The sequence below is a fragment of the Onychostruthus taczanowskii genome, unplaced genomic scaffold (assembly GCF_017590055.1).
Source record: "Onychostruthus taczanowskii isolate IOZ18803 unplaced genomic scaffold, ASM1759005v1 scaffold5, whole genome shotgun sequence".
In the NCBI taxonomy this organism is placed as follows: Eukaryota; Metazoa; Chordata; class Aves; order Passeriformes; family Passeridae; genus Onychostruthus; species Onychostruthus taczanowskii.
This window is the reverse complement of record NW_024502568.1, coordinates 9598203-9742381: the sequence shown is the minus strand read 5'-3', so window position 1 is coordinate 9742381 and position 144179 is coordinate 9598203. Positions and strand designations below refer to the sequence as shown.

At 43.6% G+C, this 144179-nt stretch overlaps 3 protein-coding genes across 11 annotated transcripts in view; 1 reads left to right on the top strand and 2 right to left on the bottom strand.

Annotated features, from left to right (window-relative positions):
• The first annotated feature begins 41697 nt into the window (after positions 1–41697).
• Positions 41698–51180, top strand: SMNDC1 (survival motor neuron domain containing 1). The gene is made up of 6 exons (XM_041415596.1): positions 41698–42028; positions 42148–42267; positions 45692–45834; positions 47661–47822; positions 48601–48754; positions 49493–51180. Exons 2-6 carry the CDS (start codon positions 42148–42150, stop codon positions 49628–49630), a joined length of 717 nt encoding a protein of 238 aa, XP_041271530.1. The 5' UTR covers positions 41698–42028; the 3' UTR covers positions 49631–51180.
• A 5663-nt stretch (positions 51181–56843) lies between these two features.
• On the bottom strand, positions 56844–111681 carry MXI1 (MAX interactor 1, dimerization protein). 2 transcript variants are annotated; one of them, XM_041415594.1, is made up of 6 exons: positions 111440–111681; positions 100359–100491; positions 84198–84227; positions 61245–61359; positions 59903–60074; positions 56844–58730 (listed from the first exon to the last, which is right to left on the bottom strand). In XM_041415594.1, exons 1-6 carry the CDS (start codon positions 111633–111635, stop codon positions 58567–58569), a joined length of 810 nt encoding a protein of 269 aa, XP_041271528.1. In that variant the 5' UTR covers positions 111636–111681; the 3' UTR covers positions 56844–58566. The 2 variants fall into 2 exon arrangements, with proteins under 2 accessions (XP_041271528.1, XP_041271529.1); XM_041415595.1 differs by lacking the exon at positions 111440–111681 and adding an exon at positions 101211–101692.
• A 16171-nt stretch (positions 111682–127852) lies between these two features.
• The window catches only part of ADD3 (adducin 3), a 92485-nt gene continuing 76158 nt past the window's right edge, over positions 127853–144179 (bottom strand). For all 8 annotated transcript variants that reach the window (XM_041415374.1, XM_041415371.1, XM_041415373.1 and 5 more), the window contains 12 exons: positions 141157–141295; positions 139619–139770; positions 139422–139502; positions 138219–138368; positions 137201–137344; positions 137014–137112; positions 135793–135975; positions 135302–135559; positions 134122–134241; positions 132759–132848; positions 131942–132062; positions 127853–130232 (listed from right to left, as the gene is read on the bottom strand). In XM_041415374.1, the coding sequence (XP_041271308.1) occupies positions 129940–130232; positions 131942–132062; positions 132759–132848; positions 134122–134241; positions 135302–135559; positions 135793–135975; positions 137014–137112; positions 137201–137344; positions 138219–138368; positions 139422–139502; positions 139619–139770; positions 141157–141295 (1830 nt within the window). In that variant the 3' untranslated portion in view covers positions 127853–129939. The remainder of the gene's footprint in view (positions 130233–131941; positions 132063–132758; positions 132849–134121; positions 134242–135301; positions 135560–135792; positions 135976–137013; positions 137113–137200; positions 137345–138218; positions 138369–139421; positions 139503–139618; positions 139771–141156; positions 141296–144179) is intronic.

Here is a 144179-nt window from a genome sequence, read left to right as displayed (position 1 = left end):
AATTTATATAGGAAGCACTTACTTACACACTGGCTATATTGGAGCAAGTCTGTTAGAGCCAGTTATTCACAAGTTACTAAGATCACTGAGCTGTTGCAGAGAGGGGCTGATATTTGGGTAGATTCTCTCTATTTATCAAAGAGATGCACAGAAGAGCTGGCCTGGCAGCAGCCTTTACTATATAATAACATCACAGTGACAGGAAATGCATGCTGTTTTCCAGCATTGAATTTCTAATTCTGGCATCTTGCTTCCCTCAAACAATTTTTGTCCTGTATGTAGCTGCACTAAAGCATTATTATCTTTTGAAAGCCTGGTTTGCAGCTTTTTGTCAGGAAGGTTTTTTTGGCTTTGTAAAGAGTAGCACATTATTACTTCATCAATGGGAAATATCAAGAAATTTCTTTTGAGGCAGAGAGGAGTTCTGGAGGGAGACAGGGAAGAAATATGTCTGTAGCTTGTTATGGGCTTGACGGATATACTCTGCTGTTTTCGTCAGTAGCTGTACAGCCCTTATATAATATTTTTGGACAATGGCCAGCTCAGCCCCACAGAACTGTTTAAATCAATGTTTTTGGAAAGCAGGAAATTAATTGAATATATCTGATATCTGTGGGTAATGGAACAAACCCCAAAGATTACGCAGTCAAAGCTGCAGGCCACATAAACAGCTTCTAAACACAATCCTTGAGAAAGGGATTTTATCAACAACTCTTACCTGGTTATGTGAGGCAAAAGTACAACTGAGTGTTGTGAAGACCAAGAATCCCAAAAGTACCCAGGACACTCCTATACAGGGAGATTATATTATTCATTAGCCAGTCCCCTAGTGCTGCTGATGGAGTCCCATCTGTACCTAGCAGAGAGGCACAGTTTGCAGAGTAGGAAGGGAATAAGTTGTGTTATATAAAGAAATTCCTCTTAGAACAGCAGCATAGTCACAAGCAGCTTTGTAACTCTCCTATGGAAAACAAAACAGAAGTAACCACACACCTGATCAGCGCAGTTACACCAATACCATGTTCCCCTGACACCTACAACAGGACAGCAGGCTGGGTAAGACGAGCACCAGTGATCTGGCATGACAAATAAAGCATTTGGAAATTACTGGATAGCAGGAATCCTGAGCTGGCCACCAGGGACAAAAGTATCCCTGCATTACATAATACCTGTAACATTATTATGGTGTACATATTTACCTGAGGGTAAAAGGGAATTAATTCTATTGTGAAGTATTTTTCCTGCTTTGAAATGACCACTGTTCCAGAAAATGCTGAGAAGCCTCTGGAGATGTCCCTGTTGATGCCCTACTCTATTAAAGCTGCTCTGGTGCAGTAATTGACTGTCACTGTGATTACTCCCCTTGCTTGTCCATTCAGGCAAACTAAGCACATGGCACTGTAATTTTGAGCTTGCTGAGCAGATGACTGGTTTGAATAGCCTGAAGTCAGTCTCAGAACTACAGCATCAATATCAAATTATATTACTCCAATGATTGCAGTATGTACCTAAAGCAACCAGCTGCTTTCTTGGGTAGTCCCCTTCAACTGCACCTTCAACTCACTCCAGTGCACTTGTGATTGCTCCAGCTCTCATTCTGAAGGCTCAGTGGGACACATGTGTGCAGGGTGCAGCATTATCAGAGACTCCTGAGGCCCCAAAAGTACCAGCTGATATCAGGAAGGTGAAAGGAAGTGCTGAAAAGTCACTAGTCCTGGTGGCATTAAACCGTGAGATTGCATTATGTGACGAGAATAGCTTCATAAACCCCTCTATGCCTGCCTGGGGATTTTTGATTTCAATTTTTAATTATGAGCTGTGGCCAGATTTAGTTTCAACCTATGACATTCCTTTGTCATATTTGTTCCCATCTATATTCTTGGTTCATCCTAAATTAGCCCATGGCCCAATCTAGACTGTAACAGTCAAGGACTCAATTACAACTTGTGTTGCAATCAGGTCTGGGAACAAATTATTTCCGTTTTGTGGTGTTGATGGGAACTGTGCCCACGAAAACTTGAACCCAGAGAAAGCCAGATGGTCACATCAACTCCCTTAATGGGGGAGAGGAGCAGTGCTGGCAGAGCTGCTTTTGCACTGTTGTGGTGGCCTATTATGAGAGCAAATTTCTTTCTCTGTCCTTTAACCCAATCTCACATACCCTTTTTTGGTGGGTGGCACATCTGGCTCTCAAACTTATTGTTTCTCTGAGTGACAGTTGGCAGAGGTTGGTGGGTGATTTTCATGACAAAAGGGCTTTTGTTTGTCATTCCTTTCCAGTGAGTAGATGAGAAGCAAAGACACAGAAATATTCAATGAACACAGCACAGCTTTCCAGGGATATTTTCTTTTTGAGCCTTTCCTGTAATTAAAATAGCTCCTCCACTGGAGTCTACACATTTCTGGAGAATTTTTATGTCTATCTATATATATAGATACATATACACTATTGGTGTTACTCCTCCAGAATAAACATAGATATTTTAGCCAATCTGCTGGGAAGATTTTTCAGTTTGAGCAGCTTCCCCAAGAGAATCTCAAAAATGAACTGAACAGATTGAACTCAAGTTTCAACCTCAGATTCCCCTAACCAGAGTAAGCAAATTCAGCTCAGGTTTGAATCCTATAAATGTGAACCAACTTCCTCATACTGCTCTGAAATAAGGAATGACTGTCTGCATTATATAAGATTATTTCAGTCTTGCTCAGAAATCTGCTTGCCCAAGGTCACAAGAATATTCTGGCAGAGGCAAGAGTAAGAATCTTGATATCTTGTCTCGCAATCTGCCCCTTAGGCAACTAAAACCAAACAAGTACCCTTGGGAAGGAGATATGCAAGCACCATGCCAAATTGGGAAGAGGGGGGGAAAAGAATTTGACATTGTGACAGGACAAATATTCTCTTCCTCATGGGAACATATATCTCTAAGGCCCCTTCCAGTGGATGCTGGAGCTCAAAGAAAAAGCTGATCTTTGTTCTTGTACCTCAGAAGCACTGGGAACCCATAGACAAGCAATAAAACCAGAGCACCAATTTTTCCCATCCCTTTCCTGGCATCCCAGGAGAGTTCATATCCAACACCAATCATACCACTCACTCCAGGTGGTTTTCAAATACGTATCAGTAAATATTTAAGGTGTGTTTTCCTTTTTAGCAAATGCTTTTCTGTATGGCTTAAAGAAATGCCCATGAATGAAAGAGTAAGAGGGGAAATGAAGAGTCAGAGAAGTGTGTGCTTGTTCTCCTGTACCTCACTTCCCAAATAATTTAAAGTCCTGAACTGTGAAACCATTCTTCAGCACATTAAAACACATTAAATCAAAGCTCAGTTCCATACTTTAGGTGCCCAGTGGTGCCCCTTTGGATGTCTCAGCTCACCAACGTGGCAGTTGGCACCCATCACCCCAGGTTCTCCCATCACCTCTGGCTGGTGGCATTGCACTGCCCCCTGTGCCACCTTCCTTTCACTGCTCTCCCCTGGCTGGTGATAAAGAGCAGGCAACCTTCATGAGAAAGGCCAGACAAACAGAAGAGGGGCTTCTCAACTTTGACACCCTGGGAGGCACACTGTCCCCACAGCACACTCACCTCTGCACATCTGTTCCCACCCAGCCATCCACCAGTCCATGAATCCCACTATGACAGCAGGTTACTGCCATGGCAGTTTGCAGTGTATACATTTTTCTACCTCCCTCTGAGAAAACCTCCACAAAATGACCATGTAGCACCTGGCTGCTGAGAGAAAGAGCGGGTGGTAAACTTTCATTGTGCCATGCTCACTCAGAAGCACCCTTTGACACGGAACTGATGGGCTCTGGTTTTCTAAGTCTGAATTTGGAAGGGGCTAAGGGTATGCAGTGAGAGGAAACAAATGTCTAAATGTGGAAAAGGCAAATGATCTCTAAGACACCGTGCTGTCAGGGAGGTAATCAGGACTGGCTTGCCTGGATTATCACTGTTGCAGCAATGCCTAAGGACTGGTCCTGGGCTGAGCCAGCCCAGACTCCTCCACACCATGCAAACACAGAACAAATTTCATCCTTATGCAAAAAATTTAGTACAGGATACACCAGCAGCAGAGAATGACCAAAGCCACAAACCTCCAGCCACTATCAGTACAATGAGTCCTTCAGGTCAGGGAAAAATCCAAAACTGTAAAAGTCAGTTGGGATCACTGGAAAAGGCCCAGAGTCCCTCCTACATGACATCTGTAAGAAAAAATAGGTTATATTGCATTGGCCTCTGAGGATAAGTCCTCATAATAAAGCCTGGGCCTGCTTAACTTAGCAGGCATTAATACTGACAAGAGTTCAGGGTTCATCAGTCAAGCTAATTTGTTCAACATTACCCTGCTGTTGCTTATCTGGGATAATCTTTCCTGCTGGAGGAGGGTAGCTGCAGGCTAATGCATTTGGTCCCCCTTAGCATGAACTAGTTTTATCTTTCTGCCAGTGTTCCTGCTCTGTTATAGTATTTCTGTTTAAAAGTGACCAGAAAGAGGAAAAAAATACATATAGGTGTCATTTTTGTTTCTATTTCACCATGTGCCAAATAGACAAAGAAGGATTATTCATTACTATCTTTACAGTTTCAGTGGCAGCACTAGAGGGCTGATAACATGAGGAGGTGAAAGAAAGGATTTAGGAACAAATCTGTTTTGAAAAGCCTCTGTGAAACTTGTTTATGATAACCCTGACTTTAATTTATTTTCCCAATACACACTTGGGAGAAAAAGTTGTGTAGGAGATATGCCTGACTCTTATCAGGAGCTGAGAAAACTTTTACTCATTGATTCTCTTGTGAAATTCCTCAGCAAAAACAACTGCCTGAAACCTTGCAAAAACACAGAATGTGCAATACTAGAAGGAATCTGAAAATAACTCTTCCCTTCACAAAGACTTCAATGAAGGCAGAATAAATTGTGAGACCAGAGCACTTTAGCAGGGAACCAACAAAGCAATGAGACAGGGGAAGGGCTGAGAGAGCGTGTATTCACTAAAGCATATGGTTACCAATTTGCTGGACATATGTTTTATTTCCCACAGGGCATGGGAGGACTTTTGGATTAAAGGGTGTAAATCATTGGTTATTACCATAGAATTAAGTTCTATTCTAAATGTACAGAGGCTAAATATATACCTTTTTCTCCCCAGAGATTTCTTTCCCTAGTCAGAGCTCAAAAAATCTACCAATCACACTGTGCAGTGCTTTTAAGAAAGAAAATGAAAATAGCAGTTCACACAGAATTTCTTCGCTTTATTATAATACTTTTGGGGGGTCAGGAGGACAAAAAAGGGCAGAGAGAAAGTAGAAAGACAGAAAAAAATCTTGGGACATTTTATCCCATAATTTCCAGAGGAAGCCATTGATCACAGATGTGGTTTTACACCACAGCAGCACCTAATTATTTTTCAGGACTGTTGCAATACATGTTGAGGAATCTCTGAGTAATAGAACCATATGGTAACATTGTCAGAAGGAGAAAAAAGAACCCAGTAGGCTGGGGGGAGGGAGAAGGCATTAAAATGTGCTGGCTGTAAATAGAAAACAATTTGTCAAACAAAGAATGAGGAAAAAGCAGGCGTGTGAATTGTTGAAGATAAAAATTTTCTTCACGTTCTCTGGAGAAGATTCCAAGAGCCTCATTCTTTGTCGTTCCCAGAACATCTGTCCTGTGAGACTGGGTACAGAGCTGTCACAAAACTTTTGGAGGACAGCAGAGGAGCTTGGACACTAGCTGTACAGCAAGGCAGGAGACCTGGACATGACATGTAGTTCTGGATGTGCCATAACTTATGTGAGGACAGGTGTTCTTCTGAAAGCTTCTCCTGGTGTCCTGCAAGGTGTTGAAGGAGCTACAGAAATACAAGAGGCTTTGCTTGGGGCCATCTCCAACTTGACAACCATATGAACACAGACTTGAGGCACGACACTCTTTCCCAAAGCAGATAGGTCAGGAACCACTTTGGTTTGGCTCTCACAGGCACACAGAAAGAGCTCCTTATAAGCCCAGGAATATCCACTTTTTCACAGGGCACCTCAGAGGGAAGCAGATATCTATGTAAGGGATCACATGAGGAGCGAGTAGTCTGGTATGTCCATGCTGGTGTGAACTCCACTTTGCACACACTGTTACAGTTCACTCAGTGCCCTGGAACTTCTTATGCTCTGCACTTGCAGATGGACTGTGAGATATCCTAAAATCCCAAACCAGTACGCAAAATCCTCAAAATCCTCCTGGTCAAAATGCTCACTTTGAAAGAAGAGAGCAACCTGAGGAGTACCCAGTAACTGGTACTCCAGGGAGCATGCTGGAACATTACAACTGATCTTCTTTCCTCTGACTTAAACCACAGCCTCCTGCAGTGTGGGCAGGCCAGAGCTCACCTTCAAACACAGCCTGGGCTCTAATCTGCCTCACCAGATGGACAAGAACACCCAGGCCAACAGTGTGTGTGCACTGGCACAAGGACTCCTGGTCTAAGCTTTCTAGCATCTGGAGCTGGGGTAAGCCTCCAGGACAAACCTACAAGGCAGCCCTGAACACAGAAGGGACGGGCACACGTGCAGGGGGAGGCTTTTTCCACCACATGGCTTGAGGTGGAGAGACTCCACATGCTGCTCATGGGCGTCTCTCAGTGCAGGAAACCTTTCCATCTGAAATCAAGGCATCACAATGTGCCTGGGGCTGTGCACAGTGGTGGAAGGAGCTTCTCCTGAACAAAAGGATGCCACTGCAGTGATCACAATGTTCCCACCGTGAGACAGGGGTGGGGATTTTGTAATTTGTAATTGTGCAAAGTGCTTTTCATTCATTAACATTCACTGAAGCTGTGTTCTTGAGTGAACCTCTCAGGGCCACTTCTTTCTTGTCCTCAGCAAGATGCAATTTCCTTTCTCCTCCTGGAGAGTACATTTAATCATTGTGCAAGGGACCAACAACTTTAATTGGCCCAATGAACTAATTTTAGATCTTCATTCCTGACTTCAGATTCACTTGAAATACACTTTAATAATGAGAAATAGAAACTCTATCAATTTTGGAATCACATTTTTCCGAGGGTCCCAGAAATCTTCACTGCAGCTATATTGTTTTGCATATATAAATAACTAAAGTCACAAATGGTAATTGTAAATTATCTGTCTAATGTGCAGAAAGCATCAGGTAGCCAGATCTCCTGAGGGCTTTCACTGCAACCACAGCTGATTGCAGGAACAAAATTGCAAACAGCTTCCCACGCACAGGCCCATAATGTCACCGAAGGATTGTAAAGAGGCAGGAAATGTGAAGACTTATGTTCCTCCCCTCAAAAAACCCCGAGAATCTGAAGGAAAGTCAAGAGAAGTAACTACCTAGCCTTTGACAAACCAAAAATTACTACCAGTGTATTCAAAATAACTATAGATGATATTAAGATATGTTGCTATCATGCTTGCTTAAATAAGAGTTTCAAAGAAGTAAGAATAAACTCTCCCTGCACAGGGAAATTCTCTACAGGCTGATTTATTCTGCTAAGACTCCGTTTACTGCTGATAATTAAAGCAATGTAATGTTTTGTATTGACCTGTCATTAATTTTGGCCCACATAAACCCTTCTGGGCTGCCTCAGGTGCTGGCTAAGGAAGGTAGTGACCAAGTCTTAGTCAGGTCTAGACTCAACACTTTCCCCTGATCAAGACCCAGACATGCCACTCTTCCAAACACTTTCCAGTTTGACATTCTTGCTGCTTTTGCTTAATCTCTCTGTCCCTTCTGGCTTTCTTTAGCCCTTATAATTTTCTAGATTTCTCTTTTGCACAATATGAATTTTGAATTATTTTCTTCTCACAGTTAAAAACCTGATAAAGCCTAAACTCAGTATTAATTCTGCCTATGTTTTTAATCCTCTAAAATCAATTTGTATTGTATTTGTCAATGGTGGTTGTGACAAAATCTCTCATATCTTGCCATGACCAGCTTTTAAGCATTTTGTTAACCTTTTTGCTCCTGGTAGAGGAGGAATATTTTAAAGTTTCAGCTTGGCACTAGAAGACCCTGGCAGACTGCTCAGGGGTCAAGGCATTGCAGAGGAAATATGTTCCCTATAGACATTCCTAGATGACAGAGTGGAAGTTGCATGTGACAGACAAAACTGTTTTCTTAGTGATTCATACAAGATTTGCATGCACAACAGACACCCAACAAAACAATAATTACATGTCTAAATCCTTAACAAACTACACTGCTGGGAAAGACTTCACAGATTCACTTATCAAAAAAAGCTTAAAGTGATAGTTTCTTCTGCTGCTGTGCTTGTACCTCTGAACACAAACACTGCTTTCAGGCTAAGGGCAGAGTTTCAGTTTCCAAGTCTCCTGTCACCACTACTTAACACTTTTTCTTTTATTAATAAATCACAGCAAGTGCCATCAAAGAGGGTATTTCTGTAGATGGGTTCCATGGGAACAAGACCCAGAGCATCCTATAAAAGAAATTAAATACATGAAAAAACACTTGTTGCTCCAGACACAATGGGGCAAAAATCCCACAGTGTAGGCTGTATGTGAAAAAATTCCTTGGGTTACTTATGCTTGCAGAGATAGCCCTGTTCTCTGAATAGCCAATACATACAAAATTGCTGTAAACATAGCATCTTAGATAAATCCTTGTTGGACAGCAGTCAGTCAGGGGAAGCCTTCTTCATAATGACATGAATTTGAAAGCACATATTTCGTAAAATCATGAAGGTGACAAGTGAATTAAATAATTCAGCCTGTGATCTACTATTAGCTGTCCTTGGCCTACACCTGCTATCAAAATCTTCTGGGCAAGAATAGGCTCCATGGAGCTAAGGTTGGAGGCTTGTACACACTCTGAGGATGCCAGTCTTGGAGCATAATTACACATGTGCCCAGTCTTGTCTTGCTTCTTTTGTGACCCAGGAAGAAAATTTGAGGCTCAGCTCTTAAAAATGGCCACATAGAGGATGGATGTACTTTCAGACTGTGCTGCAACACAAGAGAGCAGTGGGTATGCAGCAACAGATTCACGTTTCCAACTCGTCAGCATAGCTGAACATCCTTTCACAGTTTCTTTTTTGGACCCTGACAGAGACTAACACAGCATGAAGCAAGGTAACATGATTGAAGAGCTTGAGAGATGTTAAACCAAATTGCAATGAAATTTGCATCATTCTAACTGCTTTCTTTTCCTTTTCTTGAGAAGAGCACGGGTGGGGAGAAATGTGGTACTTAACTCCAGAAATTACCTTAAAAGCAATTCATGGGAATCCTTTGGTGCAGTAACTTCAAAGCTTGCCTTTACTTTAGAAAGTTCTCAGCCATGCCAGTAAGCAGGGAGGAGAACAGAGAGAACCTCGATGCTAACCAGCACATTCCCTGTGCTGAGTGTGGTACTGCCATGGTTCAGTGGAGAAATCCCCACATGACTCAAGGGGACAAATAACATATATTCATTACAACCTTAATTTTCTGCCTTTAATCCCAAACCCACTCTCTGTTTATGTTATATTTCTGGTTTAAGTTACTTAAATTTTCTTACTAGACCTTTTGTTGAGAAACTCCCAATTCCTTCAACTTTAGTATCATAATGACACAGTCTTCCTGAAAGGAAGAAACCAATGAAAGACAGAAAGGACAGAAAGAAGAACTAGAATAAAAACAATTTGCTTAGAAGTACTACCAAGATGTACTTCAAAACTATGCAACTGTTCTTAAACCCTTGCACCAAAATCTAGCTATGATTAGCCAAAACAAAGCTTAGCATTATAAATGACAATAACAGGTAAAATTACAATCATCAAAATTACAATGATTCCACAGTCCTGCAGCTCCATTACAAGGGTGTCTTATTAAAGAAACCTTAGGCATCTATTTAAAATTGTTTTTTTCACAGAAATACTCTTATAGGATGTCCATAAAATTATAAATAATTAATGCAATGTGATATTACTACTTCTTTGCTTTTACCAAAAAGGGACCTACAATGTCTGTTGACACATGGAAAATAGCAGATTTTGAAAGAAGCACACCTTCTAATTTTTGTCTCTTTATGAAGTTATTTTCTAACTTAAGCTAACTTAACATCTTTCTACTTCTTACTTTTTAGTGGATTCAAATTTTTAATTCTTGACTGGACATGCCTTTTTTTTTTTAAAGTTTCATTTCAACCTACTTCTACTGATATTTCCAGCTCTTTCCGCAGTGTAAAAAATATTTATTTTTTTGGTCATTCAGAACATCTTCTGGTACTCATATTGTTCATTCACCTCTTTCAGCATTGACTCATCTCTGTGATGTCCACTATTATCTCTCCTGTCATTTCTAATTCATGCGTTACGGTATTATGACGCATTTTCCCTTCTACACTGATGGACAGATATGGCTCAAAAGAGAGAAGTTATGGGGAAAAAAAAAAAGAACTTTCCTACTGATCTCATGTCAGCTGGTTACTCCACAGTGACACATTTTTCATTAGAATATCCACCAGCACAGGAGGAAACCTCTATTCCCCCAAAATAACAGCCTTTCTTGAGCTGGATGTCATTAATCACCATTTGTTAATTCACTACATTCCCACTCAGTGCTGCTCTATGCACATTTTTGCATTTGTGTAACTAGAGGCTAAAGATGAGCCATTTCTCTAGGACATGTCTATCAAACACAAGCTTTTAAAAGGTTCTTATATGTCAGGAATAAGTCCTACTGATATAGGGACCTCTATTCTCATTTAACTGCTCCAGTTAGCAGACAGCTCATGCCATGTAGACATGCCCTCATTTACAGTCACAGGCACAGACCAGGCACAAAGGTGTGCACACACCATTTCTGGCCTTGGAGCCCGCTGTGACAGTCACCAAGGGTGGCTTAACCCCCTCAGGGATGGTGGATTTAAGGGAAATTGACCTAATCAAAGAACAACAAATAGCTACACTGACATGTTTAATAGAATCTATTATGCCCATCACTGTCCTTGGTAGTTTCATAGGTTTTGGCAGAAATCACATTAATGCCCATACTTGTGTGGGTTACTACAAGCCAGACTAACCCAATAAGCTCTGCTTTAAGGAACAGGAATGCACTAACATGGAAGATTTCTTCACATGAAAAAGATGAGTAGATAACAGGTGGTACTTAGCAGCCCAAATGAGTAGTGAGAGAGTAGGATGTGATAAAAAGGCATTATTTAGGGAGACAGAAAAGAGACAAATCAAATCATTGGCAACAGCAATCTGAGGACAGATAGCCTCCCCAGGAAATAGCAACAGGAAAACAGCGTTTTATGTTGTCACCTCCTGTTGTCCTGCAATCACCTTATGGCCTCATCTCGCTGCCATCAGCAGTGGCCCTTGCAGCTATTAGCATTGCTCCCAGCTCAGCACTCTGCTCCCTGATTTCCCACTTCAGTGTAACAAGTACTTCATGCTCTGATCACAACCCCTGTGCTGTTCCCACCAACACTTCGGATGCAGAGGTCTCCACAGTTCTCCTGGAAATCACATATGTGAAAATCTCCTGAGTATTATACCCATAGGTGTAATATTAGAATAATTCCTGATAAAAACCAAGCAAATCATGGTGACCTACAAAGAAGGTCATCAGTCTCACTTCTTACTGACCTACAACACTGAGTAGGTAAATTATTGCACACTAACATCATACATGGCTCTTCCTGTGAACTACAGCAGTAGCAGGCTCCCAAATCTAGGAACAACAAAGAGAAAAATCAGCACCATCTAGTCCATTCTCATGCAGGCTGCAGAGCCCTGTGGGAATAGGTCTGTGATGGGGGAAGCTTCTGACCTCCTGTCTTACACAGCTTGTGTCAGTGAGCATCACCCCACAGCTGCGCTCTCCTCAGCTTGAGCTGAGGTTTCAGCCACATGTTTGTGTTTTGCTCCAAGACTTGGGAACTACTTGCTGTTTTGGAAATTTGAGGACAAGGAAACCAGCAGATTCTGCAGACTGGTCAGCAACACTCATTCACACACCCAGACAACTGGACTGATCCAAGACAGACCATGTTTGGGAAGAGGGGAGCTGCAGGGAATCAGCTTTGCTCAGCAGCAGGTGATGTAATGTCTCTGGAAAGCAAGATGGGCAGAGAGCTCGGAAGCATCGTCTCTCCGTCACAAGAACTGGGGATGGAGAATATTCACACAAACGTGAGAAAAAGCAGAACAGAGGGAGGAAGGAACAAGCAGACGGGGAGGAGGAGGTGCTGAAAACCGGCAGGGGAACAGCTCTTTCTGGGAGAGAGTAGAAAGGATTTTGCAATGAGGAAAGCTGTCGCCAGTTATTTTTGTACAGATTTAAAAGTTCACCGAACCCAGCTCTGGAAGTTGCATGTTGTGTTTTTGGCTGGCAATATCAACATACCATATGGAGAAGCCTCAGCGTGAGCTTTACAATATTGTTTGGATTTGATATTGATGTATTTTCATTACTGAACCTGCCTTGAACTGTATGTTCTTTTCTTTTGATGTACTACAGATGAAACAAACACATAAAACAAAGAAGCAAACTCTAAAAACAACAAAAGAAATGCGCAGGGAAATACCTGTATTTTGAATTAGACCTGAAATTCATTAACTCCAGTATCCTGTCTTTAACAGCATCTACCAGACATGGAGGATTCTAGACAAGAGGAAGAGGCAAAAAACACTATACTACTGTAGATACCATGGATGCTGTTTCTCCATCTGTCTGTCCCATTATATTGGAGTGCTTCCCTATTTTAGGGATTTGCTGAACTAGTGGTGTAAAGGAAGGGAACAGTCTAAAGATATTCCTTACATTTACCAGTGTAATAAGGAATGGGCAAATGAAGGCAAACTCTCACCTTCCATCCTACAAGAAGATCCCTAGCAGAAATAATCAGGAAGAAAAAGTTGCAATAGATGAAAGCATAGAGGCTGAAGGGACTGTAACATGCAGGGTATTAAAGAACCAGAGATTCCAGAAACATGGGAGCTGCATCCTCTTCCTAGTTTCCCTCCCTGTAAAGATATTCCACTGCTGAAATTGTGCTTTATGTACTTTGAAAAATCCAGGGCTTTTGTAACTCCTGACTACTGACCACAGCTGCCAAAGGCAAGATGGTCAGTTAATTAAATGCCATGCAGCTGCCCTGCTCACAACACTTGGCATTGAAGCCTGGGGACCCCCTAAGGTGAGGAGAAGCATCATGGCCTTTAAGGGCAGCCCAGCTAATGCCTGAATGGAGCTGCTGAAAAAGAGCAGGAAAAGTCAGCGGGTGGGCTGCGAGTCTCCAACCGTGAGAATCACTGTCAGGAGGGGAGGATGTCTTACTTTGCAGACCTGGCATCCTGTAAAGATACCAATTAATTGCATGGGCCTTGGACATGTGGAATAGGAGAACTACAAGAAGTGTCCTCTGAGCTGCACAGAGGTGCTGCAAGAATACAAGGGAATACTAAGGGAGGCTGTCTTCCTGAGGAAAAACCCAGCATGTGGGTGCCTAAAACCGGTGTGTGACTTTGTTTGTTGATTTTGTTGTTGTTGTTTTTTCTGTTGTTGTTTAGTTTTTAAAGAAGCATTAAGGTTGTAAACTTTTTAAAACATGAGGACTGCTGAATACATTGCTGTTGTGCTTAACACCTTGTGTCTGTGTGCTGGATAGAGCTAATAAGAAATCCAACAGTATCCAGCAAACACCCTGGGCTAGATTTGAACCCAAGGGCTGTGCAGTGTAAGATTTTGCATTTTCCAAGTCTCTCTTCAGTGAGTCACAGGCTCTGGCTAATACTTTTTACTGCAATACACACATGTTAATAAAACTGTATCTTCCTTTGCTAATTACCATCACCACTTCCATGAAAGGAAGCAGTAGTAAAAAGCTTTCCCACACATCTGTTCCTCCTCCTTACAGCCCATACTGCACCAAACCGTGTATTTGCATTTTCAGAGACTGCTTGCCTGAAATGTAAATGAAGACATATAACTCATCTGTTGACAGTAACACATCACAGTAATTTCAGTGAGGCTTTAATGACAATTTCACTGCTAACATGGCCATTTTTTATATGAAGTTAAAACAGAAGAAAGATGATAGTGAGATGGCCAGAAAACCTGCATGGGGTAAAAAAGAAACACTGAAGTATTCTTTTCTAGACAAAAGATACATAAATATAAGAAAAACTATACTGTAGAGAACCTCTCTTTTCCCTTCCTGGAACTCCAGACGAGTTACAGCTATGTGACTGCAGCACTGTGTGATACCAATCTGTAGCCAGTGTGGGTTGTACTGGGCAAGAGCCCTGCTAGACATGATCCTGCTCCAAAAGCTCTCTTGAGCATCTCTGACAGAGACTTCTCTACTCCCTTCCCTTGGCATCTCTGTCTGACTTGTAGCTGTTTTTTCAGGCTACAGAGTATATCCATCTTCCAGGTAGCTGCAAGAGTCAGGCAACACAACTTCAAATTGCTGCTTGATTCAACTCATGGGAGTTTCTACTACTGGTCATGGCCTCTGGTTTGTATTTATTAAAATCTGGTGACACGGGTTGCCCAGCGCTCTGCTGCAGAACCAGCAACACAGGAATCTTCTTCACTGGTCTTCTGTCACCACAACTTGCAAAAAACATTGTGTTCAAAAAGATTTAGAAAGAAACACAGATAGCAAAGGGAATTGCTCATTACACCAAGCACTGGCAGAGAAACTCAAGAAACCACTGGCCAATGTAGAACCAGGTCTCTGATCTCTCTGTAAATATTCAGTGGCTGAAAAAGCTGCATTGGATTAGATATTTTCCTGTACAAGTGGAAAAAAACAAAGGGAAAAGCCATAGACTTATTTTTAATCCATACTGAAGGTCACAATTAACAACTGAAGCTACACCTTGGTGGGGGGAACAAGAGAAAAACTTGTCCTTGGTAATATCACTGATATTATTTACCTAAATAAGTTGGTGGGTCTGATATCCCATTAGCCTACCTACTTGCTACTCAGTTCCTGACACTCCATTAGAGCTTTCAAGACATTTTTCCACCTCTGCTTGTGCTGAGGTGAAGCTGGAACAGTGGGAAAAGAGAAAAAAACCTCAGCACTACCACTGTGACTACCACTACCACTCATTTCTACTTGTAAGATCATTGGTGCAACACTGGTGACAGTAACCTCATAATCTTTAAGGTATTTATTACCACAAGCACTGCTGAGGTAGGAAGCAGTCATATCATCACCACCATGGGGCAGAGTGAACCTCCAAGGGATCAGATAATTTTCCCAAAGACCCAAAACAACTCAGGTCTGGCAAACCAAAGCACAGAGCTATGCCACTTTCCAACTGGTTCAGCTGAACTCTGTTTCTCTTTTTTCCTGTGCTGTCAGAATAGCCATCAGTTAACTTCTGTTTTTAAAAGACATTAAAAGGAACAATTATTTGAACAAAGAACAATTTTTATCTATCTGAAATCACAGCTGAGAACATTAAAAGTCATTCCATAACTCATTTTCTCATTGAATTTTCAAAATGATTGGTTAAAGTTCTTAAAAATGGGCCATAGTCCAAGTCCTATTAACAGATAACTGCTGTTAGCAAAATTCTTTCATGTCATCACACGAGGGAGATTATAAAGCACTGATGAAATGATGTAGATTAATAGGATATAGCAAACATTACTTAACTACTCTGACCCCATTGCAGTAGCTGAGTTGTTTTTTACAAAGATCTTGCTCAAACAATGACAGCTGGACAACATTGTTGACACTGAGCACATGTGCATAATTGTCAATTAACTTCAGACACTAAATGTACATGTAAAATAGTATTTTGGGAAATGGCCATGATGAATCACAAAGAGTTTCAGTATAAAATAAACAGCTATCTGACAGAACAGAAAAGTCAGACCCATATCAGAAAGGTACAACTTCATGTATTTCCTTTTCAAGGAACAAGGGAAGATATGCAAATCAAACACATAGAAAAATTCTACCAACAGCCTGGAGTTGTCCCATTTATAGGGCAGATGAATATCAAGAGAGTAAAGCAGCCTTGCAAAACTGACTTCATAATTTTTAGATTGGTATCAGTTATATTTTTGAATTCTTTTCCCCATCTCTGACCTTCTGGTGAGAAATGAAATACAGATCTTCAGGAAAAACAGCCAGGTCAACCCTCCTGCATTTTTCCAAACCCACTCAACATGTGGAAGGATGGTTCCATGGTTGAGTCAACTCAGAGTCAGATTCTGTTCCCAGCTTTCCCTGTGACCGTGGGTGGCTAAAAGCTATAAATCATGCCTCTGATAAAAGAGAGGCTGGAGAGGAGTTCCATTCATCAGCGCATGCAAATACGCTGGAAATGAGAGCATTAGCATATGACAAAGTCTCCATGTGCAAACTGTCTGCCTGTTTTCATGTTTTGGAGGTGTAATTACCACCACATTAATCAGGTATGTTATTGCAAAGGCAGTCAGCGTGTGCAATAGGATACAATTGAATTATTTGCCACAAAGTTTTTAAAAGAATTTTACTTTAAAAAAAAAAAAAAAAAAAAAGGTACTCATATGAAAAGAGCAGCAAATGGAGGAACCAGCCTAGCAGACAGGTCATCACTGCCTATAGTCTGCAAGGTCCATTACAAACACAGGAGATCAGAGGCTGTGAAGCATAGATTGCTTCAGCTCTATTTTTACCTGTGTTGCCGACAGGCATTTCAGCTTTCCCTCTCTCACCTATTTACCTATTTATATTGTGTCCCAAAAACAAAGCCCCAAAAGAATACTTGAGCTGGTGGCAAGCTCTGCTACCTACCAAGCTGAAGTTGAAACAAAATCAGAGATACTCCTGTATCTCTGTAAAGAAAGTTATGTGAATTCCGATCGACCAAAACTGACTGACATCTCTATGAGCTCAATTCTTTGGGTTACTTACAAAGCAGTCCAAGAGCAAGGCCAATTTTACTCCTACTCAATACACGTCAACCTGAGGAACTTTCCAGGAAAGACAGGAAAGAATGCACCCATTCATTCAATTCTGTCCTAAAACTACCAGCTAATGTAATATAGCTGGGAAGGGAGAAGAAAAAGAAAAACTCTATATGAGGCAGCCCCCTGCTTGTTATTGGAGTAATAAATGCCACTGAATTATTTTAGATGATCTTTATAAGAACCAACACAAAAAAACAAAAAAAAACCCAAAAAACCAAAAAAAGCACACAAAAAAACCACATAAAAAAGCAACACCCAAACAACCCCCCCCCCCCCCCAAAAAAAAGCAACCAAAAAACAATCAAAACAAAACAACAAAACAAAAAAACCCAAACCACCAAAACCAGGAAACATTCAAACCCAAGTTTTCTAACAGGAAAAGGATAAACTCCTACCCACCAATCAAAACAAAACAACAAAACAAAAAAACCCAAACCACCAAAACCAGGAAACATTCAAACCCAAGTTTTCTAACAGGAAAAGGATTATAAACTCCTACCTATCCTGCCCTTAGATGATTCTTTCAAGAAGAGAGATTAAAAACTGCACAAAAAACCCCCAGTGGTGCTAGAACCATATGACCATTTCCATTATATGAGCGCTTCAGCTTCCAGATACATTAACAGAGAAGTGACATTTATAACCCTTTTGAAAAGAGAAATAAAGAAAAGCAATGAAGAGACCAGTTGTTTTCCCTGCCTTCCTTCCTCTCTTGCCTCTCCATAACTCATATACCCTCCAGGAAGAAAGATTTGACTCTTCTTTTACTTTTCAGAACAGTTGGTCTGTCTCTAACAAATGAGGTAGCCAGAAGAGGAAGTTCTGGAGTGATTGAGCTGCTGAAAGACATAGCTGACCTCAGGGCATCACCTCCCCTCTACTGGAGAAATCCAACCCTTCCTAAATGCCAAAGTTGAGACATTTCTTCGCAACAATTCAGGGAAATCTTTGTGAGATGTATATTGCTAATACTTGTCATTTGTCAAATCCCACTCTCTCTTTCATTTAAGGAATGCAGGGACAATCCAGCCACTTCTGTTTTGACCATTACTGAAAACTGCTGTGAGCCTTATCCCCAGGGAGCTATCATTTTAGGTAGAAATTTTAGAGCTGTTTCTAAACAAGCAATGTCTTCTGACTTCTTTAGAAATGTGTCATTTGTTAGTTAGTTAAGCAGAGCTAGGTTTCCCCTAGACAAAGAGAATCAATAATTTCAGATCAGAAAAAGAGCTGGTGCATTTCAAACCAGATTAATAAAAACAGCTTTCATGTCAAGTGTTGCAACAAGTGGGGAGAGTCCCACCATTCTGTCAAGAAAGAGTTTCACAGTTAATAGAGAGAGTAATACTGATAGCAGGCTATCTACATCATTGTTCCACATCAGCAGTAGTGCAAACTGAGAGCCACAGTCAGGGCAAGCAGAGGGACACTGTGTTCATTAAGGATTGCAGATGGGTGTCTAAAACATCAGCAATTGCTGCAAACATTCTTTAAGCACCTCAGTTCAAATAGCAAACACAACACACTACAGGAATTGCACAATCCTCAAATTATTTCCAAAGCACTGGCCTCAACAAAGACCAGGGGACCAAAAGCTGCTAATGAATGAGCAGATGGGCCTTTGAATGATGCCCCACACTCAGTGCCAAAGGTGGCACAGGGTCCACAGCAATGCTTGTCAGAAATGTTGTCCAGCAGACCGAATGACAAAGTGGAATGTTTTTATTATTACTGACAGCAACCCATTTTTTTAAGAGCTCCTAAATGTCTTGAAATTGTACCCAAATGGCTATAGATTGTCCAGAGAAGTCACTCTTACGTGCTTCATCTTGAAGCTCCCAACCATAAACCTTCTTCCACTGTCCCTGCATGCACATGTACAACTTGGACAGCACTGCATCAAGTCATTGAACTTTATATCCAGCTCCTATTAGAGATAGTTTGAAGTAGCAAATTTCTGCAAGTAAATCTTCATTCTGCGGCAAACTGGCAGCAACTAAGAAGCAGGATCTCATCCCTGTCTCCTATTTCCAGCAGATGTGTGAAAAAGCTAGCTTGAGAGAGTCAAGCAGTGGTAATCTTTGGTTCAAGCATGCATTGCCACAACATACCATGAAATTATCATCTAGCAATGACTTAATCTGTGACCTGAGAAGAAACCCCCTGCCCAGGAGGGGAGAGCAAACTGTCCAATCAAAGGCTGTCACTCACAAACCAAGTATAATTAGCCAGAGACATATTGCTACTGTTAATAACTATAATGAATCCCAAGCAAAGACACCTTCCCTGTCAGGCTGCTGTTTGGGCTTGAAAAAATGTTTCAGAATAAATAAAACAAAACCAGAAGCCATCACATTAGTTGCTGATTTTTCACCTCCTACTCAAGCACTCCACAGAGATCCACTCCAGGCTCTCAAAAGCAAGCAGTTACTCTCAATCAGAGATATCTGGCATGGAGGGAGTGACTTAGTACATTCCTACGGGTGGGTGGGTATTTTTATACCAATTCAGATAATGGAACTGGCTTGCTGAGTGGGAGAGAACTACTCATATCCAAGACTACCTCCCAGCCCCCCTTTCACTCCATTTCTTGATTTTTAACATACTCCCACTGCTTTATGACTGGTGCATTACACATAACCAGCTCCTGAGGTGACTGCTGCTGGGTAATAGGAGAGAATTGTTCACATTCCAATGTTGGGAGAGCTAACTTCCTCTTCTCTTCTCTTCTCTTCTCTTCTCTTCTCTTCTCTTCTCTTCTCTTCTCTTCTCTTCTCATACTGTATATAACAAACTGTAAGATGTATATTACACTGCACTGCAGAAAACTCACATTATTCAACCCACCTGCCCTCAAAGCACATGATTTAGAAATCTGAGAATGTCAGGAACAAAGAAATCACAGGATGCTGTGCTGCAGAAGGAGCTGGCCACAGCTTGTGCCTAGTTGAGCACAGCTGGTCTCAGAAGGTACCAGACTGGGGACCAGTTATCTCAGCCAAAACCAGGATGGCAAAAGAATTGATGTCTGACTTGAGGATGACATTTCTCACCTCTCTGGCCAGGACTTTGAGCCAATATCCTGGGCTGATGACTGGACTGGGCATGTACAAACTGCTCCCCATTTTGCCAAGCCAGCATTTGTATTTCTGGTGCCTTTCACTTGCTGGCAGAGGAAAATGTGAGTCAAGAAAAAGCCTTCACAGCCAAGCTAGGACAGTCCCAGGCACATTTCAAGCATACTGCTGGTACAGGCAGCAAATTCCAAATGACAGCCAAGACCTAGGCCCCCATTTTCCACTTCCAGTTACCTGAAACTTATTACTCCTATCTTGAACTCTTTAAACTGTGTGTAAAATGAGGTTGTATCTCTACAGCCAAGCAAGAATTTGATGGTGTTTGCAAATTACCCTTCAGTTCTTTATAGGTTTTTACAAAGCCACTTATTTATTGATACATTCTTTTTATAATCTTGTCAGTACATTTAAGAAAAAGAAACACAAGGGAAATGTTAATGTAATTCCCTAATAAGGCACTCCCCTACTAAGCACAGTAGACCAATTATGCTACGTTATCAGTTATGCCATGCTATCAGTGTCAGCTTCTCAGCCTGGAGGTGCTTTCCTAGAAGACAATTTACTAGACCTATTTTTGTTTAACCCAAATGTTTGTCTTCCTTCCACTTTTGAGTACACATTCTGCAGAGCAGAACTAGAGAGGTATTTATTCCAGATTGTTGACGACAGAATTAGCTAAATATCTTTCTAGCTTTATCTGTGCTAGACAGCTGCCAACTGTGGCTGTCTTTGGAATCACGGAGAGATGTTTTCAGGAGCCCTACTGGCAGCAGGAGAGCCTGCAATGTAACAGGGCTGGGGTTTTCAGTACAGAGTACTTTTCTTGCAAAAAAGCCCTTCCCTTGCCTGCACAATGCTGTCTGATATACACCAACTGCATTATGAGCAAATAAATTAGGGTGGTGCATCCAAATCTCAGCATTCACTACAGGGAAACTTTGTGAACAAATTTTTCACCATGGGATACATAATACAGTCTTCAAATACATTATCACTTGTAGTAGACAGCTGGAAGTCAAACAGCAGCTATAAACTCCTTTGAGATATGGGGTACCTTAAAAATGGGTATTGTTCAACACCTGTTATCATTTCTACCACTTTATGAATCATGCTGGTTTCCCTGATATAATGCACACCGAGCAGGTAAGGTAGCTGGCCAAAGAAAGCAAATAGCTCTGCATGATTCCACAATGATTCCACAATTAGTCATATGCTTGCTCTTATCTTTTAAAACAATCCAGAAGAAAGGACCTACCTGCTATTGGAAGTTTATTTAGATTAAGATAGATAAGATTTAAAGACAATAGTAATCTTTCAATAATTTCGTGTTATTAACTACAATAAAGGTAGGACTGCTATGATATATCTTCTTCAAAGATTTGCCTTGCAAAAAGCTAAAGGAGGTACCATGTCTCCAGAATAATAAATTATTATTAAATATTAAACCACTAAATTGAATGTTGTGCAGATAAATTCTCAGAATTTTTGAAAAACCACAACTCTTTACTATGAAGAAAGAGAGGATCAGTTATTTCTGAGGTAGCATGTCAAAACAAATATGCAAGAGCAGAAGAGGAGGGAAATATAATGGAGAAGGAAAAAAGCTTTTAAATTGGGCAATGCATAAGAGAACAAAAATTACTTCTTTCAACATAGCTATGCTGAGTTTTTCAGTTATATAAATTTAGGCTTCAAATCCAGACTCAGACTTGCATTAGTATCACAACAGAGTCACTCAGCTGACTGACACAGACACAGAACTCTCCAGCTGAAGAACTTTCACCTTTGCCTATTCAAAACAGATACAGTCTTCCTTTTTTTTTTTTTTTTTAACATTTTGCTCTTCTTAGAAATATTGAGAGTTTTAAAATGGCATAGTATAAGTGTTATAACACAAAAAATAAATTATCTTTTTGGACAATAACCAACCTTCAACCTGAAAACAAAAGTTACCTTCTGTGACATCCTAGTTTATCTAAAGTTTAATACTTATTTTACCACGTTGTGTAATTTCCCACGAGTAAAGTTGAAGCCTATCCCATGAATTGTGGTCATGGGAAGAGTCACTGCTAAAGTACTATGATGTTTTACAATGAACACTGGTTTTAGTGTGAAAGATTTAGAAACAATCCCCATTGCACAAGTATTCCTGGAACTCTTGAAGGCTGCAAGTTAGTTAGTTAGTTGTGAAAGGCTAGTGAATATTGCATTTTTTTGCACTAACAAAACCGGTATTTTGTCACTCACTCATGAAGTTCTGCCCACAGTGGTTACTACAATGATCTCATATTATTATGTATTTAAAATTACGAGGATTTAAATGAAAATTGTAATGCAATTGTGTATCTCACCACTGATTAACCAGCAAGTTCTCTCTTAAGCCACTATTAATAAGCACAGAGTAGCTCTTTGTCATCCTCGCAGATGAGAGCACTTTTCCATTAGAGAGTCACTTGCCCATAAATCAGCGTTTATCAGAAGCAGCATTTGCCGTGCGTAAGCAGAGCAGTGCGAGAGGAGCTGCTGGAGCGAGCAGCCGGCAGAGCGAGCGCACGCAGCGCGCTGTACGTCGGACCAACTGCGCGCACCGCAGACGTTCAGCACAGCTAATGACATCTTTTCTTGCCAGGCTCTAAGATCCCATTAACCGGTGAATCATTCCACCATCTGCAAAAAGCAGGTCCTTCCTCCCCCGTCCCCTCACTCAGGACAAGCAAAGGGGAAGCTTGAAAACAACTTTCAGCTCTCAATTTGTCCTTGTGAGCAGTTTCAGAGTCTCCCTTGGTGGTGTAACATATGACAGCTCTACTTCTCTCTCAATGGACTTTATTACAGAGCGATGGAACATGCAGAGACCAACAGGTTTCCAAGCTGCACACACAGCAGCATTCAAAACATCAACCAAAACTGACACCTTTGAAGGCAGCTGCACAGACAAATAGATTGTTTTGTGTTTACTGCCATTAAGCAAAGCAACATTCATTACAGAGTCAGGATTGAAGGAATAATATTACAAGCTGAGAGACTAAATGATAAAATAGAATCTAGCTATCAGCTAAGCCCCCTGTCATCTTGCAGTTTCCAGAGACCCCAGGAATCTCCTGGCCAGGTCGGACACAAAGGCTTTACTTGGTGGTTTGGTGCTCAGATGTCATACAAAAAACCCAGACAGAACTCAAAGAAGGAACTCACATCACCTGCCTATCTTGAGCTGCTGGTTGATAACCACATGCCAAGAACTGCTTCGCTTCCTTGTTCCAAGGAGGCCAATTAGTCACTCATTGGGATGGCCAGACCAAGAACTGTTACACCAGAGACTTACTGGTTCAAAAGTTACTGTGCTTGTGGTTCCCCCAAAATTTCCTTTGTAGCAGTCCAGTTCCCACATAATTCCCACTAGAGCTGGCATGGCTATTTGGACGCCCACACTGGCAACCAGACTGGATGTATTGGATGGTTTTTGCTTCCAGATGTAAAATAAAAAAAGTCATTTTTTGCTGTGCTAGTATCATTGCGAACCTGGCATGAAAGCTGGTCAACATGACTTCAGCAACTTTGCTGTAAAAAGCAAAACCACAGACAAATAGTCTGCTGTGTCTTGGAAGTTGTTTGATGATTTTTTTTTTTAAAGTTAATTTTCAAAATATTGAAAGCTTCAATTCAAACTGCATTACACAGTCCTCCCTCACATTTTTTTCTTTTTAACACTCATCTGGCTTTCAGATCTAAAAAACAGTGCCAATAATGGTCTTGAAGTCAGATTAAGGGAAAAAAACCCCAGCAACAAACCAATTCAGTCAGTTTAACTGATTCCATAGTCATTCAGAGAGATTCTTTCAGACTTAAAAACAACAGCCCACAATACTAAAACCTGCTCCCTGCCCAAGCCTGGTCCAGAACAAGGGTGGAGGGAGCCACTCCAAATACCCTCCCACCCTCATCTGTTATTCACATTCAGGCCCCAATTTCTATCACAATAAAGATGATATAGGGGTTGGAATGGATACTTCCAAAGATCCCTTTTAGCTGAACTGTTCAATTCTAAGAGAAGAGCAATCTAATGCTTAACACCCTTTTTTCCTGGCCATTTCCATGAAGTCCCAGATTTAAATAAACAAGAATTGAAACAGAAGAAGAAGGAGGTTGGGTTATAGTTGTGCCACTTTCAAGGTCTTTATGCTGAACTGAACACAACACCTAAAATCATTGTGACCTGCTTTGTGAACCTGAAGGATCATACCTAACTCAAGCATGACTTTTGCAGACCTTGTGTTTTTGGGACTTTGTTTTTCTGTATACAAACAACTAACTCAGAAGTTGTAGATATTGTTCAGCTAATGTGTAAACGCCCATGCTTCATTATGGCATGAAGCATCTAATTTTTTCACTCTGTATTGTAAAGAATGCATCCCTGGGTTTTTTGTTTTGGCTTTAAAGAGAGCATCATTAAGTGCTGTGCCAAGAAACCTGATTAAGACACTGTTCTAACTTGTAAGTTCTTCTAAAACAAGCATTCATTTGACAGCTTTAAGCAGATAACAAATGAGCTTTTTTAAAAGAACATTTTAAAATCAAAGAGGTAAACCAATTCTATCCTGCAAGAAGAAAAAATTATCAATTTGTTAGACTAGTTTGACACATATTCCATCAACAAAAGAATGCAGGTTGTCACAACTGTCTTAAGCAGTGATGAGGAATGAGTTATTCAGATGTACTATCCCTTCCTTGATAAGAATTATGCAAATTATTTTATTACCACTGAGTATGATGGCACTGCACTGGCAGTCTCCTGATGGTTTCCCAACATCTGCAGCAGCTGGAAATGGCAATTTTGCACCTTCCAAAAGAAAGCTCCTAAGCATGGGCAGTACAGGGCTACTGTGGCCTATACTCAGAGAAAAATGACATACTAAAACTTTACTGAACTCTCCAGGATCCCAGGCATTCCTGGTTTTTTTCTTTTTTTTTTCCCCCTTCTTCTTTTTGTTTCTTTATTCTAAGATTCCACAAATAATCCACAAATAACTTAGTGGTTTAAGTTCCCTTTCTTGGTAATGATTTCTGTACTTCATGGAAAGTGCTGGCAGCAGCAGCTGCTCAGGCAGTTCAGATGTTGTTTGTGCTCTCCATGGGATGAGCACTGCACTGCATGGCAGTCACCACTGAGGAAGCCTCAGTGCCTCTGGTGTGCCATGGACATCACCACCTCATAGGATTTCCCTTTCCTTCCCCTGACACATCCTCTGGTGCCTTCAGCTTGGATGCTGGCCCTTTCAGCTTCCAAACAGTCCTCACTGGGGCCACAGTGTCAGATGGAGGAATCTGGGGAGGGGGAACAGATATCTCACTGCTCTCTCTGCATGGCGGTGCCTCTGTCAAAACACAATTTTATTACCTGCACAGCAGCTCAGGTAATGTCTCAGTACTACACTCACAGGATACAAGAATTACAGAGGTGAAAAAGGATATGAGTAGCTGGAGGAAGTGTTAATATGACATGTTTAAAGCAGGTCTTTCTGTCATCTTGCATCAGGAGCTGTCAGTAACTCAACAAATTAAATTTATAATTTAAAAAGAAAAAAAAAATTAATTCATGCTCTTTTTTGGTAAAAAAAAAAAAATCTGTTAGAGTCACCACACAGAGCAAACAACTTTCTGTGCAAGTGTAGGTGGTAACTCTCCCTCTGGGAAAAGTTTTATTTTTCTCTTTGTGATTTATTCACTACTAAACCTTTACATCCTCCCCAGCCTTCAGCTGCTGCCAGTTCACAAAGTGTTCTGTGACATAATTTTCACAAAGCGTTTTGTGACATGACTGTCACCAATGCATCTCATGAGGCTTTATAATGCACCTCAACTTTCCACTCTGACCAACCCTCTCCCCCCTATACTTCACAGAGGGAAAGAATTTTAAAGAAACAAAAGAGGAGTCAGTCACCTAATCTCACAATGTGTGGCTGCAGCCTAAGCTGAATCAGAGTTGTTTGAAATTGAGTCATTTTGTCTAGTTTGCTCTAATGTGATAAGCTAGATGGGATAGAAATTCTATATATTATTACACAGAATTATTTCAAACATGGAGCTAAGATAAAAGCAGAGTCCAGGGAGGGCTAATCTGTGCCTGTCAGCCCACACTTTAATCACATGCCGATTACTTTGTTAGTCATCTCTTCATCAGTGCTCTCAACCCACTCCTGCTCCTCCTGCAGTAAACTTTAATTAACCAAAGAAAGACTGGAGTTACTCACTGAGAATAGAGAAACAGAAAAATGGAGGAGCTGAATGCTAAATGCCTCTCATCACAAGTGAGAGTGAATCAGTTTGGAGGTAGTGGAAAAGACAACTCTTTAAACCCAAGCAGCAGGAATTCCTGTCTGTAAGCAAACATTTTGAAACAATCCAAAAGGAAGACTTCTGTACCATTGCACTTTTATGTTTCTTTCCCTGGCATATGTTTTAGGTTAGCAGCTGGCCTTTTACAATAAATTAAACTGAGAAAAAAGCAAATAGAACAACACATGAATCACCTGTGTGGAGGGTTCACTAAAATCACTGCTCTTCCTCTGCTATGCATTATTCTCACTCTGATGGGACAACTGTTAGCTAAAAGCCAAAAACAAGCAAGTCACACAATAGCAATGCTTGTATTTTGGGCTAAGCCATCAGTTCTTTCTAATTTTAGTGAGCTAGCACGACCCTTACATGGCAGGTAATCATGCAGATTACCACAACAGTAACAGCATCTGTCATGCCACCAGCAAGTAACATCTGAGCTGTTACGGTTTTGTTGTGCTCTTATGGATAATAATGATGGAAAGGAAACCACCACAGTAAAGGATGATCCCACTGTACAACAAGTTGAACAAGTTGCTATGACTTGCTGAAGAGAATCCATGACAGAACTAGGGTGTTCTCTTCTTGGATCAGCATCTTTGCACTGGCACTGCACTCTGCCCCACCACATCAAAGCAGGCAGCGTGAGATCTGGAAGGTGATCAGTTATTCACTTGTGAACATTTCCATACCAGTTCCAGAGTGCCAAGAACCTATTACATGACCTTAGCTATCAGGTGGTGTATTGGAGAAACAAAACAGACTGCTGGATTTTCCAACAGCAGCCAGTACTGTGAGTCACACAGAAGAGCTGTGCTTTGGACAAAAGCTGCCTATTAGTCTTGAATGCTCATGAGGGATTCTGAGCAGCATCCTGCACCCAGCATGCACCTGGCACATTTGCATAATTTGCAGTATTAGAGGAGAAAGAGGATTATGAAAACAATTACTGAGGCAATATTCAGCTCTAAATGGATGTGCTGCTACTACCTTACCATAGCAGGCTGCTGACAGAGTGAGCTTCAGATAGATTTGTCACATCCTTTGCCTTGGTGTCTTAGCCTCTCCATTACTCCATTAATGACTCTCCCAGCTTCTCTTTCCTCCCACTTTTCACCATGATCTACTCAGCCACTGCACCACTCTCTCCCACTCATGATGATGCCTCTTTTTGTGCCAGTGTCTCTGCTCCAGCCACAACAAACCATGATCAACTACACCAGGATCCTCGTTTTGACAAGGAGTACTGGCTCATATATGAAAAGACAGTAAGAATCAACCTCTTTTTCCACCATTTATGGAGTCATCCCACTTCTTCTGCCCCTCACCTTGCTGTCACTGAGCCATTGCTCTCACACCTGGTCATGTGAGGATTCAAAATATCCTAATAACTAGGTCTGAGAGGAAAAGGAGCAAAGCTTTACAAGATCTCACCATCTGGACAGTGCTAGGTATAGAGCTGTCACTCAGTGCCAAATTCATATGCCAAGTCAGATCTATCATTACAGAGATGCCTGTGCACAGGGACCATATTCTCAGGAACAAATCTCAAAGAATTAATCTCAGTTTTTCACACCTTTTCATCTCAGGCAATGTTGTAGAAGCAGTATCCCTGATCTAGCATTTCACAATGCTATTGCTGCATCCCAAACAGCAACACAAGCTGTAATTTACTCTTGTAAACCAAGAGTAGTGAGGTACTGCTCCTCTCAAGCATGTTGCAAAGGGCAGAAACAGTCTTTCCCTGTTACCCTTAAACAATCTCAATTTTGCTGCAGCAAACTGCCATCTCCCTTCCCTAATCAACCCCCCAGAGTGGCAAGTGCACTTGGCCACCTCTGTGTTTCACAGTGTAGGAAAAGAGAATGCCTGTTGTGTTGGCACAGGAAGGAGGTGCAGACAGCCACGCACCAACTTGCTGACCTGGCACAGCATTCAGCTCCAACACACAACTGCTTTCCCAAGCAACTCATTGTTAGTGTTTAATTGAGAATGCTGCAGAAAAGGCCAAGGGATTTGGATGGAGGTTATGGGAAGCAAAGCATGGTCTGGAATGCTGTTCTGCAGTCTAGAGAGCAGTTGGGTATAGACAGCAGAGGCTGCCTGGGTAAATGGGGAAGGCTGGAACTAGCACCGTGCAACAGCCTGTCTCCAAGTGCAAATAAGACTGGATTGCCACAGAAATCAATTTTCATACCTACTCTCACAGCCACTATAAAAAGTATATAAATCACTTCAGTAATAAATCGTGTAAGGATTGTACTATTGGATTCAGGGGTAGAGGGAGCAAGGGGAAATTTAATCTTTCCCATCATAGTCCTCTTCCTTTCATCTCTGAGGGACCCTTAAGTCCCTTCTGATAACCACTTCCTACCAGGAGCTGTAACTTACCATGTCACCCAGCTGAAACCCTGCTTAGGATATTAAAAAGCAAAAATATATGCTTCTCAAGAGAACTCTCAGGATTATCTAGTTGATTTTTAGAAATTAACAATAATAATGCTAAAACATCCAGCAGCCTAATTATCAGCCACTTCTCATTTATATTCCCATTAAATTCACAGCTGCTTTGCAAACAGACAGGCTGATGTATGAAGACTGCCTTGTATGCTCTCACCCAAGCCTCTTCCATTTATTCCTCTGAGAATGATGACACAAATAACTCAAATGCCTGCTTGGTATTTGGCAGGTGCCTTTGGTGTATGACACACTATTCAATAATCAAACAGCAAGAATGACATGATGTTCTAAAGTGAAAATCCAGGGCATTTTGTTCCTGGTAATACCATTTTGTTCACGGTAATAAAACTGTTAATTTTCTAGTACCTGCTGACCTTTTCACCATGCAGAGGAATTTTACTGTGAGCTAAATCTGCCAGTTTACCTGTCCTGTAATGAACCATAGCTGAAAAATGGGGAGGTGTGAACACTGCAATTGCTGTTGAGGGGTGGGGGGGAGGAACTGACAAGCAAGGTGTCTGTGTGACTGGCACACTGCAGACAGACCCCGAGGTGTCACTGTGCCATCTTCCAACACTTACCCAGCTGGGTTCCTTGGCAGGAACACCATGAAAAGAAGAAAGAACCTGCAATTGCATTTTCTTGGCTTTGAAATATGTTAAATTGATTGAATATGTGTCAGCTTCATGCAGTGAGATATTTCAGCATCTCTAAAATGTATGTGCAGGTGTATTTCTAATTTGCAAGGACATTTTCATGCCAAGTACCATGTGGGTACTTACCTGATGACACAAATCTACAGCAAGAACAAGTCTAAGAAATGAAATAGTTTTGCTAGACAGAATCAGGCTGATTTCAGGCAAGATGTTAAAAGGAAACACAGAGAGGTGTATTATACCTATGGATTACATAAAGCATTGGTATAACTCAGCACTTTAGCCCTGGAACTATTTGTTGCCTGTAAGGTGGTCTGTCAAAACTGATGCAGTTTTTACACACAAATCCCTGCCCACTGAGATGCAGGCTAGGATTCTCCCATCTGTTTCACATTTAGCAAAAGGCTCCCACTGTAAAATTTTACTTCCTGCATATTCCAGCTGGAATAATCCAGATGACCTAAGGACAAATAATCTAAATAATGAAGAGACACCCTGAGATGTTTTGTTTTCCAGGATCAGCTAATCACACCCTGCCCAATAGCTTGATTCAGTGTCTCCAACAAAAGTGAGAAGCACAACTGAGAAGCACGACTGAGATATTTTCAAGTAATTACATTTTCACAGCAAGGAATTTTATCACCATATAAAATGAAGTTGTTTCTATCCACCCATGCTACCCATAACTAAAAAACAGGAACAATACAGAACATGTGAAATACTGTTTTTATAGCAGCCCTCAAAGCTCAAACACAACCTTTGTACTCAGCTGCTGTTTGCCTATTCCCGATTTCAAACAGCAAGAAAATAGGTTATTTGGGACATACTTGATTTAAAGGTACTCTCAAACAGAGTCTTCAAAGCCAGCCATATGATAGCAAACAAAACATTTATCTAAAACATTGAAAATGCTCAATTTCTGAAGACATTGATTGTGTTCAAAGACGAAAAGTTTGTCATGAAAGAATGAGTAAGCAAAAATTATGCTGGACTCCAGCAGAATACAAGTAATACAGAAAACATGTTTGACAGTATCAGTTGACATGAGAGGTGACAATGCCACATTTCAGGGTTTTAAGAGTTGTAAGAGCATCCTTAGTACGATCAGGGTCGCAGCACTAAAAGCAATACTCCCAGTACATTTATCTGGAGCAGAGGTTGCTACATTTTGTGCACAAAAGTCTTGGGGCAGGTGCAGTTTATAAACAACAAAACAACTCCAAAGTTCAAGATGCAGGCTTGAATAACAATTTGCAGTAAATGCTACAACTGAGCTAAAATGAGAAAGAAAATTTGCACTTATGATTTGAGGGGTTGACTTAGCCAAAAAGTCAACAAAACCACAATGAAATATGGGAAAGTATAATAAGCCTAACAGCTTTGCACAAATTTGTGATAAATCAGATGTCAAGTTTGGATTCAGCCTAGAATTTAGCAGGGGTTTTTTTATTTGTTTGTTTGGGTTTTTTTGGTGATTTTTTTTTTTTTTTTGGTGGGGTAACCAAACTATGAATAATATACTTATTTTAAGTTCTGTTTCCAAGGCCCTCAAAAAAACCTGTGGGTTTCACAGTCTCTTCTAACTAACCTCAGCCAACAGGTTACCGATAATATAAATTTGATGAATTACATCTGGTTTCATCACCATGCAGCTCATAAACCACAAAGCAGACTAAAAACACATTTTCACAAAATAATTTGGAGTCAATCAGGTTCCAGAGCTTTAAGATTTTGAACTTGGAAATCAGGAGCCAAACACATGTGAATTTAAGGCATTATGTTTACTATCAATGATGTTTCCTCTTGCACGGCTATAAACATTTGGGTGGCTTATTTTTGAAGGAGTAAGGAACAGGCGATGAAATTAGGTTCAACGATTCCATTTTCTACAAGAAAACAAGATATTTTTATTTACAGGCTTATAGCTGAGTGCTCTGGGAGCTCTCCTGATAAATGCTTCACCAGCTGAGTCACAGTGCGCACAGGATTAGTCACGGCTGAGGAAGAGTCCCAAGGTTTCATTTACAGCCGCAGATTTACCTGATGTATATTAATTTCTCCTGCGAGCAGCGGCTCTCTGAAGATGTGTGCTCCAGGAGCCTTGGCTCCGTCATCGCCTCCACGTCACCACGGCCTCGAAGACGAGGGCCGGAGCGGCAGCGTGCAGAGGGGAAGGCGATGGCTGCCGGCCGGGTAGGGAAGAGGAGCAGGGGGCTCCCAGCCCGTACACCAACATATGTTCTGTGGGCCTCAGCAGAGCAGAGCATGCGTCACGCTCACTTGACGCTATTTTAGGCCACAATGGGTAAATGAAATGATTTAGCTGAGCGACCCAGCACACTCCTTTCATAACGTGCTCCAGCAGAGAAGCCTGAGCAACTGGCAGTGCTTCTGTGCCTGTGAGCTTCTACCCATTGTGTTCCAACTCTGCACCTGGGGAGCAAGGACAAGAGGTAACTAACCTAGCCCAGGGTTTAATTGCAAATCCCTGACAGAATAAAACCCCTACCAATATCTCAGGCAACCGGGTTCCAAGTCACCCTCTCCATGTAATCTCTAAAAATCCTCTGCCTGAAGGATCTGACCTAGTAAAGCCTGGCTCTTCCATGACAGCTGTGAATAACTGCCTTCATCGGATTGCCAAACAAATACAGGGCATGCTACCTTTCCTCACAAGCTTGAGCAGAGCCTAAACATGGGTGCATGCACAAGTTGGCTGCACATCCTCTGTTTTGAGAGGCTCAGATGAAGCAAAAGGAAGATCAAACCTGCCCGCTTGAGCAGCTATATAAAACCAGAAATGCAGGATTCCTAAATGGCTGAAGAGCGTAACCAGCCTTTGAAGCCTAAGGCCGTTGTGTTTCTGCACCTTACCTCCAGTTTTTACACATGTGTTGAATTTAGATATGGAGAGCCCTTGCACTGGTGCCCACATCCTCATGCTACCTGTGTGAATGATGCTGCTTTCCAAAGAGGCTGTTCACATTCTGCCCAGGGGATGTCTACATCTTTCTGCATCTCAGAGAATCGTCCCCAGCCAAGCAAACTACAAACACACTTGAAGTTTCTTCAAGTGAAAGTTTATCTTAATGAAAAAACATTGAAAACAAGAGAGAATTGTAAAGTAAAAATTATTAAAACTGCACTTAAAGGCTATGTTATTACAGAATTAGCACCTAAATAAACTTACAATCACTGTTGAATATATTTTTACACAAAAACAAACCACAGTGAAGCTGCTCCATGCTGGCTTGCATTGTTTATAGCTTTGAAGACAAATATTCAATTTGTCTAATGAAAATAAATATCTCCATGAGACAGTTCTGTTCTTTTGAGGTGAATATACATTTTATCTGGTTTAGCATGTCCATTGGGTGTGTGCTAAACATTGTCTCAATTTTGCATTTTTTCCTGCAGCAGAACACAAACTGTTAACTTTCACCTGTAGGTTAAACCATGCTTAGTTTCCTTCCTTCTATTATTCTGTATTCTCCTTCCTCTCTTCCTGTTTCTGTGCTAAGGAGACTGACATCTACTTATGACAAAATTTTCCTCCTTGCTTCCAACAATTTCTCCAATAAACAAATTGAAACTTTTCAAAAATTTCTCAAATCAACACATTTTTGTAGAAGATTCTTTGGGCCTTGACAGACTGAGTTCTTTAATACCCTGTAAATGTAAATATATTGTCTGAAAGCTTGATGAGTTCTGAAAAAGAAGTGAATCAATATCTACCAAACACTCTGTACTAAAATTACTTGTATTATTAATACAACTGATGACAGGACTAGTTCACAGTGATTTAAAGTTTCAAAACCAATAATGTTTCCCTGCTTAGATCTGTACAGATGCCTCAAAGTGAGGGAAGATTATTTCCCAAGTGGTTTCACTGAAAAAAAAAAAAAAAGTATTAACATAGCTGATCTAATACTTCAACCAATTTGCACCACAGTTCCTGACAAGATCTCCCTCAAGGTTAGCCTTAAAATTATATCACAGCCTAATTTTGCCTTGTTTTACATTAGTCTGAAACCAAGCCTAGATTTTATTGAGCTTTGATTTCTGTTATTTTACATATTATCCAGATTAAACTTTCAATATGGTTTCATGGTTTGAAAAGCATCATCATCTACTGGTAGGGAGTTTTTAGTGCAGCAGGAAATGGAATTAGGAGAGATCCACTGACTTAATTGAAGATGCCACTAAAAGCTTTGCCAGCTGCAAATATCCTGCCCTTCTGACTTCAGGAGTGATCCTGGGAGAGAGTGTGGAGCAAACTGTGGTCCATGTACACTACAACAACTCTGCTGTAGAGGAGTCTCTGATACAGAACAGACCTGCTGAGGTACATCACATCTAGGGGTGCATTTACTGCCTTTGGACCACTAACATTACCAGTATGATTTTAGGATATGCAATAATTTGATATGGTAATTGTGCTGTGTTGTGTCTGCCAAAGGAAACACCTCTACCTTCTCCACTGCTATAATGTATATTCAAATCACCAAAGTAACTAAAAAAGGAGAAATGTACTATGAAAACTCATCTGGATTTATGCCAATAGTATTTCTTATGGTCACCATTCTGATTCACCAGGCAGCTACCTTCTTCATTATATTACAATAAAAGGGAGGCAGAGACCACAAATAAATGCCCTAAGTCCAGGAATACTGACACTAGGAGTGCTACTGAAATAAGTCTGCCAGGAAATATCTCAAAAAATTTAAAAGGCAGAAGAAAAAAAGCTGTGTTTGAGTTTTGCACCATGTTTTCTCTCTGTGTCTTAAGATACCAGTGTCATGACTCACTCTGGAGATTTGAATTGCTCCCTGGGCAACATGACCTTCTCATACCAGCTTTGTTCCTCATGCTAGCAAAAATTGGTCATCCATGAATACTGAATGAAGAAACTTCCTTATTAGTCATCTCTGGATCTATAAAACTAATACCGGAAAATGGTGTTTAAACAAGCTCACTGCTGCTTCAGGTATGTGGCCTTCCAACATTTCAAATCTAAATAGTTTCATCAGGTGTGGGAGGAAGGATAGAAAAGGGGAAAAAAATAAGATACATAAGTCATCTGTCTCTAGATAAAATCTAGGGATCAGCACTCCTTTCAGCAGTTTGGATCTATATTTAGGTTTTCATTTTATATGCCTGACTGGCAAATCACTTCGTAATTTTGAAACCAATGCTTAAAAAACCCCTCAAACTTGAAAACCCACCAAGCCTTCAAACTGAGAAGTTTTCTGTTTCACTTAACTGGTTAGCTGTCCATCCTCATGTATGCTGCAAAGCACTGTGATTTCTCATACTGAAGTAAAAACTACAGATCAAATTCTCCTTCCGAACACAGGAAGAACAGGTATTTGTCTACACATGGTCTTGCCTGCACCTCTCGGTTGCATGCACAGTCAGGAATCTACTGAAATAGTTCAGTAGATTCCTGACTGTGCAACCAAAAACTCAGAGCAAAGCCTATGCTCTCCATAATTCATGTTATATTGCCTGCACCTCTCCTGAAATAGTTCAGTAGATTCCTGACTGTGCATGCAACCAAAAACTCAGAGCAAAGCATATGCTCTCCATAATTCATGTTATGGGCACATTGCCTCATTCAAAAGATAGTGCAATAATAATAATAGCAATTCATACCTATTATAATGGTCACTGACAAAAAATGTCACCCTGTTCCCATGGACATTGGTTGCTTTTTTGTTTAAGCTCTCTCTGCTGGTAACAGTACAGGCTCAAATTCCATTGAACAGCATATTGCACCCTCTCACCAAATTATGTGAATAGGATTGACCAAGGTGAGGACAAACATCCCCAGAGTTGCAGGGGACCTACTCAGAATCTGTCATCTATCCCTGAGTCAACAAAGCACTAAGCTAAGTGCTAAGTGTTCCTGCAGATCTAAAACTTTGGAAGACTTCAGATTGATAACTACACTTAAGAACTTAAACTTCTCACATAGGAAGCATAGTACAAGCAATCAAAATCCTCATGGACATCCTCATCCCAGTGTATGAAACAGCACAACACATTAACTACACCTTTTCCTCTTTGTAACTAAAAGATGCAGACAGCACTGCACTTAGGCAGTGCAAGATGAAACTTGAAAGAAAAATTAAAAAAAAAAATCCTACCAGACCCCTCCCACAGATTTTTAGCCAATATACAATAAGCAAAAATTATCCCAGAGCCCAAACATGGTGTTGACATCTGTGTGTGAACAAGAAGCCAAATCTTGCTATATCTTGAAATTGTGCATATCTTACTATATCTCTAAATTGTGTATATCTTACTATACCCTTGGCAATCTGCTGTCCTGGTTTCCCATTAAGATGGAAACCACAATATGTTTTTATTAAGCTTAGCATTTAAAGAAATATCCACCAGTAGCTCCACTATTTTTTCTTTCAAATGACATATAAGTAGGAACTTTGATAAAAATAGTTCTAAATGCCCATCTGATATACTCTTCTTCTATTAGCAGCCTCTGCAAACTGCCATTTGCTGGCCAAGGATCCAGTCTGACTTCAGCTGTAAATGGCTCTAATGACATGCAAGAAAATTTCTCTAAGAGACATTTCAGTTTCATTTTCAAAGGAAACATCTTGAGAAGGATTTCCAGTTTCTCTAAGTGTTGGATCAGCTGTAGGATCACAGACAACACTCTCTGATTACCAAAAACTCTGATTACCAGGAACAGGATGCTAAACCACATGAAAGCAGTCTTGCTGCTCAAGTAGTGACTAACATGATGTAGAAGGAATGTTTAACAAGTTTGTTCATGCAATAGGATGAGTGAATGCCATCTCTCACCACTATGTGCACACTTCAGAAATTCTCTCACTTCAGGATAATGTGTCTGAAAGTCTGTCAGGAAATGAAGGATGGAAAAGTTTGGAACAGTGGAGCACATATTTTGCATTTTATGTAAATTGTACATGTTATATTACATCGACGCATGTGAATTCTACAGCTACAATGGCATAGTCAACCTTTTTAAAGGTTCATGTACACTACAGTTAGCAAAAATAATCTTACCATAGATCAGAAACAAAAATGTTAACTGCTGGCAGCTTCTAGGTTCACAGGATGGAAGTACAATGTGGCATGACAAAGCCAGACTACAACAGTCCTTGACACTGCTCTGACGCCAGCTAATCACGATCTGTTTCTGCATCAGTAGATCTCACTATTTGCCATGGACTCCTTGAATTCTATTTTAGAAAGAGAATTTTTCATTTTGTCACTGGATTTCATTTGGTATTCATCAGTACTATGTGGCTGCATTTTTAATTGTTCATTTCTACAACATAAGGGCAAAGAAACAAGAGGTACAGAGGTCGAAAGGTGTCCACGTGACTAATTAAAATTTTGATGTAACTTCAGAAGAGGCAGAAAATAATCAAAACCCTCTTTATAAATATGCAACACTGCTTCAAATCTCTTCCTATTTTTGACTGCCCCCAAAACTACTCATACTGCCTAAGTAACACTGATCAGGAGTGGCAGCTCTTCCAAGCCAAGACGCTATGAACTTTCAAAACCTAGGAATGTCTGACAGTTCCTAAGAGCAATCTAACCATGCCCCTGTGGTAGCAAAGTTACCTCCAGATGAATCAGAGCTTTTGTGGTCAGTTCTCAACTACAAGTCCCATGGGGCAATCAGCTCTAAGTTACACTCTGAGTTTTTATTCCATACACAGATCTACATCACTCACAATATGTAGATAGTCCTACACAGAAGAATAAACACAGTACTTTACAGGGCTTTTCAGTGCTGTCTTGCAAGGTTCTCTTCCTCTTCTTTCAGCTCACTTTCCTTTAAAATTCAGCAAACAGCAATGCAGGACCCACAAACAACTGCCTATTTCTAACTGCACATTCTTGGTTACTGTAAATCCTGTGTTCTGAACAGTGCTCAGACCAGGCCTGTGCAGCTCCCGTGGGGGTGGACCACCAAGGAATGACTGCTGGCATGGAGCTGCAGCTGTGGGCCACAGCAGAGCAGCTCACCAGCACCCAGAGGCCACACAGCTCGTGGTGGGCGGCTGCTGACCAGCTGCCAGGAACCCCAGCCAGTGCGTGGCACACAGCTGGCAGCAGCCCCGTGTGGGGAAAACACACACAGTCACCACTGCTGTCAGCTGCACCTCATATCCCCTTCCCTCTCCTTTCATGTGCTCATTACAAGCTTCCCTCTCCCTCTACATACAGTACCCTCCTGTTTGTCTCCCTGCACTGGGCAGGACTTGGGTCTCCTCTCCCCGGCAGCAGCCCCACAGTCCATCCCAGCAGTCCATCTTGTTTCCCACTTCCAGGTCCCGCCCCCCACACTAACCAAAATACCCCCACGCTGTTCCCATATTAACCTCAAGTTCCTGCTTCCCAAACCTCCCACACTGCTGGCTTGCTGCTTCAGCTCTTCTCCTAATCCTCCCAGGCTCCTCTACCCTCTGCAATGGCCCTTGCTCTCTACTTTCCAAACTTCCCTTATCTTCTCAGTATTCCTGCCACTCAAACACCTGGACGTAAGGAGTCTCAGGAGCACAACTCCTGGCACCCCAAGAAGAAGAACCAGCATGTCCAGCTGCCTTCTCCTGCAATGCCAGGCCTCCAGGGCTGACCCTCCCTGACGCAGATGGCAGAGTTGCCTCAGAGAAAGACTTGGAATATTGCTCCAAACTGAAGGCTCACACAAAGCTGCAAATCCCATCTGACAGTCTGTGTTGTGTAGGCCGGATCAAGACCCAGCAAAGGGACCTGCTGCTTGTGCCAGTAAATGATCACACTGGCAGGCTGTCATTTCCCATGTAAGCTGGCATTCCCACAAGCTGTCAGTTGCAATAGAATGGCAATCCAAGAGCCTCAAATCCCTTTGAAGTTGATGACATAAAAAAGGGTGCAAGTTTTCAGTCCATTCTTCCTAATTCTGATATCTTCTTCTTATCCCTATGCTGCCTCACCCTGGATTTTATTCTTCATTGAGTTCTGATTCACTTTTCCTCCACAGTTTTATTCACTGTGCCTTTTTCAATGGGAATAATTTCTGCAGTAATTCAGAGGACAGAACATGTTTGAACTCTCAGTTTCTTTGCTTAGCACCACAATTTGTACTGATTACCTGGGCTGCAAAGAGTCAAATTATCTACAGGAATGCACACACTACCTGACTTCCCTTCCACACAGACTTCTGTGTAAGTGGGCATTGAAAAATCTGACCATTAGGCCAAATTTCAGGAGAGTAAAACAGCAAAAAATGGAGACCCAAAACACACAGAACTTCCCTGAGAAATGTTCAGCCCACGCTTTAAAGTAAAGAGGTGCTTGAACCTCTCACCAGTGTGTGTATTTTAATCAAGCATCTGGGAAAGCAGAATTTCTTTCTATAACTTGGTTTTATAAGAGCCAAGCTTTGAACTGCTAAGTTCAGTCAGACTCAAACAGCTGGTGCAGAAAAAAAACCAAAATCAAGTGGTAGAAGTAAATTTTGCAGAAGCAACAACAACAAAATGCCTCATAATGGGAAATATTGCATAATGGCATCTATGGACAAAGTTGACAGTTCTGCTTATAATGACAAATGGTAACCACCTCCCCAAAAATAAAGCAAATTTTGCTTAGAGGCACAGGACAACTGAACAAAAAAACCCCTGCACCTTCAGGAAAACAATCCTAAAAATTGAAATATTAATACTATATTTTCTTAATCTAAATTCATATACCAATAACTTTCAAGATTGACATACTGCCCCAAATACAGGCCAGTGTCTGCCATGCAGACAGCCTACCAGAAAAGCCTAAAAAGATTCAGTGTTTCCATTCTGGCCTAGACTTGGGTTGCAATTTCTGTCATGAGGACACACTTGGTTTGTTTGCAGAAGCCAATTTTTGGCTAGTGGCTAGGTCTCTGTGCTGAGCACAACAACACATCCATACAAAGCTGAAAAACAGGACATTAAATCATTTTGACATAATAACATCTTCACAGCATTTGTTGCTGCTCAGCACTCGGATTTCTGATCCTTAAATGCTTCAAGATTTAACATTTAGGAATGCAGAATGCTGTGGATTTAAGTGTACTTATTTACCAAAGCACATCCGCGTTTCAAAACCAGTTACCCTCAGAAACAACTTCCTATATACGTTCCCATTATCTAGCCATAAAGATCACGCAGCAGTCTGCAAAAAAGAGGCGGAATTGTGGACCCGCAGCAGAGCTGTTTCCGAGTTAAACACGGTTAAGCACGGCTGGCGATGCAGAGCTCTTGTGCAGCACCACTACCACCTCCTGGACAAGCCAAGCAGAGCCGCGGGACGCGCCAGCAGATTTCCCTGAAGGCAGGCAGCCCCTTCCTTCCAAGGCGTGCCCAGCCGTCCCCGGCGCCGCAAACCTCGCCTTCCACCCAGCTGGGCCATTCCCGGCTACCATTCCCAGCGCGGTCACAAGGGCTCCTCTCACACCAATTTTACCTCGTTGTTCTGCAAGTACAGCCAGGTCAGTCGGACAGCTTCCCCTGGGAATCACAGGGGAGTCACAGCTGAAAGCACAAAGCTAATGGCAACAGAGTTTGCCTGTGGAAAAAGGCAATTAAGTTGCCTTTTTTGCCCTGTTGCTGAGTTATATGTATTGCTATAAGTAATGCTAATGTGCTACTATGTACGTATCCATCCAAGCAGACAACATTTAATGAACTGGAAAACATATTTTTAGAAAAAGTGTAATCTGTAAGACAGCAGGAAGATGTCCTCCTTACACCGTTTTTCCTCAATGTAGTGTAAAAGAGCTTTAGTCAAAGACAGAAAAAAGGTCTCTGTTTTTAGGTGAAGATAAATTGTGTTAATGACATGCAATTAATGAGAATTTTCAATTTGTAGGAATTAAAGATCAGTCATATCAGGATCTGGCTTGTCTTTCTATATATAACATATATATATATATCTTATAATGTTGGTGCCTCTTTTTACATTTCTGCAGACCACATAAAACTCCATACTCTACTATAAACTACATACTCTACTATACAACCATAAAACTACTTCAGTATTAACTGTCACCAAAACTTTTACAGAAATAAATGCCTGTTTACGCTTGCTCCTGCTGATGCAACCACAGAAGTGTTCTCCTGTTTGCTGTTGCTGCCTTTGGAGATAGCTGGACAGTGGATGCCTTCTCAGACCCTCTCAGTCCTACAGATACAACATAGATTTCTTGTCCTGAAGTGTGAAGTTGAAATTGATTGTACTAATTGAAACTGAAATTGATTGTACAAATGCCCATTCTAACTGATAGATGTGCTCACAAAGCCATTAGGATTGCTCTGTATAAAAAAATGTGAATGCATTTCGACAGTTGCTGATCTGTCCACAAAGTCTTATCAGAAAATGTTTCCTTAACTGTTTTTAGTTTTTTACTGCATAAAAATGAAAACTCCAAAACGTTGCTGTTGCTATTGTCATTGTTACACTTGGTCTCATCAATCATCTCTGAACAGTGTCCAGTAATTTCTGCATTTTAATTACACCAAGATACAGGAATGTATTTCATTCAGCATCAGGATATCCTTGGAGGACATACATCAAGTGTCATAGAACACAGTAGATATATTTTCCTCACAATACATAAACAAATGCAGTGAGTGAAGTCAGCTTCCTGTGCAGCACCATGTGCCTGTGACCATGAGGGACAGGATGTTTGCAGGAGACACTGATCCTCCTGCTAATACGAAGAAAATTTTTGGGCATCTGTTTAATTTGTGTGGCTCACAGCCAAATTAATCACTGGCTTTCCACTAGAAATATATATTTCTTCCTGTGACAGGCTCGAAGAAGCCACTGAGCTTTTCTCCTCTGTTTCCTCTCCTGTTGCAGGACGAATATTGAAACTTACTCTCTTCTAAGCTGCTTGGTAGTAAGTTTCTGTGCGTGGTTCTGATGGTCGTGTAAGTAGCCAGAGGGTGTTGCGCTACTTGATACTGTCAGGAACAAAGACGTGAGTAAACAAAGGCCCTGGGTGAAGGCAGGGTCAGGGACTCCTGATCCCGTGCAGCAGCGAGTGCTCCGAAGCACAAACCCACCACGGCTCCCGGAGCCGAGACTCACAGAGCGCTATTTTAAGGAAGGAACTTTAAATTCCCGGCGCCGCCCACCCCGGCCCTCAGCCGCGGCCCCGCCCCCTCGCGGGGCTGTGGGCGGGCCAGGCCCAGGCCCGCCTGTTCTCCCGCGCTGCGAGCCCGGCAGGGGCCGGTTCCCGGCGCCGCAGCGGATTTCGGCGCTGGGGCTCGGCGTGTGCGGCTCCCGGAGGCACACACCGCCGTGCGCGGGGTTTGCTGGACGTGCATTCATTTTTAAGGAGCCGGGGAGTTGCGGGGCTGGCTCAGGGCCCCGCTGCTCCCCCGCCGTGAGCTGTGCGGGTACCCCGCACACGGGCACGTGTCTGAGCCAGAACTGCGCAAAAATTAAATAAGCGGGTATCCGTAGTCAAATTACTGAACAAAAACTCATCATTGAAACTTAATGAGCCGTGTTTCTAACACGTTAGTAACAGCTTTTATTTTTGTTGTCATTTCACCTCACTTGGAGCACAAGGCGTGATTAAAAAGCAGCAAAGCCGTTGTTTTGATGTGGGGTTTGTGTGTGTGTGTGTTTCTTGCAGATGTCAGAAGACCTTGCGAAGCAGTTGGCCAGCTACAAAGCTCAGCTCCAGCAAGTCGAGGCTGCCTTATCTGGCAATGCAGACAATGAGGATTTACTGAAACTGAAGAAAGACTTACAGGTGAGAACTTGAGGGTAGGTGAAACATCAGGGTCTTTTACAAGTGTTTTAACTTTCCTAAATATTTGTCCTGCAACAAAACCAGACACTTGGTGGGCTAGTTACTTTCATTCCACATAGCTTGATAGGCTTGGTTTGGAAAAACCCAAAGTATGTGACCTATTTTAAGTATATTTTTTTGGATTGCTAAAAAGATGTACTAATTTATACAGCGAACTCTTTTTTCTTTAAACTTTGGCCAGAGAGGTGAAAGATATGCCAGTGCTGTCTTTACTGTGTGCTGGGTTTTAATTTTTTTTCCCTGAAGCATTTCTCAAAGTCATTATTTTTTATTGCTTTTACTAATGTTGAAGCCTGATGGTTTAGCTTACCATGATGTGCTTACTGAGTTCTCAAATAACTTGATCCAAAGCCTGCTTACTCATTAAAGGCATTTGCAGTGTTAAAAGCATTGGAGTGTAGTTCTGTATTCCTTGTGCATCTGAGTCTTGATTGTGTTTCTATATAAGAAAGGAAAAGAGTTGTGTTTTTCATTTGTCACAAGAGCTTAGTGAGTTCCTAACAGCTAAAACCCATTTCTGGTCCTTGGGATGTGGTTTAGTGACAGGAAGGCCACCAGCCTAATTTTAAATGTGAGTGGTCTTTTAGATTCTTGTTCATATAAAGACACATTGGCATATAGCAAATCCCAGCAGTGCTGATAAAATCTGCCATGAGAGTGCAAGATGCTGCTTCATTTCTGTTGTGGATTGCTTTAGCCATCAGGTGTAAAAATATATACAACTACCAGTGCAAGGTTCAGTGACCACTGCTCTGTGTGGAAATAACAGTAAAAGATTGGGGCTTCAAAACCAAAACACAAGTAGTGCCCCCAAACAGTGATCTTTAGAATTCCTTGTAAACTGCAAAGGCTTTGTGCCCACAAGGCACTTTATAGATCATCTGAATGTGCTCTGTTGTACACTGTTAAAAGCATGTGTATATTTTTATATTTTTAAAATGCACAGCAAAACCCATATGGGATGATATTTCCGATACCAACACGACCTCGGCTTTGATATGCAGAGATCATTGATGTGAAAGGACAACTTGCAAACTTTTTAATAAAAGCTTTCTGCACAGAATGGGGAAGATCTTTACACTTTCGTCCCCAAAAGGTTTGCTATCCGTATGTTCCACCTTGAAAATGACATAATGTTTTGCAGACTTGATAAATGCCAACTAAGCAAACAGCTGTAAGAGTGGGTTTGATGCATCGGTGTCCCAGCTAAACAGCTTTTTGTCTGTTCAAAAAGATGGTTACTCTGTTACTGAAACATCTTTTGCTGTTATAAGTACTGATGCATTTTGTATGCTTAGATTATTCAAGATTAAATATTAGAAGAAATTGTTAGAAGTAATTAGCTTTTCGGTTCACCAAAGCATTTCTAGGACAGTATCTGTGCACCCAAGACCCAAACTTACCTTCCCTAGGATTGATGGCAGCTGTCATCTTGTGTAATTTGAGATGAGATCTGTGGGTGTTGTGCTCTGGAGTGTAGGGCTCTGTCTGGCTTTGTGAAGACCAGTTGGTCAGGAAAAATCTTGGCAAACTACGTAGTGTTCCCTGTGGGTCACACCTCCTTATCACGGGGATGTGGCACCAAGCCATGCTGTTCAACCTGTTTGGCTGTACTGAGCTGCTGTGGTAGTCCAAGTCCTGCTCAGAAATTTTCTTGGAATGATCTCTTAAAGACATGAGAACTGTCTCATGGCTTGCAATAAAATTAATGTCTCTATCTTATCAGCTGAGCATTACAGTATGTGGATAACGGATGAAGAGTTTTACCAAAAGTTTGGTTACTTTAATAGCCTTCTGTGTAAGGGGCTTGATTAAATTCAAAGGATTCTTGGTAGGCTTGTCTGAAACTATTCACATCCAAGTTCTAGAATAAGCCATCTCTGAGGCAAGAGTTAGTCAACAGTTTGGTGTTACTGGTAGCTGCAATACCTGAAACACTTGTTTTCAGGAGTGCCTCGTGCCTGATGTGATGTACTTGACCTGCTGAGAGAGATACTTGTCTTAAGCCATCATGCCTCCTGCATTTGCAGAATACAGCTACCTGTATGTTAAGGAATAGTTTGGGATTTTGCACCTGGGAGGAAGAATTAGGCTAATGCTGTATGTTCTCAAATTAGGTAACTTGACAATCAAAATCTGTTGTGCTTTAGCTGTGGTATTAGGAAAATGGTGAGCTAAGTAGTAGAAGTAATTGTGTGTTCCTGTGCTCACAGTTGCTAGTGACTGTGCTCACTGGAGTACTTGTCTAAGTAGTAGAAGTAATTGTGTGTTCCTGTGCTCACAGTTGCTAGTGCTCACTGGAGTACTTGCTAACCAGCAGCTCCTCCAAAGCAAAGAGCAAAACTTTTATTAGCTGTTGGAAATTCAGACATCAAATACTGCAACAGAAACAAACTGTTGGGCCTTTGATACTAGATGCATAGCTTATCAGATAAAAGTGCATGCAAGTTTATGATGTATAAACTTACTTGGGAAGTGCTTATAATCCTTTAGGTTCTTAAGGGATGATGAACAGCTCCTTTACTGCGTTTTCCTGAGTCTTTGTATGCCCATAGCTGAAGAAAGATGTGAAATGGGGAGGAAAGTTCAGGCTTTGAACGCTGCCTGTAACCCTCCCCTGACTTAAATTTACTGTTTACTGTTTGTTAAGGAGAGTGACTCATTGATGCTGAGGTACTCAAAGAATTGAAGAATTTTTCTTCTTTAGGGCCAGCAAAGTTTCTTTGCATGATACAGAAAGTTTACATGGCCCTTTAGGTGCTGTCTCCTTTGACTTTTAACCCTAGTGAAATCCAAGAGAGGTCTTGATTGCTTAGTCTTTAGTGTAACATTTACAGGAAATTGGGAGAGGGTTTTGCAAGCTCCTGCTTGCAAATGAATCATGTGTAAAGGAACTGGGAAATGTTGTTACTTTGTCATCTTGAATTAGCAAGGCCTGACCTGAAATCTCAAAGTCAGGGAACTTAGGAAAAAAACAAACACTTCTATGAAAATGACCTAAGGAAGCCAGTTCTTTAGTGTGCTTTGTAGCAAAATGAGAGGGCTTCACAGCTTGGAGGGTGCTCCGCCACCCCGAGTCTGGATGCTATAAAAAATGATAGGCTACTTTTTGAGAATTGGAGGAGAGCATGGACAGCTTTACAGCAGTACAGTGAGGACCATACATATTTTTATCTACAACTGTAATTAATGAGTTTAATTAAATTATTAAGAAACGAAAGTGAGTGTAATTCACGCATCGGCAATGAATATAATACAGTAGCTTAAAAAAAAAATCAAACCAAAACCAGTAAGCTTGGGGTAAAAATATGCTTGGTAAGAGGAATTTGAAAAATTATTTTTTGTGGATTTTTGTCTTTTATAGGAAGTCATAGAGTTAACCAAAGACCTCCTTTCAACACAACCTTCAGAAACTCTTGCGAGTTCTGACAGCTCCGCGTCCGCCCTGCCCAGTCACTCGTGGAAGGTTGGGGACAGGTGTATGGCCATATGGAGTGAGGATGGACAGTAAGTGTAGAAAACTTCTCTAACAGTTACATGAAATAGTGCAATGGTAAGAGACTTTCATTCAGTTTGAATTGACCAGGGTGACTAAAAGCAAAAAGAAATTATGAAATAAATGTGGTATTAAGTTTTCTTGGACTGTTTATTAAAGGTCAGTATTTTAAGTAACAAAGAGATGGGGGCCCTTTTTTTCACTAACCTTATAAAAGTAGGGTAGCTTTTGTAAAATCCATTTGGTGGTGTAATAAATGGTAGATGGAAAGAATTGGTCTGTTAGGACAATCATGTAAAGCTTTTGGGATGTGCAATTCATGATTTGTCATTGCATTCATCTACGTGTGTTACCAATTACTATGAAGAAAAATTCTTGCTGTATCTCAGTTTGGGCCTCTAATGGAAAATTAATGTTAAGTTTTTAATTGAAAATGCTGGGTTTGGCTATAAAATAACTGTAATGTAACTATAGAATTAATCAACCTTTTGGGTTTGGTCTCATATATTATCCTGTGTGGTTCTGGGAACCCAAGCAAATCATTCTGACTCCATAAACTTGGAAACAAACATTCAGAAATTCCTTTTCATACTGCAAATGTGTAACTTGCAGCTTAAAAAAAACCTGATTATGCAGGACCAATATTGCAATTGCTACCCCTTGGAGAGAGGCTCTATTATTGGATGAACACACTTCTCTTAACAACGTAATAACCATGTAAGGATTTTGGTATAGCTCTTGATGTCTTAAGTAGAAAACTAGTCTAAAAGTGAACAGTTCTTCTGTTTATTAATGAATAAAATATTCTTGTGTTAGAACTTAAAAACTGAATCTCTTAGTCTTAGGTCACCATTGGGTCATTCTTTTTTGGCCTCATCCCTTGGTTACAGGTTCAGAGCTTGGGGAAGAGTGTGTCAGTGTTCATGGAAATGCATCTTATTGGACTTTGTTGTTCTGCTTTTTTTAAAAAAGCAGAAATGCTGCATCTTCTGTTGCAGCATTTCTTAAGTGAACAGTGTTTCATAAAGAGCTAGCTAGACTTTTGGGTTTTCGTGTGTTTCTGCACCTAAGACAGCTCAAGATGTTGGCCCACTGAAAACACACAATAAATTAGTTTAGTAAATGTTAATTAGAATATTGTCTGTGAAACACTTCATTTTTTCCCGTGTTTGCTCTAAATATATTCTTTTGTCCTTAAGTTAGACACAGTTATTTTAAATATTTTTGGAAATGTCACTTGTCTTTTTTTTATTTTTCCCATTTTGAGATCAGTTTGACCAAAGTCTTTCATACACATAAATATTAAATGGACTGATTTCTGTGAAAATTTCAAAATTGCTGCTTTAAATCAATAAGAAAACTTTTAAGCTTTAAAGTGTTGAAGAGAAAATGTTTTGAAAGCTTCAGTTTTTCTTAATTCTTTGTGTTATGGAGAAAAATGAAACCAAAGCTTTGCACTTCTGAGCTGACATTTTCTGAAACTCCTCAATGAGTTCTGTGATTGCAGCATTTTTTTTCCTATCCCATGACCTGCCAGAACTAAAACCAAATCAGGATAGCTGATTAGATTGGCCTCAGCATTAATCATTAGTTGTGATAGCTGTGAGGGCATTGCTTGTTGAAGCTAAAGGTCAAACACAGCAGATTCCAGTCTTTGTACCTGTGTCCCTTTGACCTAAAGACAGTAATATCTTGGTTTGATTTGTGTATTACTCCTGAAAATGAAGGCTGGTATCTGCATATTTTTCACGTAGTGGCATTAGCTGGCTGATGTAGGTGTTGAAGGGCTGAGTATTAAAGCTTTACTCACATGCTTACAGCCATGATATCTTTACAGGTGTTACGAAGCTGAGATTGAAGAAATAGATGAGGAGAATGGAACAGCTGCGGTTACATTTGCTGGATATGGCAATGCTGAAGTCACACCTCTGTTCAACCTCAAGCCTGTGGAAGAGGGAAGGAAAGCAAAAGAGGACAGTGGCAACAAACCCATGTCCAAGTAAGTAATACACAGATAGAAGTCTGAATGGTGCTTTGTGGGTTGGTTTTGGGTTGGTTGTTTTTTCTTTTTGTCCCTCACCTATAAAAATTGGTTAATGAAATAGGTGTTTTTTTGGTTTCTTTTTGTTTTAAATTTACATTTACTTAGTATCCTGCTATGTCTAACACAGGAAGGTATTTGTAAGGGCTGAAAACTTTTTTTCAATTCATCAGAGTTTGTTATAGCCAGTGATCCCTTCCCTAAAAGGGAATTGTGGCATAGACTGACTCTTTCAGCTTCCTTATCTTCACTGAAGTAATCTTTGTCCTTTTCCTTCCATACCTGTCCAATAATTGATAGCAACAGAATCTTGCAGACCTCCAAAAAAGTTTGGGCTTTTCACTCCAATTGGTTATTCGCATATTCCAAACCTGAGATGTTTCTGAAATGTAGAAGAGCTGACAGGTTCCATTTCACCCAGAAATGAACTGCACCCAATCCCATGGGTTGCTGTTTGGCATGGGCTCCTCAAGTGTGCTTGGTGGTTGTTGTTATGCCAAATAAGTAAGGTAATGCTTATTAATGGAAAGATGAGGTTTGGATTCTTAGGTTTTTGGGTGGGTTTTTTTTTTGATCTCCTAGAAATGGTGAAGATTTGCAAGCTTTATTTCTGTAATTTACTTCTGGAAAACTAATGTGCATGTCTGTGTCACAGTCAGATTTTAGTTTGTTACAGAAAGAGGCACAAACATAAAATGTGGAGTTTGTTTTTTGCTTTTTCTGTTTGTTCCTGCAGAAAAGAGATGATAGCCCAGCAACGGGAGTATAAAAAGAAGAAAGCTTTGAAAAAAGCTCAGAGAATTAAAGAACTTGAACAGGAACGGGAGGACCAGAAAGTCAAGTGGCAACAGTTTAACAACAGAGCCTATTCTAAAAACAAAAAAGGCCAGGTTTGTTTACTTTTTGTCAGTATGTGAGTAGCAACAGGGCATAGACTTCTGTGCAGTACCTTGGGAGAAGGAAGGAGGTGGTTTTTAAAGGGGATTTGGGTGTCTTTGGGATTCTGAAGTGAGCATTTTTGTATTTTGTGCACTTCAAATGCCTGGTTTTTTACTGGATTGTTTTGGAGGAGTGCTGCTCCTAAGAGGGTGAGCTTGCACTTGGCTGGGAGAACTAGGCTTGCATCAGTTGCCAGCTGGTGTTTGTTGGAGCCAAGAACCTGAGGGCCCCTCTAAACCTCCAAGTCTGGCTTCTGCTGTGTTTATGACCCGGGAGGCACAGTGCTCAGGACGTGCCCTGGAACAGCAAGTGTAGGGCAAAAAAGGTAGCAAGGACATGAAGTCTTATTCCATTTCTGTCATGGCTTGACCAAGGGCTGCCAGACATAGTGGTAAAACTTCAGTCTTCCTTTTGAGCAGTTATTAGAGATGCCCTTATGAGAGGGGAATTTTATTCCTTATTGGTCTGACCTGAGATCCTCAGTACCACAATCACATCCAGTACTGAGCCCCATTGCTTCACTCAGTGACAACACATCTGAGCTGGCTGTTAGAAAGTGTCCCCATCTGTAGGGAAAAAGTTGAGAATGTTCAAGCACTTCAGATGGTAATGATTGCTTGGGTTTGTTTTTTTTTTGTAAAATCCAGCTAGTAATTATTCAGTAATGGTGTTTTCTGTTTTATTTGCAGGTGAAAAGGAGTATTTTTGCTTCCCCTGAGAGCGTAACTGGCAAGGTTGGCGTTGGAACATGTGGAATTGCAGACAAACCTATGACACAGTATCAAGATACCTCTAAATATAATGTCAGGCATCTGATGCCTCAGTAACAGGTGGAAAAGGTGGAACTTCATCTCTGCAGGGCTTTACACTTACCTTTTTATCATTATATTTTTCTAAAAGTAAATTATTTGTTGGCACATAGTGAGTAGTCCATTTTGTCACCATCACTTTGGCTTCAGCTGATTTGAGCCTTAAATCTCCAGTTATTGATTTGAGCCCCCCCAACCATTAAACTTTTTGTAGCAGGTAAACATTCATGAACTGCTGTTGCCTGTTACTTTCAAAGCAGTGTTTGTCTGCAGCTTTGAATCTTTCATTCATACCAGTAGTGAAGGTTTTTTTTTTTCCCTTCAAAAAAAGTGGTGGTATAAAAATGGCACCTTAAGAGCCTCCCTGGTTTCTGTAGTCACAGTGCTGTCTGTGACATGCTCAGCGTTACAGAGCTGCTGCAGCTCAGGAGAGAGCTGACATGTCACATGGAATTGCTAAGAAAGTTTAAATAACTCCCTTACAAATCCACTGTGGATCAGTTTGTACAGCTGTAAATGAGGGCAGAACAGGGCTGATAGGATCTTTATTACTAATGATCACTTACTTTCTAGAAACAATAAATTTGACTTAATTCCAGTCCAAATTTCTTGCACTTGAATTTCAGCAGAGGAGATGCTGTTTCTTGTTGGCTGTTTTTCTTTCTTTGTTTGTTTTATAAATACTCATCAAATTAATAGGAAGTTAATGAAACGTAACCAGAAAACGATAGGACAAGGAACTGTACTTAAGAGTCCCCACCCATTCCCAGAGATCAGAGCTGGTGCTGTGGAAAGGAGTCCTGTCCTCCCTTGTAGATCTTGTAGGTGTGTTGGTACAGTCACAGCAGGGACAGCCTGTGCCTGGGCCCCCATCCAGAGTGGGAGAACCACAGCACAGCAGATGGTAATGCCTAGATCCCACTTAGTTAGTTGTGAGTGAGTAAAGGTTAGCTGGGAGTTTCTGTCCTTACATAACTGACTGGCCCTAGTGTCCATTGTACCTTCAGCTGTATTACAGTGCTGCTGAGCCCCTTCAGTTTTCTTCAGGAATCCACGTGTAAAAGCTCTTGCTTTTTTGTACTCTGTGATTTGCTTTCCTCTGTTCCTTGTCTCGCACTTACGGTAGTGATGCCACCTCTGAACCCGTAATGTGTTTAAAGAAGTTAATGGGTAGCCCTGTATACAATGTAGATATTATTTTTGTAAAATCTAGGGCTGAGTTAATGGACAAGAGTACATCAGCTATTTCCCCCATTAAATAAAATGTGTGTCTTGTCCATTAACCCTGACCATTATTTCCCTGTATATTATGTTAATGTAGCTCATTTTGTAATTTGTTAACTAGATCAGGTCACGTCAGCAATTGTTGATGCACTGATTGGTGGAAATGTCCATCAGTTACCTGAGTCACAACTCAAGCTAAACTCTACAAGCAGTAGTTTAGAATCCATACATAGAAAAAGGTTCTCCCTGTAATGGGAGAAGGTGATTTTTATGAATACAAAGTGTGTTAATTTCAGTTTTGTATGTTTAACTTTTATTAAATAAAGTGTTTAAAATCTGCTGGATATATTTGGTGAAGTGGAATTATTCATGGGGGGAGGACAATGGTAAATCATCAGGACAGGGGTGAGTACAGCAGAATCTGCTGGACAGAACGCAATACTCAGAAGTGGCTCTGAGTATTACATTACATAAGAGAGTATCTCTCTTAATTCCTTATCTTCACAGGTAGTGGTGGGAGGGGTTAAATTTTCTTTTGCATAGAAATCATCTCAAGAGTAAAATAATCTGCTTTTTAGAAAGGGAGTTTGTACTGCAGCCTGCAGCTACAAACACGTGTCCCAGCAGTGACATTAACCAGGTGCCAGTCGTGCCACACTGACAGCTCACTGCTGAGGAAGGTCACCTGTTGTCTTTCACAGGTGGCTGTGATACAGTGTCCCTGTTACTTAACCAGAAGGAGCATCTTGAAGTCAGAACTGACACATGCTAAAGCAGGCAGAACTGGAGTTTTCAGTAAGCCTACTCTGAACTCCGCCTGTTCTTTTAACAGAAAATAGTCTTTGGAAAAGAAGGCTCAATCCAATTATCTTTAATGTAATAAATACAATGAATAGACCATCCCAGGGCTATTTATTTGTTCACTAGCTCTGGAGAGCAACAGAGTGGGTCATCAGAAAACAATGGCTGGTGTGAGCCTCCCCTGAAAGGGACAGTCCAGCCCAAGTTGATTTAGCTGAACCTTTCAAAACGTTTAGCAAAACTTGTATCTTTCCACTGAGTATTTAACTGTCACCTCTTGTAATGGGGTTGCCCCATGAACTTTGCTACAACTCTTCTGTTGGGCACTGCAAAGAAATGCTAAAAGAAAGTTTTGATTGGCTTTTTCCTGAAACACCTTACGTGGAGTAAGTGAAGCAATGAGACCACTGTGCCTGGGGTGGTCTCATCTATGAAGAGAAAACTTGAGAACAACTTACACAAACAAGAAAGCTGCCCCACCAAAACTGCTGTGTTGGCCACACAGCCATTCCTTGTAACACATCAAGTTTCTTTATGCTCTTGCCTCATCTGCAGGATGGGCCAGTTCATTTAATCTGGCTTTGGAACACAGCCTCAGCAAAGTGGCTTGAGAAATTCACGTAATAAAAATAAATCTTGCATGAAGCAATGCTGGTAATTGCCAAAACACAAGGTTCCTTACATTACAAATTTTGAGTTCACCTGAAATGTGGCTGATGGTGTTTTAGTTGGTTCGGGGTTTTTTTTTCCAATTTATCTTCCAGTTTTATTAAGCTGGTCTAGACAGCAAGAAGCCTGGGAACTCATGCTCTGCACTGGGCCCTTGCACACAAATTACCTACCCCAGTGCCAGCAAATCCTGCTACAGGCAGAGAGTACTTAAAAACACTGAAATTACAGGGAAAGTTACTGTAAAAGTAAAGAGTTCAAACCCCCCAAGCTACAGAGATGGAAGAGATATTTGTCAGAGAACAGAGATTTGTGTCTGTCAGATAAGGGTACTGTGCAAAATGACCAGTATGGGCTGCATGTTTCCTCTTCTACCATTTCCTATAGGGCCTTACTTTTATCTAGTACAGCCTCAGTCCTGTGCAAACTGAAACCGATTGTGGAAATTAAACCAGTATAAACCTGACTCAGATCTAGGATTGCCCCAGTCAGTTTAAGTATTTAGAAGTCTCAATAGTAGCAAATTGAAATTCTCATGGTCATGGCAATCCATTTCTCTTTCGCCTTCCCTAAAGCAAGTGAGTGCTGTGGCATTTATCTGGCTGCTCAGTCTCACAGATTTGTTAATACAAAAAGGGACTTTACCTGAGAGGACTGCACTGCAAGAGTGGAGATGTTTAGAAGGCAAAATCTACAGCAAACTTCTGTGCTTCCCTTTGAGGTTCTGCTCACCTGCAGCAGCTGTGGCAGGGTCTTGAGAAACCAACTCTCTTTGCAACATTTATGTGAAGAGTGAGGTTGTGGAAAGCATTCCCAGACCAGGCTCAAGAGAAGGATTGCTGCCTGGCAGCTGGTGCTGCTCTTTGCACTGTAATTTGTCCAATCTTTATCTGGGCTCTAAAAACCTTCACTTAGATGGTAAAATAAGGAGGGGCATTTGCTTTGGGATGATGGTGCCACCTACCCAAGCCAGCTGTGGTCTTGAGCTGAAGGCTCTGCTACATAAAAACACTTGCATTGCTTCCTTCTGTAAAGCAATTCCCTTTCTACACTGAACTCACCTCACACAGACTCCTTGGTCTGTACAGAAGTGCAAAGCCTTCCCACAGGCTTTGCTGACTGTTACTTCCCAGAGACATTATCCATGAGGAATATGAGTGATGCTGCATTTTACACCTTACCTGTCTGACTGACCTGCTGAAACTGGGATTTCCTGGGGTGATGGATATTATTTTGTACAGTTATCCACCACTCTGGGATAGGAAAGAGCTTTTGTATTTCCCCATCAAGCCTTCCAGGAGGAGATCCAAACCAATTAATTGTTTTGAGACATATTTTTGAAAGGGGATTAAATGGAAAGAATTTCCTAACCTTAGCTGAATGGAGCATTAGCAAGAGCACTGGTAGCCCAAGTCATGGCCTAGGCCTCTGCACATTTTAACTAGAAACCATAATATTAAAACCACCATAAAATACTTTAAATTCCTTCATCCCTCAAGATCAAAAATAATCCTTGCTGAAGCTGTATCCTTGTTGTATTAAAATAAAGCTTCATCACATGTCCAGAAGTCTGCAAGCCAAGATGTCGGATGACTTCTAAAAGCCAAACTACCCAGGTCACCCCACCACTTGCTCCAGGCCTCACTGGGTACTACAAACCAAGGGGCTGATTTTTTCCATTGTGTTAAAAATAAACTACTACCCACAACTTTTACAGCATGGCTATTGTTGAAGAACTTTCCCAAAATAAATTACATTTCAGAGCTTTCACGTTCATCAGCCAGGCCAGCAGCACCACGTGACTCAACTGTTCAGCTCCGTACGACCCACACCTCGAAGGACACATCCACCCTTCTCAGAGGCTGCTCAGCAATCCCCCATCCTTGGCACTTCTGAGGAGATCTCAACACATGCACGTTGTGAGACAACTCTACAAACAGAACTCCTCCATAAAAGGTATTTAGTACCACAGCCACAACAGCAGCACCCACAGACTCCCTGCCTAACAACCTGCCTAACAATGGCAGGGATCAGCCCTCTTTGCAGGAGGAAATGAGCAGAGAAGCAGAGGCCAGTGCTGGTGTATCATTCCCAGTTAAACAACCTGCCCTTCAGTGAAAGGAAAACTTTGTGCAGACACCACTCTCCTGTATTCATCCTCCCAAATGTCACTCAGATGTGTTGGCACGTTTCAAGAAGATGTGACAGCACATCAGTGTTTTTTAGGTATTTTGTGCGGACTGGGGAACAGAGGGGCAGAAGGACACACTCCTCTTCCCCGAGGGTCCCACAGGACAATCCAGAGATTGCACTGCTGATGCAGAGGAGTTTCAGTCACTATCAAGTCACGGAATTTCTCACTCACTGGACAATGTATCCATGGGAGAAAGCTCCAGGAAAAAAAATAGGACTATTCTGCTTTTATATAGCTTTTCATTGCTATCACCTCTGTAACAGAACAAAGTCCTGGTTTTTACCATTCTCTTCCAGGAAGTGACCTTGATTTCTCTCTCCAATGATGCATGTTTGGTGTCAGAAAAAATGCCACAAGAAAAGCTCACGATCCTGGGCGGGGAGAAAAGAGAACAACTGTCTCCAGTCAGGACACCCAAAGGATCCCATTTCCACTGAAGCCAAATGCTTCACCCATTCCAACAGGGCAACACAACAAACAGGGAACAGTGAGTACAAGAGAACAAAGCGGCAAAGCAGGAGGCCAGAGCTCACAAACAGATGGTAGCAAACAAGCAAACAAACAGACAAAAGGAAAACACAATCACCAACCACAGAAAATGATAAGTCTGTCTAGTTAACCCCCTTTCTATTGACCTACAGATTTCTTGAGACAGACAGATGTGAGACCACCTTCGTCACTGACATGCTGCTAATGGAACGGACATTAAAATGACCTTCAAGTGACAACTCGCCACAGGATAACCGTGACAAATGCAGCCAGATAGTCATCTCCACCTTGTCTGCAGACACGAGATGACATTCCATAATACACTTGTGTCAAAAGAAGGAAAATGCTGGATGGTCTTTTTAATGGGTTTGTCTGTAGCAAAGAGACCCACTGGGGATCTAATTTACAGAGGGAGGACTTGACAGAATGAGCTTATGAGGGAGCTGTGCGTGCGTGTGCATGTCTGCCTCCTGCATGGGAAGGCTGCCTCAGGAAAGTGCATCCAATTCTGCTTTTACAGGAAAAGTCACCACATTCTTGTAAAATTATAGCAACTTCTCTGAAAATTGCTCATCTTGAACGCTGCAACACAAGAGACCAGAACAGTGAAGGGACATTTGAGGAGGACGGCAGCTGAGTGAGGTGAGAAAAGGCAGAGTCCACAAAGCAGAAATAAAGCAGGGCAGGACAACTTTGAAAGGTCAGAGAAATGTTTCCATCACATAAGAAATTATCAAAACTCTAGCTGAAATCTGCTAGGATCTGCTACAAAGAACCCACCAGCACCAGAGCAACACATCACAGGTCTTTGGAGTTATTAGAAAGGTTTTTAGTTTTGTTTTCTTCCTCGACCTCCCCCTGGCTGGACCACTGCAGCTGGCTGAGCAGCCAGGCAGGTGGCTGGTGATGGAAGTTCATCTCCTGTGACATTTTCCCCATTTACTTGCACTTGAGATCAGGACCCCTTTGAGACCACAACACCGGAAAAGGTAGGAAATACCAAACTGCCCCAGAGCATTACAAACAAACATTTCAAATGCATTTATTCCAACCATAGGCATGTCACTGTTTTATACCAACTAGAGGAGCACAGCCATTCTCCTTCTTGAACTTCAGTGCTTCTCAGCTGTTGAATTGCTTTCCAAAATGGGCATTTAACACAAACAGGAATAACAGGAAAGAGGAGGTGCTGTGACAGCTACGGAAAAGGGCTCATAAATAAATAAATCCAACTGCTCAGCACCAGCACTGCCAGTTGTCAACACTTCCAAGGAGAATAATAATGAATAAATAAGACCTTGCTAGAGCTGAAGTTTCCTACCTTTCACCACTCTACAGACTGTTTCAAGCCTTGTGTCATCTAGAGATCATAGAGACCCCAAATATAAGTTCAAGCAGCATTGCTTCTTTCAAAGCCCTTGGGCCCCATTTGTAGCCTCGAGCTTAATTCACTCTGTGGCAGACTCCTGCTCCTGCCAGGTAACCTCCCAGAAAGAACAGATGGACTGAGACACTGGATTACATGCACACAAGTGAAAACACGTTTAACAACTGCAACCAAATGCAAACTTAGTAAGCAAATTAATTAAAAAAAACCCATACTGGAGAGAAATCATTCATTACAGCCATAGAAAGATTATATCTCTACTCAAGCATGTGTGTTGTGCCTCTTACAGGGAATGACACATTTTGGAGAGTGGAGGAAACACCAGAGTATTTAAACACAGGCAACTTATCACAGTGCAAAAGTCTACATGAGACTCGCTCCGGATGTCACCGCAGGACCGAAGGGCACAAGAAGAACAGCAGCTGGCTGAAGTGACAGGAATGACCAAGATGGAAGAACACAACTCATTTCAGATACAGAAATGTTTAATGGCGTTAAAGTGCTACTTTAATGGGGACCATATGCTAACATTTAAACACAATTCCACTGCACTGCTAAATATGGTTGTCTTTATTTTTTTACTTTATTTTACCTCTTTTTACCCAACCCTATCTAAAACAATAAAATAAAATCTAAAGGACTGAAATTAACAACCCATTCAAATCAGCAATAAGTTATGAATTTTATAAAGCATTTTTTCCTCTTTTTTTCTTAGTAATGAGGGGTAATTAAATTACTTAAGGATATACAAAGTTTCAAACAATGCCATAGGTGAAGACTCTATTAAGATTTTTAAAACTTGGAAAACAAAATAATCCTGGCCATTAAAAAGACAAAAATAAAAAAGCAAAGCCCTCAAAGTGCAGGTTAGAATGCTTGTCTTGGAGAAAATTAGAAAACATTCGCTATAACAGCTCTTAACAGCACCTGCACAGATAAGATGGCAAGGCCCTTGGGAACAGGACGTGCAGTCAAAACGTTACATTAACATGAGAGACGTGCTGAGCTTAACTAGGTTAACTACTGGACTGGAACTTCAAAAGTCAGCAAAGGGAATGATTCTAAAAAGAAAACTGAAGAAACCCCCACCAAACCTGGCCTCTTCCAGCTTAGCACAGCCTTCATCCATTGTGTGCACGGCAAAAAAAGGATCTTTGCATTTCATTGGGTCAAGTGCTTCATCAAAACAGAGATCTTTTCATGGCATAAATTCATATAAAAGACACCTAAGGTTTCATATGGACAAGCTCTAAAAAGATGCATCAGACTTGGGGTGTTTTCCCTCCCAACACATTTACAAATGTTTATCAAAAAATCACTTCAAATAAAAAGGTCATAGTGGCTCAGTATCTGGGCATGACTGTCTGGTGTGTCACCTCTCGAGTGCTGGTTTCGTTCTGCCCTCAGCTGGCCGTGTGCCTGCGAGGGGCACACATCTACCGGGGACCGGCTGGCGCTGGCACAGCCCCAGGCCTGACAGCCCACCCTGTGCTGGTAGATTACAGGTGTGTACCTCTCGCTTTAGCCACGCTTCAGAGGTACTCACTGCTCAAATGATGTCCAACAGAAAGCTGAGTTGAATGGTGTTCTCCCCTGAACATTGCTGCCCCTCTCCCTCTGGGCACAGAATGAGACCTCATCATTATCGGCACTGTTATTCCTGGCTACAAAAGCCTTCTTACATTTCCTAGTACATTATGACAGCATTAGATTGTGGTAAACTGTAGGATACAGTCCTTTCAGGACCACAAAAGCTCTTCAGAAGGGCCTAAATTAGGTTGTTCAATCTGAATGCAGTGTAAGAAATTTTGACATTTCTCAGATCTCATGACAGAAAGAGAGGGATGAGTTTCTAGTATCCTCTTTCAAACAATTTCAAATAAATTCAAAACAAAGTGTTTCATCACTAAGGTCTAGATCCAGGTCCCACAGAAACAAACGGATTTCATTGACTGCAAAGGGACTAGTATTTGGCCTAACTTTTTGCCAGCAGAAATTGGGATTGGTAACATGACCAAATGAACAAATATGGGTTTCTGGGGAGGCATCCTTTACCCAAAAAGCTTTATATACAGGTCTCTCCAGGCCTAGCTGTCAATATGTCAATTCTGAAAGAGGATACTGGCATCTAGGACCCAGTTTGATCATCCCAGTGAAATAATTCACCCTGCACTGTTGTCTCACTTGTTTCTAGGAAGCAAACGAGAGCTTGACACTGGCGCTGGAGTAACCCTCATCACTCCCAATACTCTGCAAGCTGCTGTGATCATCAATGTCACTGATGCTGGTTGTGCTGATATTGTCCACTTCTCCATGGGAGAACTCTGTGCTTTCAACGTCCACTTCAATCTCTTCTGGAAAGGGAAATGAGAGAAATGCACACAGGTTAGCATTACACACCCAACTGCTCCCTTCGTGCCAGTGAGCTCCTGGGGCTCCCCCAACACAGGGAATGAAGCAGTCATCTGGCAGGTTCCCCCTGGAATGGGATGGGCTGGGGTCATGATTTATAAAAAGACTAATACCAGGAGGTATTAGTCTTTTTATAAATCATTGGAGGTTTTTGTAGGGATTTAGCAAAGGGGTTTCACTCCTCCACATGCCAGCCACACTGTCAGCGTAGCTGAGCCACCCCACACCCCAAGCTTATCCCACTACCTCTTTCTTTGGACCTCTAATACTCCAGTGTTAGAAAAAAAGAAGAAAGAGATAAAATTGAGTGCTAGAGAGAAAATGGAGCATGAAGTTAACCCTAAACATGCTAGCTGCTTGACACTATATTGCCAAAGCCAGGACCACACACAATTACAATGCATTACCATGGGGATCTGGGTTACTCTCACACATGCTCAGTGGATTTTGGAACAGACATCTTGTTTTAAGAAATACTTAAAAAGCAAAGATCTAATTATGCAGGTGTCTTCGTTCCCATATTGTTCAGGAATTTTCCAAAGGATTTTGTTTTAAACTACAGACTCACACCCAAACTATCCATCATCTTCTGGCCTGTCAGTAAATATCAAACCATCTATTGCGCCTAATGTTCTATCCACTGCAGGGATATTTTTAAAAAGGAAGTTATCTTAATTTAGTTAGCCATTGAGATACATGTAGCCAGTTTTGAAGGAAAAGGTGAACTCAATGGGAAGTTTGGTAGCGAGGCTGGGGGTTAGGTGTGTGAAACATTGGTTCCAGTCTTATTAACATCTTCTTACATTTTCCTCTTTGTGATACCAAGAGATTCAGCAGATCAAAAATCACAATGAGCATCTCAACTTTACCATCTCTTTCAATGCCACGGAAATGAGATCAAGTTGACAGCAAGAACAATTCTTCCAGACTTGGAACTCATGCAAAATACTAAACACTCCATATGTATGTGTGTGTATGTGCCTGTGTGTGAGCAGAATCATCAACCTCAACACCAAAGGCCAAAAGAAGGGGAAGCTAAGAGATAAAAAATGGATTAATCTCACTCTCCCACTTCAGAGTCCTGGCAATTCCGTGCTTGTTCAGCAACACCCACCTCGCTCCGAGTCCGAGTGATCCGAGGAAATGGTAGATCCAATGCTGTCCATTCGTATTCGCTCTATCTCCTGAGGACCCTGTAGTTGTTCCAGTCTTCTCTTTAGGAATCTTTGTTCTCGTTCCAGGTTCTCAAGCTGGTGTTGGCTTCTCCTTTCAGCCTCTTCAAGTTTCTGACATGACCAAATATAACTCAGTAATTGCTTTTATCCTTTTTTTCCTTCCCTCCCACCTCCACTGCCCTGCCACCTGCCTTGCTTAGACCTTCCTTGAAATCCTCGAAAGGATTCAAGCTGTAAGTGCCCTGAATCAAGCTGCCTCACAGTCTCCAAGCACAATGCCTTCTCCCCACATCTTTCCACCTCTCAGGTCCTGATAAATCATACCCATTAGCACAAAGAGTCTCTGAGGACTGAGCCTCTCCAGGGGACACGCTGTGCACTGCAGCAGCCTGTGGGTCATTCCACCCGGGATCGGACACCTGCATTACCGCCTCTGCCCACGGCGGGGCCTCGCACCCCCAAACCGATCCACTCCAGGGTTTGTCACGAGCTGCTCCAACATAAAAACGTGGCCCGGGAGTTCTGTGTTCCTTACTGCATGGTTTAGAAGGATTTCTCAGAAACAGTTTTCTATTCAGTGAGTGATTTACATAACCTACTACAGATTTCTTTGATCACAGCTGGGAAATCTACCAGGGTACTGTTCTTTGTTTCCTACGACAAGCACATTGCATAAGGAGGAGTCATTTCAGGCTAACTCTGTCCCTTTGGCAGCACTTTTCCTCCTTCATCACCCATCTTCCCTCTCTATATCCTGACCTGCAACAAAGTATTTCAGCCTCTCCCAGATACTGACAATGCTATGTTTTCTTTTCACATCTCACTTTGCCAAAAGTGGAGCTGGAAGAGCTAGGCTAGCTGGAAGGTTCACACATGGCACTCCAGCAAGCCAAACCTGTCTCACACTCTTGTGGTTTGTGCTAATGCTTTGGCAGTGGAAACTCAGTAGCACACCAGAAAAAAAAAGCTGCATTTCCCATCAAAACACAGTTACTCAGCACTAGGTATGTTTTTCTTTAGAGATACAGCTGTCAACAAACGATCACAATACAGAACAAGATCTTTGCTCTTCAAATCCATCATTTTTGTAGTTAAGGAGTTCATTATGGACTCTTCCAACAATGTGGCTTGTGGCAATGATAAATGGCTAACCAAGGGGGCAAGGCTTGCTTGCTCTTTTTATTTATTTGTTTATTTTTTAATAGTGTCACGTTTCCTTCAACGGAGTTAGCTCTAGGCAGAGAGCCCACACTGACAGCAGCAGGGAAAGGCAGCTCTTACCTTGATATGTGCTTTGGCTTTGTTGAGCAGCCCAAGCGTGGTGTGCCGGGTGCAGTCTGGTCCGAGCGGTATCAGAACTTTTAAGCGTTCTAGACACAGGCGGAGGTGAGCTCGGCTGCAAGGGGAGAACAGGAGAATCAGAGCCACGCTTTCTGCAAGGGAATGTAATTAATTTCTCTTCTGCCCCTCTATGAGGCAGTTTTCAGGCTTCCCAGTTTCCACGCATCACAAGATTCCCCTCAGGTACCAGCACAGACTGTGCTGAACTATTTACGCCTCAAACATCAGTTGCTCACCAATACTTTCATTATTGCTAACCTCTGACAGACACTGTTTATTTTCTTGCTGTCTGAAAAGATAATCTGACCCATCTGGATGAACTTTGTGGAGGGGCAAAAGCACATAGGAAAATGGTACAAGAACTTTATGGATTTCCACTCTCTCTGAGCCATTTGCTGTCTGATTTGCTGAGAACTTTTGTGAAAGCAGTTTTGAATGACTGCTACCCCCTGCATGCTTTGTTCATTGCTAGCTCATAGACATTTGCTATGAACTAACCTGAATACCTTCTTTTTGCCTGAAATTAAGATCATCAATGAAAAAATGGTCAATTCCAAACACTGAAACAATCCCTGGTGGCAATTCAAGGAGCGAGAGGCATAGTAGTTCCCAAGAACCGCACTCCTACTCCTTCCAGGGCCCAGGTCTGAAATGCTGCTAGGGGTGCAAGGTCTGTGGGAATGAGAGAACCCAAGACCTTCCCCTGGGCAGACTTCTGACCTTGGCTCACATCTACAAAGACAGGCTTCAGCACAACAGCACTGCTGGTGATATGATCCATTTTCTGCAGAATATGGCAACATGTTCTGGGGTAAATGGTTCAGGCAGCAGTGACAACACACATCGTCCTCAGGCTGCAGAGGAAAACTGTTCCCACTGTCTCCTCCTCTAGTTCACATATGCAGGGATGAACAGCAGATTTATGGAAAACTATCGCGTGTGGGTTGCCTTTTTCCCCTCCCTCTCTCTTTCCCAGACATTAATGATTTATGTCCAAAGTTGTCATCCCAATCAATAACACAATGACATCAGCTTTACCATTCACATGCAAGAAACACCAGTGCAAAAGACTCCTGAAAACCTATCCCAGCCCCTGCTCATGCACAAAGAAACTGAATCTTAGCCTGATCCATCTCAATGCAGGGGAAGGAAAAAAAAAAGAAAGAAAAAAAGAGCATGGACAGTTCATTTCCATTTGTTTTTCAAATGCACTATTGCACCCAGTTTGAAAGGGGTGGGGGAGAGGAGTCTGTAATCAGGCAATTATGTCAGTGACAAGCAAGGATGATTAAGGGTGGAAGGGTCAGGGGTTTTGCTGATGAACTGTCAGCACAGGGGAGTGTTCACTGGCCGTGCTTTAGATGTGAGCTCCTCACAGTTTCTACCATAAATCTCTTTACGAAGGGTTCATCATTCTGTTTCAATAACAGTCACAGGGCTGCATATTACCAGCAAGAGCCCTGAAGAAAGCATGTTTTCCATTAAACATTAACAAATACAGGGGTGGGGAAAGGGAAATCATAATCCAAAAATCAAACTGAAAGAACAGTAATCACATCAATCTAATCTCTTACTTCTCAAGTTGTTCTAGGGCAAACCCCACTGTCATTAAACCCATATGGAGGGATTTTTTTCTACCTGGAAGCCAGTATTCAACACAGAGCTTGGTCAGAAGTGTGGACCCACTACAGGTGTTTGCCCAGTGTCCCATGATGACCAAGAGGGTAAGCAATGAAAAAGTGTTGCTGGTTCACACTGGCACTACAGTTCGTATCATCCCTTGCGAGACTGGATGCTGACTTCTTGCACAGAAATGAAGAGGAGCAGGATCTTGTGGTCAAAGACATTCTGGGGTTTGAAACCAATTTTTGGATATGGCACAGACTTCCTGAATTGCCACACAGGCAAGTCACTGAGTCAGAGCTGTCAGAGCACAGGCATCAAGCTGCAGCATGGAACAGCATGTGTCTCCTCACAGCACAAGTAGGAGCTCCAGCCACACACTTCACCTACAGATCAGCCCAAGTTAAAAACACAGATCGAGCAGAGCTCAGATCTGGGGGCTCCACCTAACTGCTACACAGACTGCTACACAGACTGCTACAGGCAGGTACCGCAGACCTGGAGGCAGCTCCCAGCCCATGGTGAAAATCAAATTATTTGTGCAACAGGAAAAAAAAGTTTGGGGAATCAACATCCAATCAGTGACAAAGACAACACAGTCTACTCTTGAATGCAGAGAAATGGACAACACGTGTACAGCCTGAGCTTTGGGCTGATTCTCAGCACTGTGTTTTACCAGGAACTGGGAAGGTGCTGCACCAGGAACTGCAATTCCTGGAACCAGTGATCAGCTTCAGACAGGAGCAAGCACTGGCTGGATTGCTGAGACAGCGATCAAAAGGGTGGCACTGATCTGCCACGTCAAAAGCTGGGTTATATGCAGACTGAACAAGATCAACCCTGTTAAGCACCTGAAAGCTACAGGCAAAGGTCCAGCCATGTAATAAAACCTCAGACACTTGAAAATCTTTCCATTGTGCCCCAGGACCAAGGTAGAGTGAAGAAGGTTATTGCTTGTCCCAGGCTCATGCAGACCATTTTCAGAGAAGCCACTCCTGCACCTGGCTCTGCTGGCTGCTGGCCAAAGGCTGTGGCTTGCAGCAGGGGTGATGGCCTGTGCCAGCACACCAGGCATCAGGAGGGGCCACCTGCCTGGAACACGAGTGTGGTATGAGCTGATAAGCTCACAACGGCACAGAGCACAGCTTGGGCTGGAAGCACACTGCAGGGGCAGGTGGTGCTGGCGGAGCTAAGACAGGTCTCAAAGAAGTCTGACCAAAGGCGTTACTTCTGTGCTGCTGCTGAATTTTCCCCCTATTTTGCACTCCAAGTTGAGCCACACTGGGATGGGAAGGAGCCAAGCCTGTAAATTGTCCTGGTATGTGAGCACATTGCTTTCCTTCAGAGAGATCAAACTGAACAACTTCCCCAGCTGTTACCCCTCTGCAGCATTCAATACCTTCCTTAGTTTTTTATTTTTAAAATCTAACCCAATCATAGTCCCTGACCTCTCTTAACTTCCAACAGCCCCAGTGGACTATGATGGGTTCTTAAACCACAGAGCACACACTGCAGGTCTGACAGACTGGTGGGCGCATCAGAAATAAAACTCCAGAGCCCGGGGAGCACATGGAGTCACTGCTCACCAAACTAGATGTTGCACAGAGGGCTATGGTCTAGCTGACAAAATGGTGAGCGGTCAAAGGTTGAACTCGATGGTCTTGAAAGTCTTTTCCAACTAAAATGACTTTGTGATTCTTTGAAAACCATCACAGAAGACTTAGCTAAAAGACCATTTCAGAGAGAAAGCAATTGCAAAGCCATTAATCTTTCTTATCAAGTCCTGCCCCTGAGCGGCTGTAATTCCCCAGGTCAGGCCATGATGTGAGTGTCTTTTCCCCTTGTTTACCTGGATTCTGTTGCAACATGGCTTTGACAATGCTGCAGGCTCTTGTTTTCAATGAGAATACCAGCATTGTGCAGCCTCAGACAGAGCCAGACGGCTTTCCATGTAAACCACTGGATTATGCCAATATTTGACGCATCTGCCAATATCTAGAAAAACAAGTCTAAAAGCCCATATTGTTATATAACAGAGAAACAAGGCATGCTTGGTGCAAAGGGCTGCTGCCTCTCGCTCTCTTGATCCTTAGGAAGACAGAGGATGACAGAAGGAGAATTCCAGTTTCAGCAGAGGCTGAAGCTTTTGCATGCTAGCTGCAGGGGAGATGGGAAAAGCTGCAGCCCTTCCTCCTGCCAAAGTGGGAAAAAATCAGGCTCTCACAGCAGCATACTGAGCACATTGTAGATGCTTGATGTGTTGAAAGAGAAATCTGTGAAAGATTTGAAAGAAAGGGGCTCTCCACTTTCCCAAGAGATGAGCCTGGTCCTCTCTTCCTGCTCAGCTTGATGAGAGGGAAAACTCCTGTTTGAGATTCCCATGCTGGGGGGCATCGGGATGGCCAAAAACTGAGTAAAACACCTGAGAGGTTTCAGAAACTCAGAGCCAAACAAGCCCTGTCCCAAGGAGCTGAGGATCACCCTTTATCTTGTTTCACCTGGCCACTCTGGCTAGGACAGAGCCCCTCTGTGCTTGTGCTTCCTCCCCTCTGTGCGGCCAGGAAGGGACTAGAAGGAAGTTCCTCTGGGGTGTGGAGGGCAAGCAGGGCAAGGATGCCCTCTCTTCTCTGCCAGGAGCTGCAATGTGCCAGGAGACTGAAGCAGAAGAAGGATGACAAAGCCCAGCAGCCCCACAGCTCTTCCAGCAGATCCATAAGCTGTAGACAGCTGCATGTGGAGGAAGGGAGTGCTGGCCCTTGAAATGGCAGCCCCAGTGCTGCTCACTAGGCACCTGCTGTTCTCCCTGCTTTCCCTTTGTGCCTGTGCAAGAGCTTCTGACTGTATCTGGATTATCTGACTGTATCAGGATTATCTATTTCTACCCCCCAGCTCCCCTCCAAGGTCCTCTGTCCTGAGCATGTATCAGGGGAGCCTGGCTCTTGCTCTGTGCAGCCCCCCCTTGCACTTGGCTCTGTCTGGCTGCAGAGGGCTGTAATTTCACAGCCTGCTCTCCTCTCCAGCTCCCAATGACATCACCCACTCTGATTATATAAAGCACAGGGAGGAAGCCTTTATTTATGCGTGCTTTTTGCTCACAGCTTCAGCTGTCTCAGTGTACAACACACATGCAAATCCCTCTGCAGGAACTGGGCTCTCTTTTGCCTGAATCAAAACTGCACTGCAGAAAAAGGTGTGGATGCAAAAAAAAAAAAGGTCTCCGTTTCCTTCTCCCCCCCACTGAATACATTTTTGAGGAGTTTGGGTAGGAACCAACCTAGCACAACACTCTGCACCACAGCAAGCTGGGCACAAAGCCACCAGCTTCCTCCCTGCTGGGAAGTCCCCAGAGAGCTGAGGGACCTGTGCTGGCAGCTCCAAGCCCTGTGTCTGCTGGTCACAAAGTGGCTACACAGGGGCTGGAAACCTAAGCCCCTCACAATGCCCAGCAGGGTCCCTGCAAGGGCCAGCCCAGGGCTGTAAGGCCACTGGCAGTTTCCCTTCCTGGGTCCTGGTGGGCTCAGCCAAGCCCCTGGGCAGCCCCTGACAAGGGGTGCACCCCACCGCCTGCTCCATCCTCCTCTGGTCAATGCTGCAGAAACGCTGCAGACACGAGCCATCCCTGAATGTTAACACTGCTAGAGAGACAGCAGCGTCTTTGCCAGAAGTGGTTTGGGATTTGTGCAGGGTCCTTGCCAACTTCCACTATGAGCAGAAGCGATGGAAACTGAGAAAGGAAACTTTCTCTGCTGAGGAGTCAGGCAAACGTGCACACACCCAGCTCTGGAGCAGCAGGTTTACCAGACTCAGCACTATCCCCCCGTCAGACACTGCTGAGAGACTTTGCTGAATCAAGGCCTGAACATCTGCAAAACACACACAAACACACAGAGACACACACACAAACTCTTCCCATCTTTAAAAGATCAAGCCTCCCTCCCAGCAGGAAATGACCAACTCGCCTCCAGCAGCAGTTCAAAATGCTGAATTCTTAATTTTGTATGTTGAAAGAGGGGAGCATCTGAGGGAAAAGAAAAGCATTTCCCAGATATTTTTGTACTAATGCCTCCAGGTCTATAGGGCTTGAATTCAACAGTGGATTTAAGCATGTGCTCAACATTAGGAATATGCTCAAGTTCCACTGAGGCTAAATCAGACACTGGATCTTTGTGAGATGTTAAAAAAATAGAACCAAACCAAAAGAACCAGAAGAAGGAGGATCCTAACATGGAGAAGGACATTATCATATGTCACCTCTTGCCTCAAAGCCTTTTCAAAGTCGAATCTAATTTAACCCTGAAATTAGAAACCACCAACTTTGTTTGGATTTCAGAGCCTAACAGATTGCCTAAAAAATTCAGGAGGGATCACTGGTTAAAGAAAGCAATTCCTGGAGAAACACATGTGACCCCACATCAATAATTCAATGTACGGGAATGATTTTGAGATAAAAGTAATGAGAAACACATGCAAAAACCACAGGGCAGGGAAAACACGCTTTCCTTCTAAAAGCAATTCACAGGTCAGAGGCTGATTATCTCCAAGAGCCATCGCACTTGATGTTTTTTCCTTACTCTTGTCCCTGACCCCCAGCCCAGCCCTCTCAGCGAGGTATCCGCTCCCTGCTTTACCGAGCACCTGTCTCCAGCGAGCCAAGGGGTTTTTCCAAGCGCCTGGCCGCGGGCTGGAGGAGGCAGGAGCGGGCTGAGCCCGCGGCCGGTGCTGCAGCGCGTTCTGCGGGGCTGCGAGCCCTCCGGCCGCGGGGAGCTGCGGCGGCGCCCGGCCCGCCGGAGTGAGCGCAGCGAGCTCCGCAGGGCACCACGGACACACGGCTCTGAAGGAAATCTGACTCACAGCTACAAGTTAATATTCGCCACCCGAGCTGCGAAATCGCTCGCAACAAGCCTTGCTTTTGGATTTTAAATCAGGTCTCTCCTCGCGATTCTTTTCGTGCGTTTGCTCCCGGCTGGAAGGGGATACTTGCTCATCTGACCCTGTTTCCAGTCAATTTCTACCGATGGCTCCCTGGCATGTATGAGTATTCCGAATTATTTGTATTCCAAATTGTAATAAAATCTGTAATGAAAATTAATTGAAAAAAATCCTTCATATTTTAAAATTTTTAGATTTAAAGATCTGCCATTTAAAATAAACAAAGAAATAAAAATTTAGGACTGACAATAAAAAGACTTGACAACATACTATAAATAGGAATTTAAAGGAACAAAAAAGTTCTACAAGCAACATTTCCAACTTTATCTTAACCATGTCAGGTCTGTCTACAAAAGTTAGAGATGAACATGCACCCAGCTGTATTCTCAAATCAAAGGCAAAGGAAAAACAAACTGCAAATTATGAGATCTATGATCCAACAATGGTAAAACAATAATAGAAATTAAAAAAAAAAAAAAAAAAAAACAAACAAAAAACCACAACCCCAAGGCAATGCAGTTTTTCGAAGTCACACAAATCAATGTACCTCTGCCTGGTCACAAGCCATGCACCAGGCAGATAAGGGGTGGCACAGGGCATAAGAAAGCAGAGTTATGATTCAAGGCCGTAAGTGGAAGCAAAATACAAACAGCAACATAGTGATGTACTCCAAAACTGCAGCGTTTTGTCCAAAGGCCACCTCAGAGACAAAACCAAAACCTGGGAAAAACCAAACTCAGGGAAAGGGAGCATCTTTGCCAAGCAACTGAAATACTCAGGAAAAAAATGGTCGATTTTGGGGTTCTCCCCATCTGCAACAGAAGCTGCAAGCCTTAAGCATAAAGCAAGGGTTTTACCCAAACATGTACTGCCCACACTCTCCACTGTACACTTTGAAAGTGTCCATGCTACAAACCCTGACTGTCCCTGAGCCCTGTGTGGCCTTGCACTGCAGTGTGAGTGTATGGCCAAGCACACCTTACGCAGAAATTACTTCTATCTTCAACTCTTCTAGATGGGAACACTCATTACTGATGTCAACTTTGGAAGAGTTTCAGGTTCTTGGCAAACAGAAGCCGCAAGACCAACAAACCTTGTGCCAAGTGATGTCTTGCCACCACTGGTCCACTCCAAAGGGGATCTTTCTAGCCTACTACTGCAGTCTGGAGAAAGACATGCTCCTCCACCTCCCTCTGCATCACACAGCTGTCAAAATCTCTGCATTTCCTGGGAACCTTCCGGGCATAAAACTGAATATTGTTGAGAGAGCTCTCCTAATTATGTTATGATTTTGAAAAATCAAATTAATTACTTCATGGTTTTCAAAAGGGATGGAGGAAGGGGAAATCAGGCAGCCTCCAATCCTTTGGTGAAATATGGGGGATCTGGCTGAAAGATTTGGACTTCCTGCAGAACAGATGTCTCCTGGGCCGCAGCATGGAGTGGTAACTGACAGTCCTAGCTGTATCTCCCAGTGGCTGATCAGTCTGTTCACACTGTGCAGATGTTAAGTGCAAATCACATTGTTCAGTGACTGCAGGGGTTGGCCTTCATACACTTTGAGTTACATGGACACGTGAGAGAGCATCCACTTCCAGGATTCAAAGCCACAGCACTGCAGACACAGCTGTGAACAGGACACTTCTGAAAACTTAGGAGTCCCACCCTCATCTCAGAGAGCAGGACTGCTCTCATCTCACACTGAGTCTCTGTTATCTTCCTTTTCACTGCCATCCTTCAGCCTGTCCAGGCCTTGTTTCTTCCTCTTCTCTGACTGTCTTCTGGATTGGAAACTCTTTGGAACAAGTATACAGTTGTCAAATGCACAGACATTGAAACAGGTTCCCGTGCCTGCACTCGAAATTCCTAAATCAAGCAGATCCCAAATAATTATACTAAAGCAACACTATGATTCTGAATCTGAAGTGATATATCTGGTACTAATTTTATTTACAGCATAACTTCTGGGCCTTTGGGTCCTATTTGTTGCACATATTGAGGTTTCCTGCTTTGAACTATAGAGCTAGAAGACAGAAGCTTCATTTAAATGAATATAACAATTTCTAAGAAAGAGAGACTACCTGTAATCTCATGACTTCCAAAACTAGAAAAAGCAATGTGAAAAACTTTTGAATGCTTTTGATGCTCACAGTAATAAAAATTATGCCATTTTGGAAGGTTCCTCCTCCAGAATAAACTCACAGTTGCTCGGTAACATAACTGCTCATCCTTTCACAACCCCTTTGATCTTCAGAGGCATCAATGAGACAGGGCTGCTTCAACTCAGCAGAAAAAGATCAGATGCAATAACCTGGGCTTCACAATGAGAAGGTGATGAGAGCAGCATAGGCAGCCATCTGCCCAGCAGAGGAATGGAATCAGTCAATGCCTGGCATTTTCTCTCACCCCTTCATCTTCATACAGATCTAACACTGACCTCAGCGCCCGTCCGCCACTTTCTCTTCCCAGCTCCCCTTTGTCAATCCTTGCAAGAAATTTGGACAGTTATTAAGAGATGTCAAATAGCAACAGATGCTCTGGAGCAGATTTGCCCCTGAATTTATATATTGAGGATCTCCTATTATCGATATTGGACATTAGTCAGAAAGTATTTTAATGCCTGGTGAATACAATTAAATGTATTTTAGTGTAGCAGAGAAGACAGTGTTACCAGCAGAACCCCTTTTAGGCTGACCTGTGCTAAACCCAACAGCCACCACAGGCCACAAATGCTCTACATCATGTTCTCCTTCTGACTTGAAAACACAGCCCAGGTGCCACTGGCATGGCCACATGTAGGCAAAGATCATTTGCCACCAGCTTTTCAAGGTGCTGCCAAGCATGCAGGTATTGCAATTTCCTACCCTGGCCATAAGATATGGCTACAATCCTGCATTTGACTATCAGGGAACATGCAAAGAAAGCTGTAAACATCAACATACAACCCAGGCTGGTTAATTATAAAGCCCAGTCTAATAAAAACTCCATCTTTGTTAAAAGGTGGTTAAAAATAGACCTGCTCTTTAAATAGCCAGTGGTGTCCTGTGCCCTGGTTCTCACTAATACCATTGTAATTATCCTTCTAGGGATACACAGCGTGCTCAAAGCCAAGTCAGTGCAGAGTCCTCCTGCATGTTGCCAACATGCCTGCAAAGCAGCTGTGCCATTCATAGAAACCTGCCTCCTTGCAGAGGAGGCACTAACCTGCTTTGCTGCAATCTACGGATTTCCAGCTTTATTGCTAGAATTAGGTCACTGGCAAAGATTGCCAAGATTTTCCAAACTCTCCAGCTATTCTTGATTATTCTGTTCAGAGGTTTCCTGGCTAAGCACAATGCCTTGGAAATGAAGAGGTATTTTGGACTCCTGCAAGGCTTCTGCAGTCAAACACTGAGAAGCAGAGATGCTCTCACTCCATAATCCTTAATGGCCTCTAAAACTGCCAGGCAATGGGAAAGTTCTCCAGCTCAGATCTACTGCCACCAGATCATTCCAACCTCTCCAGAAGAAATCAAAGGTGGTGCCCACCAGAAAACAGATTATTTAGCAAGGATCTTGGAGACCCATGCCTGCTCTTGAGCCTGGCAGAACCTGAGGCAGCAGACAGCTCAACCCAGCAGGCAGCTGGAGAGTAGCCAGGGACTGGTCTCCTGCCTACAGCAGAAAAGCTCCCCCTGGTCCACAGGGTGTCATGGCAGTAGAAGCACACACAGTACCTCAAAGCCCCTGTTTCTTTGCAATGCTACTGAAAGAGACTTTGGACTTTGATGCCTTCCAAATCCAAGGCAGGTTTCAAACTTGTACTTTTCATTAGCCAGATGAAAGAAGCAAGCATTTGCTTCATGAGACAGACATTTGTACATCACTGAAAGAGTAAAGGATGCTATTAACTTGTTATTGGGGAAAACATATTTCCTGTTTTTAAAATAATGAGTGGGAAATTTGTCAATATCAAAAATAAATTCTTATCTGGTACCAGAAGTTCTCTTTGTCATTAACATAATTTTTAAAATTACACAGGTAAGTTATAGGCACTAAGAATTTTTCCATCACATGCATCTATTTTCTGAAGCTTACCTCATGGAAGAAAATTCCTAATGAAAGTATATTCTAAGAATGTGACCATTTGACATACTTGTTTACACAAAATCTTTTATGCCAGAAGGAAAGCATGTGCTCTTCATCTAAAATCTCTTCACACTGTCAAAAATATTTAAGGAGTCATCAAATATCTACTGTACCTTTCAGGTATAGAGGGCATACATCTGGAACAAGGGAAGCAGTGCATGTAATTTCACCTTGTAAAATTATTTTAAATTTAACCTCAAACTTCCCAAGGAAAATGAATTACCAGCCAAGGTCATTCTTTGATGTATGTTTGGAAAAAAAGCATAGGAAGGAGAACTTAAGACATTCTAGCAGTACTTTTCATACTGGATATAAGGAAATATATATTTTTTTACACAGAAAACACAGCAATACTGTATTTCAAGAGGCTAGGAGTTGGCTAACATTAAGCATTAAGTGACAAATGGTTTTAACTCAAGTTACCTATACTTGTTACTTAGGAGGGGAGCAGAACATAGCTCCCAGCACACTGACAGCAGGTGAGCCATGCCCTAAACTCACATAGACAGGTACCAGGGAAAATAAGAGTTCTTGAAAGAAGGCAGCAGAGAGTGTGAAAACACACCTTGCCTCTGCTTAGCTGGTGTGATGTGCTAATACAAACTCTTTCTCAATACAGTTCATCCAAAGAGGAGCCAAGTTTATTGCCTAGAAAATTAAAACAATATAAACTTCAAGAGGAAAGAACAATACAGACCCCCTGCCTTGCCCTTTCCCTTTAACTGGGCACCTTCCTCATATTTTCTTTCTCTCCTGCAGTAGTGTGTGAAGGCCAAGAGATGCAAGATGGCTCAAACCTCAAACAAGGAAAAAGCATGGAGCTGGCTGCTTGGAAACAACTTCCCTGGACTGGAAGCAAGAAAAGAAATATATCTCTAAGACATTCAAATTGCTCCATTTGCCTCAGCTCAACAACACAACTTCCAGTGCTTTCAATAAGGCTCAAAAATCATTATATTAAGCACAGGAAGCTCTACCTAGTGAACTCTGATCATCTGGAGAAGACCATTATGACCCCTGTCTGGGTCTTCAATGCCACAAATGGATACAAATTTGATTCTCCAAACCAAGAACAGCTGTAGTTGAGTAAACTAACATTTGTAGGAGGATTAGCTGCCTTATGCTTGCTGACCCTGTATTTTCCCAGCAGGAAAAGGGTTAGGACCCCACCTGGAACAAACCAGACCCTGAAAGGTTCATGGCTTGTTTTGGAAAGAAAAATTATTTTAAAAGACAAAGAAAAAGAGAGAGGAGCTGGAACACCTACTCCTCTAGTTTGGTGGAAACTTGTTTCCACTTGCTCTGCTATCAGAGCAGTATTAAGAAAATAATGACCTTACAGAAATACCTGCAGGAGCATCACTTTATAATCATTTAAATACCTCTGGTGCTGCGTTGCCCTGAGTACCACCACAACTACAGGGACGAGTACAAGCATTAGCAAGATTAATCATATTTTTCACTTTAAGTAACAGAACAATTAAAAAAAGAAAAAGCTCCTTTGAAATGAAAAAATAAAAAATCCTTTAAGAACCTCATGCAGTTTTCTTTCCCTGGATGATTGAGGGAAAGCACAAGCCAGTGCTGTCTGCACAGACCTGGGAGCCAGCCTGGAAGGCTTATGGGAGTCCCCTGCTTGTGTACCACAGCTTTGCACTCTGACAGCTGCTGAACACTTCCAGTGTGCCCAACACACAGCACAAACTCCTTCCCATTCTGCTCTTTCCCCACCACGTGTACTCTTTGCAAAGATCACCACAACACACAACTCAAAGAAACTCCAAGAGACACTCATGACTCTGCAGAGCCTCCACGTGTTTGAAGGACATGACACTAGATATAAGATTTTACTTCTCCTCTCCTTTTGCAATCCCTTCACTGAAATGTATCCCCATATGTGCTTTTTCCAGTGAATACCAAGCTGCTTTTCCAAGCCAAGAAAAGTTTAAAAGAAGTCACACCATGGAGAACAGGCTCTGCACATTTCCTAAGAGGGTCATATTACATAGAACATCCATGGGAGATGAAGTGTTCCCATCCAGTTTCCCACTTTTTTTGGCATCAACGTTGCTCTTTGGGTTAGGTGAAGTGGGAAACGCATGCATCAGAAAAAGATCCATGTTTTTTGTTCCCTACATTTGCCTGTCTCAGCCACAACTCCTCAGCATACTTTGAGGGTCTAACAGAGTGATTCTTGCTAGAAAAGTTTACTGCCATATTCAGCATTTGAGATTCTTCACACTCACAGAGGCACTCCACTTTGCACAGCTTTTTTTCTTCCCTTGAACAATGCTGAAATAATTTTCTTCTTAGTGAGACGTTAGACAAAACTTTCTAGCAATAACCACAGTTAATCAGGTCAATAGGCTGCACTCTTTCCCTATGCAATCCTGCTGTCAAATGCTTATACAGCCATGCTAGATTGGCACCTGCCAGAAAAGATTTAGATGGAGCTTATCCTGCCTTGGGATGAGGGCACCAAATGAGTGCTGCAAGGCCCCTCTCAGCCCCATCCCGGACAGCTTCAGAGAAGTTCAGAAACCACAGAAACCTGAAGAACACAGTTTCTTGCTCTCCTTTAGATACAGGGCCTGAGTCAGCTGCAGGAGCAGCATGCTCTGAGGTTTGACCTGGGTGACAGAGTAGAAGATCTGCTCCAGAGTGGCAGTTGCAGCCGGCAAAGGGTATTAATGCCATGTGTGTAGGAGCAAGCAGGCAAAGTAAAAGGGAGGATCTTGAGGCATCTGAAAGGCACTGTTTCCATTAGCAGAATGAGACAGCTCCCTGCAGTGCACGTTGGCAAGTAAAGACCAGGAGCAAAGCAAACAACGGGAGGGATTGCAGGGAAGAGGAACCCCCCATCCAAACTGCTGAAACCGGCTGCACCCCAGCAAGCTTCACAGTTACACAGCTGCAAACTTGGAAAAGGGCAGAGAGCTCTGAAGAGCGCCAGGATGCACTCTATGAGAAACACTGGAAACAAACACAGATCAAAGGGAAACACCAAGCTGTATACACAGCTGGGGCTGTCTTCCCCTGTTAAAAAGAGAAGGGCACGTAGCTTTTAACTGCAAGCTCTTTGTGAGTGCTTGCACGTAACCGTGCATCTGGGCAAAGGCGCGCACTCGCCCCACGCTCGGGCTCCTGGCATTAGCGGGGTGTAGCGAATGAATGGTGTTTTCCAAGCTCTATGGAGGATTCCCACACAGCTGGGCAAAACCTGACTGGGCAACCCACAACTCAACCCACCCCAGGGAACAAGGCCAAACAGGTGGAAATAAAAGACATAGGAGATAAAAAACAACCTCTGATTTGGCCTCTGATTTCTACAATAAACCTGCTGCACTGCTCCTCCTTTTCGAATGACTCATTTGAACAATTTCATTGAGTTTCCAGAAGGAGCAGAACAATTCCCATCTAAGGGCTGGGCTTTGACCATGTGGAATTAGAATTCATTACTCAACTCTTCACCAAGTTATGTCTTTAAGTAGTACTGTAAAGCCTCTCCTGACAGGAAAATGTGGTGGACACATTGCCCAGAACTTCCTGGGAGAGCCAAAGCAATCACTCCTGCATGACCCAGCTCTGAGAGAAAGAGATTACATACACTGCAGTAGCACACAGAAATACTGGTAGCTTCCTGTTGTTGGGTCCTGGAACACTCTTGGCTGACCAGGGTCTTCTTTAAAGCTAGTGACAGTAACAGTGGGCTCCTCAGGGCTGATCTCACCTCTGAACCTTCCTGTTCTGTTCCTTTTCTTTCCTGGGATGCTCACAGGGAGGTCTTCCTGTACACAAATAAGCAGCAAAATCAAACCCGGCGTCAACTACCTTTCCACATATCCCTCCTGATGGTGGTATGGCTTTGCCAGTCTTCACCCATGTGGAAGGGTCCTTGCTCTTTTACTACAAACACATCCACAAGAAGAGCAGTGTCTATCAAATGCCCTCCTTTTGTTTTTGCATTATTCACTGTCCTAGACAGTAAGGAACCCTTGGCACTGCTCCCCAAATGACTCGGCATAACTACAGCACTGTAGAGACAACCAGAGAGGAGCAACAACTGCCCAAGCGAAGGAGCAAGTATTCACCCGAGAGCCATTAAGAGCTGTGCTTCTAAATGATTCAGATGCTTTTAGATATTCCACCCTGGCTCAGCACCCAGACAAGTCAGAGATAGCAGGCTGCACTTGACTTTGCAAGCATGACTAAATTTTGTGCAGCTGTTTACTACCTACCATGATAAAAACCACACCCTTACCATAGGAACTGCAATCAGTCTGGACCATGTGTGAACCTGCTGATACCATGCACAGTCTGCTTCTATAAAAGTAACACTGCATTTCAAACTCATGTCCTGTTTCCACTGGTGGCTTCATGAATAAGCTTTTCTGTACCAAACCTCCTTTCCCTCAGCCCCTCATGTGCAGAAACCCTTGTACAGACAGTTACAAGACCATTCTGTAACTGCTACATCCCCTTTCTTGCCTTACCTCTTGTGAGCTGAACATGCTCATTTGCAAAACCTACCATTCATAGCAATCTGTTCTTCGTCCTGAGCCTTATAAGTACTGAACTCCCAGGCAAACAAAAAAAAAAAAAAGGAGAAAAAGGCATCCATGCTTTGCAAGAGCTTTTCATTTTCCCCCTAAATAAGTCATGTTGCTTTATAAATGTACTCTCAAAGGTAAATAATTAACAGGCAAGAGGGACAGAAAATCTTATTACATGGCTAATGGGAAGTGATGCTCAGGCAGCAGTGTACCCATAAAGTGTAGCTTCAAAAGACAGCCCCTAGGCCTTCTTAATGGAACACTGGGCTAAAAACCTGACTCATGCAGGGATTCCTCTGCATTCCTCCAGACTCAGACAAATCCAAAATCTTTATCTGAGATTCAGCCTGCATCTAACAGACTTAGGTCTGTTTCACCTCTAAAAAGCAGGATACTCCAATTTTGTTCAGGTACTGCAAGGAGCACTGGGAAGAGATGATCTGTATTTCCACACAAATTCAAACTCCCAAGGACACAAGGAACACTGGTAGATTACACCATCTACTGCTATGTTCTGCCATGCCCCGATGTAGTCCTGTCTGTGTTATCCACTTGTTTCATGTGAGGTGAATTCCTGACTCTTGGTTCTGCATTGCTTGTTTAATTGTTTCATGGTCTTCCCATACACTGTTTGGGAGGAAACCTCTGAGGTCTGTTTGCCCACAGTTATGCAAACTACTCAGGGTGACCAGTACCGCTTGCAGCCAGACAAGAACCACAGCAATTGCAAGATGAAGCTCTCCTCTCCTTTCCCAGACAAGGTTGTGAACACCTGTCACACACTTGCATTTACCATCACAGCAACCAAAACTAGGAGTTAGACCATACTGCTGCCTCCCAAAGCAGCAAATGTGCCTACACTTGGTGTCCCTCTTCTCTTTATGGAAGAAGATGTCAAGCAGCATCTCCTGGCCCTGGCCAACACCGAGAGGACAGAAGGACACTGAGAGGGACACAAGGAGTGAGCACACAATTTTGAAGGAAGGTGAGATAGGGGAAACTTGTGTGAAGGAGAGAAAAGGCAAGCAACCAGCCAGAGATGTGGCTCAATGAAGCAAAGGACTGGGCCACATACAGAAAAGAGAACAAGAGTATGTTTCCTTCATTTCCTACCCCACTTCCTTTGCTTATTACAAGTCCGCATGGGCTACATTATTACATGTACCAGATGCAGATCAACATATACAACTCCAACTTCTGCCCCAAGAGTACAAGGTCCTGAAATTTGTTGTTAACAGGTGATCTGTCTGAAAATTATGTTCCTATTACCTCATCCTTCCTACAGCAAAAATTCCCAACTGGCTTTTAGCGAGCAATGCTTTCAGGCCCATGAGCAATGTTAGTCACTTGAATAAGAAAAGTTGTTGCATCAGGACTGCTGGCTCTCAGCACCTCAAAGAGCACCCTGGAAGAAAAAAAAAAATAGCAAGACTGCAAAGTCTCCAGAGATCCATTTAGGAGAGAGATGATAAGTACAGAGCCATGACATGACTGAAAATGGAGCCAGGAAAGCTGAATGCTTGACTTTCTACTTGGGACCAGAGGTCCAGGCTCACTGATTAGAGAGAGCATTTGCCCAGTCTTTGTAATTTTTTGAGGACAGCCATAAATATACAGAACTGGAGAGGGTTCAGCCTGAAACAAAACTATGGCAATGCACCCAAGTAGAAATATGAGGATGCAAGTTTGGGAAGAGATTCAGGAACCACAGCTGGCAATGACACACTCCAAATCAGACCGGTGACCTCTGATTTGGTGCAGAGACCAGACTGCAGAGAATGTTTCTGTCTCAGGTCTCCCTTCTGGGAGGCAGGACAATGAAAGGATTCTCAGCATCAGACCATTATGACAAGGCCAAGCAGATTGTGCTGACAGTTCTTTCTACACCATGGGAGAAAAACACATCAGAAAGTGCCCCAAACTCATCTTAGTTAAGAAGGGCTTTGTGATAAATATCTGTTTCTGAAAAATGGCTTATAACAGTGATTTTATTGTGCAACATTGTTGAAACAAAAACATTTTTCTTTGTGACAGTTTATCCAAAATAGTAGTATTGTTCTTTTTCCTCTTCTTTCTTCAACAGCTATTGGATTCCTAAGGGACGTGCAGAGATCTGGGAGCAGAAAGGATGATAGGCATGCATACATTCTTCACTGCATCACTTTGAATAAAAAAATAAATCGTATTGAAACTAGAAATTCCTATATGAGCAGTACTAAAGGACTTGAAATGAAATGTGGATCATTTTGTTTCCTTCAAATCTTGGCATGGAGACTAACTGTCCCTTTGCAGCAGCTGTACTCAGAGTTCAGAATGTTCAGCAACCCAGCCAATGTGAAACAAAGCCTTTGAAGACTTTCAGTTGTAACTGAATCAAAATGCTGCTTCTGCCCAAGAAGGCACTTTGCACGAGCAAATGTGGTAGTCAGCCTTCCTCAGTGTTACACCAGTGACTGGAGAGTTCTCAGAGCAATGCAAAGAAATAGCAAAAGGCAGACTGACACTAAATAATGCTAGCTGAGCCTTGATGTACCCAGAAAGAACAGCTCTGACAGCCTTACTCCAAAACCACCAGCTTCACCCTCTCCAGGTTAAGCAAAAACAGCAACAGCACTGTAATAAGTTATCCAGATCTCCTAAAACAGAGAAACACGCTGCAGCTCTGTTAAAAATTGTTAGTCCCAGCTGAAAACAGAGGCATCTGTCATCCAAACAACAGAGCTGAAGACAGCTAACTACCTCCAGCTCTTGTTCCACACTGGCCTTGGAGACAGGAGAGTTTAGCTCCAGTTCCCACGAGGAGCAAGTTGGATCAGTGCATGCTCTGACCTTTGGATGTGTCAAAGAAAGATGCATGCTCAGCTGTGCTGGATACGGTTTGACTGCTGCAAGGAACATCACAGGTTCCAAGTTTTATTAATGAGGAAAACAATATGTACTGTCAACGTTTGCTACATGAAGTTAGCATGAAAACAAAGCCCACTCCAGAGAACAAATGAAATTTACTGGATTAGTTTCTTGTTCCAGCTCTCCTGATAAATAGCACTGAACTCAACACCACATTGATTAGTTGGTTCAAGACAAACACTGATCAGACTGCCTTGGCAAGTATATATAGCACTACAAAAGCACAATCATCCTTGTCTATTCAGAGTAGCAAGGATTCACCATACTTTCATTCCCTTTCCTTCTATCTTTCCCAGCCTAGACAGCTTGTCTGCACTATTTAAAAGCCCTACCTTAAAAGCTTTTCCTAAGACACACTCAAAGCCCTTATTCTAAAGGAACAGAACCAAATGGTGCAAATGCTGCAGAGCTTCAGAAGGCCCCCATGTTTCAGTGCAAGCCGACCCAGGTCATTGTTCTCTCCTAAGCTTTCTGTAGGGGCTTTTTTTTATCTTATCCACTACCTCAGATAGGCAACCGAGCACAACAGTCAGCTCTGGGTGAGAAACCGCCTTGGAGAACTGCTCTGCAATAAACAGTCTCTCACGTCAAAAAAAGAATGGGTGAGGAGCCACAAGATGGGGAATTCTGGTAAGAGTCAGGCTACAAACCACAGTACTTGATTCTTGTTACGTGTTTGTCTGCTTTGCTTGCGATCATGTCAAAAGATATCAGAGAGAAAGGATGCTACACCACTTCACTCTCTGCTTTTACACAAAACAAACTTTTAGCAAGTTGGTTTAGAAGTTTGTCTCCTTTAGACTTTTTCCTTTTTCTTTCTAAATGAAGTACTTTTGCAAAGCCACAAATTCTGCAAGATCTTCAGAAAATTCTATCTTCAGTGATCCTGAGGCCTCTTTACCTCCTTGATCTTTTGTTTGAACTGAATTGTTGTTACCCTAAGAAAAATATGCTCTCATAACTCATTCTTTACCCAATTACTCAGCTTTGTTTTCCTTCTTTCTGCTGCATTACAAAGCAATCATCATCAAAACCTAATAGACCAATTTATGATCTACAGAAAAATGCTGGTGGTTTTTTTTGGTTGGAAAAAATTTTGGGGGTTTTTTTTTGGTGTGTTTTTTTTTTTTTTTTTTTTTTTTTTTAATCTGATCAACAGCATTACAAAACTCTTTCTTGTTCTGTCAGGAGATGTAACTTTTCTGACAGACATCACTGCTGTATTGGTCTACCAGAACTGCCACTTCACAGAGCAGCAGGATGTCACCTCAGAGCTGTGTGTCTTCCCTTAATACCACACTGACCACATCCTCCTAACACTGGCATGTGTCTAAAATGTTCACAGACAACAGCTAGCACCACTATCTGTGTAACACACAACATTTACCTTTAACCCGAATTTCAGTCATTACCCTTTTTGAGAAAATATTACACTTGCAAACTTCATCTTTCAGTCACACACTTTATCGTGTTTTCTTTCAGAAAACAATGAAGAGTGTTGCTTACACATCAGGTTTTTTGGTAGGCGTGTTAAAGGACTAAAAAATATCATTTTAGTTACATATTGCAGCAGATGAGAAGAATGCTGGTTTCTTGTTTAAATGCAAGCTATGACTCATCCTGAGCATAGATAAACTGAAACACATACCCATTAAATAAAATTTTCAGTGTGAGGATTAATGACAGATAATAAGTATAAATTAACTTTAATCTTTTACAACAAACGAAGTCCCTTATATAAATGTCACTGCAATCTTTTCAAAGAAAAAAACCCAAATCAAAGCCAGAAGAGGACTAATTTAAATATTACAGCTAATGTTTGGTACCAAACCAAACAGCTCCTTAGCAGAACCAGTGGAGTGTTCAGGAGCGAAGTATTTTCAAGCAGTAGACCTTAAAAATTTGTTTTAATATTTTAAAATACATTTTTAGGGGGTTTTCTATATTAAAGGGATACACATTAAAATATCATCAGCTCTGCAATACTGAGTCCAAGTTAAATCACATATTCAAAAAGGAGAAGAGCATTTTGTTTTACTAATATTCTCTTGCCACTGCTTGAAACAAACTCTGTGTAATTGCTGAATGGGTTAAACCAAAATTTAACTGAATATAAGAAGACTGCTGTTCACAGACAAGAAGGGAAAAAAACAAAGTCAGAGACCTAATAGTGGACAATTTTGAAAATTACAGTGTGTGTCAATAATAGAGACAACAGTGAGATCTAGAAGGAATAATCTCAAATAATAGGGAAAATGAGCACCTGTCAGCCACAAAGCCATTAGTATCAGGGCTTTTATATTTGCAACAGTTAAGTCTGGAGACACTGACAAACTTAACAACACAGCAAATAAAACATGGAGCTGGGGAACACAGGAAGCAATCCCCCTCACTCAGAAAACACTGCTGTGGAGTTTGAAAATAAATGCTTCCAGTATGCAACTCGCTGCCCAACTCACTGGGAATGAACGCTGCAAACACAGCAAAGGCACCACAGCATCCAGCTGGGTTTGCAGATGTGAGCAGCTGATCAAGCCACAGCATCTGCATCAAGGGATAGACAATCCCAAACCAGGAACATCAGACTCCTGACCAAAGTTCCCAGATACAGGAGTCTGCCTGTACAGAGCACCCAATGTGATCAAATGTGTGCCCTTCCCAGAAGGATGAAAACCAAAGGCTTGTAAAACCATGTCTGAGACAGACCTGGAATACAGTGCCCGGAATGGGAAGCCCTGGAGGAAAGACCTTGCTGAGAAGGCTGATGGTTAGGAATCTTCAGCCTGGAGCAGGTGGGGACTAAGGAGAATAACAGACAAAAGGAGAGGAAGAGAGAGATATTACACCAGCTGAAAATGTAAGGACAAACTCTGCAGCAATCAAACACCTTGTCAATATTCAGGAAAAGGAGGCATAAGGGGAAGCTCAAGTAGTAATACTCCTCTCACGAGTCAATCTTCTTGACATGCTAGTCAATAGTTAATCCTTATGGTATCCCCACCTCGGATAATATAACTGTCCTCAGTTAAAGATAGGGAATCAAGGCAGAAACTTGAGCCTCAACTCCCACAGACAACTGGTACCCAGCACATCCCAACTCCATCAGTGGATAGAGTCCTTAGCTGGACAGTAAGTATGTAACTCTGGCTGCTAAGAATTTGAAGTTTTGCTGCCTGCCCTCAGGCTAGAAGAAGATGATCACATATCCATGCAAATGGCCAGTGTGATAGGACCAAGCTGGTCCAGAGAAAGATGGAAACAGCTCTGCTCTAAAGCTGTACTGAGTAAAAGCAGCATTTGCAGTAACAATTAGATATGCAAACAAGTACATTGAAGATTAGTGACAATTTACTGTTGTCATGGAGAAAAAAAAGCACCTTCAGTTCTGGATCAGACCCAAGGACTGCATTTTCTTTCCCCCACGGGTAAATAGAACCAGAGAGAGTTGGAAAACCCAGGAGCCAACACTCCTCAACACAGCTCTGCCTGGGACTGGAAAGGCTGAAGCTCAGGGAGCAACACTACCCAAATAAAAAACCTTCCCTATATCAACCCAGAGAGATAAGACCATGGCAACTCTGTAGATACTCAAAAATACCAGGAGGGAGAAGCAGAGGCTGGAAGAAAGCACCCATACCATGCAAAGGCCAAGCTGCTTCCCAGCATTGTTGCTTCTAGGGGGAGGCAGATGTGGGGGAAACTGAGGGCAACACAATTCATGAGGTACTCAGCTCCAATTCCCTTGAAGCCACATGGGAAGATCTTGTCTGAATGAAAATACACACTTGGCTCAAAGCCTCTGTGTGTCTTTGGCCATCCTCACAGTCCTCCCATCCCTCGTTAAATGATGGCTGCTAAGAGAGAAGAGGAGGCAATCAACCTATTTAGACTCAGTTTTCCTTCCCACCCTGGGGGTTTCTTCATAGGAGCAGCTGGCCAAAGCACCGCCTTTGTTACAGCAGCCACAAAAAACACAGACACCCACCCTCAGCCCCCCTAAAATCCCACAGAAGAGCCGAGATAAGTTTATAATGGAAGCCCTGACACAACCTTAACTATAGCATCCTGAATGGAAGGCGATAATCTGATCTGTGTGTGAACTAGCTCCCCTTGTCTCAATGGTATTTATCTTACTTTAACTCCTGTTACAAAAGGGTTGAGTCATATAGAAGAGCCAGCCAAGTAACAAAACTGCACGGCTTGCTAAAACATCAGATTCAAGGATAAACAGGCACAATCCTAGAACAGGTTAGAAGAGTCTCCACAGGAGCACAGGTAGCCAGAGCTCCAAGCCTCTGGACAATGGTATTTTCTTCTGTGCTACAGAGACTATCACAGCCCAGTGCAGGGTGGGGGGAGAGGGTGCAGAGCACAGGGCTCTGCCCTTTGGTTCATGGTAACACATAGTACCCAGCGCCCAAGAAACCTGATCCCGTAGCAACCTCATGTATGGAAAGTGCCCCAATCAGATTTCACTGTGTCAGGAGAAGAACAGTATTTACTCTGCATACAGATTAGTCACAAAACTGGGTCACTTCTTGCCTTTTCAGAGAGAGAGCAAAAAAACCAACCAAAAACAAAGCTTCTTTTTCAGATCTTTTTGTGTCTTCCCCCTAACTTTTAAAACTCCATGATGCAGTGTGGTCACTCATAGCTGTCTAAGCTCATCAAACAGCACCTGCATGAGTAAGGTCAAAGCTCATTACACTCACCAGGCCTACATTTTTTAGAATTCAGCTCATTAGCTACTTACCGGTTCTTTTCTAGTTCGTTGTGCGTAGACCTGGAAAATAAAAAAAAATTTGGATTAGCCACCTTTGACCTCTGAGCATCAAAGTTCAACTGCTGCAAGCTGTACACATCCCCATTCCCCACTGGCACATCACACTGCAAAGCCAACCAACTACACACATTATAATCTCTAATTTCATCCTCCTTACTGACAAGATGTTCCTTCCCTCCAGTGCAAACGCTGGTACCTTTAATGCTAAAGAAAATGTTCCCTAGAGACTTAAATGCACACAACATCCCAAAGAGAGGCAATGATTAGAACAAGGGACCAGACTCCTGGCACTGCCACCAACTCTGTACAAGGCTGCAGTTGTTTCTTTGTGCATTAGTTTCTTCATTCACACCATAAAAATATCGGTATCATCTTCTAACGCAGGAGCTCATGGAGAATTAATTTGTGCATCAAATACATGGGAACCTTCCTTCCTGCAGAACTGGCCCTGTAAGGACAGCCTCTGGAGCCCTTCAGCCATCACATGCCAGATTTAGCCAATTTAGCAGAAGCAGACATGGCCAGCATTTGGGCACAAAATGGGACAGCCAGTACTGCTGTGTTTGCAAACATCTTTGGCACTGCGTAGCACATTTAGGATGCCTGGAAACCCCTTGGGGATGGGAACAGCACTGCCACAACAGCAGCATGCAGTGAAGTGACCCATAAAGTGACACTGTGACACTTGACAAAGGAGGGGGCTTTGTCTTTATACCTGCCCACCATGCCAAGCACACTGCCAGTATTTCTTAATTTAGAGCTTTGCAGCTTGAAAATGAAACCAACCAGAAACAAAAGGGAAACAGGCAAGCTCATTCTCCTTGCCTCTGTGATGATAGAATGAGTGGCAAAAAAAGCTTAAATCCATTCAGGATTTCTAATCTAACCCAGGTAAGGTTGTTGAGGATTATTTAAAAGGATAGCCATTTGTCCAACATTTCTCTTTAACAGAAGGTCACCTTAAATTAAGAGTAAAAAGAACCCAAGAGCTTAATAAAAAGGATCTATTTTCTCTAATTTGGCATCACATTTCTTCCGGAGCTCTGAGAAGATTATCCTCTATCCCCCATCTGGAGAATCCCACAGAGAATTCTACAATTAGGGAACTGAATGGAGAATGTGCTCCAAGGGAAACCCTGTCATAATTAAATGCTCCTCCAAAAAAAGGAAGGAGGAGCGCCTAACAGGTGTTAGAACTGCATTAAAAATGCTGAATAAACTGTGGATGTCTGCAAAAAACCAGGTAAATTAGCCTTAGCTGACCATGGCTGAGAGCAGAGGAAAAACAAAATGTTAGCATATACCTGTGCAAGCCACCCTGCTTAGCAGGACGTGGGATACCCTAAAGGCTAGGCACACTGTAGTCAAACTCTTCATGTTGTGAAAACTCCTGAATTCCCTCCCTAAAGTAGTGGATGCCTTCATTCTGGTTCCCAGGAATCAGAAACATGAACACAGTATTTAGTCCAGAATATCTCCCAAATCAAATCCCCCCCCCACAACACACCTCCCTAAACCAGCAAAATCCATTTGTCCAAGCAACTTGAACCCAAATGAACCCATCAGGACCAAGCTGAGGCCCTTTAGAACCACTGCCCATACATAGTTTGAAACATGCTTATTGTTCTTTTTTACTGTATGTTCCTGCAGGAGACTGGCACTCTTCTTGGCTATGACATTAGCAGTTATAAGGCCAAAGATATGCAATGGCTTGAATTCCTGTATTATATCGAGCCAATTACCAAGGCCAGCACTGAAAGAACAAAGTTTGGCCCACTGCTGTGAACAAAATTAAAACAGCAGGTTCTCCTTACTCCTCTCACACAGGAGACTCTTTATTACCTATCTGCCTTCTGATGAACAAGACAACTGAGAGAGGTCACAGGCTTTTCACTAAGTCAGGAAATATTTGCTGTGACTTTTAAACACGTCTGTGGCAAGGAAAAAAAAGCAACCCCCCCAACACCTTCCCACTGCAGCTGAATGCAAACGAAAGAATCTCAGCAGTATTGAATCAATCCTACAGGGAGGCTTCTTCTCTTACCTGCCTGTGTTTTGCTTGGTATCACTGGGGACCATCTGGAAAAGTTTTCATTTTTTATTTCACCCGAATTCAGGAAAAAAGTCCAGCACTGCTCCCCACTATCACCATTCACTAACTCAAATTTTCTGTGACAGTTTCCTTTTGCTTGCACAACACATAAAGGGAAAAAAATCCTCTCTCTTATGTTCATTACTCATTTCATTTTCTACAGCTCCTAATCTAAAGATTAGTTTTTACCCCTCATCTTTGGGCTGCACGTGTTACTAAGATTTATTTGGAGTTAAACAAGGACAGTGCTGTTAGTGAAGTGGAAGAAAGTGGAGGAGCCTCTACTGATACAACTCAGAAAAATAGGTGTCTTAAATAGGTACAGAAACAAATGTAACTGGATCTGTTTAACTGGGCTGGTTTTATCTCTTAACTGAGAACTTAGAGACTGTCAGCAGACTGAAATCAAGGCCTCATCCTGGTGCACCATCAGCAGCTTTTTGATGGGTACAGGATGAACACCACAGCTGAAAACTATTGCCAACACTCAGGGAACACTCTGGGTGTAGGGCAGCAAGTAACCAGTGTGCTCAGTGTGACACTGCTGGACTACTGCTGACAGTCAGCCACAGCCTGTGCCACCCAGGGAACAAGGACACTGCTGCTGAGCATGGAGCACAAACCAGGGGAACTCACATCCCTGCTGTCAGGTGGACAGGGCAAGCAGAACCTGCAAAGCTGAAACCAGAGCCAGGTGGGTATGGACACATTCAGAGGGGAAAACAAAAGACCAAGCACATATACTGGCACAGCTCAAAACGTCAGCTGCAATTTAAAAGTAGCTCCAGCACAAACCATCTGCAGGGTCCTCATTTAAAAGTCAGGTTTCTATAGCAGTCATTTTTTAGCAGTCAATTTAAAACACCCAAACTGATAACTACTCCTAAAAACTGAAGAAATGTTATTAGGGAGGAGGATCCTGCTCACTTCATTTTGAAAACAGCTTGGAAAAAGATCAAGAATGAGTTTCAGAAGCTTAAGATAAAGGAGCCAAGCAAACAACAACAAAAATAGCAGAGCAGTCCCTGTCTATGCAACAAAAAGTTGAAAGAGGACAAACTCAAGTTATCCCAATTTACCCCAGATACCTGAAACTGCATACAGAACAGGAAGGGATATACAGAATAGGAAGGGATATTCTGCACACAGAATACAGAGGGCAAGAAAGAGGGAAGCAGAAATTGTCAGTCATTCCAATTTAAGGTCAAATGCAACAACCTTTTTGTACCAGTTACAGCGATGTTGCCTGCAACCTTGCTATCCAACACAGTAACAAGGCATTGTTGAAACATTAAGCTGCACTGAAGTCCCCTAGTAAATGAGAATCTGCAAGTAATTTGCCACTTTACCCCATTTTTCTTTATTTAAATAAAATTTCTTCTACCATGGCAGAGGCAGCCCAACTTTGCCCAAGCACAGGTAAAGCAACACAACTAACTGCAGCAGAAAGGAACAAGCTCTAAAGAGCATTGAATTAATTTGTCATTGGGGTTTTTACTGTAATTAAAATCACAAAGCTGCCACATGACATTAAACACAGCTGACCTTTCTGGCTTACACATTTATGATTGATAAATGGGCCAATACATGCATTTGCAGAACATCTGCATTTGGTTTGGGTTCTCAGTGAGGTAACTATTTTCTACTGAGGAGAACACAGTCCTAGAGAGCCCTTGTCCCACACAATACACAGATGGCATTTAGACCCAACGACCCCCTCATCTCTCTTGAAACTGGTCATCTTCCTGCCTGTATCTGGCATCAGCTCCTTGCTCCAGAGGGGTCCAGGACTCCACGAGCTCCATCTGCACCACAACAGATATACTGCTGTCTCAGAGGGTGCTGCTGGCCATAAGTGACCTCTTCCACTATGTCCTTAATGCCTACAAAAACGCAGTGCTCCTCCTTCTAATTCACCCACCCCACTCAGCTTCACCAAGAGTTTAATAATGAAAGAAACATCCCACCAGCTTTTGAAAATTAGGGTACAGTTACATGAATCATGTTTAGCAAAACAAGAACGTTCATCTGCAGACCAGGCCAACTGCCTTCTGTCTTACTTCACTCTGGTTCAGTTACTTCTCCTGCTTATGCATCATCACACCATATACAAACTCATTCTTCACTTTACAGACCCTTCCCACCTTCTGGCTCAGGTGACACCCATTCACTGGGCCACTAAATTTCCCTGCAGGAAATGCCTTCTTCCATTCCCCAAGCCAAGAATAACCAACCCTTCTGAAATCAGTGAACTACATTACTGCTCTCTTTTATGCAAGTTCTTCCTCAAAAAAGACAAAATGAAATCATGGAAAAGAAGGGTGGTCAACAGATTTTTTTATACTTTAAATCCACCTGTGTCCACAAAACAGAACTTATTGGCTGAAGAACCCCAGTGTTTTGTCAGGGTTCCAAGTGGATCAACAACATAGTAGCCTATGAAGCCAGGGCAGAAGTCACCTGGGAAACCCACAAAGAACCTTCATCCCCACCAGCACATGAGGTTTCCAGCCCAATGGCAAGACAAATGAAGGCTGCACAGAATTAACTCTTCTTGCCCAGATACAGACGCTCAAGGGCTCTTTCTGAGGGAGTTGTGAACTCTCCTCACTTCTGAGAGGCCCAGAAGTTTGGCCCTCAGAGAGCTGCAGGGGAGCCTTGGCAACACAGCAACTTAGGATACTCAACACTGCCATGAGCTCCTACAGTGAGGAGGAGCAAAATGCAGCTGAACAGAAGATGGCACAGCCGGAGCAGGAGTCCTTCTGCTGCCATCCTTATGCCCTTTGCAAGTAGCAGCCTCAAGTCTAACAAGAATATCCCCTCAGTCTTGCATATCAGCAAATCTAACAAAACATTTCCTTCCAAGCAGTACCAGAAACAAAAATTATCTTAAGCCATTACTACCTCATGATCCCCTACACTGTCTGGCCTTGAGGTCTGGAGTAAATTCTTCCCCACGAGGAGTTGAGGTGAGGGGATGGAACAGACTGTTTCACCTTCTCACTGACGTCAGTGGCGATGCACCAGATTAACCTGGCCCCAAACTCTGGCTAGTTTTTCTGTCGCTCTTAGACGGACACAGTATCAGATTCCTCCTAAGGCTCTGATCAAAGCTGTTTTCCCAGGATCAAGCCAGACCCTTTCCAAAGTTCACATTCTCCGTCTCCAACAGAGAAGGGAACGCAGCCGTACTGGCATCTGTTCAGGTTTGTTCATCTTTGGAAAAGGAGAAATGGCCCCACAGTCTGTTTTCAGCCCAAAGAGCAGAAGAGAGCTCTTCCACGTGGTTCACAACTGTAGAAAGTCCCCTACCCCTGGGTTTCTACACAGTATTGGGAAAGCCTCCTGCAAGACCCAGTCAAAACAACTTTTAAAAGTATACTGCATACTTGTCTTCAAGAAGTAAATATATTCAAAGTCACCTACAGTATTTACACAGCCTCTCTCAATTTGGTACCTGCTCCCTATAACCATTATTTCTGTTTGCAACTTTCTAAATTAAGTCTTCCAAATACTTTTTATGCAGGGGGACAACACCAATGCACAGAAATTATAAATAATTTTCCCAAGGTCACAAAAGAAACCTGTGGCAGAGGAGGGTACTTACTTTACGTTCCCTGAACCCCAGGATAAGGTAACTGTTCTCAGGCATCCCAGAGACAGCTAACATGAACACTCATGCCATCTGACTCTTGGGTCAAATACCCCCAAAAACCCCACATAACCATTGTGAAGTGTAATTGGGAAAGTGAGAAAAAAGCCCACAACCAACAACAGCCCAAACCTAAACCAGCCTTGATGTCTTGCCCACTGTCTGCCAAGTGGGCTAACCTGACTCTAAAACGCCACTGTACAAAGTGCCAGAGAACAATCTAAAATGGGAGCCAATAACAAAGCAGTATTAATTTACTGATAAAACTCAACCAACAGACATATCAGACATAACCCTCATCTGGGGAAGCAACACTGTTCTGATGGTGCATGTTCTGCTTTTTCAGCACACAGGAGAAAACAGCAGGAAGACAGCTCCTCCTTGCTGAGCACCACGAGTTTATCCCAGTTCCAAAGCTGAGCTCCCCCAAACCAGACTAACATCCTAATAAGCAGCACAAGGTGGCACTCTGCAGGGAAAGGTTTTCCAAGCCCAGTGACAAAACAGCAGAAATGTTTGTGTTCAGTGCTGCAGTCTGGGGCCAGCAAAGAAGTCCCCAGCTGGTTTCCCTCCCCACTGTGCAGGCTGGGAACAAGTGTGCTGGTGTGGGCTTTTTCCTGCACCACCTGAGACCCTACACGCTCATCCCAGCCCCAAATGCTAGAGGAAAACTGTCCTCATGCAGGGCCCTGTACGGCCAAGAGGAACTGGGTTTGCTGAACAAGCAGCTATTCAATATTTTGTTTTCTCTTCATTGTTCAACGCGTGGCCTCAAGCCAAGCCCTGCTCTGAATACAGAACTGGCGCTTTCCTTACAGGCTCTTTGACAGGCTCACCGAGAGCAGTGGCTGGGCACTTCACAAGCACATTTATTGTCATGCATCCTCACTTTCCAAACTGAAAGCTAAGGAACAAGGAAAACAGAACTGCATCTTCATGTCCCTCTGAGCACTTCCATGAAGACCCTCAAGGACCTTGTTTTCTGGGCCACTTTGAATGTTCTAAGCACAAGCCCTGCTGGTGCCACCTCTGGCTGTGCACCACCAGCACTTCCACAATCCAGATCCCAGGTTTGTATCCTGGAAAAGGTCAGTGTGAGAAATAGACAGTTTGGGGTCTCCCATAACAAGATGGCCTGAAAGAGGCTTGCTGACTGGACACCAGGCAGCTGACAGCAGCCCAGAGTGAAGCAAGTTCTCCAAAGTGGTATTCATTGCTCCATTTGTCTGCCTTCTAACTCCTGCCACAAGTGAGCAAAAGTCCTACATTAACCACTTCCTTCTCTTCCCAGGCCACAGTTAACCACGTCAAAAGGGGCTGGTACACACAGATCAGAGCAAAGGCTGATGTATGTTCACTTGGTGAATTACCTTAGCCATTTCAGTAGAAAAACCCTAGTCCATCCACCTTGGGACATGCAGCAGATGACATCTTCTATAACAATTTAGAACAGACAATTCAGGTAGATTCTCACATGTCAGAAAGAATATTTTTGCCTTCACCAAGGCAAGACTCCTGTCTGTGATCCACGATGCAAGGGGGTTTGAGCTTTTTGTAAACAGATTCTTGCCCTTTTATTTTAATATATTGACAAAACTGTGTATTTCATGACCTGCTGAAGAAAAATGTCACCATGCACTTCCAAGCTCTCCCATGAACAAGGAAGAGCATGACAAAGAATGAGGACAGAAAAATACAAACACTTCTCTATGTGGTCCCTGTCCTGCTGACTTCCAGCAGGATATGAGAGTTTCACTACGTGGTCAGGAACTTGTTCCCTTCCAAGGCCACATCAGAACCAGTATCCCAGTTGCTGGTACCTGCATTGCAGTGGTTCACAAAAAAAGAATAAATGCACAGGAGGCAATTTTCAAATCTACCTAGAAAACTTAGGAGCTTAAGTCTCATCTTCTTTAAAACAGTTACAAGCTCTAAAACATCTATAGTGCTTCTAGAAAACAGGATTAGAAAAGTGTGTGCATTACCCCAATGTACAGATGGTGGGAACCATACAATGTGCAGATGGTAGGACCCATGTAGGTCATCTGACGTGCCCAGATCGTGCAGCCTTTCGGCAGCAGACTCAGGAAATGATCCAAGGGCCCAGCATGCCAGGCCCTTGCCCTGTAACGTGCTTCTTCCCACACATAACATTACCCTTTTGAGGAAGATGGTCATTTCCAGAAATAGCCCAGGCAGTGCCCTCTGCAGTGCAGCAGTCTGTTTGGGGAACATGTACTTCTCTGCAAACATGCGTCTTCTGCCCTCAAGAAATTGCCTTCAGATGCACTGGGGAAAGTGAGGCTTTTTGAGTAAACACCACCTGACTGAACTGCACTTTGTTTGAAAAGAAACTGATGGCATTTGTATGGCTGTGGGCCAGACCAGACTTCCTTCACTTCTATTTAGGCTTGTTAGTTCTCTCTCATGTTACAACCATACTGCTGCAATACTGTGCCTGGAGATGAAGGCAGGGGGAAATATACTTTAAATCGGGAAAATACATAGGCAATACTGTTAGCTGCATGCTGTACTAGGGAAACTGAGGCACAAAGACTCCACAGGCTGTAAGAAAATCAGGAAGAGAAGCCAGATGTCCTTATATCTGGGACTGTACTCTGTCAACAGGGACACACTCATCCAGCATTTGGGAGATCCATGGAAAAGAAAGGCTGAGAAAAATGGAAGAGTTTAGATTTCTTCTGTTCTTACAGTTCTGGCTCACAAGCAGCCCCAACCATGAAGGCTGCAAGGTGGCTACCTCCCACAGCACCCAGATGGCCAGGCTGCTTGTAAAGCAGTTCATGAACTGCTGCACTTTGTAGCCTCACTGTTAAAGGCAAACCAGAAGCAGTGCCATCTTACCTTACCATACCTATTTGCTGCTTTAGTGCTGCCCAGGCACCTGGGCAATGACCCCTGGATTAGCAGCCCCAACAGCAATCTCAGTGTCATCTGCCCTTTCTCACAACTTCTCCCTTCTTGATGGTGTAACAGATGGTAGGAGATAAATGAGAAGCTTTCAGAAAATAATCGACTATTTTATGGAGAGGAGCTTTAATCAAAACTGAGGCAAAAGAATTGCTCTCAGTTCACATGCCTGCTTCTCACAGAGCAAGCAGCAAAGCATAAACAAGTAATTAAGATAATACTGGAAATCATCTAAGGCTACTTCAAACTGGATTCATAAAGCAACAGAACTGAAGTGAAATCACTTTCAAATCAGTGAATGAAAGGACTGAAAGTACAGTAGGGAACACAGAAAAGAGAGATGGGAATATATCCAGCAAGATGGAAAAAGCAGGCCTGTTCTCTCTGAGCTGATCAACAAGGCAGTGTCTCATAGAGAAGAGATCCAGGCAAAGGCCAGCCAAGTGCACAGCCCCAGAGACCACAGCCTCTGATCAAGAGAGCCCAAAATAAGTCAACAAAAACAAATCCTATCTTTGTTGGTTCAAAGAAGGTGGGGAGTAAGAGCCAACACTCTCAGGAGGAGAACAAATAGCAGCCAGTCTTTGAATTTGGGCAGAAGTTTGTCAGGAGGGATCAGGAGATGATGAACAGCAGGAACTCCAACAAGCAAGACAATTAACTCAGCAGCAGGACATTGACCAGTCTGTTTGGGTCAGAAATAGAAATGGATTTGAAACCTCCATCAAGAGCAAGAAAGGAAAAAGTCAGTCTTACCTACAAACAGGAGAACAGATGGAAACAACACTACAGGTGACAACCAATTCACTGCCGAGCACAGCACCAGGTCAGGTTAAACAAAAGCATGAAGGATAAATCCCTGCATGTGCTGTGGATGAAGCATTACACAGAGAAGATATTAAAAGCGTACAAATGTGCTGAGATGGGAAGAAAACCAAAACAACTGACAAGGAAGGAATATGACTTAAACCAGAGAATTGCCCTGTACAGTGAATACAATGGAAAGAGAAAACAAGAGAATTGCGGGAACAGCTGAGACCAGGTTTGGCCCAAATATCCTCCCCACCATCCCAGGACACTAAATTTCTCTAGGGGCTGGGTCTAACAAGCTTCACATAAGAACCAGAAAGTGAAGTTTCCTGTCATCACACCAGCACTGTGATCAGTGATGCAAATCAGCCCACGGCAGCTGCAGCACAGCTCTAACTAGGCAGTGCTGCAACACCAACAGCATGAGCCCTGACTGACTCCCACTGCTGAACAACAGCACACTCTTGTAGAGGATTTCCCCAAATCTGGAAGGACAAAGGGATCATGAGCCTTCAGCCACACACAGAGACACTTCACAGCAGAAAGATGCCGCAGCAGAGAATTATAGCTCAGTTGCAGATAACATCAACAACTGGGCCTACTTCTGGTTTACACAAAGGCCTCTTTGCACAACTTGGATAGTCTAAAAGGAACACAAATTACATTTTACAACTACAGAAAGTACAAAATATAAATTGAGCCTAGAATTGTGGGTTTCTGCATAGACTCCCTGCCACCCAGCTATCCCTATACACAGCTATATTGCTAACACACAAAGGAAAACAGGAACTGCAGCTCTGCAGGATCTTCTTCCTTGGAGGCTTATAAAATAAACAGGGTGACAAAGAGGAACACAGTAGGTTCCCCTATGGAAATTGCTACATCAGCTCTTACCCTTTTGGAGGCCTCATTCCTCACCAGGGAGTGGGGTTTATGCTTCTCATGCCATTTGCTGGGTTCACCCCACTTTCTGTGTTTTCCTGGTAACCTGCCAGCTGCACTGCAAAGCCAAGCACCACTGAGAAGACAGTGAGAAAACCTCACCTACATGGGGTACTTTTTTGTTTTCCAAATCACATCAGGATCTCACATAATGTAGTGCTGGCAGGTTCAGCAACGCTGGGAGCTGCTTATCCACACTTGCAGATTGCACTGGGGCAAATGGGCAGAGGGGATGTGCTGAGGCTGAACAGTTCAGTACAGTCCTACCTGCCAGCCTTCTCTGAGCACCTGTATGCAGGTACAAACCTACAAAGACAGTGGGATTTGAATATGGGGTGATTTGCCTCTTGTGCATGGACCACCAATCCAGCTTCCCATTTATACTGTCATTAAGCTTTCAAGCTTTCTCAAAAAGAAGTCATGCACATACCTCGCTATACTCAATACTGCTGGCCAGTCTCCCTCAGTATCTCTAAGAGAAAAGCAATCCTTAACAGCCCAGCTTTGTTCAGCTTCCCTTTCTTGAAAAATTAATCAGCATATTCAGGTATACCCTCTATTGAGAGGCAAGATCCTGTCTCCAAGTACGTCCAGACAAAGTTTCAACAGCAAGATGAAGATTCCAGATACTAATCACACTGCTTGTACATGATCAAAATGAAGCGTAACTCAAAACATGGCACAGCAGATCTCACACATTCTCTGTTTTACACGTGTGGATTTGTACTCTATGAAGCAAAGCCAGGTCCTGAGCCATGAATAGAGCTTCACTACAAGGCACCACAAGGCTTGAGGCAGAAAGCAGCCTCTATCACCCCCATATTACACAAGGGCCAGATTCTAACCCACCTACACACAGCGAGTCAAAACTCAACTCCCACTAGCTGTGGAGTGAGGTGTGATTAAAAAAAAAAAAAAAAAAACATAAAACTCACAAGCAAATAAACAAAGTATCATCCAGAAACAAGTAACAACTATAAAGCCTAGGAAGCAGGAAAGCTGCGGACAGAAAGTCTCAGACACCAGGTCTCTGGGACATGAAGATAGGGGTAAGGGCTTTGTGCAGAAAAATAGATCAACAAGAGCTGACACAGCTATTTACTCTTTCAGGAATTCCTTACACAAGACAGGCAAACCACTCAGCCACCTGCACAGCCTCTCTCTCCCAGTAAAATCATAATTACAGCACTGTCCTAACTCCAGAGGCTCCAGGAAGGACTGAAAATTGCCAGGTACTCAGTCAGCAGCAAGATGTGGGGGGAGGAGGGTGGAAATCTCCTTTGACAGAAAAGATAAAATATATTGAAACTGTGCAATGTTCACCAACCCCCCCTACTCCTCCCCTGCACAGTGAGGTACAGCTGCACAGCACTGCTGCTGTGGTAAATCAGCTTTCTTGTGCACCAGTCACCCAAGGCTGACTTGCAGATTCACCTGCAGCCACAGTCTCTGAGCTTCTGCACCCGTGTTTGTGAACCTGTGCCACGTTAAGCCATCACCTAAGGCACACAGAGTACCTCATGCACAGCTACACACCCACCCCACAGTCCCTGCTCTGGGACACTGTGAGCAAACCAAGTTAAAGCCAAGGACACCTGAGGGTTTCAGCGGTACAGACCCTGTACCAATCCTCAAGACACAGTTCCAAAGGGTATGAGAGCAAAGGCCTACAGAGAAGATTCAGCACAAAACCAAGTGATGGGATTTAGAAGTGGGAAAAAAGTTTCATATGGGTAGATGAGAGTGCAACAACAGAGAAAATGAGAAGCTGCACCAGTACAACAGCCAGAAGGGCAAAGAAACCCAGACACCCAGATTTCCAAGATAACATGCCCAAAATGCCTTACCATGCTCATCACAGCTGCTGACTCCAAGCTCTGCTAGCAACCTGCTACCAGACTGTAGGTGTCTGAAAGGCCCTTGGGAGGCAGTGCCAGACACAAGGGAGGATAATGGAAAGAGAGGAAAATGAAACGAAAAAGAAACTGGACAGAGATCAAACCCTCCCCCATGGAACTGAGCAATAGATTATTTGAGAGCCCTTAACAACATGGGCCTCCTGGGAGAGCTGAAGGCTCCCAGTGCTGCTGGGAGGATGCTTGGTATTTCCCCAGGATTAGACCAAAAAACAACAGGCTTTCTAGATGCCTGAGAGCCTAAATAAAAACAAAACACAAATGACAATCTAATATTATAATGTAATTTCAGAATTTCGTTATAAATCTTAACTTCATTAAATTGACGGTATTATTGGGGGGAAAATAATTTAGCAACCCTACTGTTTATTTTATTTCCTGCTGACACAATGATTTAATTGATTAAAAATTCTTCTCAATTATTTTCCAAAATGTATAAATATCAAGCCCGGCTAATCCTAACTAACTATAATGAACCTTTCAAATAACTGGGTCTATTAGAACTGCACATGTAGGGTCCATGACAGCAGTTTCCAGTGACATTGTGTGCAATTTAATGTACCCACAGAACTGCACTCCCAGCACAGACTTTCACGTCTCTAGCAACGTTTTAGAACTCAGGTTCTGCCCCAGAAACATCTTCTGAAGAAAGTAACATTAAATAAGTGAAACTATATGCTGTAAAAAACATCTGTTCATTTTTCATCCCATTCCAAAACTTAGAAGATAATTTTGTCAAGAGCAAATTTAGGGAGGCAATACTCAATTCAAATGTAACACATGTTGGCTAACTTGGGTTTTTAATTTGCTTGGGCTCTTGCTTTCATCTGTGTGTTAAGTAGAATTTGTTAAAAAAAAAGTTTCCCTTGTCTATTATAAACACCAGGTAACAATGACTGTGATTCTCCAATTATTTTCTGCAGGTGGATAATTTCCCATACCAAAATATCCCCAACTAAAGTAAAACTGTATTTTTAAACACATTCATGTTTTAACTCAAACTCACTATGTCTTCCAAATGTCTGCACGAAACACTGCACATTCATATAGATGATTGCAGAGGGAAGCCCTCTGCAGCAAGCTCCATGCTGCTGGTTGCACAACAGAGACAAGCAAAGGAAAAGAGAACCTGAGCTATAACATCCTTCCTTACAATTGCATCACATGAATTAGAAACTATGAAGCAATGTCTTCCCTCTTATCTGCACACCTTTATTTGGGGTAAAAAATAATTATTTTGCTGAGACTGTGAGACCACCATAGTTCTGTAAAAATAAGAATTGCTCCACCACTGCCATCCAGAACTGGGCTCTCTGCTCCTCAGAACTTTCTGGGTGTTTGTGTAATGACAGCACAGAGCCTGTTAGAAGGAAAGAGCTGTCACGTCTGGGCTGCAAATGCTGAAGGGAAATACTTGGAATTAAAATATTAATCAAACAAGCAACCAGGCTTCATAAATACCCTGTACCACAAAATCATGGATTACTTGGTTCAATAAAGACCATCAACAATGTACACGTGCCGATTTGTAAAAGAATTCATAAAAGTGTGTAAATAAAAAATTTTAAATAAAAGGAAAACATTGTCGCTTTCTCAAGGTTGCTTGAGAGACATTTTTACAGGAAACTGTTTTCTCACAAGATCTGCATGAGATCTAAATGCATAATTCCTCTACACTAATGAAACATTTTGAGACAAAAGCAATCTAAGAAAATCTCCTGTCCACACATGAAATGTAAGTTTTGTTCTTCATCAAGGACTTGATATTTAATTCAAAGTCCATTCCAACTCCACCAGACAGAACTTACTGAATTGCCCCTTTGATTTTAACAGGAAGAGATGATACAGAGCCTTCCTTAAACAAGGCCGATGCTATACTCAGCATCACACAAAAGACACTGCAGTGAATTTGGAGGCACCCTAAACTTCACAGTTGTCACTTCCCGGCACTTCAGCCATCTGGAAGGCCTGCCATCTCCTGCAGCAAGTGCAAGCTGCTACGACTTGTGCTAAAAGAAACTTCCATTTCCAACTGTGCATGTAAGGTCTGAGCTCCCCAAAAGACCCACTCTGGAGCAGAGCTGACACTGGTCACTCCCTGAGGCTGAAACAACCACAGGAGGAAACGCTCTGGATAACAACGCTCTCACTCTAAAGATTCCATTTCGCCTCCGTATTCCTTGTATAAAGAAGGTTTAAGTAGGACTAGAAAGTACCTCTTCTGCTTCTCTGTTGCCTTTCCCCTCACATGAATATATTCAGCCTGTCAGGCTCAAGGGCCCAGTGGGCTGGTGACAGCACCAGAGCTGCCCTGGGAGAGCTGTGCCTGGAGCTCTGTGTGCTGGCAGGGACTGCTGAGCACCCTGGCCCCAGGGACTGGGAGTGCTCTGCATCCCTCTCCAGCCTACAGGCTGCTGGATTCCGTGCTAAGGAGTTCCTGAGGGGGATGTGCTTCCAGCCCTCCTCTGGAGAAGGGCAGGTTGCCATGACAAAGGCCTTTGAGACAAAGAGGTGTGGGATGGAAAAATAGTATGTGGGAAACCTAGAAAGAAAAATACCGACCTCAATTCAGCATTTGCCATCATTTTCCAACAAAGTCACAGGACTGGGGGCTTTGGTTCATGATAAACAGTAAAGAGCTACACCTGGCCTCAAATTAGGAGAGGCTGGATGAAGTAGAGAAGCAAATACAGACACTGAGCATACAAAGAGTTCAAGATATGCTGATCCTGATGAAGAACAGTTCCCCACAGCAAGGTGTCCTAACATCGCTTCAAACAACCTTTATTATCAAATGCTGCCGAAGCAGAATCACTGCAAGCAAAGGCACCTTTCCCTTAGGCCTTTACAGGTCCTTCCCAATGGCCTTAAGAAAGCCTTAATCACCTGAGCCACCTGCCACCATTTTATGGATTGCACAGGCCTTGCTGCAGCAAAAGCAAGCTTGCAAATGCCTTTTCAAAGGCATACTTTATGTTTCTAAAGTTTCTCTATCCCAGAAGGTCTCAACAAGGTCTGAACAAACCTACAGAAGGTAGCAAACAAAAATAAAAAGAACGGGTATGAGAGGGAAGAGGCAGATGCAACCACAGCACCAGGCAATAGGCTTAATCCTATTGTATCTTCTAGATTTAAGAAACCAAAAAACATGCCATTGTATAATAAGAGAAGTGTCAAAACCATGGAGTTCTACAATTACCAAGCTATCAAAAGCTGGGAAAATCCCACTGCCCTGAAAGGCAGACTGAAACACAGCTTTGTTTTCCTGAACTGAATTTTTAACATGTTGTACATTACAGTCAGTCATCTCCCTCTCTCCCATTTGTTGTGGGGGATCCATTTCAAAACATTTCCTTGCTTCAACTCATGCTGTCATTACAATCCCAAAGCACCCAGGCTGCACATGCACTATCCCTTAAAAGCAGTGATTTCTGGGTTGGAAAGACATCAGCTGTATATAATGGGAATAGCTATTGCCTACCTCCTCCCTAAACCTTATGAACAGATCTCCCTATTCCCCTTCCCTCTGCAGCATCTGAGACTTGGCATGATGTCAGCTGGCAGTGCCACTTCAGATTCAGCTCCCCTGTGTCCCCTCTACTTCCAGTGCTATGGACCCAGAATGGACGCTGCACTTGTGTGCCCCAGCTCTAAATCCCTCTAGCTGTTCAGACTCTTCCCGTTTTTCCAAGAGAGCAAGCTCCTCTCCACTGCCTCCAACTTTCTTCTACAGCTTCGACCCCCCCAGGCAGCCCTGCCCCCTGTGCTGTGCTGCCCACAGGTACCTGGTGGCAATGCTGGCAATGCTGCCGCTGCCGCTGTATTTCCGTGCCCGGCTCAGCCTCCGCGTGGGCTTTGGGTCTTGTAGTCCAGGGCTTGGAACTGAGGGGAAGGTCGAGGCATAGCCGTGTTCACACTCTGCAAGAGAATCAACAGGCAAGGCATTAAAAACAAAGACAAAAACCAACCGAAAAAACCCCAAAACAAAAAGGAGAGGACAAAGATAAAAATAAAGAAGGAAAAAAAAATATGAAGAAGTCAGCAGGCAGGCCTCACCACTAACACGCTGGCCTAGCTGGGGAGGCCCTTAATCACAACAGCTCAGGGAAATGACAGAGGATATATTCACAGGGAAGTGGACTGGGCTTGGAGAAAAGGGAGGAAGGGAAGTATTAAGTCTCTGCCAACCCTGGAGGAAGGTCACCACCACTCAAACACTGAAAATATATTAAAAAAAAAACCATGACAGTCCAGAGAGTGCCTCATCTCACTCCTCCTGCCCAACCTATCTGAACCAGGCAAACCAGATGTATTTCACTGTGCCACTGACATCTCTGCTGAGCCAGAGCCACCCAGCACCATCCCTCCTGCCCAGTGGAAAACTTTCACACCAATACCCCCTTTTCTCCCAGAAACCACATCCACGTCAATCTCCCCCACTCTGCAAAAACATTCCACCTCACCCACCACCATCAGGAGGACTCATCACGCTATCCTTCATCCAGCCCCTCACTGCTGGGGGTTTACCACCACCCCGCCAGCAAACACCGGCTCTGATTCCTTCTCCGGGGTCCCTCGGTGGGGATCTGACCCCAGACCCGTTCCCCTCACGGAGGGCACCCGTCCTTCCCCATTACCTCTCTCCCTTCGCTCCAGATACTCGGCCGCCTCCAGCAGCCGCTGGATGTTGATCATCTGGACCTGCTCCATGGCCGGGGGGCTCCGCAGCCCCGGGCCGCCCTCCGCCCCCACGCTCCCGGCTTCCCCGCTGGACACGGGGGCGGCTGCGGTGGGGAGGCGCCGGGGATCGCCGTCTCTGCCCAGTGCCCGGGCCTCGTCACACCGACCCGGGGGCGGCTCTCCTGGGAGGGCGAGGGGCGGCAAGGGAACACGCGAGGAAATGCCGGAGGAAGGACCCGCTCCGGGATGCTCACGCCGGGGAGCGGCGAGCGCTTATTCCTGCCCCAGCCCCGTCCCCACCGCCCGGCCGAGCGCTGCCCCCGCGGCCAGCCCCGATCGCCCCCGCGCCGGGCCCTGCCAGGATCCCAGCCCCGGCCCCTCGGCCCGGCAGCCCCGCGGCGGGACCGGCCCCTCCGGCCGCCGCCCCGCCCGCCGCCTCGCAGCACTTTGTTTACCTCTGCCCGGCGCTCACGGGCGGGCGGGGCGGAGCGGAGCGGGGCGGGCTGGGAAATGCAGTTCCCGGGAGCACCGAGGCACAGGCAGAGCGTGTCGGGGGCAGCTCCCGGGGCAATGGCTGTCTGTCCTCACGCCTGAGGGGATGGCTCTGTGCCCACCCAGACCCCGAGGTGGTGGTGGTCAGGTCACAGAATCACAGATTGGGTCACGCTGGGAGGGACCACGGTGGGTCAACCTCCCAGCTAAGGAGGGTCACTCCAGAGCGCTCACGGGCGGGCGGGGCGGAGCGGAGCGGGGCGGGCTGGGAAATGCAGTTCCCGGGAGCACCGAGGCACAGGCAGAGCGTGTCGGGGGCAGCTCCCGGGGCAATGGCTGTCTGTCCTCACGCCTGAGGGGATGGCTCTGTGCCCACCCAGACCCCGAGGTGGTGGTGGTCAGGTCACAGAATCACAGATTGGGTCACGCTGGGAGGGACCACGGTGGGTCAACCTCCCAGCTAAGGAGGGTCACTCCTTAGCTGTGTACAGGAGCATCCAGGACAGTGTACAGGACTGCATCCAGGTGGCTCTGGAATATCTCCAGTGACAGAGACTCCACAACCTCTCTGGGCAACCTGGCCAGTGCTCAATTACTCACACAGTTCCTCATATTCAGGTGGAACTGCTGTGTACTAGTTTCTGCCCGTTGCCACTTATCCCATTGCTGGGAACCTGGCCAGTGCTCAATTACTCACACAGTTCCTCATATTCAGGTGGGACTGCTGTGTATCAGTTTCTGCGCATTGCCACTTGTCCCATTGCTGGGCATCACCGAAAACAACCAGGTCCAACCTCTGACACCTCCCTTCCAACAGACAGACATTAATAAAATCCCCTCTCAGACATCTCATTTTGAGGCTGAACAGGCCCAGCTCCCTCAGCCTTTCCTCTCAGGAGAGACGCTGCAGTCCCCTGATCAGGTCTGTAGCCCCCTGCTGCACCTGCACGAGGAGCTCCGTGTCTCCCTTGAGGAGAAGCCCAGAACTGGAATAGCACCCCAGGTGAGGGCTCCGTGCCCACCCACACGGAACTGGCAGGGCTGGGGCAAGGATGAAGCAGAGGGGCTACAAAAGACAAAGCCACGGCCACAGCGTGGAAACTTTCCCCATCTCACCTGTGGAGATGGAAGCAAAAAACGGTGCCAGAATTCCCACCTGGAGTGACTGATACATTGTTTTTCATGGGAGGTTAAGGAGCAAGGCCCATTTTTCAATGTGCTTTTATTCAAGAGCATAGACAAGAGATACCATAGACACTATACTTGAAGTAGCTTATTAACAAGGCACAACAGTGACCATCTCAACATTTTAACAAATGCTTTCAGTATGATCACTCTTTTCAGAACTTTAATAATGTATTTACATCCTGATTTTTATTTAGGTACAAACCCTTAGATCACTTCTATCACTCTGAATTTTATCAACTTAAGCATTAGTTGGAATGGAGCTTAAAAACCTGATAACATAGAATTGTATTATACCAGTCTTTGAAATATTTGACTTAATCAAAAAGGATGCACTCAGAAAACATTCAAGATCAGAATCATAACATTCACAGTAAATATCTGAATCTCCAACTGATTCTGACTTAGAATCCCCCAAAGACTGTTTTGTGGTTCTGACTGGGGTTATTTTCTGAACCTTCAGGCCATGACTGGTTACATTTGCAAACATTCCTCCACCACAATGGGAGACAGAAAAGTACCTTGAAAAAAATCCCAAAAAAGCAGAGATTTTCAATCAATGGCTTATGGCTGGTAGCAAGGGCTTTAGGCAGAGCACCGAGTACCAGGAGACTCGTGATGGAACTGCAAGAGTCGGCAGCACTCAACTAGAGAAGAGCTGAAAAAAGTGGATTCGGGGTAGCTAACTTTTCTCCACACACAATGTGCTGATTCACCATTTCCGAGTTTTCCTCAGAAAACTGCAGGCTTGCAGCTGATGGAGGTAAAAATAATACCACTATTCAGTTCTTACACAGACCTTTTCATCTCTGAATCTCTAGGGGTTCATTTGTTTTGTTTCTCTTAAGGTGGGATAGTTGAAAAACAAAGGAAGCTGGGACAACCCTCCCTCTGGGAAAGCCAGTCCCAGCCCTAGCTTGGACAGGAGAGTCTCCACTCCTGCACCTACACCCAGCCAGAGCACAGCACGTGCAAAGACTGGCTTTTGGCTGGGGCAGAATGCAGGGAACAAAGCATTCTCTCTCTCCACCTCATATTTCTACACTGGAAACTGCCCATAGAGGAGACTGTCAAAAGCACATGGAAAATTCCAAATTTGAGCAGTCTCAAGGACTACTCATAAGATCTTGGACAAGGGAAAAGGACACAGGTGCACAGACATCTCCACAACAGAGAGGTAAATACAAGAGCATTTCTGGGCTCTAACTGTGCTTCCTTTAACCTACTTTCAAAACCAGCGAGGCATTTGCTTCTCAGGATTAGCAACACTAAACATTAAAAAACCCAAACCCTGCAACTCCAACCCCCCAAACTCATGATAAAGCCCCAAAATCACTGTAAAACAGGCCCTCGGAAGCATCCACTGCCATTAGCTTTTCTGATGGCACATTGGGAGATATGTGGTGCCACTCTAGGGATTAAAAGGGAAACCCACGGCTGGAAAATGAAAGGGTAGGTTAAGAGCATATCAGAGTGTCAGCCTCACGAAGGTGAAGTTCAAGACACAAAACAAGAGAGGATGAGAGGGGGATCCTGATACACATGGTGAATTAAATCAGCCTGGAAAGAAGTAACAGCAGGATCAGTTCTGTGTGAAATGATGTAGGATAAGCTCTTGCATTTATACTTCAGCTCAGCTTCCAAGTCTTTGTTTCTGAAGTAAACAATGTACAATTAAGAAAAAAAACCCCGAAACTGGGTGAAACAAAGACAAATTTGGGAATAAACTGTGGGACATTTCCCCAAAGAAGGAGTCCTAGAGAAGAGGCAAGTCAACTATGAAGCCACAGCAGATCTGTAAAATCTTGCAATTGCCATCCCAAGGGCTCCTGTGGGCAGGTCAGCCTGCAAAATGCCAGAGTGTGACAGAAACAAAAGTGGGTGGAAAGTAAATAGCATGAAGAGGCCCCATGCCATTCAACTGCTGACCAAAAAGCCCCCAAAGTCAGATTTTAAATGTGGTTGAGCAATCCACAGACAACACTGGGGAGGGGCTAAGGGAAGAGTATTTTAGGGGAGAATGAGATCATTTAATTTAGTGGCTCCGAATGATCTGTAAGTACAGTTTTCTGATTATAAGTGCTTGCTGCTGGCATCCCTTCTGGCAGCTGTGATTCACTTTCATTGTGTGTTCTGCTGCTTCGCCCTTTAGAAAGGGGCTTTTTACATTTTATTAAATGGCACTTCGGCAACCCTCCATTTCCAGCCTTAATAATGGATTTGTTAATCTCCCTGATAGCCTTTCCCTCCTCCTTAGCAATAATTTAAATATCCAAGAAGAAATCTGCAGTGCAGAAATCAATTAATATTTACATCTGAAATGCTGCTGTACTATTTTCATCAAGTATAACAGATGTGATCTGTTTTTTATCAACATCACCATCACTTACATTAAACTAGCAACTTCCATCAGGGAAATTTTCTAAGAGCTTTCCAAAAGTAATGCTTTAAGCTTCTCAAACCCAAAATTACTTTAGCTATTTTCTTTCCACTCGACAGGAAGGGAAACTGAGGTGTAAGCAGCATAATTACTCACATGAAGACACACCCTAAGTCAGAGGTGGAACAGGAACACGTCTCACAAATCAAGATGCCCAGCCCTCTGCTTTGAACACAAACCTTAGAAATAACACAATGCCTTGCTATGTGGAAGTTATTTTCAATACGGGCAATCCCTTTGGCTAAGCTGCCTTGTTTTTCATTCTGTATTTGGCTGTTGCTAAAATCCTCCTGTTCCCAACCATTTGCATTTTCTGGGAGGAACATTAAGATGGCAGCAGCCATAAGCGGTTCCTTTGCCCACCTTCACACAAACCCTCCAAACTCTTAGTATTGTTTTCAAATCCTTGAAATCTAACACTTGTGCAATCAAAGCATGAACAGAGATCCCTGGTGGAAACCATTTTCTGGCACTCTCACAACAGTGCAAAGATTCAGTGATTCCCCAAATTTCTGGGAACAGCAGATCCATACCACCTCTGTTTCTCTAGAGAGGGGAACAACATCTGAACAACATATCAGCACTGTAACAAACAGGTTTCTGTTCTTGTAGTCACGACTGCGATAGCTCAGTATTGCAGGACTTGCAGCAGCAGACTGGAGCACAACCCAAGTCCCACCTACTCAACTCCCTTCCAAGGCTTGCAATACCTTCTCTAAGGGACCTACAAGTGCCTACAGGACATGGCCTCATTTCTCATCCGGGAGCTTCACCCTTTTGCAAGGCATCAGATAATCCATTTCAGCACTCCCACTGGTACCTGGAACCCATCCACCACTGAGGACAGACGTTTCTCAGAACCAAAGCTCTGGGATAACCAAAAGTTTGAACAGGAATAAAGTGCATGCTCTGATCAAAGACTAAGCTCTGCCAAACAATAAGATAAAAGTCACAGATCTATTGGCTCTTTGGGTCACTTGCTCCTTCTCTCCAGGAGATGTGCTCTGTTTTCAGACCTGTGTTGTGCCCAAATTTATACTGAGTCAGTGACTTACTCTGTAACTTTGATTAAGTCACTTAACTGATGCAGCTGCAAAATTAAGCGGAATTTCCATGAGAAAAAATATACAGAGTCCTTCAGTTAAATAACAAGAAGGTAGGGTTCTTCAGCCAGTGGCAGAAGGTGCTTCTCTTCCAGCTCTCAGGATGCTCTGCTGACAAGGGATGTGATCGGTTCTCAGCAGTGCTTCTGGCACAGCTCCATGGTTTTACCTCTGCCCTATCATTTCTCCTGCTGTGGCTTCCTTCTGAATTCTATGCTGAGGCCCAAACAGCATGAGTCAAAATACGCCAACCTGGAAGTGGCTAACACATGAATCACTGTGGCCAGGTCACGAACCAGGAGGAATGAAAGGGGTTTACTGTGAGTTGGATGAAAAATATAAAAATAAAGGGGTCCCACACTGCACTATATATCACATCACCAGAAGATCCAAGACCATCTACACTGACCTTGAGCCATGTGGTCAGCTCTCATTGATACAATGGGAGCTCTGCACGCAGACCAAAGGCAGTCTCAGCTTCTTCTGCCCTCTGCTAATCACAGGTTTCTGACATTTCTTCGGTTTGTCACAAAAAGACCCTACACAGCACATTAACGATGGAAGGAGCCACATGATGAAGATACTGTTAACTCATCCCCAAGGCTCAGTTGTGTTCTCCCTCAGAGAGAATTATTCAGGAGCAAAGGACAAATCTAAGATCACCCATTTGTTATTCCTGGTCAGAAGATCGATAAACATAGGCAGCACTTGAAGAAGATCTAGCTGTCTCCTGCGAGGGGCAAAGTCCACTGTCCCATGCATGCACACCTCTATTAGACTTGTGAACTTGTCACCCCTGTTACAGAGACTTGATTGCCTTCATGCTTTTGGAAGAGGATATGGCAACACAGGTCTGTATCTGTAGTGAGATCAGAATGTATTACACACCATGCCTATTACAGATAAGTCATCGTATCCGAAGGACTCATCACGTATTTGTGCAACTCCTGCTGACAAAAACATGAGTCCACACACACAAAGGGGATGCCTGGCACAGTACTAAACCTCAGCTGAGTTTACTCCAGGTCCCTTTAAAAACATCCTCCAAATTCCAGCATTTCAGCTGCCACAGATTTTCAGCCCTGCTTATTTATGAAGTGGCATTTGCAGAGGTTACAGATGTATCAACAGAGCTGCCCTCAGCACAACTTTCATTTCTGAAAACAGCCACTGTAACTTTCTTCTTGTGATGTTTCTATTCATTGGATACCAAGCTTAAATTTCTAGAAACAGGTCATTTGGAAACCTGTACATGTCAGTTAGCAAGGTGTGTTGAGATTGGGTTTTGTGGTCTCACCATGAGAACTGCAGCAAGAAGGCAGGCAGCACTGTTATTCACTCCCAGAAGCTCAGCTGGAAAAATAATTCAGTTATATTTCAGCAGCAAAAATACTCCAGCTTACCCAAGGAGTCTGACAAGGGGATTCTAACCTTCCCTGTCACCATACTGTAACACAGGTCATTTTTATTCTAATATTTTAAAATACAAGTGAATACTATAAGGGTGGTGCTGAGAGGCCACTCCTGAACACTGCCTCCCCCTGCCACAGCCCTGACAGTATATCCTGCCCTGCTCCACGGCTCTCTGCCCTGTGGCTCTGTTTCCACACCACTCAGCCAACCCATGGCCCCTCTGCTATTATTGATGACCACAATGATAGGATGTGGGACCCATAAATGTAAATCATCATCATCTCCATATTTCTGCCTGAGCTTCAGGCAGGTAAGAAACTCCTGCCTTATCTGAAAGTCCTGCCCTAGACATGGAAGGCTCTGTCTGCCTTGTGCCACTGACCTGCAGACAAGGGTAGGTGTATTTTGGAGGCTGAAAACATCCTTGCACTTTCTTCTTTATCACCAGGTGTGACACGCATATCTGGGATATCCAAGCATGTGGATCCACAAGAGAAAAGGTTGTGTCCACCTCTCAGGGGGCCCCCTCTACCAAACAGCATCTGCTCCTGCTGAGGACAGTGTTTTGAGAAGGTGAATAACATGGCGCAGCCACCAAAGGCTTGGAAGAATGAATGAGGACACTGAGTGCAGTTTATCAGAAACTGTAAAACTGGAACAAGGAAAACCACTTGAGCTCTCACAGCCTTAATAGCCCTTCCTTAAATTCCTTCTTTTGGCTACTGAAGCCCTCCAGTTTCCATACCACTGTGGCTGATCCCAACCAGCATCCTGGTGCTTTACCCAGTTCTGTCCCTGTCACCCATCCTGTCCAGAAAGAGACAAACATCTACCTGTCACCTGTTTTTTTAAGACTGTTTCCTTGGGGCAGGGCACTGTCACTCCCCTGCATGTACAGCACCTGGCACAACAGGGCTGTGACTCAGCCACCTTCCTGATGGGAGTAACACCAAAATAGCTCATTACACCCTTTGTAACACCATGGTCAAATGACCTGGGCGTCCTGCAGGAAGCAGGCAAGCACCAAGTCTGACTGCAACTGAGTCTGGCAGTCTCCATCACCAAACTTTTTTGAGCTGCCTCCCCCCATTATTGTGAATTGTGAGTTCAGAGACTGTAATGAGTAGTGTCCACTAAAAACATCTCTGTCAGGCTGCCAGGACTGGGTGCACTGAGGAATCACCCCTGCCCTGGCAGATGAAAGGGCACAGCATCCTCTTGGTGCAATAACCTGAGCTCTGCATGCAAATCCCTTCCCAGAAAGGAGATGTATATACATTAGGATACAACCCTCCCGCTTCTGCAGCTGTTCCTTAGTTTAGATAGGGCCAGTAAGGCTCAGAGATTGTTTTCCAATCCCAGCAGCATTTTTCTTTGTTTGGGAGCAACACGTAAAAGCTGCCTGGTTTATGACAGTCACGTTCTGAACAGCACGTTCACCAGCTGAACCTCTGGTTAAATGGGACTTTTCACCCTAAAATGTCCTGATTGCACATTAAAATACTGAAAGGTTTTGCAGAATTTCCTAATAAAAGTGATGATTTTCAACATTATGACCTCAACAATTACTAGTGAAAGCTTCAGTGAAAAAACAAGTGCTCAGGAATGGAGTTGTTTAGATGCAAACACCTCTTTTAAAAATCTAACAATAAAAAAATCCTGTATCCTGCTGTCCTACTCATTTTCCTGTTCCAAACAAGGAACCATATAAAATGATGCATTTTTAAATGGAGCTTATAAAAGATCAGATACTATCCATCTCAATGGCAAGGAAAATTCTATAATCTATCTCCCCCCACCCTGAAAAAAAGCCATGATTTTGACAATTCCCCTTCACAATAAGAGCGCTCGTTGAGAAAAAAAAAAACAAACCTAAACCAGCGGTCTCACACTCAGTTTCCAAACCAGGGATGCTGCTGTTTTCACATGCAAACCCAGTTCTTGCTGGTGTCTCCTGTCATTTTCCTGCTCGCAGCTGCTGCTCACGGCGCAGCTCAGCTCCTCAGTTGGCTTTGCAGATTCATTACGAAATAACAATTAGCACGTGAGAAAAAAAAAAAAAAATCACATCCCAATATTAACTCAACTTTCCAAAACAGAACAGCAGCCTGGATTTGTTCTGGGCGAGCAAAGAACAAGGGCTTTTGGCTGCAGCTTTAGCGGCAGAGCAGCTCCTCCGCAGTGGGATGCCTTTCCCTGGGAGCCTGCGGAGCTTTTCCCGCAGAACAAGGGCACCCTATATCGCCACCTGCACGGGACCTACAGCTCTATAGGGGGTGAAGGTGAGCAGAGGGTGATGCTGCGATGGAGACGCGTGGCCCGGGACTCGCTGATCCCTTTGTAAAGTTAAACGGAAAACAAAACGCAGCACATGCTCCGCGGACGAAAAAAGAGGGGGGGAAAAAAAACTCCAAATATGAAAGAGAGGAGGACCTGTCACTTAAAAAAAAAAAAAAAAGTAGAAAATTAAAAAAAAAAAAGGCTAAAACAAAGAATAACAAGAGAAGCCCGAGGAAAACGAGGGCAAAGCGCCGGTGGCGGAGCTGAGCCCGGGGCTCCCGGGGAGGTGTCCGTGTGACACCCCCGGGCCCGCAGGTCCCCGCAGGTCCCGGAGCCCCCGGGCCGAGCCCCCCCGGCCCCGCGCCCCCCCCACCGGCCCGCTCGGCAACGCGTGACGTCACACGGGGGACCCCGGCGCCGCGCATTGGCGGAGCGGCACGCGCGGCCCCGCCCCCGGGAGGCGGCGGCCAATGAGCGCGGCGCGCTGGCTCCATGTGCGAACCATGTGTCCGCCCGCGGGGCGGGGCGCGCCGGGCGCAGCGCCGCTGGAGCGCGCTCCGCCACTGCGCGGGGTCCGCGGCCGCGCTCCGCCGCGGGCCACGGCCGCCCCTTTGTTCCCAAAGCGCTTCTTCCTCGCCGTGCCGCCGTCCCTCGCAGCTCGCGTGCCCCCTCGGCAGACCGCTCCGCGGGGGAAAGCCGCGGGCTACGCGCACCCTCCGCGCCCGCGGAGCAGGAGGCTAGCGGCGCGGCTGGCCACCGCCCCGCACCGGACGCTTGCCCTGCCCTGCCCTACACTGCACTGCTGTGCCCTGCCCTCTCCTCTCCTCCCCGCCGGCTACCTGGCGAGCACTGCCACTTGCCTACGTGACTCTGCCCATGCCCCGGCGGGGGGAGCGGGGACGTGTCATCGCCTCCTCCCCCGCCGCTCCGGCTCCGCCACCGGCTCTGGCTCCGCGCGGGGCCCGCCGCCCCCCCGGCTCCTCTCGGTGCCACTCCGAGCCCGCTCTCCCCGAGAACCGGAGATGCGCCCCCCCTCCCCGCACCGTCCCGCTCCACTCTCCATCCCAAACTTTCCCCCGGGCCCGGTCTCCCCAGTGGCGGCGGGGGTCGCACGCACGCCTCTGCCGCGGGGGGTGCAGGCCGGCCCCGGCGCCCTTTGTCACTGCGTCGCCAGCCCCTGCAGCCAGCCGAAAGTTTGGTTTATTTTTCTTACTCCCGTTGACCGCCCCGCGGTCACGCACACGCGCGGCCACGGCCGCCAGCCCGCACTTACTTTTATTCTCCTTCTCGATCCGCTCCAGGTAGCTGGCGGCCTCCAGGAGCACCTGCACGTTGTAGAGGAAGGTGTCCATGCCCGCCGCGGGGCTCGTGTTGCAGATGTCCCCGAGGGGGCACCGGGCCCCGCCGGCCGCCCCTGCGCTCCGCGGCTCGCTCCGTGGCTCCCTCCGCGGCCGGCCGCGCTTCCCCATGCCCCGCCGCCTCCCCGTGCTGCGCTGCGTCCGTCCGTCCGTCCTGTCCCGGGGCGGGGGGGACCGGCGGGTCTCCGCTCAGCAGCCCCGGGATGTGTTCCAGCTCCGCAGCGGGGAGCGACCCCGTGGAAAGGGCAGCCGGCTGCTGCGCCGGCGGCGGTGGCACCGCGCCCCCAGGGGAGGTGGCACTGGTGGGGGCCCAGTTGCACCCGCCCCCAGGACACAGAGGCACAGCCAAGCCTGCCCTGGCTCTTGTCACCCCGTGTCACCTCCCGCCATTGCCCGAGGGTCTGTCCCTGGTCAGGGACCCAGCGTGACAGGGGGACTGGGGAGCTCACGCTGCGCCCAGCGCTGGGGCCGATGGGGCCAGCACTGCAGGCAAGACCCGAACTCCAAAGGGACCCCTCGGCATGAAGCACTAGCGGTTTAATGTCAAATTACTCCTCCTCTATTATGCAGTGCCCCCCAGAAAGCTCTCTCCGGGTTCAAACTCTAAAAGCAATTAATAATTTTTTTTTTTTTTCCCAAAGTAAATCGAAGGCGGAGAGCAGGCAAAGGATGCACCAGCCTCCATCACCCTCTCCATATCCATCCCTGCAGAGCTGGAGTCAGGGTCGGGCATACTACAGCTTGTTTTCCCTTGTTTTGCAGTCAGCGAGGTGAGAAAGAGCAGCTGCGCCCGGAGGAGGGAGCGCAGGACCTGACCCAGACTGAGGACAAGGGCAAGGATTTGCACTTCCAGAAGTCATTTGCGATCTCGGGTCCATGAATTTTGAGGGGGTAGGCGGAGTGGACTCCACTAGCACCAGGCTGGCAACAAGTGACCTCCAACACCCTCCTGGCTCCCCTTCTATCCGTGACAGCAACACCTGAAACACGGTGCTGCGTTCGCAGCACAAAGCCCCGCTCCTGCCCGGCCGGTCGGGTCGGTCTGTTCCGCTCAGGAGCCCTGTGGGAGCGGCTGGGGAGAAACATCGCCCCAGATGTGCTGGGGCGTGGGGACCTGGCTGCCGTGGGGCTCCGTGGGTCTCGCCGGCCTCACCGGCCTCCCAGGGACCGGAGCTGGCTGGAGAGCAGAGAAGGGAGGTCGTGGTGGCGTTTGGGAGCGCTGTATTAGTAAGTGCTAATGGTACCTGGAGCCCGCAGCATCACGGGGACCTGAATCATCTGAGAGGGGACGGTGTCCCAGACTGCAGCGCATGCAATGAAATCCCCGCGGCACCCAATTGCTGGGGGCCGGCAGGCTATTTTTGGGAAGCATGGCTGCAGGATTTCGTCGGTCACATGCCCTTCCCACGGCACATGCCGGGGCTGGGCCAGCTCCCCGTGCAGGGCGGCTCAACACAGCCTCTCCCGCGGCCATCTGGCACCTCCTCCGTGCCGGCAGCACCACATGGCTGCTGCCACATCAACAATGCCACCACTTGTCCCATCACTGCGTCTGGTAGCCCAGAACGGACTGATGTAGCGGGGAGGACACAAAGCATCATCTAGATTTACTGGCGGTCTGAAGAAGAGTGAGGAAGGCAGAGCCTGGTGCGCCGGGAGTGGAGCGGGACAGAGCACCGCTGCCGGGCTCAGGTGTGCTCAGCACCCGCAGGTGACTGGCCATCCCTAAGAGCCCTTGGGAAAGCAAGGGCGGAGCAGAGGTGGGAGCCAGGCTGAGCCATAGGGTACATCCAGGCAAGCGAAGGTCTCAGAATGTACTGGGCTTTTATTAACTCCACTGACTGGCTGAGATAAGACAAGATCCCTGCTTTACAAGCGTGCATGGGCAAACACTCCCGTTAAAACATCAGTCAGAAAGTCTCTGCCTTTCTAATCGTGCAGGGATTGAGCTGGTGGTGGGACTGCTCTAATCAACCCCAGCTGCAGCCACTGGGGACCTGGACACAAGCAGCTGTCCAGCTTGGCTGGACACTGAGGGCACCTCTCTGCTGGCTCACCATCGGGCACAAGGCTTTCCATGACCTCACCTTAAAGTACAAGAGGTCATTGCTGGAAACACACCAAAGGGGCCAGAGGCAACCAGCATTGCTTAAAAATCAGATGATTTAAAAATCTCAGGTGCTATCCCAGAGGATGAGGATGTGTATGGCCATCCAGAGTCCATACTGTAGATCTTGTGCCTAATGGCAGCATCCTCTGTTACCAACTGCATTTCTTGGTCCTCTTTGTGCACCTGCACAACACTTCTCTAGTGATTTTTGGAATGCTCTGTATGAATTGGTGCTGATTCAGCAGGTACCACTTTTCCCAGTGACTTCCCAGGTTTGAAGCCAGAATAATCATAATTTTGATCCCTTTCCCTTCTAGTTTAGTTCCAGGATAATTTCTCTTTAAAGGCACTTCCACAGAGAAAAGTATTCCTGAGGGAATGGTCCAAGGGCAGGCATTCAAAGGGAACTGGCTCAAGAGGAATGGAGGCTTATGGGGATGTGGGCTGTGGGGTACAAAAAAAAAAGGTGGGCAGTGGAAAGCACCCAGAATCAGAGAGGCAACATAGGAGTGACAAGAGACTTGTGCAGCATTGCCAGCTCTGCACATCCAGCAGCCATGGTCCAGCACCCTCAGCTGCTGCAGCCTTCTAAATACAGCCAGTTAAGGGCATGCTCTCTTTATTTCCCTTCTCTTGTACTTTGTTCAGCCTTTGAGCTCATCCTGAAGTCTCACTGTCAATTTTTTCTCTGCAAGGTGATGGGAAGCTGCTTCTCAGGCAAAAGTGGAAGATTGAGTGCAGCCCCATGGGCCCATGGCAATGGGAGTTGGGGTGAGCTGGGGTGAGTCCAAGGCTCACACCATCAGCATGGACCCTGCTTCCAGGCACGTGGCCAAGGCAGCTCTCACAACGTGGGACATCCCTGGAGCTTTCAGCAGCAGCCTGTGGCTGCAGGCTGCCCTCAGAACAGTGAGGGGAGTGTGGCCCAGGGCTGCAGAGGTTGGGTGGCCACAGGGATGTTGCCAAATTCACACCTGTAAAAGTGGGGAAAATATCCACCCCATCATTTGGGGATTGGATTAGATAAGAGGTAAGATTGCTGGAGTGCTTCATTTTGCAGTGCTGCATAACATAGCAAGGTGTGGGTTTCGGTGCAAAGCTGCCAGGTAGTGTGAGGTGCCATGAGAAACCCCTGGGGCAGAGAGTGGGCATCCCTTCCCCTCTGCCATGGGAATAATCTCGTGTGTGTGTGGTGCCCATGCTGGGCTGAACAGAGGAAAACAGAGCTACTGCTCTGAGCACAAATGCTAAGTCCCCTTTGGTGGGTGTATTTTGACCTTGTTCTGGTGCTATCACACACAGCAGCTGTTTCCCCACATCACAGGTGTTATCCATTCAGCTTGTTCCAGTGGCAGCACCAGTGTAAATCACCCCCTGGACAGACCTGGCAGGGTTCAGAGATGGTTTTAAAGGGTGGGAGCCAAGACAACCCTGGATTTTGGTCTGCAAAAGCTCCTGGAAGCACCTGCTCTCTTTCCTTTCAGGCTAATCCCAGTGTAATCCTTTTAAAATCTCACCTGCCTATAAAAGTCTGCTGCAGTCATTTTGGAAGGACTAACTCATTTTCCAAGTGATAGTTGTGCTGCCTGTCTGCCATGGGCAGGCATTTCTTGCTGCACAGGAGTGAGACAAAGATATTGAAAAATTGTTTGGAGGCTATCATGTGTCTCTGGACACAGTTGTTGTGGTGGGCATGGGCTAGAGCTGGTCTGGAGCAGCTGTACCATGGAGGGAGAGAAGATCTCTCACGGAACCTGGGTGACTCCTAAAATTTTGCTGTTGGGCCCAGGAAGTTTTTAGTGTTACTGGCCCTTATGGTCCCAGCCCAGTGGTGAGTGCAGATATCGCCCCTCTCCTTGCCCAAGTATGATTTAATGGGGGTGCAGGAATCTGCCTGCACGCAGGATACAGAGAGGTCAGTGAAATCTCATCTCTCTTCTTTCACGAGTCAATAATTAATACATGTAGCTCTCCCCTGGAGCTCCAGGCTGTCCTGCCAGGCCCCCAGCTGCCACCTGCTATTGCTGCCTGTTGTCCCTTGTCCCAAGGCATGATGTGGGACCGTGATTTACAGCAGGGCCACACATCCTTCTGTGGGGCTGCTAGATGTTTGCAGCCAAGGGCTCCATGTCCTTAGGGGTGCTGTCAGAGCCTGACTCTCACTTGGCCAGAGTGGAGGGATGCATCCAGCCCCCTTATGAAGCCCTCATTACAATGGCCTTTCACTTCCCCACTGCTGCCTAAATGAAGCAAGAGATCAGGATAACTCAGGGGTGCCCAGGACAAAAGCCCTTGTCAGGGTTTCAGGTGCCTGCTCCAGCAGCTGTCATGCAGGCTGGGTCCTCAGGCTCTTGAGCACTCCTGCTCCCTTGCTGGGGCTCAGGAAGCTCTGTGGTTTCACTGGGTGTCTCTGGCTGCCCACGCTGCCACATCGCCTCTGCAGTCTGTCCTTGATGCTCTCTTTTGGTGTGTGCTGGGAATAACTAAGCTACAAATCATGGTGATGGTCCCTCTCCCCTGCTCCTGCCTTGCCATACTGCTTCTCTCAGGTCCATTTATGATGCTGTTATTTACAGGTTCATCCTGCTAGTACCTCTAAAGCTTCTACTTAATTTCCTTTGAAATGCCTCCTTACAATCCTGTAAGGATTGGTCCTCCTTGAAATCCTGTGTGCCGCCCCCTGATCTCAGCATTCATCAGGCAAACCTGAGCTGTGATCTCTGCTTTTACAATAAGCTCTTTTTTTTCACTTCCAGCCTTCTAATTGCCCTCCCCACTCTCCATCTTTGTAATAAATAGTAGCTTTCCTGTCAGAGGGTGGGAGATGACATGAGCTCTTCTCAGCTCCTACGAGTTCTCTGCCATTCACACTTGGCCTTTCACAGTAGTTGCCGTGCAGCTCTGATATAAAAATAATAAAGGATTTTTCTTGCCCACCCTTAAGGGAAAGCACACATATGGTCTGAAATTGCCTTGTGCCAGCAGAAAAAAGGCACATCTCTTGGTGGGCGGATTAAATGCTGAATATTCCTGGTGGGTCTGGGTGGCTTTGTGAGGCATGGATGGGACCTGCTAAGGCAGGTGGGAGGATGGATGTGGCAAAAGGTCCCAGAGTGTCTCCCCTGGTGCAAAGAGCCAAGTGGAGGATATAGTTCTCTGTCTGTTCAGCTGAAAGCTTTACATCACTCCTAGGAATACACTGATTGATCCTGGAGTCCTGGCAGATCAAGAGAAGGTCGTTTGACATTGCTCCAGGCGGGAGGATCTCGTAATATTCTCAGTGTGCAATTTTGCATGCTTCAGCTTTGAGTTTTTATGTTCGACTCAGTAATGTGACATCCAACGCTTCTCCAACACATTTCTGGGATTTGTGCTTCCTGGGCTAGGGCTGAGGAGCCATTAGGACAAGCCCAGCAGGATTCACTGTGGGAAGAGCAGAGAAAGAGGATCCCACATCTCCCAGTGGAGGTTTGAGCCTCTTCTCACTTTGGAATGCTTTGTGTCCCTCCACTCAGCTGGCCTTTTAACTGATGTCATAGCACAAAACCTCCTGGTCCCCCCAGCTCAGGATGGCCTTCCTGAGGTGCTGGCTGTTGTGAAACCAGGAATCTCTGGGGCTGTGCACAAACTGCACCTGCTCAGGTGCCTCGTTTTTCCCTTTCACCCCCTCAGGCCTTGAGGGCAAACTGGCTGCAGAAGATAAAGCCTAGAGGAAAAGAAAGGCAGAGGCTTTACAAGGGGATGTGTCCTGGGAGATTTCCAGCCATCCCCACCCCGAGATGGAGCACTCAGAAATGATGCCCGGAGTTTTGGAGGGGCAGGGGCTCAGTTTTGGCCTCCCCAGACTGTCCTTCAGCAATTCCTTATTTCTGCTTTGCCAAAGCTTTCACAGCTTGGACTCACCAGACAGTTTCTACAAAGAGGAGATCCTGGTTTGCACAGTAAAATTAGTTTCCTTGGATTTCATGGCTAACTTGAGCTTTGTGGTAGGGGAAAATCCATCAGGGCACAGCTGACATGGTTCCAGCAACAGCAGCAACTAAATAATAGTGAAAAATTACATTCTTCCCTTCAAACGAAGGGAAGAATGCTGGTTATTCCAAATAAAAGGCTGGATGAAGGTTTAACTTTAAAAATTTTTTAAACTTCAGAAAAAATGTCATGGGCTAAAGAGGTCATGCTCAGACCTGGAGTTACTGCTCACCTGCAGGCAGAAGAAAGGGTCAGTGCACAGGGAAAGACTACAGGAACCTGGTGGGCAAAGGCTGCTGGCGTTGGTTTGGAGGCTGGGGGCACAAGGATGCTGCTCTTGGCCCTAATGCCAGAACACAGTGGGCAGGGGAAGGCAGCCCCTGGCTGGGAGCCACAATGATGGGCACCAGCTGGGCAAGGGAGCACATGGCTTGGAGGGGACAGTGCTTCCACAAGGAGCTTGGCTTTGGGAGGGACCTTGGGAGCCTCCAGTGCCACCAGCCAGCAGCTCTGCTGGTTCAGTGAATGCATCCAGAGTCAACTCGTGACTCTTGCAGTGTAATTGCTGTTGCCTAATAATTTCCTTCACTTCTTACAAGCATCTCCCTCCAATACAGCTCACTGTGCCTCTGCAGGCCACTGGCAGGCAAGTTTTGACCCCAGAAGCTGATGCAGGAGCATTTTCTGGTGCATCCCGAGAAAAGAAAAAGCACACCAGTGTTTGGATGTGCTTTTTCTCATTTTTACTTGCTGCCACCCTAATATTCAAATACAAATAGACCAGCCCTGCTGCTACTCCAAGCACCTGGTGCCATAAGGGGAGGGCAAAACCAGAGGGGATAGGCTGGGTCATTTAGTCCAACTATTCTGAGCAGCCACGTCATATAATCCCCTTCACAAATTTCCCAGTCTCCCAGCAGCCCCCACCACTTAATACCCATTTGTTCATGTGCCAACATTATCTGCGGTTTAAAAGCTATTTTCTCCCCCAGTATTTCCCTACAGCTTCCTCCTCATCTTCCTCTGCCCTCTGTCATTGTAACTAAGGAGAAGGATTGTGCATCCTCCCAGGCTGATCTTGCCTGGCATCCCCAGTCCTCACCCTGGCCGTGGCTGATCATTGCACCAGGGACAAATCTCAGCATCCCAGCCTCTGGTTTGCTGCCCGCGGCGATCCCACAGGATCCAATGGACTGACATCCCCACATCTTATGCAGTCATGTCACAGCAAAACCCTCTGCTGCTGGTCCTGACTCTTCTTTTGTGCAGCTTCCAGCTCTGCTGAGTGGGGGTGACACCCCCAGCCCTTCTGCTCCCCTCAGCCAGTGTGTTGCTCACTTTGCAATCCATTTCCTAATCCTCACCTGCTCTGATTCCACTGATGATGACTCTCACTGTGCTATCAGATACCTGTCTGAAGAAGAGATTTGATCTGTTGCACTGCCTGGCCTAGAAAAATCTCTGTTTGTAAAAACAATAATCAGTGTGACCTGTTCATTGCACTTTTAACCATGTGCCCTTCCCTGTGACTGTTGTTTCCCCCAGGACTCGGATTCTGTAGGATCCCCCAAAGAGCAAACAACTTGCAGAATAAAACTACATAAAATGCCCCAAACCAATGTGAAGGGCAGGAAAGAGTGACTGGGTTTCTGATAGGGCCAACCTGGCAAATACCCTTGCTTAAATCAGCAGCTGATTGTGGGCAATGGCTTTGGCAGGAACTTGGTTGTTCTCTGTTACTGATGTGCTGCCCTGCCATGGGTATTCCCCTTCCCGGGAACCCCCTGTGCACCCTTTGTTTAGGGCTCAAAACCCTCTATAAACCTGGGACTGTTGGCTCTCAGACAGCTGGTAGCAGCGAGCAGCACAAATTATCTGCTCTACCTTTCAGATGGCTGAACTTGGTGGCAGATGACTTGGTCCACACAGCCAGCTTAAATCCTTGGCTCTCATGAGATTCCAGCGATGATTTTCTCATCACCTGCTCCAGGTGCCAGAGCACTTCACTCGAACATCACTTCAGTGATTCTTAAAAATGCTGTTTGCAAAGGTAGCCCTCAAAATCTACACAGAAATTCTCTCAGCACCTGCAGGAAGTTGATTCCAGAGGTCCTGGTTCAAACCTACCCCTGTTTATTTGTATAACACTGAGAAAACACTCCAGGCCACAGCAAAATGGCTCCCTCCCCTAGAGCATCTGGGGAGAAAAAATGATTCATTAGGGTGTCCACGATTAGCAACAGGTTTCGTGGTCTACAAAACACTTGGGGTGATTCAGCACTGGAGGCTGAGGGATAGAGATGTGAATGTGCTGTTGGTCATGGCAGGTGAAACAGGAAGGGGACAGAAAATCTCATCTGCAGACAGCACAGGAGGCTGTGGTGGGGTGGCACTGACACAAGCTCAGTGTCAGGAGCTTGGGTGCAAGGGCACTGAAGAAGATGCCATAGAAAACCAGGGTTGATTTGATGGGAAACTGAGCTGGAGCACTAAATCCTAGAGGGATGTACAGGATGTGCCTGCAAGAACAGCCCACAGGGCTGCAAGGGCTGCAAAGCAACTGGAGGAATGCCCTGCAGGGCAAAAGCAAAGTCCTGTGACCTCTGGTGACCTGACCCAGCACCACACAGGATGGGCACCACCAGCCACTCGGGCTGAAGTCAAACCAGAGAAAACTCACTGGATCCAGGCACAATCCCTGCCCGCTTCCTGCCCCGCGCAGGTTTCACCCGGCCGGGCAGCCAGACACGGCAGAGGGTAGAGCAAAGACATCAATAAAGAGGTTCATGTTTTCCACCCGTCTCTCCCAGCTGCCATGCAGATTGCAGCTGTTTCTCCCCAGTCACGCTGGCCGCAATACTCGTTGGGTTGGTATTTAATTGCCTCTCCCTAACGACGCATTAGGCAGGGTGTAATTTGCTGGCGCTGGTCAAACAATACAGATAAACCCGGTTTGCACACAAAGGCAGCGGAGCGGGGAAACTCCGCCGTCTGATTCTGCTCCCCTTTGGAGCTGGTGGCTCCAGACATGGGCGGGATATGGAGAGACAGACGTCTCGGCCTTGGGGAGGAGGAAGGGAAATATCAAACAACTGGAGACACCCGCTTGCGCTGCGGCGAGCTGGGGTGAAGTCATGAGTACCCACAACGTCACCAGGGTTGGGCTGCCTGTGCCAGCACAGGGGCTGCCCACGTGTTGTTACAGCTCAGCACATCCCTTCTGCTGGCTTTTCTTTTTCTTCTTCCTGAATTTCAGGCATCAAGATATTTTAAGGCTTCTCTCTCTGCTCTTTTTTAGCCTTAGTGGTTAAGATAGGGGAGATGGCAACTTCACTCTGCTTGGGAATGACCCATGTGGATATTAAAACCCAAGAGGTTTTTTTAACTTAGGAGGCAGAAGGGTTGTCATAACACCTCTGCTAGCCCTCAGTGTTTCTCAGGAGATTGGTTTCAGCAGAAGTAGTCAAAAAGGAACAAAAAGGGAACCTTCATTCATATCCACATCTCACCCTGCAGCACCATGATGCTCAGAGCATCCCTGCCCTCTCCAGCTCTGCTTGTACCCCAGGCTCCAGTCAGCGGACAAAGATTTCACCCAGATGCTGCGAATATTAGGAGAGAGTTAAAAATTAGCCTGCCCTTGCAATGCAACTGCTGAAAAAGCAAAACACACCCTTCCTTGTATTGGCCCAGGGCACAGACCTCCATTTATGACCACATCTAATACAGACATATATTACATGAGCAATCCCCAATATTGATAGAGAGAGAAGGGCAGTTATATAGACCATGGGTGGATTTTAGTGTTCCTTAAATATTTACCCAAAAGATGCTGGTAACCAGAATTGCTGTTAAAGGGTTGCAAATTGCCAGCAGGAAGTGAGCTTTAAAATGCCTAAAATTAAGTATCACCATTGAAATTAATTGGGGAATCACCTCATATTAAACACTCCAGTATTTTTTGGAGAGTGGAGGTGTGATGCTCTCTGGTCAGCGGTGAATCCTGTGGATCACCCACTTCATGCTTGGATTTGAAAGAGCCTGACAGCTCTGCCTCACCCTGTGGATGGAAGACTTGTTTGGGACAGCACCAGGCTCCCATATCCCATCCCCAGACTTCTCAGCATCCTCCTGCCATTGCTAACATGCTGCACATGCAATAAAACCAGCTGCTTTGTCACCAAGTTGCACATTAACACCCACACCTTCACCATGGGGTAATTTATGGGAAACTGGCAGATAACCCTGTCCCGGCGCTCGGCATCCTGGCACCTGGCACCCGACGTGCGCCCAGGCACGGGCACTGCCACCGGCGCCTGCCCCGACACGGGCTGGGAGGAAGCAAACCAACAACGAAAATAGGAGCTGTTTGTTTGAAAGCCTCTGGAACAGGAGGAAATCAAGGGTGCGTCAAAATGGGAAAGCACAAAGACAGCAGGGAAATGGGGTTTATTTATAAACTTTGAGAGGATGGCTGTGAACAATAGGGTGGGTGGTTTTTATCCCACCAAGAGATGGAAGAGGAGTCCGTGTCTGTCAGCTCCTAGCACAGCTGGATGGGCTGGCTGCAGAGCCCTGGCCAAGTGCTCAGCTGGGGGGTCAGGGGGTCTCCAGAATGTGGCTCCACTGCCTTTGCAGAGCTGCATCCTTGGCAGGCAGGCATGGGATGTTTCCTGGCTTCCTCCAAAGCTCCACCACACCAAAGTCTCTGTGTGGGCAATGGCAAAGTGCTGCATAGTGCCCACAGTGCATGTTTCTGCCTGGGGTGGTTGGGAGCACCCATCGGTGGGTAGGTTTGGGGGTAGGTCCTGTTCCTGTGCAGCAGTGCTCCTGAGCATGTTTGGGAGCAGGTGATGCAACAGCAAACCTCACTCCTGCTCATCAGCTCTCTGGGAGCTGCTGGTAGCTTACTGCACATCCTCACTTCTCGTGGCTTTTGTCCTGTCTGCCAGGACAGTAGATGTGAGCCATGGCTGGTGGCAAATCACAGCCTGGTGGTGTTCCCAAGTGTAGGGCTGGAGGCAGGAACGGGCAGAGGTTTGGCAGTGCTGTTGGAGCAGCTCCTGTTCACTGCGTTACCCCCCAAGGAGCCTTTCACCTCTCTGCCTTAGTGATGTCTAGACAAGCTCAGTTACACTCCCATTCTCCCTTGCCATGTTAAATGCTCTCTGACAGCCACAGCTGGATGAACTGGGGTGGCACATGGCGTTAAGGAGATTGACAAGGTAACTCACAGAGATGGAAATGGACATGGAACCAACAGGGGAGTAAAGGGATGAAAGGAAACATCAGTAACTTGACACTATCCCTGCTGCCCAAAGTGCAGCACAGGGCATCCAACAGCCACTGGCTGGCAGGCAGGAGCATCCTTCCCACCACTGGAGCTGGACCATGGAAATCGCCATCCCAGCACCTGGACACAGCATTTTGATTAACACAGGAGCTAAGAGGTGCTGTCATTCCTTTATGACTGGAGGAATTGTATTGTCTAAATCCCCAAATCCTAAAATCAATTCATAACTGCATCTATCCAATTAAAGGCAGCTGCCAAAAGTGGCACTTGCACATGTGCTCTTGTGTTGCTCAAAGAGCCCGTCTGGCTTTGTGCAGCAAAAGCTATTTAATCTATATGCTGGGCATGGGCTGATACTGGGGAATGCTTTCTGCTTGCCAGACCTTCTCTTCTTATGGGAATATGTCCATACTGGAACTGGAAAGGCAGAAACCAAGCCAAGTGGAGTAAGACAGCCCAAAATATCTGTTTATAAGAAAACTACTCCAATGCCCAAATATTCTCCCATTAGACTGACAGTGGCAGAGCAAATTCTGCCCAGTGTGCCTCTTCCAGGTCATTTGTGAAGTTAGCTCCATTAAATAAATCCAGGAAGAACCAGCTGCTCCAGCTGAAGGTGAATGATCACATGTAGGTGACATGCCAGCCAGGAGATCAGGACTTAAATGGATGTGGTTACTTATTAGTTGTAAACACTGTTGAATAAATCTAAATAAACTCTACTTATTTATGCAGCATATTCCTAATGTTGGTTGGATGCTGCCAACTTTAAAATAAAACTGAAGTCAAGCAGGGTAAATGTTTTAATGCCTCTGTAGATATAATTAGCATGTGTAATATGTATATACAAATATACATAATATATGTAATTATAGGTATTGGTGTTTGAGAGAGCTGTCTAGCCAGATGGAAAGAGTAAGTATTGAAAACACTGTACCTCTGCCTGCTAGAAAGGGGAGGATGCTTATACTCACTGGAATAAGAAATTGGTAGTTCCTGTTTGGGAAAGGGAATTATTGTCCCACATTCCCATTCTGCTGAGTGGATTTAATAGCCAGCTTCTGTCTTGTCCATCCACTTAAAGAAGGATTGGGGCTGAAAGTGTCCAACATCCAAGGGCAAAGCACTGTGTAAACTTCAGCTGCTGCAGTGTGTTCAGAGTTTTCTGTAGGTTCTAGGAAAAGTACAGCTCAGGAGATGAGGTGGCTTTGGTCCTCTGAAGCACCCCTGAGGCCCCAGCTCAGCACCTGTCTGGGTACACATCTGCCCCACATGGCCATTGGTGCGGGGACCTGAAGTGTCCCCAAGCTTTAGTGCCACTGTGCCAAACACCAGCTTAGAGACAAGCTCAGGCAGGTCCCCACACTGCCATTAACACCCAGAGGTCCACAACATGGCAGGTTTATTAGGGGCCAGTTAGTTGCTCTCAACACCCTGGACACAGAAATTCAGCCATCTGCAGCAACCTTTCCTCTTCCATCCCAGTGGGGGCATGGAGGAGAGGGAAGGGCCTGGGCTGACAGGACGTTCACTGAGAAAGTCAGTCCCTGCAAGGTCCTCAAGCACAGCTAGTCAAAATGCTGATGTTGGGAGCTACATTTTCCCTGCAGTTCAGGGATTATTTGGCTCTCACTGCATCTAGCTGAGGGCTAAACAACTTGCTCTTCTGCAGCTCTACCTGGCATGGCTAAGTGCTCAGCCTTCCGAGAAAAGCCAGGCCATTAAGTTAAGCACCTCACTTCAGTCCATGTTTGAACTTTCTGTACCTTTGGGAGGAGAGGGATGAGTTCTGTGCCTGGGAGGTCAGAGAGCAGCCAGCAGCTGACATGCCGAAGGTCAAATCCAGCTGGCAATGTCAGCCAGGGCTGGGAGCGGTCAGGACCATGCCCGGGACCACGTCACCACCCCAGAGAATTTCACTTGCTCCTTACAGAGTTCAACTACTCACCATCCTGATAACCCAGGGCACAAGTTTTGTTTTTACAAATAACATTTGCAAATTAAAAATTTGCAAAAGCTCCAGCAGTGTCCAGAGACACGCAGTTGTATTGAGCTACCACTGCAAATGTGAAAGGAAATGCACCTGGAATTCATGACATGGAAGCAGGTGAGACAGAAGGGTGTGGGAACCTCTGGCACCAGTGGTCTTCTACTGGGGTCTCCTGTGACTTCTGCCCCACCATCCAGAACCACTGAGAAGTCTCTGGCCTGTGGGTAAGGTTGATAGAGAGAAAATATTGAACAAATGGATATTATTCTGCTTAGCGGAGTGAGTGAAAAAGTTAAAAAAATCTTTACCAACATTCTTAGCTTGCTGCAAAAGGATGGAGGGGAGAGGAGTCTTGCCTTCCTGACAAAACCTGCTCCATTGCTGGATTTTGAAATGAATCAATATAGAAAATGAGTCCGGCAGCCAGATGTCTGCTTTCATCTCTCTGTACTGGAACTGGAATAAAGCCCACAAAATCTCCACCAAAAATACCTTCTTTGAAAGCGCTTTGTTGGTGGCTTTGAGACTGCGGGGAACAAAGGCAGCAAACGCGAGGGTCTGATGCCACCTAAAGGCCGCTTGAATTCTCACCTCCCACAGGCTCTGTTTGTAAGTCTCAACCACAGTTTCAGAGTGTGAACTCTTGTTCAACCTCCAGTTCCCATCATCAGGCTTTGTTTTGTTTGTGTTTAAGTTGATCAAACTTGATGGAAGCTGTCCATGCTGTGTGTTGCTCCACGTGAAAACTGCCTGGGTGTGTTTGCATGTACTGCTGGCACACATAAATAGTCACCAACACTTTCAAAGGACAAGGATGTACAAAAATACAAGTTTTTTCATAGTGTATTCTGCCAATCCTTTCTCCTGGAAACCTAAATTACTGCTGGCTTTGAAACCCAGATTAGAAACTGTGGTGAAGGGCTGAGTGATGTTTATATCGAGGATGGGCTTTCTACTATTCCCCAGGAGTGTGCAAGTTTGGCCAAGCTGCAAGTCTCTGGCAGAGCAGTTCCCGCAGGCTGTGTGACAGCCAGCAGGCCAGAAGTGCCCCGAGTGCTGTCCTGGTGTTCCCAGCACGCTGCCGTGCCCGCGGCAATGCCCACGGCCAGGCTGGCCGCGCTCCAGCTGCCCACACACACACGGTCAGCGCCTTTCAGAGCCCTGCACCTCTGGAAACACCCCCGGTCTTTGAAAGGACAAACACCAACCCACGCAGCAGCCCCAGGGGTGAGGGGATGTGTTTCCCTGCCAGTCTGCAGAAAGGAAGAGAGAGAACATCGGTGCTCACGTCAGAAGTTTCCATCAGACCCGCGTGCACAGCATGGGACACCGGGGCCCTTTCTCGCTGTCCTGGATACACTGCAGTACATCCTGTTTGAGAAGTTTCCATGGGCTCAAATAGTGAAAACTCAACAGTTTTGCAAGCTAGATATGTAGAAAATAGAAAATCCTGAACAACTTGCCCCAGAAATGACAGCAATTTATGCCACGTGCTCAACAGTGTGTAATGGACTCAACTGGCAAGGCAGGAAAATACGAGTCAAAATGGCCTATTAAGCCCTAACCATGACATTATTCTGTCTCCTTGTGCCATCTAAAGTCGATACACCTCATTCTGCAGATTCTGCAAAATCTGCTTTGCTATGTAACACTTATCTCCAGAACAGCTGGAAGTCTGTAAAAGACATCAACAGGCAATCACCTGGATGTACAGCTTTATAAATCCTTTTTAATGTTCTGGATGGTAGCTTGCATGCAATTCCTCACAGTAAACACTGCTTCAACGTATTGCTCTCTCTTGGGTTAAGCAGCCTAATGACAATAATTATTTCCTATCATATTAATGATCCTTTTTGAAGCTCATCTGTCCAAGGATTCCTACTTCCCAAAACTTAAGTTTTAATGTTTACTATGCCTATTACAAACATCTACTTTATTTTCGTGCTTTGGCTTGCAGAATCTCAGATCCTTCAAGTAACACTGTGAAAGAGTAAGATTTAAGTGAAAATGAAGGGTCTGATGTGGTTTGTAGACTCTTGGGAATAAAAAGGACCTAAAGAAGTAAATTATATATGCCCTTGGCCTTACAGTGGATGCTCCTCCCTGTTGATACAGTGTCTACTTTCACATTAGTGCAGCACTAAAAAGACTGTAGATGCTTTTGGAGACAAATTATAGTCAGAAAAAAACTAAAATCTTGGTCAAGATTTATTTAAAATGCTAAACCAAAATTATCCTACCACATGGGGACTGAGTTCATCAAACTGTCACCAGACCCAGAGGACTGAATTTTGACTTTCATGTGAACAGAAACAAAAGGCTGATTTGTGGAAGGACAAGGAAATAAACATTTGTGCAGTCCTTAAAGACATTTCACAGAGTTGATACAGCTACAAAAGATATTCCACAGAGTTGACACAGCTACAAAAACAGAACACTGCAACTTCTGCAGCTTCACAGGCTCCGACATACACCATATGTTGGCAGGGCGTGACACAGGTATCTTTCAAATAACTTTGCATTAAGCTTTTTCTATAAGAAAACCTTTGTTTTATTAGTAGTAATTTTTAAAAGGGTAATTTCTTTGAGTCATTTCCTTGCTCTGTATGTACTCAGCACTAAAACCACCCCAGTCCCTCACGTCACCTGCGATGCCATGGTGCTGCAGAGCAGGAGGCAGCCCAGGCTGGGCGAGCACAGACCCCCCTGGGCTCAGAACAACTGCCTGGCAGCGCCCTGCCTTTCACCACAGGCCTGTCCTCTTTCCTCTCCAGCACCTGTGACAGAGTCAAAAGCTGCTCAACAGCAAGATCAGGTTATTTTCTTGCAGAGCTCTCAGGATAAGCACAAGCAATAAGTCCTCTCCAGAATAAATTCTTGAGAAGCAACGTGCAAAATCAAAGCATCTTCTCTACAAGCAAGAGATGTAAGTGCATAAACAAAAGACTGCTATATGAAATCCATCTATTTAAAATACTGTTTATTTGTGATTTAACATTAATTAGCATTACATCTATGAGCAATTTCAGATAACATTTATATATTTTCCACAGGACACAAGAGTTGGCTGGCTCATTCTTTATGCCAAAGCAAGTAAATAGAGGCATTAGCAAAAGGTGCAAATAGTTCACGGTTGCATTTTAAAAAATATTTATGCACATTGCATTCATTTAGATATATTTTTAAAAAAGTTATGAAAAGCGTAGTTCACAGGTTACTGTTTCTACATATGTTGTAATACAACACAAATAATGTAGAACATAAAAAAACAAAGTAAGCAACTGAAAGTTTCCACTATGATTAAAAACACTGATTCCAGTATTTAGTGACAGCTAGAAAATTGTTTCCAGGATCCATTCCAACATTGCATTATCACACTTACACGGTCAAAGCTAACCAGCCCCCAAACATGCTATAATCAACATTTTTGCATGCCAAACCACTCTCCAGCCATATTTAACAATTATATATTGTATAATATTTCAACCGGTAATTTGGGAATCACATGGATCTTAAAAGATGTACTTCCTATTGCGATGACTGATTTACAGACATTTGACACAGCGAAGAAACCCCTATGTTAATTTCTATGTTTAGTTTGTATTTACAATACAGTAAAAGTACTAAAATGACAACACAAGTAAAAATGAGTAAGTGGCAGTACCACCCTTACCCATGGCACTAGGCTCTGATTTGCTCTGGGTTCATCCAAAGGACAACACAGATTCACAAGACCCTTTTACAATTTGAATGAAACTGAAGAGAAAACCCAAAGTGTTGCACTCTGCATGAATCCATACAAATTATTTAAAACATCTAATATGGAAATGTCACTCTGCTGATTTAATAAAAATATCCCGCAATCCGTATCATATATTTAAAAAAAATAATCACCGAACTTTTACTTTCTTTGTCTCCTCCTATTTCCCTACTATTTCACTTTCCCTTTTAACATTTTTGTTTCCTTCATTTGGTTATGTTAAGAGATTAATTTTCTTCATTCATTAGCAATACCATGAGAGAAAAAAAGAACAACCCACAAATAATTTTTAAACATGAATCCAGTTCAATTTTATATGCTTTTATCCTTTGATTTTGAAGTCCCTGGATTCCTGAATTATATTTAAGTATACTCTAAACCAAGCATTCTTAAATACACTCTAACTATTAAATGCTTGGTTCACATGCTTATAATACCTTTATACTGAATGGTATACAAACATTTGAACATATAAAATCTTCTTTTTGTTTTGTCAGTTAAACTAAATTATCAATGTTAAGTGTATAAAATCCCCCTTCTTGAAAAATAAGGGTTTCCCCTGCCCCAACTGATAGAATAAAAAAGAAGTCTTCAAAAATTATATTTCACTAAAATGAAATATTTGGCAAAAAAGTTATTGAATAATGGAATTCTTTAGACATTTTGTATAATTCCAAATAAACTTTCTCTTACACAGTTTTTCCCCTAGTATTATGTGCCAGTGTATATTATTTCTATATGAGCTAATCTTAAAAAAGATGTAAAGGTGTGCTGTTAATATGTACCCACTCAAATAGGGGTACAGAAACATAAAATATATGGTCAAAAACCACAATACAAAAATGTATGATCTGGTTTCCAAATAAGACAGCAGTTTTAAAAAGTCATATGATCACTCAACAGTAACTTTAATAAAGACTTTAACTGTACTGAAAATTTTCAGGTCTGCAAAATACTCCGAGCAGAACTTGCTGCTGCATACTGTGATGGTCTTTGACCTTGCTATGATGGTAATTGAGCACCTGCCAGTGTAGTTCTACATGAAACTAATCAATGTTTCCAACCCTCATAGCAATTTTGGACACAGCTAAGTGAGAGATGAATTAATTTGCAATTAACATGAAAGGTTTTTTTGTTTGTCTCTTTGTTTGGTTTCTTTAAAGCAAAACCTCTTCCAGTTTCTACTTGTTTAGGTTAAAAGTCCAGTTACTGCACACCCCTAACACTACGCTGTTAATGGTCAACTTAAAGGTTTAAAATGTGCAATGTCTCCTCACAACAGAACTGCACTTACGCTTCCACCTTCTCCTTCTTTTTACTCTTTTTCAGGAAGGATGGGGTGCGGAATTTCTTCTTTTTCTTTGAAGGGGATTTGGAAGGTGACCCCTCAGGGGACAGAGCCTCTTCTATCTTTTCAGAGCCTTTAATGGTAATCTCTACGCTGTCCACAGTACTCAACTGACTGACCCTCCTGCTGAGATCTTCTTCCACGTCGTGTGCATCTTCCTTCCCGTTCACCACCACAACTGGCATCTCCACGGATATTAGGTTGGCATTCTGGGTGTAGAAATCCTCATGATTTTCTGAAAGAGCAAACAATTTTGCAATTATTTATGTACACTTTCATGCAAAAAAAACCCAGTATTGAGACAAAGCCTGCGAGTCTGGACTGTGATCCAAAAAATGAAATCGGAATTTTGCTTAGATGTGGTTTTTTCCCCGTTTATCCACAGTCTTAGTTGCTGTAAGCAGACAACACAGTCAAAATGTCATTAAGGGAAAATGGGCTGAAAAATTTAACCTTATCTTTGCCAGGTGCATACCCAGCTCAAACTGTACAGAGTATGTGCAAATATAGTCTACACAGCATACACAGCCTCAAGCACAGTCAGAATTACATTTTACTGCAGGAGACTGATTTATGAAAACACTGCCATTGCATACAGAAGGCACTGGAGAACTTGCATTTTAAAATGCCTACTTAGACTTCTGGAAAAGTCTTAGGCAAAAGAACTATTCTTAACATTTTCAGTAAAATCAAATTTAATATCTATTTGCTCCACCTGGTTAATATCTAAGTTTCAGCATGCCCTGAATTGTCTTCCGTTTGTGAGAATGTTGTATTAGAAAAAACGGGGGAAAAATAGTTTTCTGGACAGAGTACCACCCAAACTTTGCAAAAGAGGGCTCCTTTTGACTCAGTTGACTTCATGCAAGTGTAAAAGTGCAGCAGAAGAGTCGAGGACTTGGGTTATTGGAGCCCTTGGCATCAAACAGAAATTGCATGGAATACCTTCTAATCTTTCTGGGACATTTTGCGGGGATTGAGTTTGTGACTGAATTTGTGACACAGATGAACCGTCATCTGAGAATAATTCCTGTTCAGCATCTGCAGGACAAGATGTGAGTTAGTAGCCAAGCAAAAGTGAAAATCAAGCAAGAGTGTCAGTGTTGATGCTACAAGATTTACATGTCTGCTACAGCTTTGTGTTGCTCATGCTGACAACAGCACAAAGTTACAATACACAGTTGAAACTCTAAAGAATTATGGATTTGCTTTATCTGATAAAATTTGTATATATTAGTTCTTTATTGGAAAGCATTAAAAAGGTGGCAGGACTGCATTCCAAGTAGCATGTTCCATGGTTTTATCTTGCCACTGCTGGTACAGTAAGCAATTACACCATATCCTGAGTGTGACATATAGCAAAGTTGTTTTATTACACAGTATTAGTGAAGAAGAATTCACAGTAAGTGTTATTGTTAAAAATTGGAAACAACCCCAAATTAGTAATTCTCTATGGAATATAGTATGGGATGAAGATATGAAAAGTGAAAGTAGATGAGACTTGCACACTGAGAGAACAGAAGTAAAATTAGAGAAGCCAGGGCCAAACATCTCAGTAAACTTTTCCTCAGTTGGGCACAGACTTGAGATACTTGATCTAACTTTAGTATCAGCTCTGAGGAGAAGTTGGCTTAAGATGACCTTTGTGGATTCTTCCACCTTAAGTTATTCTATGATTCTGACATAAAAATTCATTATGATTAATTGTATTTTTGTCAAACCCATTTCTCTGCAAACCTTTAATTGCTTTATTTTCAGCACTAACTAAAATAAAAGAACGAACCACATTTAACAAAAGAATTCTACCACCTCAAGGAATGATTAGTTCTAAGCTAGTTGCCAGCAGTATATCCTAATAACTAACATGTACACATTTTCTACAGTAGATATTTTCAAGCCAATTATTAAAATGTAAACCCCAGCAATTGAAACCACACTGCTGACCTTCCAACCCCTGCTGCTTGCGCTCAATGGTTTTCTTGTACTCTTCCAGTTCCTTTTCGGTGAGGTGGCTGAACGGGTTGGGTGGTGCCGGGGGCGCGTGCTCATCATCAAACTGCATTGGCTGGGAAGGAGAGAGCCAAAAGATTTAACAGTTAAAAAAGATGAAGCAACAAGCAAAACGTTCAGGTCTTTTTTTTATTTTTGGCCCAAGTTTGATGACAAAGTTTTGGCAGGGAATACAAAATTAAAACACAGATGTACTAACTGTTGGATAGCTGGAAACTCTTAGAATTCCAATTCACCACAGTATGTTGGATAACCCTGTTAGGGATATCTATAGTGTTTGGAAGCATATTCCATTCATGAAAAGATTAATATGGGCAGCTAAGAAACTGGAAACCCTCTCCCCCAATAAGAAGCCTGTTTCTAATGAAAGCTGCCTTCCACATTGTCACATCCCACCTTTTTAACTCAGCTACTTCTTGGACTCAATTGTTATCTTTAGCATCACTTCCACAGACTAATGAAGGCTATTTTTGGCCCCATGAATTCCAAAGTTCTTCCTCTCTCACTTAAATGTGCTTAGACAAGGATCCTACTTCATTAACATTAATGGCTGCAAACCTAACATGCACATCTCAATTTGAAACTAACTTTTAAAACCTTTAAAATGAAACATGAATAAGGTGGATCACACCTCTAACACTGGCATTAAAATAATCAGTTCTAACAAAACATTCAGAACGAAAATGGCCCAATTTGACAGGCAGCCAAATTACCTGAACAGCTGTAAATTAGTTAATTATGTTGTACTCACTGAACTTGGCTTTTTATCCACAACAATCCCTGCGAGCAGCTGAGACTGGGGTCCTGCTGTCTTTAGGTCATATCGGTTTTGCTCCCTTATCTATAGAGAGAAAATAAACCAGGTTAGAAAAAGATATTTCTCTTTAACAAACCCTATGCCCATCAGCTTTGCAAAACACAGGGAGCAGTGAATGGCTGGAGAATCAAGCTGTGTGCTGCTGCACCTAAAGATTAGGAACTCTTCTACCATCTCTGAATACACAGCATATGTTGTTTGGCTCTTCCAGTACTCACAAATATTTACCCCATTCCCAGTTCTTGCACTTCATGTAAGTCAACATTTAGAAATAAGCTCCCAGGAATAGCCCCTGAACTGTCCTCTCCCCCTCATAAAGGATGCATGTTCAGCTATTGGAGGAAACTCTGTGGTCACACAGGTTGGTAAAGTTTTTCCTTCTGTGAATAGTTTATTGTTTTCCCTAAACTAACAGCCCTAGCTTCTAATTGTCAGAGCTTAAGAGATTGACAGATAAGATATAAATACCAACATAGATCATATAGAAAAAATCCTACAGCAGAGAATTAGGAATAAACTCTCTGTGAGCCAGTGACATGCATGACTTTAAAAATCATTGCCTGGGACATGTATTATTAATCTCTGGATGATTAGAGGGTGCCTTTCCAGTTCTGAGGAAGGGAGTTGCTCCTTCTAACTCTACTTCAGTCCCCAAGGACACTGATATAGTGCTTTCCAAGAAAGAAAAAAAATGTGCAATCCAATGAAAAGTGTCCTGAGTATCTGTTAATATAGTTATGCTGAGGGTGGAGTATTTGGTCAGTCTGATAATCAGTGCCTTTTATGCTGGAAGGGAAAAGCAGAGAGATATTTCTGTTTACAGAGAGATCCAACAATAATCTCTGATTTTCGTTTTTTTTACTGCCATTAGAAATTCCAACTTAACAAGCACTAGGCAAATTAAAACTGAACAGAACAAGATTAGAGTCTGAGATTGAATCTTGTTGCAGATGATGCATAGCAATTCTGTTGGTGTTGACACCTAATTATCTACTAAATAAAATGCTAAATAACAGGGACTACCATTCCCAATCTATAATTTCCAGAGTTAACACTCATCCTTCATCAGACTATTGCATTCAAAATTTAAATATATAAATATTGCATACATATCTGCAGATTTTATATATATATCACACATTTTAAATACATGTTTTTGGTGCCAAAAATCACATATAGTGTAAGAACCTTCTTAATAATATCAAAGCATTTGAAAATGTTAATTTACTTCTCTGCTGAATCGTTACTTGAACACATAATTTTGTTTGGAAATGTTACAATTTTCAGTTCATTTTACCTTATTTCTCTTTTCCAACACTTCACTTGGGTTTGTATTTAGAGGAACAAATTGGTTTGGATCTTCAATTTTGATTGGCGTTCCTCCACTAGTCTTGGAGGAGTCATCAGCTTTCATCCACTTAAAGAGGGGAAAAAAAAGATAGAAGCTAAAATACCCAGTATGATGGAAAGGAACAATTCTCTGTGTTCTTAATTTTAAAGACGAGATATTAAGAAAGAACTTTCTGACTTTATTTTCAATTCCACATGACTCCTAAAAAAAATAATCCCAATTCCTTTACAGGTTTGTGTGTTTGCCCAAGAGGATTTTAAGTTGCCTTGAACATGACTACTTTTTTGGAAATACTGACAAACATTCCTGAAAAATGAAGTGTCAGCTGTGTACTAATGATGCCGAATTTAGAAAGGATCACACTTTCTAGTAACTGGCACGTAGATCCAGAGCCCTTGTTCATGCAACCAACTTCCACCTCTGCTGACCACACACTGATTGCAGTTTTTTTCCCTTCTCAAGCAGGGTTCTGATGGTGTTTTTCCCAAACTCAAGTTTATAAACCTGCCAGCCTGCCAGCAGGAGGAGCTGATGCTTTTATAGTTGTACTGGGAGTAGCTGAAGAGCAATAACATGCTCTATAGTCCCACGAGGGCCACCTCTCTGCAGGCAGGAAACTAAGTGTGAGCATCTTGCTGAGCTGCAGGAGGGGGAAAACCTTCATCATCATTAAAAGCCTGTAGCACGAACAGACCTTTTGAAAGCTGTTTTCAGTAGGCTCACAAATAGAAAGGGGACAGCAAGAGATGAATTAGAGCTTGTGTCTCCTTCGTGAAAGAAGAACAACCCACGGCTGACTTAAAGCCTTACTATATTTGGTGGATAACTAATAGCACAAGAAGAAGTGGTAGAAAAACTGTTTTCTATTTCAGGAATAAAAAGAGATGGTTAGAACTGCGAAATCATTGTTAAATTTTATCATAAAGTGCTACTCTTACAGTCAAGCCCTGTCTCCTCAAAGGGAGGAGACCCTTAGTACCAATGTCATTAAGGCTCTGAAAAGCCTGTTTTAATTTGCTCAATAAACTTATTTGCTAATCCTATTCAAGATTTCCTCATATAAACTGTGCATAACTTACTTTCAAGTAGGGCAAAACCAAGGTGACTGTCCAACATATCAACCTACCGTGATCTTAGTCCTGGGACTGGTTTCCCCGTTCCAGGACTCCTCAGGCACATTAACTTTCAAGTATGTGTTTGGAGAGTTCAGCCATCTTGTCTTCTCTCTCTGTTGCCTCTGTGCAAGGAATTTCAGGGGGGAAAGTGGGACTGTATCATCTTCAAAGGAAAAGGCAGTCACAGTGGCTGGGATCTCAACATCACTCTTATGTCTGGGCTTTTCCCTGACTAATGGTTGCCTATAGGCATAGCCAGTTCTGTATCCCTGTGGAGGAGGAAAGGAAGAAAATAATGTTTAAAAAATTAAAATTATGATTTTTTACTATTAAGTTGCTATATGTTGACAAAAATTGAAGCTCAAAGCATTATAAATTCTTTTTAAGACAGAATACTGCTGTCAGAAACAGTATGACTAAAGAATTATTTGCTTTACAAAAGTTAATCGTACACTCAAAACCTTACAGGACTACATAGATACCACCAGCAATGTGCTCTCACCAGGTTGTCCAGCATCCTCATGAGTGCTTCAAATTCTTGCTCCCCAACTTTCCATTTTTGTTGTGAAGCCATATTAACTCCACCTCCTCCCATTGCTGCCACGGCGTGTGTGGAAGGCTTGAACTTCTGCAGATCCAGCAGTAGGAGATTGTCTATCCCACCTGCTCCAGCTAGTGCATGTACCTAGAGACATCAAGGAGTGTATTTCATTTGTGAAAAAGCTTTTGTATGCTCTGCTTTTCTGAATTTGCAGCAGGAGGTTGCTTAAATACATGGTGTGGTTACTTCTCAAGCTAGTTTTCTACTGTCCAAAAAATGCATTAAAATACATAGCAAGTGACTGCTACAGAAAGCATTATGTAATCTGCAATTAATTGCACTTCAAAAGGAGTAGATTGAAACACTTGCTTTCAGAGTACCTTAAAAACATCCTTCTGCATCACAAGATTAAAAACCTTTCATTTTTCTCGTTCTTTCAAAATGAAAGAGTGTCTGAACTCAAAGTGAATGGTAGGGCAAGGAAAGAAAGGAATGGGAGCCTGCCATTTGCACATCCAAATGCCTCTTTGGGAGGACAGGATCACTGGGGAACAAGAACAAAGTGTTGAAGTTTCTGGGAACGGGCTTAAAACTTATGAAAGGTGAGAACATTTTCAGTGGTCTCTCTTCACATGTTATAGGTAACATCTGGATACCTAACCAGGTGGCTAAAGTTAGACGGAATGGAAATACTGAATTTGTGATTCAAGTTATTTTTAAATATGCCACCCACTACCATTGCTCTAAAGACCTTCTTTTAATTTGGTTTCACAAATCTGAGATCACAGAGAGAAGCTTTTCTTGTCACAACATTCAGCTTCAGTAAAGGAGCTGGCTCTCAAGAGATCTTAAGTCACACTTTCCCATGCAGTGAGTACCAGCACATCTATCATCTGACAGATTCTCTGCATGAGGCTCACTCTGCACAGCATGGAACAAAACCTCCTGTACCCTTTGGAGTGCAACACCACTGAGACTGTGTCAGTGTTCCTAGAGTGAGTATTTGTGCCATTCCCTCAGTGATTCCCTGATCACTCCAGATTCTCTTTGACCAGGTATACAGGATTACTGGATTCCACAACTCCAAAACTGTGTGATCTAAGAGGTCTTCCCATCTGGGATACAATCTGTAACTCTGCAGCACAAGTGTTTGAAATGAAACACAGATAAATTCTCTCTCACCTGCGTTTCACAGGCCAGTTGCACATTGAAAATATAGTGGAATGCTTCTTCCAGCGTCTCTCCTAGTGTTACCACACCATGGTTTCTCAAAACTAATACCTAGTAAATGAAGACACTAATGTTAAATGGTAGAAACTGGAGCAGGACATGAAAATTGTTTATGAAGACCATAAGTGAGGTTGAATACCTTGCAACTGGGTCCAAGAACTTTTTGAAGCTGAATTCTCTCTTCCTGTTCATCAAGAGATCCCTGGTAGTTGTAATAAGCAACATCTCCCAGAATCAGAGCCTCTTGTGATATGGGAAGGATGCCACACTTCATAGAAGAAACCTGTTTCATTAAAATGAAATGCTGGTAACTAGGGAAAAATGGAAGTCTTAAAACTCACATCTCAACCACCCAAGCCCTAGCAGGGTGTACTTTGTTAGAAGAGAGACAAACTCCATAGGGAGAGCTTAGAAACAACCCCTCCACCAGTCTAATTTGCAATAGGGTGACAGAGGTGCTGCTACCCAGTCTAGGGACATATTTATTGGAGGAAACTTTTGTGAATTTTATTCATGTTTAATCCTCAGCTTACTTAATGGTTTATCCTTCTTGCTCACATTTATTACTTCAAAAAGCTAGTATAAAAGAAATTATTCATTCTTTTCTATTTTGTCTGTAGCCAAGGAATGTATACATATACATATATATATATATATATATATATATATGAATTTCTAGATAAAATAATAAGAATTTAGTTATTTCAAACCTATTCTTTCAGGCTTCCTTACCTTTTTATCATTATTATCCAAACCATTTAAAGTTTGTGTTAACTATAACATTTAAATATTGAGGTAAATCCAAACTAAGTGTAACAACTAATCAACCACTAAAAAATGGAGCTGCATAATGCAAATGAAGATTATTTATACAGCATATTATATTATCTAGGATGCTATAAATGAAGCCTGCATAAACTATTTGCTTTACCTTTTTAATATTTGCTTTACAACCTCCTCAGCCTTGGTAAAATAATCTCTGAGCATCAGTTTATTCTGATGCCATTCCACTGTGGTGGCCCAGCCCTCTCTCACACTTTCATTTAGCAGTTCAGAGTTGATAATAAACCAAAAATTAAACTGCTGTGAGGAGAAATACGCCCTAAGTTCATAAGGTAAAGCTGTTTTCTTTCAGTCTGTGCCAGAGGAAGACTTACAGCAGCGGTGGCAGGGGTGTGGATGTGGATGACACATCTGACGTCGGGGCGGGTGGAGTAGATGGCCACGTGTGGACTGAAGCCCACACTGTCAATACTGAGAGCTGTGCTTCCCTGGTCCACTACATCTCCTAGGATGTTCACCTTAACCTGAAAAAGGCAAACAGAGAAATGGCATTCAGAAAGGTTGTGACGACTTCAGTTATCTAGAAAATAGCCTTCCTTTCGTATTTAGCACCAAATTTCCACACACACATTCAAGGCCCAGAGCACAAAAAAAGTAGGAGAGCAGCCATGAATGTGTCAATAAACCATCCTGCTTGTACTTGCCAGTCCTTGACAGCTGTTGGAAGTTCAGTCATGGAAGAAGTAAGGATAAGACCCTGATACAACATATATTCTACTTCAGTCAGGCTGACCTTTCCTTATTTCTGACTTTCAAAAATGCATTCCATTAACATTTCCTACACTTTCAATATGAAGATAACTCAGAGCCTGAGAAATTTCCAGTAAGAATATTCAATGCACAAGGAATTTTCAGATTCATTGGAACACTAAAAAAGTAATTCTTGGATCAACAAAAAACTACAGCAGGGTCATGTGTCATGGTACTTTGGTTCTGTGTTTGCTGTGTAATAGTATTAATCTCATTTTGGTACCCCTTTCACCTTGAGACAGTTTCTTTACAGATGTGCACTGACATGAAGAGCGTATGGCAGATTCCATACCAGGAGATGTGTGATTTAGCAGCTACCACAGCCTAAATACCAGCCTGTAACTTCACCCAGCTCATTTGCTGGGCCTGGGGAAGATTATTTGACTTTATCTCCTCACTTCTAAAGGTAAGAGGTGATTCTGATAACACTACTCCTACAGAGTAATTTCACATATGTTGCCACACTCTCAGGTTATAAGAGGCTACACTGAGGTTACTGGTGAGCTTCATCAGACAGGAACACAGAACTTTGCTGCTCCACATGGAAGCTGGAGACAAAGAAACAGAATGTAAAACTAAACCCAACAAGAAATACTGGCAACAAAGGCTGCTACCATCTAAGCAGTTAATCAGCTTTTCATCTGGTGGGTAAATATTAAAAAACCCCAAACAACAGCATAATTACAGAAGTCCATTTAAGCAGCCACAGAAGTATTTTAGAAAACAGGATGAGCCTTATTGGTTATTACAGCAGGTGAATCACATACCAAATTAGAAGCTGAAGCTTCAGAAAAGGACAGCCCTCTTGGAATAATTAGAATGTGGTCATGTTCTTTGCTTACTCTTACCTGCAAAGGAGACAGGAAATGGATTACTGATCTAATTTACATTAATCAGGGGGAAATATAATTTGAATGAATAGGTGAGATTCTAAGTAAGTTTTTTTTTTTTCTAAAATACTTACTGTGATATAGGTATTTGGCAAATGTGCCCACCCAAACAAGTCAGCCAATCTGTATAAACTGGCTAACTTGCAACGAGTGAGTTTTTCTCCCTTAACAAATGAGGAGGTATCTACCCCAGGTAGGTCATTGATGGGAGTAATCATTCCATGGCCTGAAAAAAAGACAAAAATAATGGCCAGTTGGACAATGAAATATATTTCCAGCTATGCCACGATCTTCCAGATGCAATGTATTTAAATGGTTAGCAAAGCAGTACCAGCATTTATGAGACTGAATAAAGGTTTTCCTGAGCTGACTCCTGAATCAATATCCTACAAAGGACTGGAACTGTGCTCTAAGACATTTGTCACTAATGAAGTATTTTTACATGTTACTTTGAGGTTTTTTGTTACAGGAGAAGACATCCCTTGTAGATGGGATGACACCAGCTTCTGACACCAGCAAAACTAATTTAAAAAGATATCTCAGTCTAAGCACTTCAATTCAGCCCTAATGAAGAAACTAGGATTAGTGCAAGAGCTCTCAAACCCTTAGACAGAGGTGACCCTTATCACCTCTTAACAGAGAAATCAACTTCTGTCTTTGACTTGTGACTACACGAACACACCCCACCTCTCATGAATGCATGACAGCCTTTTGACAGCCCACAACCTTTGTTTAGAGGGAAAGTTAAGACCAAAAGAGGTAAAAGTCATTTTGGTTTTCAACAAAAGGAGTGTGTACTTTGAGATCTGTCCCCACTGACCCTGGCAAACACAGCAGAGACAACAGTGGGACACAGAGTCTCAGTAACCAACCAGAGACGGGCACACGAGGTTATTTGGGCTCTCTGTTCTCTTCCACTCGTTTTGTTAAATAAACCCTGAAGTACCATTTTGGGACCAAATCTCCAAAGATGATGAATGCTGACAGCTGCCACTGTACTTCAGGCTTGTAATCTCCCATATGATGTCCACCCACAGAACTTAAACTGACTTGAATGTCTCAGTGCTTCATGACTTGGAAAGAACTTGGGTGTTAACTGAGAGATCCCAGCGACATCTTTACAAGTAGAGTGCAGACTAGAAGCTGTTCTTAACTGTGGGAGCTGTTTATCTGATAATTCAGTTTGCCAGGGGATTCTCCCCACCTCAGAGTTCTTGGGTTTTTTTAGTAACAATCTATATGTAAGAGGAGAAAAATAAAGAAACTAAATGGTAATGTATTTCTATTTCACACCTCAGTTCATATTCATGTTAAACTCCTAACAGCAAAAGAACACAACATTTTGTCCCCTACGTCAGTTCAACTTTTATTAACAAATGACAGAAAAACTAAGTTTGAGGATTCCAACCATTTTGGATATCATTATACAAGTCAAAGAATTTGAGAGAATGAAGCCTAAAAAGGCAAGTTAAGGCCACCATCTGCACTACTTCACAGCTGAAGCAAGCTCTGACAGAATTTTTATCCAAGGAAAGAGGAGATCCCAGCATTCCTAAGCCCTGGTAACAATTAAAAAAAAAAATAAAGAGCAGTTTATGTATAATTCACTTACTGAGTGAAGTTGAGGAAAAACCTGTAAAAGTGCTCGCTGTAATGTACTCAGCAATCTGCTGTAATGCAAGCAGTCCAGTGGGGTTATTGCCCTTCTTCATCTGTTCTTGAATAAGGCATTCCAGATCTTCTCTAAAAGCCTGTAGAAACATTTGAGAAACATCAAGGAAACCTGGCCTTGATAATCTTATTTCTATTATAGGTGGGGCTGGTAGTTTTACCTCTTATTAATGTTATATGAAACTTCCCCATAGACTTTGTTTTTAGCTGTTTTAACTTTGTCAGACTTAATCTGACCTAAACTTTGTATGCTAGGTACTGGCAATTTGGGGGGCAGAAAGGAGGAGTTTGGTCACAGAGGATTTACAATTTCACAGTACAAAACAAGATAAAATGTATTTTTTAAAAATTATTAAACCCATTTTTATCAGCAATTAAAGTGTTGTCCATATTTTGGAAGAGATACTTGAAATTTGATCAGGATGTGTTGCTTTCTGTGCTGGATATTTTTTTAATAATGTAATCCCTCTGAAAACCCATTCAAATTTGATAAAGTTATAAACAACTGGAAAACTGGACCTCATCCATGCTCAAGTAATATCACAGACATGCAAAAACTAGAAGAAATGCTATCTCCTCTCTATTTCTTTCCTTCCCCAAAGGGAAAAACCCTTCCTTCTTTTTCTGAATAAAGTAACTGCAGGGCCAAGAGATAAACTCTTGCAGAACATATAATGAAAAAGTTTTCATGGTATCAAATTTAATATACTGTACACTGTGGACAAAGCCTGCTCCTCTGAGATGATAAACAGATTATTCCCTGTCTACAACAAACCCTGTCCTAGGACCACTGCAGTACTGACATTCCTAGACTAAATAAATTCTGTTCCTTCAAACTTATAGGTTACATTTTCTAGCCCTCTCATTACTTCTTGGCAGCATCTTGCAGCTTTTCCCCAGACTTGCAGTACCCAAAGCTGCACACAACACGAGCTGAGGTGGATTGTGAACACTCCTCCTGGTTCCTTCCAAGAAGACATTTGGTGTCTTTACCACGCAGCTGGCTCCTATTATAACTCCAGACTATTCCCTGTAAGTAATTGCTCCTTTCAGTTTGCCTTCCTTGGCAGAGCACTTGCTCTCAATTAAAGAAATAAAACAGTTCTGGATGACAAATGTAATTTCTTCACTGAATTTTAATTCAGTCCTTCAAAACACCCACTCTGTTGGGCAAAATCCACCAATCCCTTGGATCTGTTCACCAACAGGTTGTTAGGAAGAGAGAGTGCTACTGAACCCCACAAAGAAATCCTCAAGACTCTACATGATAGAGCCTCCTCAGCTGGACAGTTGAGTCTCCATGACTACTAATCAGCAACTTTTCAGATATCAGTGCTCTCCTTAGAATAATTTTGCCAGGATCATGTTTGTACCTGAGACTTGCCAGATTTCCATAAGTCCTCTAAAAAATTCCCCTGACTGACTCTGATGGATCTGCTGCACAGATCTCTCAGTGTAGACCAGAATATTCAGGTGGCATCTCCCAACAGCAGAAGAACCTCTCACCAGCCTGAACATGCACAAGCAAAGTCCGATTTTTCTCTTTTGTGGCTGCTGTTGGTAAGGCCTATGCAGCAGGAGAAAGGAGCAGATGAGGAAAAGGAAAGGAAAAGCACAGAACTGAGAGAGGAAAACACCTAACTGGGGGAGAAGAAGTGGAGGACAGGGAGCAATGCCCATAAACTGAAATGTGCGAAGTTCCAGCTCAACATGAGGAAGAGTTTTAGATCAAGAGTAGCAGAGAACTGGACCAGGCTGCCCAGTTCTCTGCAGTATATTAAATTATTGCTCCTTCAACCCAAAAAGGACTATAAAAAAGATCTGCAAAAACATTAATAGTAAACTCTTATTAGTCATATTCAGGCTTCTGGAGGTTTTTTAAACCTGTACAAGTAATGTTACTTTCATAGCAGAAAAAAAAAGGTAATGTAATATATTTTTGGAAATTTTTGAAAGAAAGATTTTTTAGTTTATTGCATATTGTATTTTTAATTCTTCTGCTTTTTGGTCATGTTAGTTTCCTTCTTCTGACCTGAATTTTGCACCTTAATGCTAACAGTAGTATGTTACACATTTGCTGAGACTACTAGAAATGAGGATTTAGTGTTGTATCAACAGCTTTGTTAAACCAAACCAGCAGCTTCCCTTAAAAACAGTTTTAGAAATAAGAGAAGATAGGTAAGAGCCAGGAAAGTAGCAAATGTGGAGGTTTGGAATGAGCAGTAAAGCAGGTGAGAATATGGATGAAGTGCACAAAATCAGGTATACAATTTATCCACATGCCAGTGCATAATGATGTTTTCTAGCAGCCTGCAGCCTGCCACATGGCTATCTATGAATATTTCACTACATTTCATCCACTGCTACAGACCTGTGAAACTTGGAACTGCATATCCTTAGGTAACCACCCCACATGTGCTAACACAACCTTCTTCCATTTCTGGTAATCCCAGTGGGCTCCTATGAAGGGCACCACCTTCTTGTGGTCAACAATTTACCTTTAATAAGAGTCATTAAATGAATGATATTTATTGGATATTTATTTCACTGTACAAGACTGATTTCTGTAAAACCACAAGCTTGTAGGGCTCTGTTTCTGGGATCTGACCAGAGCAGCAGGAGCCTGCTTCTGAAAACCTAACTAGGGCCTGGAGACCAAGTGGTTTGGTTTTGCTTTAATTCATGAGATTGTAATATATGTATATATGTGTGGCATTACACTGCCCACAAGCGATCAAGCAAAAGTCAGTCATACAAGTAAGTCATTCTGGAGAGAGATGCTTTCAAAGAGATGACAAACATGCTGCTCCAGCACAAAGCAGATATTTTTCAAGCAGAAAGGTAATTTCAGATGTAGTATTTGACAAGAAATGCTGACAAAGCAACAACTGTACTGTCAGATGAATGAAAAATTATTATTTTTACAGTTATTCAGCTGTATGCTCAGTATTGCTCAATCAAGAG

Excerpts from the sequence above, each read along its gene's own strand:
- SMNDC1 (XM_041415596.1), top strand. The coding sequence starts at position 42,148 with ATGTCAGAAGACCTTGCGAAGCAGTTGGCCAGCTACAAAGCTCAGCTC. Across the intron at positions 45,835-47,660 it reads ATATGGAGTGAGGATGGACA|GTGTTACGAAGCTGAGATTG; the intron begins GTAAGTGTAGAA and ends ATATCTTTACAG. Across the intron at positions 47,823-48,600 it reads GGCAACAAACCCATGTCCAA|AAAAGAGATGATAGCCCAGC; the intron begins GTAAGTAATACA and ends TTGTTCCTGCAG.
- MXI1 (XM_041415594.1), bottom strand. The coding sequence starts at position 111,635 with ATGGGGAAGCGCGGCCGGCCGCGGAGGGAGCCACGGAGCGAGCCGCGG. Across the intron at positions 84,228-100,358 it reads ATTGCCAGCATTGCCACCAG|GTCTACGCACAACGAACTAG; the intron begins GTACCTGTGGGC and ends TTTATTTTCCAG. Across the intron at positions 61,360-84,197 it reads AACGAACTAGAAAAGAACCG|CCGAGCTCACCTCCGCCTGT; the intron begins GTAAGTAGCTAA and ends CTCCCCTTGCAG.